Below are 136,115 nucleotides of genomic sequence, written 5' to 3'. Positions count from 1 at the left end.
AGAGAGAAGTAGGAATGTAATTTAAGGACGGAGGGAGTATTAAACTAACATTTGTTGATCAAACCGATTTTATAGATGAGATTTTTTTTCCCATTACGAGCATTTTTAATAAGAGTAATGATATATGTAGCCCTTACGGCTATGTATAAGCATTAAATATACTTCCCAAAATGGAATTAATTAGTTGAGAATTCATGACAAAATCACGCGCAGATCGGTGTTATTAATGTTAATCTTTCCTCAAATTTTCCTTTTTGAGTTTTTTATACATAGCCCCAAGGGTTATGTTTAGCCCTAAGGGTTATGTCGTTTATCATTTTTCTTTTAATAAATACCCTTTGCATTTAACATACTCTTTATTAGAAAATCTTAAACTAAGTATAATAATACTAATTATAAGGATGCGTCCAATGTATTCGATGGATGAACCAACCATGTTAAATTAACAATTTTCAATAAGTCAATATAGTTTATTAGACGAGTTTTGAGTTTTTCTTATAATTAACCTTGTTCATGAACATGAACATAAAATTAATGTTGTTCATAAACTTACATGAGCTACTAATATCTATGTTCATTCAATAGCTCATGTAAATTTACGTTCAAAACCATTTATTATAATTAATTACTACCTCATATAATACAAGTTTTGAAAATTGTTCATGTTGGTTTTATTTATTAACCAAAAAAACAAACACAAACGAGCTTCGACCAATTATTCGGAGTATGTATCCGCTTTTATTTATTTTATTTTATCTTTTTTATTTTCTTTTTTTTTTTTTTTAGTGAAATGACCCTTAGACTACATTATCTCACGATTAAACCAAAAATAAATAGAAAAAAAATTATAAAATTACATGGAAATATAATAATCCTTGAAAATCAAGACCTATAATATGGATATGTTATCTAGCATTTTTAGGTTATATGGATATGTTATATAGCAATATGATTTTTCTTCTGATTAAACTTACTAAGGTCATCAACAACATATCATACATTCTTGAAAAGGTGTGACTAGAAAGATATGATAATCCTATAAATGATACATCTCCCCTCATTAATAATTGTATATCAAATTTTCTATAGATTAATAATAATTTGGCCCCCTCAAAAACTGATGATGAGATGGTGAACTATCACTCGATTTCTTCTTAAATTTGTCTACATATATCTATACAGTCTAGTCACTTCTCATTGCCCGATCTTTTATGAATGTAATCTCAATAATAGCATTTATATGTGATTATCTATAATGTTAGTGTGATAAACATATATTGATACCCATGTTATCATGTACCCCATGCATAGACATATGCTAGCTTTTTAAAAAAAAAATTATTTATTCATTTTAATAGAAAGCTAAGGTAAACACTCTAACTTGCTTTCACATGAAACATAAAAGTCGTTATCCAAAAAAAAAAAAATGAAACATAAAAGTCAATTACTTTTCTTAAAATAAAATTAAACAAATACTTTATTATGGATCTTGCTAACGACGTCCCTAGGACATTAGATGACCATTTAATATATTTTCTAATTTGGCACTGTGTTGATTTGAGAATAATGCATACCACGCATCAATCAGTATAATAACTAATATTCAGTTTGTTTGATTTAATACTCTTATTTATCTTAACCAACACCCCCGAGCGTTACGTTCATTAGCTTTTTCCGTTTATTTTTATCGTTGTTGTTGCTATTATTGATTATATTATACTTGTACTTTACTCCCTCCGCCTCTATTCCTACTTCTAGCATTTATTCTTCAAATAATAGAGAGAAGTAGGAATGCAATTTAGGAACGAAGGGAGTACTAAATAACTAGAAAAAGCTGATAGTTTAAGAAATTGGCAGTCACAATTTGGTGAGTACTAAATAACTAGAAAAAGCTGATAGTTTAAGAAATTGGCAGTCACAATTTGGTGGATTTTTTTTGTAGTGAATGGGGGTGATTCATTTAAACCTTAGTCAATTTTGCATAATTATTAACCATAGTTTTTCAAAATATGTAATTAACGTTCATTTTATTTATTATTTCCACTTTTAGTTATCTTATCTAACACCCTTGAAGCGTTCATTAGCTTTTTTCTTTTATTATTATTATTATTATTATTATTATTATTATTATATCTCAAAAACAAAAGTCATACAACTAGCCTCCTTTTCTCTCTTCTCTCTCCTAAACCTAGTCTCCACTGTTAATTTTAAGGGGCTTCCATCGGATTTCACCGGTGGAAAGCCCCAATCTTTATTTTTTTTAAGATTTTTAATTTGTTTTAGGTTACAATAATGTCTCCCTCGAAAGAAAGAGTTTATCTCCTTCGAAAGACAAGGTTTTTTCGATCTCCTTCGAAAGACAAGGTTTTTCGTACTCTTTCGAAAGACAAGGTTTTATTTGTGCTTAATTTGGTCTCCGGTTGTGCGGGGCTACTATTGATTGTGGCTCAGATTCGGGTTACGGAATCAACACAAGAATTTATTTTCTCACAAAATTGCGAAGCGACGATGGATCCACTCAAAAATTAAAGTTGTATGAGACAACGAATCGAGAATATGCCGAATTGTTATATTTATGTATTTGGATTCTTAGCCATTCCCCGATTAATTCTTGTTTGATTTTGTTAAATTCGTTTTCAATATCATTCATTGTCAATTGTAGATGTCGTATGGCTTACATTAATGAAATTTAGTGTCCTTTTAGGACTTTTTTCAAAAAAAAAAAAAAAAAAAAAAAACAAAAGTCATACAACCTACAATAAATTATTTTAGAGATGGAGATTAGGTGGATCTTGGGTGGGGATTAGGCGGGTCTTTGGTGGGGATGGATATCCAAGTGGGGGTAAGGCGGGGATGGTTTTGGAGTTGTATCCGTTGGGGCGGGGATGGGGATAAATATTGAACCCGCCGCAGGGATGGGGATTGGGATTAGGAATGGGGATGAAAATATTAGGTGGGGATGGGGATGGGAAGACCAACTCCGCCCCGACCCGCCCCATTGACATCTCTAGTTACTTGTAGGTGTTACTTGTATTTTGTGGTTAATTAACACCTACAAGTAACCCCAAACCAAACCCCCATATCAAAACCAGTAACACCCTACTAGTAACCCCTGACCAAATTAACCAGTAACACCTAACAGGTAACCCTTGACCAAATTAACCAGTAAATAACACCCTACAAGTAACTCCTACATACCATGTGGCTAGCCACATACCAAAAAATGTGTAGTTGTCTTAAACTTTGTTGAGGTTACTTTAGCTTAGAGAGTTGTCTTTATGACAAATTTTAATGATATGTATAACTCTTAACGTAATTAATTAGAATTTCGTCTAAATAATATTCATATTTGCTTGTATTTATATCATTTGATGTATAACATATTTGAGTACAAAACAAATACCACAAAGAATTTAATGGCACTAGCCACACATTTGACATTTTTGCCCCTCATTATTTCACTACCTCCAACTTAGCACACAATTAGTGCATAGTTAATTATCATTAAGTATAAATAAATTCGTCATATATTAGTGTCATGTGTAGAAAATCAAAACTATTAGTTATCTTTTATTTGTTATTGAAAATTTGACAATTATTTTGGACATTTGAAAAGAAAACATTACAATTATTCACAAGCAATGTGGGACAAAAGGTAAAGAGGTGTACATGTTTTATTTCCTAAAGATTATTTTTGTTTTCCTATAAATTTTGAGTCAAATCAATATTTAAAGATTAATGTCTATATGCTACAAAAAAAAAAAAAATAATAATAATAAATAAATAAATATAATAAAAAAATCTTAATTTTTATAAATTATTGAAAACTACTTCGTACCAATCTGTTAATAGGCAAGACTCTTTAAAATTAGACGGGGGTAGGATAAAGCACCGGAATCTCTTACTCTCAAAGTGTCCATTGTGAAGATTGATTACATAATCTTAGTGTTTGAAGATAAAAGCATTACGGGTTTGAAGATAAAAGCATTACCATTAATTCACTAAATCAAGTACTACATACTTAATTAACATAATTAAGTACCCTCAATAATGATTCTATTACTCTATATTATATTATTATAAAATATATTTGAATTATATTGCGTACCACTTAATCATCTAACATTTACATATTAGAAATGTGACAATTAAATCAACAGAACAAAAGAAGCTAAGTACTTACCATCTTATTGGAACTCTATCCACCTAAAAACCTAAAAAAAACTCTATGATGATTGTCTTCATTGCAAATAATTCCTCATGTAAGGTTGATCAAAAAGCTACGTGCGCCCGACCACAATTTTTTATGGGCATACATTATTGCTAAACAGTCGGAAAAGAAGTTTCTAGCTCAGAAATTAAACTAATAAAGACAACTACCCTATGTGCTATGTTGTCTCGTCTTTACTACAATTTCGTTCATTTTAACATTTAGCTTGTCATTTATTAACTAATTTCCACTCCATACATTCTATTTTACTATTTTGTTCTCGTACCAATGCATGGAATTAATTTATGTATTTTATAAATAAATACTATTTGAAAAGTTATTAGGTTATTTGATACAATTTTTTTAAAAAAAAAAAGAAAAAAAAACCTATTTATGATGAAGGATATATATATTGAATGGTTGTGGTTAAAAGTGGATAAAAAATCATATATTATTGTATTTTTACTTTCCCATAGAAAGCTATGAAGACAAATTATGAACATGTCTTGATTTTCGATTTTGAGTATCAAGTACGCTCAAAACTTTAACTAATTAAGTTAATCAGGATACATAATTCTAAACTTTTTTTAAAAATCTTTGTATCATATAGTATAAACAATTTTCAAATAAAATAATAGTAAAGTCTTCTTCAAAGTAGGACCACTAAAAATAAATACCTTTGGGTATGCTATATAAATGCAAGAAATTAAGTTATTGGCACTACCAAATCTACCACTTCTAACTACAACTTCTTGTCTTTTCACCCTCTCTTTTCTCTCTTTTTTCTCAATAATTCTTCCCACTAATTTTATTGTTAAGCCTTATAATAGTGATCAAAAGTTGATTACTTTGTAAGAACTATTTATAGTAAGGCATATATATTAGTGTTTACTATAAATAGTGAAAGAAAGAGTTTATAGAGTGATTAAGAGAAGATTAATTAACCAAAAAAATGGGTGTTCAAGGAACTTTGGACTATTTGTCAGACTTAATAAGCAGTGCAAAGAAGGGAAAGAAAAGGAAGCAATTAAACACGGTTAATCTCAAGGTTACAAGAATTGATTGTGAAGGTTGTGCTATGAAAATGAAGAAAGCTCTTTCTGGTCTCAAAGGTAATTTTTTTTTTCTTTTTTTTGGTAAATTTAGTCCACCATTTATTAACAAGATTATGCATGTACGTAAACCTTTTTATTTTTATTTTGTAATTTTTTTATTGACATATTTTAGTGTCATTTCTCATTTCTTGAATTGTTTTCTTCGTTCATTAATTTATATCAAACTAATATTAATACAACATGTAGCTAAAAACTATCAATATATATATATATATATAAAATTTCAAATCCTATAAATGAAGAAAAAGAGAAGGAAAAAAAAGTATGTGCTTGTTTCTATATGAAATTGCTATGTTAAATTTCCCAAAAAATATTTTGCAAATTTAATAATTTATATATTTTTCAAAACCACGAACCCATGCATCATTTACAATATCTTCGTGATAAGGGTTTCTTAATGTTAATCAGTATTCTTTTATGTTGCATAGTCACTCCTATAAGAGTATGATTATAGAAACCTTTTTAATTTAAATGAGTATGCATACATGATTATATATTTATATATCATATATAATCATAATCAAAAGTTTGTTCCATCATTTGTATGGTAATATTAATTGGTTTACTATGAATTAACCTTTTTTTTTTTAATTAACTTATTATTAAACTAACTTAATTTAGTAATTGGAGATTAAATATTATTAAGGAAAATTTGTCAGAAACAACCTTTTAAAGTGTCCACTTTATTTAAAACAACCTTTTAAATTTTTTTTTGCAATTTCAGACCACATTATAAATTTTTTTTTATCAAAGACAACCAAATGCTACTTTCCGGCATTTGACTCTATTTGTCCCGATGTTAACTACTAGTGTGCAACGCACATGAACTCGTATATTGCTTAATACACCAATTTTCACTCCAATTCACTCGTACTAAAAGAGGGATGAAAGAGAAGTAGAGGTTTTAATAGGAGTTAATTGGAGGAAAAAGGGGTGTATTAAGCAATTCAGGAGGTCACGTGACTCGCACACTCGTGGTCAACATCGGCAAAAATTGAGTCAACGCCGGAAAGTAACATTTGGTTGTCTTTGATAAAAAAAATTTATAATGTGGTCTTAAATTGCAAAAAAAAATTTAAAAGGTTGTTTTAAATAAAGTGGACACTTTAAAAGATTGTTTTTGACAAATTTTCCTATTATTAATAAGAAAGTTAAAAAAATTTCAGGAGTAAAATCAGTGGATGTGGATATGAAACAACAAAAGGTGACAGTGACAGGATTTGTGGAAGCAAAAAAAGTGTTGGAAGCAGCCAAGTCAACAAAGAAGAAGATTGAGTTATGGCCTTATGTACCTTACCATATGGTTCCACACCCTTATATTGCTGGTGCTTATGACAAAAAAGCCCCTGCTAATTTTGTTAGGAAAACTGATGATTCTATGACTCCTTTGGAAGAACAATATACTACCATGTTTAGTGATGAAAATCCTGATGCTTGTACTATTATGTGATTTTCTAACTTTATGTTTATGTATGTATGTATATGCACTGGATTATGTACTGTTGAATACTAGTTAGCTTATGATTTTTAGTTTTGGCCCCGGTAATTTATGATTCCTAGCTTCGCCCCTGTATGCACAGTATGTAGTTTTTGGTTGATTTTGTATAATTTCTTGTTTGAATTGTAAAAGTTGTTGGATTAGTGTAAATACTAGTACGAGAGTAGATGTGTTGGCTTTTAAATGTTTGTTAAGGAATCGAGTTCTTAATTCTGGTGTTTTAAGTGCTCCCTTCGAACAAAATATATCTTTTATTGTAATTCTTAGTTAATTATTCGGTAAAAAAGAAATTAAAAAAAATAAATAAATAAAAAAGTTGTTCTATGGGCTTTATTGTAGTGTTATAATTTTCCCCTTCAGCAGAATAATTCCTTCATAGTAATTTTTAGCTAATAATTACTCATAAAAATAAAAAAATAAAAATAGAATAAAAAGTTGGTTTGATGGCATATTGACAATGGTATATTTGTTTTGTTTATTCATGATTAAGATTTTAGTGTATGCTTGAAGTTAATGATTTCTTGGTTTTGTTTATTTCCTTCTTTATTTTCTTAAAATGAAGATGTGACAATTGACAAGAGATATATTCCATGTCATATACTTCGTACAAAGTAGCAATTATATAGTGATTTTTTACTTTTATAATGCCAAATTAGCTTGTTTCTGATGATGATTGAACTGATTTCATACAGTGTAGTTTACGGTTTTACCTATTCCTAATGTTTACTAAGTATTTCATATTTGAGTTAGTTGCATAGTTAGTTTTGATTAATCTTGTAGAACTATATAACCAATTAATAGCGTGCTCTTGTTTTAAGTAGTGATTCATGCAAGGATCATTGATTCATTAGTCTCTCTACGTATCTTTTTGTAGTATAATACTCCGTAACATACACTGAGAAAGAAGCACATTTACTCTCAATTAATTTAATTCGAATTAGCCAACAATAAGTTCTCTCAGAAGTAGGGGGAAAAGGTTAAAAATAAAATCCCAAAAATTGTCTCTAAATAAAGTATTGGATCTACAAATTCATGATTTTAAAACGCAAATTTTTCTAATATGTTAAGCCGCGCCGTGCTAGCTTGTTACGCGTTAGAGCATCCCCACTAGTGAGCAAAAAAAATTCTCCTCATTCTCTCTCTACCCACTTTCTCTCTCTTCCCAACTAAATTTGCTCATGAGCATTTTTAGTGAGCAAATTTTATCCCACTAGTGAGCAAAAAAAATGCTCATCAATCTCTCTCCTACTTTTTCACATACCCCACCAATATCTCTCTCTCTTACACATCACCCTATTATTATTTATTATGTTTTGGTTAAATGAATTTTTAGGGGTACTAATTACAATTATACTATTATTTAATTTAATACAATTATTAAATATTCATTCATAATATTGAAATTTAATCGCTAATTAATTATAAATTTAATACAACATAAAATTTAATTGGCGTACGACTACATTTAATACTACAAACCAATAACGAACCTAGATTTTAAACGTACGATTAAGACTCTATTAAATTGTAATCTTACGACAAATTTATTTTTTTTACTCATTAATAGAACCATATTTTTGCCAAATGTGTTCCACTAAATCCGCTTTTAATTGAACATGAGTGTCTCTATCACGTAGTGACATTCTTCTGTGGACGTACGAGTCGAAATCAACGTTTGGCGGTCGGCCAACATTGAATTCAAAAGGCTCGTTGTTGTTAACTGTAGCACTTGTAGTGGGTCTTGTAATTTGCGGGCGATCTTGTTCATAGTACCTTCTTAAAACTTCGGCCCGAGTATAGTTGTGTCGTTCATCTTCGACAATCATGTTGTGCATAATGATACAAGCTTTCATTATGTCACACAATATGTCTTCGTTAAACGCAAGGGAGGGTTGTCGTAGAATGGCAAACCTAGCCTGTAAAACCCCAAAAGCCCGTTCAACGTCCTTCCGAGCTGCAGCTTGTTTATCAGCAAATAATTTATCCTTTTGAAGTTGTGGAAGTGTTATACCTTGAATAAAAGTAGCCTATTTTGGGTAAATGCCATCTGCTAAGTAATATCCCAACTTGTATTCATGGTCGTTCACGGTGAAATGAATTGGAGGTGCCCGACCATGAAGAACATCATCAAAGACCGGAGATCGGTAAAGGACATTAAGATCATTAAAAGATCCCGAGATTCCAAAGAATGCATGCCAAATCCATAAATCTTTATCTGCAACGGCCTCCAGAATGAGGGTTGTATTTTTATTACGGCCTGCGTATTGCGCTTTCCAAGCCATAGGACAATTCTTCCACTCCCAATGCATGCAGTCAATGCTACCTATCATACCGGGAAAACCTCGCATTTCATTTTGATGCAAGATTCTCCTTAAATCTTCGTCGGTGGGACTTTTGAGATATTCAGCTTCAAAATGTGTAATAACCCCTTAACAAAAATGTTGCAAAGCCAATCTGAAGGTAGTTTCGCCAATGCGCAGATACTCATCCACCGCATCTGGACAGGTATCGTACGCCAACATTCTAATCGCAGCGGTGCATTTCTGCAACGGTGATAACCCAAGCCTTCCAGCTGCAGTCCTACGCTGCTGGAAGAATTGACCCCCCTCGACCACCTTGTTCATAATCCTACAAAACAAAGGTCGTTGCATTCGAAATCTACGTTGAAATTGTTTGTCGCTATAAACTGGATTACTCGCAAAGTAATCATTAAATAATTGAACATGCCCCTTTTCCCTATCTCTTCTATCCGTATCCCCTCTACGCTCTGGAACACATTCAACATCAGATACGGGTTGGGGTTGTGTTTGGTTGTTATACAACAAAGTTGGTAGATGGGTTGTGACAAATTCGTCAACTAAATGATCAAATTCTACGTATTGATCAGAATCAGACGAGATGGAGGTTGAGCTAATGGAAAACATTGTGTTTGCTTGTTACTTATGGGTGTTTGGATATTTTTGAGGAGTTGGATTATAATGTGTTTTGCGTAAGATGGTATCAGTATCATTTATAAGCATGAAAACTCAATGAGAGGTCCCAAATATGAATGACAATTCCATGACTGATGAAACATGATTGACAATTCAATGAGTGATGAAACATGATTGACAATTCAATGACACTTAAGATAGTAAGACAGAAAAGAATCTTGACTATTCAAAATACAATTATACAACTGACATGAAAGACATATGACTACTCAATGTCTAATAAGACAAGGGACATGAATACAGCTCATAAAAATTAAACTAATTAAAGATTAACTAACTAAAGAAATCTAACCTCAAAATAGTACTAATTAAAATTGAACAAAATAAAGATATACTAATTAAAGATAAAATAATTAAACAAATCTAAACTCAGAATACAACTAATTAAAAATAAACTAATTAAATTTGAACAAAATAAAGATAAGCTAATTAAAGATAAACTAATTAAACAAATCTAACCAAATAATACAACTAATTAAAAATAAACTCATTAAGGAAATACAGTCAATTTCTACCGTAGACTAATTGAAGTAACTCGTCCTTGTGGGCCTCTTCAGCTGGAGTGAGTGGTGTTGTCCTTGCTAAAAGTGATTGAATCATATCAAAATTCATCTTCTTCTTTGCTAAATCAACTTGTTTTTGCTTCCTCTTTTCCTTTTCTCTATCAAGTTCCAACCGTTGTTGTCGTAAATTCGTCTCCCTTTCTCTAACCTCAGTACACGCCTTTATCTGCTCACTAATGCTCAATATTGCACTTTCGGAAGCAACTGGTTTGCCCTTACGCTTAGCCTTCGTTTTTTTGACACCGTCTGGTCGTGGTAATCCTCCGGACATAAATCCATCAGTACGGATTTCATTCTCACTCTCCGCCCTAGACCTTTTCCCACTTCCACTGCTATCTTCCTCATCATCGGCACCGCAACCCTTTCTTTCCTCCTTTGACAGACCCCATCTTAGTTTGGTCCTCCACTTCGGATCTTTATTAACCATTTCCACTCCATGTGGAAATGCAAAATTATGTTGTGGATTAGAGGAGATATAAAACAACTTGGAAGCGTGTTTAATTCAATCGGCTTCGTTGTAACCACTTCCGCTTTCAGGGAGTTTGCCCGCCTCCTCATAGCAATTAGTCCACTGTAGCAAATCAGCTGCCATTCTTCTCCAATGTGTCTCCAAACTCTTCATAGGTCTTGGCGGGAGAATATGCGGTTTCTCATCTTGTAGTTTACAGTAAGCTGCATGAACTTTTCGCCATAGTTCGGATGCCTTTTGGCTCGTACCACAATGCGCATCATCACTTAGTTCTAGGTAGAACCCAATTAGAGCTTCATCCTCAGCAACCGACCAAATGCGACTCGCTTTGGCAAGTGGTTGATTGGCCGGAATCCTTGGAGGTGGTGGAGGATGTTTAGGGTATTTTTACCCTAGACACGTGGACCAATAAGAGGTCGCCACGTGTCGAGCTCAGGATGGCCCATGTGGCTCAACATCCTCTTGACACTTGGCGCCCTCATATATGTTCTCTGAAATGGCGACTTTCAAAGGCCCAAACTCCTAGGAGTGCCGTAAAACGGCGCAGCCCACTAGAATCTAGGTCAAGTGACCTAGGTAGGGGCACATTTTCCAACGACCCTATAAATAGGGAGATATTTCCCCATTTTGGGGACACATTGAATCATTTATTACACCCTTATTCTCTTACATCAGAGAAAGACCTGAGCTTGGAGTCCGAGCAGATACCCACCTCAATTTCCGTTCTCTTTATTCCGTTTCAAGTTACTAACTTGATCGTCGGAGGCGGAGCTCCAACCACCCGGAGTCTCCGTTGTTTTGCAGGTACAGCTCAGCCGGATCAGACTTCGTGACGTAACTCTCCCAAGGGACAAAAACACCCAAAACATTTGGCGCCGTCTGTGGGGAGAATACCTCGAAGATGGTTCAAGAGTCTGTACCACCCCCTAACCGTCTGGGCGGAGACCCAGAAGTCTTTACAGACCATGAGGATGAAGATCCTCAGGTCGAAACCTTTACAGCCGAAGACGGCTCTCTCAGAATCAAGCGCATCCGGCCCAGAGAGACTCTGGAGCGGGGTGCCTCCTAGGCGGGTCCAAGCAGACCCACTGGGCAGCCGGAAGGGGAAACCCAAACGGCAGCTGGATCAGCCCCTGTCACTCGAGACGAACTCATGAGATTCATGACAAATTTCAAGGGTGAAATTAAAGAGCTGATCACCAAAAGCCGAGCTGGCCCAAGTAGAGGTCAGTCGGCGAAGAAGACTCCTCCAGAGAAGGGGAAGTCAGTCAGAAACCGGCAGCCCACCCCTCATCCAAAGGAGAAGGCAGCCGGGACCATTGATTGGTCAAGAATTCTCCTTCCTGGGAAGAATACCAATAACACTTGCCGGACTCAGCAGCCGGTGAGAAGTAAAAAATCAACTCTTGATGCCCGGGAGATCATCAACCGGAAGAGAAACCAATCGCTGTCTGAGTCGGCTTCAACGTCGAACTTTCCAGACAGCTTCAACAACATTTCTGCAGGGAGTGCACCCTCCCTGCATGAGAGTCAGACAGGCGGTAATACCGTCCATTCTGGCCCTCATATGATTGGAGCTGTCCCGTACGTGCCTACTCAGGCTTACGGGCAGTACTCCCCTCACTTCATGCATCCGACCTTCTTTGGGGGTCAGGCGGCATATCCAAATGTCCAGCCATTGGACTGGCAGCTTCGTCTGCTACGCCTGGGTGAACAACCTTCTGCGTTCACCCGGGAGATAACCGAGGCGGCCCAGCCGGCCAAGGTTAAGAATGTATTGGTTGGTACCTATGATGGTACCACCAATCCGGAAGACCACCTCATGGCTTACACCAACCTCATGTATTTGCAGGGGTTGGATGATGCCACTTGGTGTCGATGCTTCCCGGCTACTTTGAAGGGCATTGCCCAACAATGGTTTGGCAATCTGCCAGCCGGGTCCATCGATAGTTTCAGGAAGCTTGCCTTCCTATTTGCTTCCAACTTCTCAATGAACATCCCTGCTAAGAAAACAAGCCTTGATTTGAGCACTGTTAAGCAGGGGGAGAGAGAAGGGCTGCGCTCATATGTCAGGCGGTTCAACCTGATCAGAATTCAGATTCAGGGGCTGTCTGATGAGGTAGCTTTTACAGACTTTTTCAAAGGTCTGAGAGACGGGTCGACCTTTAAGTTCGACCTAGTCAGAAAAGGGGCTTTCACACTACAGGCGGCCCTGAGGGAGGCGGAAAGCTACATTCAAGCTACCGACCTCTGCTCGCCTGGAGGCCAGTCGGACTCTAAGAAGTCTGACAAGCAGAAAGACAACCGGTCTGCTCAGCCGGCTAAAAAGAAAGAGGAGAGCAAGAAGAGAAAAGAAGTCTGAGCGGTTACTGACTCTGACCAGCCGTCCCAGAAGAAAAAGAAAGAGTTTAAACCGTACGTCCCCAGGTACGAGTTTAACAAAGACTGCAACTCCATCCTCATGGAGGTAAAGGACCGGCTGTCCATTGAGAAGCCGAATCCTATGAAGAGTTCTGTCCAGTCACGGAACAAAAATAAATTTTGTCAGTTCCATGAGGAGGTTGGCCATGACACCAACGACTGCTTTAGTCTTCAGCGGGCATTGGACCGTCTGGCTGACAAAGGGCTGTTGAAGTCCTACATTTCTAAGTCCCCAGCCGGGGCAAAAAAGAAAAACAAGGGTCAGTCCTCCAAGACTACCCCCCAGCCTGCTAGTAGCTCGGATACCGACAAGGAGCCGGTCTACACTATAGCAGGCGGGTTCTCATGTGGTGGCCCTACCATCCGGGGCACCAAGAGCCATCTTCGAAAGATGGACAAAGATGATGACGAGAAGGCGTCTGCCAGCTCTTCCTTCCCAGACGTCTTGATCACTGAGAAGGATAGGGGCAGCGTCCGCCGCCCTCATGATGACCCGGTGGTCATTGAATGTAAGGTTGCCAACCAGCTGGTTGGACGGATCCTTATAGACACCGGCAGTTCATCAGACATCATCAGCCTCCGGTGCCTGCAAAAGCTGAAATACAATGTCAGCAGCATGCACCCGGTCATCCACCCCTTGGTTGGTTTTGGGGGTGGGATGGTCTACCCAGCCGGTAGAATTGACTTACCCATCCGGCTGGGGGAGAAAGGCCAGGGACGACATATTGTCGTCAGATTCTTGGTCGTTGAGGAGTTGACTGCCTACAACATCATCCTTGGCCGGCTAACTCTCAACGTAGCCAAGGCAGTAATCATCCCATCTCTCATGCTCATCAAGTATGAGAGGGATGACGGCACTGTGGGTTCCCTGAATGGGGATCAGAAGACGGCCCGAGAGTGTTATCTCTCAGCCGTCCGAGATACCGTGGCCCCAGGCGGTCAGGAAAGAAAAGAAAAGCACCTCTGCTGGTGGAGGTGAAAAAAGAGAAAAAATAGCAATCACTGGCCGGTGAACGGTTAGATGAGCTCCGTCCCCAACCGGCTGGCGAAAGCATTGATCTCATTCTGGATGACAGCCGTCCAGAACGTACTGTTAAGGTTGGAACGGTTGCTCATGCTACCTTGGGTGCAAGCTTGCACCTTCTGCTGAAGGAATTCAAAGACATTTTTGCCTTTGAAGTGGAAGAGATGCCAGGCGTCAGCCCGGATCTCGCTGTCCACAAACTCGCCGTGGACCCCAAAAAGAAGCCCATCCGGCAAAAGAAAAGAAACCACGGCGAGGAAAGAAGTCAGGCGGCAGCTGCCAAAGTCAAAAAGCTGCTAGACGCCAGGTTCATTCGGCCTTGTAATTTTCCCAACTGGGTGGCCAATGTGGTCCTTGTTAAGAAACCGAATGGGACCTGGCGCATGTGTGTTGATTACACAGACCTCAACAGGGCGTTTCCTAAGGACAGTTATCCGCTTCCGAAGATCGACAGTCTGGTCGACTCTAAAGCCGGTCACGCCTTGATGAGTTTTATGGATGCCTACTCCGGCTTCCATCAGATACCCCTGTGGAAGAAAGATCAAGAAAAGACGGCCTTCGTCACTGATCAGGGGCTATTCTGTTACACGGTGATGCCGTTTGGCTTAAAAAATGCGCCGGCTACGTTCCAACGAATGATTAATATTGTCTTTGTTAATCAAATTGGGAGGAATGTAGAGGCATACATTGATGACATGATAGTCAAATCCAAACAGCAGGCGGATCACCTTGCTGATCTCCGAGAAACCTTCACCACACTCAGGCGGCATAAGGTCATGTTAAATCCTAAGAAATGTGTCTTTGGTGTTGAGTCTGGGAAGTTTCTCGGATTCCTTATTGATCAAAGGGGGATAGAGGCTAACCCTGAGAAGATATAGGCGGTGATTGACATGAAGTCACCCCGCACTGGCAAGGAAGCACAGAGACTAACCGGTTGCCTGGCTGCTCTGGGGAGATTCCTCAGCCGGTCAGGCGACAAATGCCTTTATTTCTTCCAAGCAATCAGGAAGAAGACCAGGTTCGAATGGGGAGATGAGGCCGAGGCGGCCTTTCAACGGCTGAAAGAACACCTCCACTCTTTGCCAAGACTTGTTAGTCCATTGCCTAGGGAGGTGTTATACATATACTTAGCCGTCTCAGATCATGCTCTCAGTGCCGTTCTCCTTGCTGAGAGAGACGGTGTTCAGCTTCCGGTCTATTTCATTAGCCATGTCTTTAAAATTTTGAGCTCCGGTACCCCATGGTAGAAAAATTTGGCCTTGCCCTGTATATGGCTTTCAAGAAATTGAAACCTTACTTCCTGGCTCATCCGGTGGTAATCTACACCGACCAGCCCCTCAAGCGGCCAATGTCTACTTTGGAGTCATCCGGAAGAATGTTGAAATGGGCTATTGAAATGCAAAGTCTTGAAATCACTTTTGAACCTAGAAAAGCAGTGAAAGGTCAGGCGTTTGTCGACTTCATTGTTGAAATGACCCAACCGGTGCAACCGGACAATTTTGACCAGGTTTGGAAAGTGTATGTAGACGGAAGCTCAACAAAGAACGGCTGTGGTGCAGGAATTATATATGAGTCCCCAGAGGGGGACAAATTTGAATATGCACTGCGGTTTAAGTTTCAAGCCTCAAATAATGAGGCGGAATATGAAGCCTTGCTAGCCGGAATCCGCATGTGTAAGGCAACAGGGGCAACAAAGATTGACGCCTATTCTGATTCACAGTTGGTCGTTAGCCAGTATGAAGGAGCATATGAGGCAACTCATCCGGCTATGATCAAATATCTTCAGGCAGTCAAGGAAGAGACTGGGGTACTTGAGGAATTCCGTCTGAATCAAGTGCCCAGGTCAGATAACAACCAGGCGGATGCCTTGTCCAAATTGGCTTCATCCGCCTGCTGTGATACCCCTCGGTCGGTCTTTTGGGAAGTTCTTGAAAAGAGAAGCATACATGAAGAGCCCATTGGAACCTTAGACCGAAGCTCCACCTGGATGGATGTCATCCGGGCCTATCTTTCAGACGGCACACTTCCTGATTCACCACAGGAAGCAGCCGTCCTGAAGAAGCGAGCTGCAAGCTTCGAGTTGAAAAATGGAGAACTCTTCAAGGCAGGATTTCTTAAGCCCCTGTTGAAGTGTGTCACCCCGGAAAAGGGGAAGGAAGTTCTCGAAGACTTGCACTCGGGATTCTTTGCCTCTCATATAGGCGGCAGGTCCCTAGCCGTCAGAGCCAGACGACATTACTTTTGGCCCACTCTTGAGGCAGACGCCAAGGAATTGGTGAAGAAATGTGACAAGTGCCAAAAGTTTGGTAAACTCATTCACCGTCCGGCTACTGATCTGACGGCCATCCACAACCCAATCCCGTTTGCAAAATGGGGTATGGACATTCTAGGTCCTTACACGCCTGCTCCAGGCGGAAAGCGTTACATCTTGGTGGCTGTGGACTATTTCACCAAGTGGGTGGAGGCTGAGGCGGTTAAAAACATCAAGACCTCAGACGTAATTTCCTTCATTTGGAAGAACATCATCACCCGGTATGGGGTACCTATGTCTATGGTGTTTGATAATGGTCCTCAGTTTGAGACGCCTCAGCTAAAAACTTGGTTGGGAGATCAGGGGATCTCAAGCTATTTTGCATCTGTTGGCCGGCCCCAAGCAAACGGCCAAGTTGAAGCCTTCAACAAACTCATCTCAGACGGCATTAAAAAGAAAATAGAAAGAGCCGGTGGCTTATGGGCAGAAGAATTAATCCATGTCCTATGGGCCATCCGGACAACCGCGAAAGGGGCAACCGGTGAAACCCCATTTCTCATGGTTTACGGTGTTGAAGCCGTCTTGCCCATCGAACATTACGAGCCGACTCTCAGAGTCATGCTGTATGATGAAGAGGCAAACTGGGAAGCAATGCGCCTGGCATTGGATTCACTCCCAGAACGCAGGGGCAATGCCGCCTTGCGTCATGAGATTTACCGTCTGAGAATGACTAGAGCCTACAACAAAAAAGTACACAAGCGTCCTTTGAAAGTAGACGACTTAGTGTTACGAAAAATGGAGGCAACCGGTAGGGCCAATGAGCTGGGAAAGCTAACTCCAAATTGGGAAGGCCCCTACCGGATCTATGAAGAAGTAAGGGATGACACCTTCCGCCTGGAAACCCCAGACGGCAGGCGTCTGCCTAGAACTTGGAATGTAGACAACCTAAAAAAGTACTACTTCTGAGATTGTAAACTTTTTGTAAACAGTGAGTCAATTAATGAAGATTCAGACTTTGTTTGCAAAATCGAGTTATTGTTTAATTATCCATCCAGGTAATACCCAGGCGGATTCTTCCTTACCTAACTGAGTTTGACACTTAGTAAAGGTTATATTCGTTGGACCGCCTGGGTACTACTCGGATCCCTTATTTATTTAAGTTTGATACTTTGTTTATTAAACTGCCTGATTATCTGCCTGGGTAATACCCAGACTGACCCGCTTGTTTAAAAAACTAAGTTTGATACTTAGTGTAAATTCAATACTGACTAAAAACTAAGCACAAAAATGTTTAGTGGCTATACAACCGGTCCCAAACAAGACCAGAGGCTAAAATAGCCGGATGGTTGCTCATATTATAAAATCGCTTGTCCCAGCATGGACAAAGGCGTCCGGCGACACCCCTTCGGGTGCAATCGTCATAGAGAACAGACTATTTGTCGGTTCTACGTACCCATGCAGACGGCAAAAATTGAACGACCAAGTTGGCCAACTCATCGCTGTCTGACCAAAATAACCTATGAAGAACGAATAAGTTTCCAGATACCGGATGCCCACAGGCATCAGTCGGTCATCGATAGAAATTCTTACTTGGGTTATTTATTCCAAAGTTGCACTCACTTCCCCTATTGGGGCAAAGGGTTGTGTAATGGCTACGCGTTAACCCCAGACGGAATATAACCGCCTGGGTAAGAAGCTCAAAGCACCCGTTTTAATGGTCGGCTGTGCACTTGGTTTGGGGCAATCACCATTGTGATTGATTGGCCTAAAAACACTCCATACTTCTCCAAGTATCAAGTGTTTTCAAGCCAATCAATCAGGTTGACATAAAACCAACCACACAGCCGCCCAGGGGCAAGAGCACCCGGATTGCAAATTGCCGCATGCTTTTTTAAGTTAGGCAAAATACTAAAGAATTGCATACAAATGAAAAATTCAAATTGAAAACAGACATATATAAAATCCGACTGAGTCGGAATACTTCATTTATATTTGAAATGGCACAAAGGCCAGAATAATTGTTAACCGGACACATCCGGTGAGGAAAGAAAGTAAAAATGTTAACCCAACCCCATGGTTGGTAAAAAGATACAACAAAACACGGCATGCAAGCCGGTAAATAACATTGATTGGCATACTGCCGCAGAAAGGTGGGAGGCTCACCTAAGGCTGAGGCGGAGTCTTCTCCGGCTGAGTTTGGCTGGCTTGGCCCTCTTGATGATCATCCGCCGGCTCCTCATCATCAGAGACTTCATATCCCTGCTCAGCAGCCCAGTCTTGGAAGCGAGGCGGAGGAGCATCACCCAGTTGTTGGGCATCATACACCTCAGTGGCGTAATCATACCTCAGCTTATAGACCTCAAAGTCTATTTCTGGGTAGAGGAGGCCCCAGGTGATCTTCATCCGGGCCAAGTTGTCCCGTTCATTCTCCTCAGTCAGTCGGGTCTGCTCCCGGGCCAGCTCATCCGACTGCTTGTTGCGCTGGGTCATGAGCTCAAGCCTCAGGCGGTCATTGTCAATCCGGAGTTGGGCATTCTCCTTGTCAGCATCTTCTAATGCCTTGAGATCAGATTTGGCATCTTTCAGCTGCTTATCAAGGTCATCAGCCCGGCTGTTAGCTTCATCGTTTGCAGCCGTCAAATTCCAGATCAGCTCCTCCTGTTTCAACTCTACTGCTTTAATCTTTAAATTACACATATAATCAGAATGTTCAGCAAAGTTGAGGTTTTCTAGGGCCCTCCGTTTGGCGTCATTTACCTCTTCTTGCTTCCGCCTGAAGGGACCTCGGAGATTGTCCACTCTCACCATAGCCTGAGTCAATAACAGCCGGTTTATGAGTTACTTAGTCAAAATAAAGATTAAAGACATCAAGATAGAGGAATTATGTACCTCAGCCAGAGAGCCCATTATCCGGTCGAAGTCCACGACCTGCAGATCAGGTATGGAGGCCTTCTTAGACCGGGTGAGGGTCCTCACCATCCGCTTCGCGAAGCCTGCGAGATCCGGAAGGTCAGGAGTCAGATCTGCATCAAAAGTAGTTCTTTGTGAGATAGAAGCAGCGTAGCTGGCATTCATCCGTTGCCGGCTGCTGACTGACCCTTTTGAAGAATCAACCTTAGTCTTGATTCTCATAAAATCAAGTGGCCAAGGTATTTTAGTTTGTTCCTTACCGTGAACTTCCGGATGAGTCTCCGGCTTGTTCTCCTCCCCAGTGGTTGCCGCACCGCCTGCAAGCTTAGGTGGTTCGCCACCCTTCGATGCCGTAGAGCCTTCCGGCATTTTCTGCTGTTCTGAGCTTTCACTCAGTTTCTTCAGAACAGCAGGGGATTTGCCCCCAGTCGTTGGACAACCGGATTGGGCAGAACTTTGCTTCTGGGGGGGATCCTTCCTTGCGGCTTTGGCAGCCGGAGCCTTCTCCAAATCATCTCCCTGCCTTTTGAGAAGCTTGGAGAATGATCGAGGGATTCTCTTGGCGGACTCCTGAGAAAGAAGCAAAATATAAGTATACCCAACTGGTATATATATAAAAATAAAAATATTAAAAAAATAAATAAAAATGCAAACATAAAGTCAGGCGGTCTTACCCCGCCTTTCTTCGTGTCTTTAGCCTCGACGGCTGCCTTTTTGACAAGGGCCGCCTCTTTGCGCAGTTGCGCCGCAGATTTAGCAGGAGTCTTATCCTGGTCAACCATCCTCAGGGCTTCTTCTGCAAAAACAAGAATTTTAAGGTTAGAAAGAATCAAGGCAAGTTTGCAATAAGAATAAAATGACAATCATTCCGGATGAGAAGTATTCTACCCCTGGGAAACATCGTACTCAGTCCGCAGGCGGACAAGAAGCATTCATCTTTGAAGAAGTCCGGATGGGGGATCCAGTTCTTGGGAACAATAATGTGAGTCCCATCCCCCATGGGCTCAGTTGTGGTTTCAAAAAATCCCGGGTCCATGATTTGCTCCCGGGCTTTAGTAGATAGTGCCGGGAGAGGGAATTTACGTCCAATAAGAGCCGACTCAGTATTGTACCGGCGCAATGTCCGGTTGTGTCTTAGGGTTGGAGAGGAAATCAAATAGAACTTGTCCTTCCACCCGGACCACTTGGACACTTTGTCCAAAGTCATTAGATATTGGGGCAAGGTAGTCAGCGTATACCATGCCCCATGGCCGCCTGGGGCCTTGCTCAGGTAGTGCATATGAGCGAAGGCGGAAAAGCTGGGGTTCAAGTTTTGGAACTCGCAGGCGGTGATGTAACTTAATATGTTCACCCACGAATTAGGGGTGAGTTGCCAAACTCCCAGATCATACCCCTTGAGGATTTTCCTAATCCCGGGGTGGAGGGGGAACTGGAGGCCGGCTTCTATAACCGCCTCATAGCAGATGAAGTAGTCATCTGCGTGGTCAATGTCGTCCCCCCAGGCCATCACAGCATCAGCCGGAGGGACAATAACTTCCCAACCCCTTCCAAATGGATGTTTCTCTTTAAAAGCCCTGAACCCGCTATTAAGAAGGGCAATGTTACTCGGCAGCATCCGGGTTCTTTTGGGGTTGGGATGGTCGGCAACTTTGGGCGGCTGCTGATAGTCAGCCGCAAAATCTCCCTGGTCAGAGCCGGAGGATTCCGTCCTTGATCCCTGGCCGGCTTCAGCGTCGCCGACTTCATTTGAGGAGGCGGCTCCTTCGCCGTCCGCCTCTCTTACTCCAGAGCTCCCGGAGGTAGAGGGAGCCTCTTCGTCAGATCCACTCTCCTCCCAATTCCTCGGATCCCCTTCCGGGAAAACCTCATCGGCTGGCACTCTCATGGTGCGCCGGCTTTTAGACCGACTGGTCGTTTGTTTCGTTCTGGCCATTGTGTCCTGCACAGACACATAGAGGGAGGAATTCGGAGATGAGCATATTGGTTCTAACAGTCCAGAAGATGCACCCCCTGTTCTAGACTCAGCCGTTCCGGGGGATCGGCTGAGTGTCCTAGGCAGTGCCGAGTGGGTGGATTGGGAACTCATTTATATTTTCTATTTTCTAAAAGAAGTCGGGCATACAGGCGAAAAAAATGGTATGTAAATTGAAGGGGAGAAAAGCTAAAATGGTACAGGCGGTTACCTTGCTTTGACTCTGGAAAATCTGAAAACCGCTTCAGCCGGTGAACCGGGTGATGTACTGCTAGCACTCGGAAGCTTGAAACTTGCTGTTATGCAGGCGGGAGCAGAGGAAACTCTCTCTAGAAATCTCTTTTTCTCTCTCTAAAAAGTCAATATGAACGTAAGGTGTGAAAAGGAGGGGGGGTAACTTTCTATTTATAGAAAGTAAAAGTGGGGGAAAAATTTTGATTTGAAATTCAAAATTTTACCCGTTACTGTTCACCTATGAAAATTGGACACGTGTCACAGGCCCCACGTGACATGCACGTGCGACCTGTGAGGGGCAAATGTTTAGGGTATTTTTACCCTAAACACGTGGACCAATGAGAGGTCGCCACGTGTCGAGCTAAGGATGGCCCATGTGGCTCAACATCCTCTTGACACTTGGCGCCCTCAGATATGTTCTCTGAAATGGCGGCTTTCAAAGGCCCAAACTCCTAGGAGCGCCGTAAAACGGCGCAGCCCACTAGAATCTAGGTCAAGTGACCTAGGTAGGGGCACATTTTCCAACGACCCTATAAATAGGGAGATATTTCCCCATTTTGGGGATACATTGAATCATTTATTACACCCTTATTCTCTTACATCAGAGAAAGACCTGAGCTTGGAATCCGAGCAGATACCCACCTCAATTTCCGTTCTCTTTATTCCGTTTCAAGTTACTAACTTGATCGTCGGAGGCGGAGCTCCAACCACCCGGAGTCTCCGCTATTTTGCAGGTACAGCTCAGCCGGATCAGACTTCGTGACGTAACTCTCCCAAGGGACAAAAACACCCAAAACAGAGGGTACTGTGGTGTCTCCGGAACAACTTCTTCTTGGCTGACATCGTACTCAGAGTTGCTCCCTTCGGTAACGGAAGGAGTTTGTTGCTCAAAATAAGTGTTTTCATTGTTGGGAATTTGTGGAGGTGTTGGTTGATGAACGGAATTTTGAGAAGAAGGGTTGCCTAATCTTGCAAAATGGTAACATTTTCTGATTGGATGAACAAGCTGACAGGGACGCGTGTCAGCTTCCCATTCGCTAGACTGACGCGCCTCTGTCAGCAGCTGTATTTAATTTTTTTTTGCTTGGCTGCCATCAAAACGCGTCGTTTTGGGGGAAAGGTCTTCACACCCAAACCCAAAATTCGTCGTTTTGAGGGTGTCAAAAGCAAAAAAAAACAGGTCAGTTTGTACACTTGCTGGGCCCCACGAATTCACTATTCACTTTCATTTTTGCTCATAAGATGAGCAAATTTAATTATGCTCATGAGCATATTTCCATTTGCTCATTGAAGGGGAAGCTAATATTGCAATTTTGCTCACCAATTTTACTCATGAGCAAAATTCTCCTCACTGATGGGAATGCTCTTAGTAGTAATTAATTAATTAATGTATAGAATTGATATTCATTCTCAAACGTGGTTTGTGCATAAGCAACAGTCTTTGATTGCTTGATATCTTTCAAGATGGTCAAACACGTAATTACATACATAATCATATTTAGGTACAATATCAAGTTTTCAATCCTCCTTTAATGAGGATTTTAGGCCAATTGCGTAGTGTTACTTGTACCAACTAATCTTAAAAATATTAACTTCTAGCAATTGATTGGCGGAGTGGTTAGATGTACGTATATCACATTTACGCTTGGATTGGATTTCAAGGGGAAACTAGTTTGAGGCCCGGGCGATGTCCCGGATTATTTTTTTTATATGAAAAACTATAGTAAATTGTTTTTTTAAGAAAAAACTTTAATAAATTAAAGTGAAATCTATAAGCGGTTTTATAATTTAAAAAAATCATTTTTTAAAAAATTTTATTGAACACTATCAAAATTCATTATGAAATATGCAGTGACCTAACTTTTATACTTCCTCCGTTTCTATTTAGTTGACGCGTTTGATTTAGGCACATATATTAAGGAGAGGAGAGAGATTGAAAAAGCAAGTAGGGTAGCTTGTAAATACAAGGTAAAAAAGTTACCCTAAAAGGAAATGTGTCAACTAAAAAAAAATCCTAAAAAGGAATACGTGTCAACTAAAAAGAAACGGAGGTAGTACTTCATATTAGTCTGTTTTACTACCATTATAAATTTCTTCAAAGTATGGATGAGCAAACGAAAGAATGAGGGCTAAAAAATTAGAATTTATGAGCATTAATTTTTTGTGAGGAAAAAATTAATGATCAGTTTTAATATGACATGAAACACATGACCCCTCATCATTTATCAATTCATGACACGTGGAAAAAATGATGACACATGGCATGATTATAATTCTTGCCTTGGGTTTTAATATATATATAGATTTTTTGTGAGGAAAAAATTAATGATCAGTTTTAATATGACATGAATTACATAAACCCTGGCCTCATCATTTATCAATTCATGACACGTGACAAGAATGATGACACTGCCTTGGGTTTTAATATATATATATATATATATATATATATATATATATATATATATATATATATATATATATATATATATATATTTCATTAACGAAAAACCTCGTCTTATTCATTTTTCGGCTTCATTAGCACGAACGGTGAGATTTTGAAATTAAAAGCAAAGATAACTTGTAGATTTAGAGATTTCATGTTTCCTAGTTGTTTCTTATTAATCAAGGTTCATTCCATACAAGTAATAACTACATACTACAAACCTAATAACTTTATTGTAAACAAAGCTCATATTCATGTTATGTTCAGTTCACGTGATCGGATCTTTTTTGAATTAATTTTTCTCATCGGATTAAATCTTATCCGATTTTTAAATTTGACCTAATTTGACTTGATTTGTACACCAACATGTAAGATATAAAATTTACAAAACGGATCTCTTTAGATTTGCATTAATATTTACTTTTCAAATATTATATTTTTACAATATTTTAATCAGCAACTTTTGTGCGTAGTTGGCCACACCGTACCGTGTGGCCAGTTAACACACGAGACACGAGTAACCCCAACCAGCCAAATAACCCTTGATTAAGTAAAACTGACCGACTGAGTAACCTCTGACTGAGTAACCGCTGACCAACCGAGTAACCCCTGACCAACCGAGTAACTCCTGACCGACCAAGTAACCCCTGACTGACCGAGCCCCTGGCTAAGTGAGTAACCCCTAATCGAGTGCGTAATCCCGACCATTCTTTCAAAAAAATAAATAAATAAATAAATAAAACCAAAAAAATGTGGCTGGATGGCCACACGATCTAGTCAGTTGCATATAAAAGTTTGTGTATTTTAAAATACGAAAAATAATTATATTGAAGGATAATTCAACGCAAATATAATTAAGAAGTATAATCAATAATAATATATACAACTATAATAATAATTATAATTATAAATAAATAATAGGAGTACACAGTAATTAATAAAAAAAAATGTTTTTACTATAATTTCAATTGATCTAAAATTATTTTTTAATTGAAATTATTTTTACTGCTTCTCCATTATATTTTTAACTTATTTAAAGTTATTGAATTTTACCTATTGAAAATTATTTTCGGTAATATGAAATTATTTAACTGAACCTATTTTTACAGAGCAAAAACTATTTTTATTGAATATTATTATTTAAAGGTGAAGAGAACAGAGCCTAATAGATCTTTGAAATTACAAGATGATTGTATGTATTCATTTCCATAGCATATTTAACTAATTTCAAAATATTATTCTAGATACAAGGGGCTCAATCTAATCTAATTCATTAATATTTACGTGGATGATTTATTAAAGTTTGCTTGAGCAACTTAATTAGATGTTAAGTCGTAAGTCTCGTAACATTATAGGTAGTTTACTTGTATACTATGATGCTTAGAAATTCTACTGTTTAAGGTGAACATTTGTGTTTATAACCCTATTTACATTTCTGAAACTTATAAACTTTTTCGAAACTTAAACAAAACAAAACTAAGAGGCATAGATAGTTTTCTAACTTTGGAAAAATCATTTTCCCGCAAAAAAATTAACATCATATTTGACACTATGACAACCTAAGTTATTGCATTCTTTTTATTACTATTTGTTTCTATCTATCAATCATCACTAACTATATACTAAAAGACACACCAGCAATGACACGTGTCATTTTCTGGGTTTTTTTAAAAAAAAAATAATATTCAATTAAAGAAACAAATCTTATTTACAAAAATAATTCTCTAATGTTATATAATTTATTTACTTAAAATAAAAAGATTCATATTCTTTAACACGAATATTTTTATAGCTATAAAAAATTTTTCTAACATAATTTTACTCATTTTAAACATATTTAACATATCTTTCGTAATTCTATATTTTGCTTTAAATTTGTCAACTATTTTGGAGAATTTTTTTGTTTATAAAAACTAATTATAATAATAGTTTAATAATGGTTATTAATAATTATCGTACATGACACGGGAACTAACCTAGTTAATTAAATAAGTATGTTTGTAATATTGTCTCTTTGAAGTATTTTTTTATTTTATGGGTAATGCTATATGTAGTCCTAAGGGCTATAATATAAGCATTAAATACACTTTTGAAAATTGTATAAAATTAGGAATTCATGACAAAAACATGCGTAAATCAGTGTAATTGGAACTAGAGGGATGAAATGAAAAGTTTGGACATCTGAGGGAAGAAGAAGAGAGCTTTAACGCCGCGCTAGGGAATTCCCTGTCTCTGGTCCTATTCCTACTTACTTTCTTCGCCGGCTTGGAGACATCGGAGAAAGACCGGGTTGGGATTTTTTGGAAGAAATTTTGGAAGAGCTTAAGGTTCCGCACTGATCGATCAAGCTGCTAGGCAGCATCCCCGGAAGGACCTATGCGTGAAGGTAGTTTACTTGCAAGCATAAATCTCTTTTTAAGTTGTTTCCAAATCTCAGCAGCAGTGTTTTTATTTTCATGATTTCTTAACGTTTTATGATTTTCAAGTGTAAATTTAATAATTATATGTAGCTCTAAGAGTTATGTATATCATTTTCCCTTTATATATGTATATGTGTGTGTGTCACATACTCAAATTTCGTGTTCTTGTAAATTTGTCATTATGATTTCACCGCTTTTGCACTTCATATATATACAGTAACTGTTTTCATGCAACCTAGATTGTATGAAGCTTGCAAAAAGCTCTCTTGATAAGCCTTTTAATTGGCCAAGGGGCTTTTAAAAAAAAAAAAAAAAAAAAAAAAAAAAAAGCTAAAATTGTTATAATTTAGTCTTGGACGGCAAACAAGCTTTTCTTATCCAAGAAGGTTTCAACGAGTTAAGGCCATAATATTTAATTTGCAAGCTTTTTGGTGTCAATTGTTTAATTTGCCAATGCAAAAAAGGTGATGGAGAAGTGTAGAGATTTTACTAGCTAAACTTATTGATAAGGCCATAAGGGACATTTATCTTTCAAAGAAAAAATGGTTTCATGGGATTATAAAGGACTTTGGATGTTCTACAGTAGTAGACTAGTAGTTAGGTAAACTTTACGGCCATTATTTATACTTGTATAACAAGATAATTTGGGCTATTGAATGAGTTGAGCTAACTTGAACTGAACTGAATTTATTAGAGCTGAACTGAAAATAATCTAATGAGAACAGGACCTTCATACCATCCGTTCTTTTTTTAGAATTTTAGTTAATATGTTTCTTTTATAATGTTTGTTAACGTTAGTTATCATGCAGATAAGGGTATAGATCATGCTTGAACAAAATTTTGAACTCGCTTAAACATTACCAAAAATGAGATCATTCTAAAATCAATAAGTATTGTATATGACCGCATTTGTAATGAGTTTTGCTGTAATTTAATGTATAACTTCTAATGGATACATGTTGTAAGACTAAGGGCCTGTTGTGTTCATATTATTTTCAGTTCAGTTCCAATAAGTTTAGTTCAGTTCTTAATTTCCTTCTCTCATAAAATATTCAGTTCAGTTCAATTTAGTTCAGCTCCAATAAGTTCAGTTCAGTTCAGTCAATCAGAACAGACCCTAATATAATTAATCTATTGCATTGTAAGTGTTTTTCAAGGATTAAAAATCATGTTAGGAAACAAATAACTTTTGTAATATAAGGGTAAATTTAAATACTTTGTTACTTTAAACTGTATTACAATAAGTAAATAAAAGTTCACCTTAATCAAGAATTTGTGTACTAAAATTGACTGTGTTCATCTGCGCACTTACTATACTTGTGTATCATGCCACCTCATTCTATAAAATTAGTTAAGGCTACCAAACAAAACTTAACCAATGGTAAAGGTTTGACCTTTTTGACTTCAAAGACATGTAATTAAAATACTACCTTATTTTCTAATAATTTACAATAGAAGAATATTATTTATGTGATATAAAATAATAAAAAACGAAGATACTCATAGTAGTTTGCCAGAGGTGGTAGATTTTTTTATCCCCCTCACTCCTCCCAAAAGTTTTGCTAAGACAACTTCTATAATGGTTTAGTAAAATCTTTTTCCTTGTTCAGAAATAAAAAATTATCACCATGCTGTAGCACGCTTAAGGCCTGTTCTCATTGACTGAACTCAGCTGAACTGAACTGAAATGAATATTTTATAAGAGAAGGAAATTAGGAGCTGAACTGAACTGAGCTGAACAGAATTAAATTGAGCTGAACTGAACTGAATTGAATTTCAACGTAAGAGAACAGGCCCTTATTCTCACAAAAAAGTTTTTCATTTAGCAGTATGTTTAAGTTTAAATAATACAGTAGTTTTTTTTTTCCAACACCAGGAAATGTAGGGATGCCATAAAAAGTTATATATTATGTCCTGAAAGTAAATTACAAGTAGGAAGATATATAAACCATTTCACATAATGTAATATTACTTATGAAAGGTAATATAACAGAAACATTCAGTAAAGACTATTATCAAACACCCAAGGTTCATTCACGAAAAGCTCTCGGCCATTCATTTGCACAACCCCAGCTCTTATATCTTCTTCACGCTTCCTAGCAGCTTCAGCTCTCTGAGCTGATGCATTAGCATCCTGCAACATATAGTGATATAGGTAAGCGAACTAGCTTATATTGGTCATAAATAATAAAAGCAATCCACAACACACAAATTGTGAAATATCAATACAATAATTATAAATTATGCATACAATTGAACAAACATGAACTTAAAAATCTAAAACCACAAATACAAAGGCCTGTTCCGTAAAAAACATTTTGTCCATCTTACACCCTACATATCAAAAGAGCATCTCTAAACCATTACGCTGAAAAGAATACAAAAAATATATACAACAAGACACCAGGCAAAATGCATGAGCTACTCTTCTCCTTTACTTCATTATACCTTTTTCTTTTTGGCAAAGTTCCTTACACATCCCTCCCATATTGGTTTCTGGTAAATGATAAATTCTAATAATAGGAGCGATCTCTAAAGTCAGGCAGCCATCTGCAGAGGTTTTGCTTATGCTCACCAAAAAATACCACATGAATCATATTGGTATATGTTTTTTGTATCAACTAAATAATTTTGGGACTAGATATTTCAGTAGAGGCATCATGGGTTGTTAAAAACATCTCTTTGGAAGTCTTCAAACCTCAGAACAGAAAAACATTCCAGTATAAAAAAAGTACAAAGCTTGAGGCTTGGTTTGTTTAAATTTGTAAACTTTATTTATAATATTTTGCTAACTTTATTTCACCTTACAGCTATGCAACTCAGGCACTCAACAGTTGACAACATCATGCCATAACAAAGCTGCATTGTTTCGATTGAGCCACATCGTAAAAGTTGCTTCTTTCATAGATTTAGTAAACGAATCCCTACATCTCCCCACTAATGGCTCTAATCCTCTACTATTGTACTCTAATTATTCTTACAGTATACAACTACTCTAAAATACTAAGAAGGCACTGAAATCAAATGCATGCAAAAACTATGACACAGTCCACAATCAATGCATCAAATCCATTCCCGCGATTGCAATCGAAACTATGTTATCGAACCATGGTTGACAGGATAGAAAACTAGAGTTTGTAACACCATTTAATGAAGAAAATGTTGCTTTGTTTATCAGAGACATTGCCTGATGAAATTGGTCTCAGATTATTCAAGGGCAGTGGGCGGCACAAAGGCTGAAAGGTTAAATAGAGAGAAAAAAAATTCTGCTTACAGATGCCTTGTAGTTGGTATGTAAGCCATCTCTAATGAACAAAATACAAGAATCATTACTTAGCGTATACAGGACAAGTAATATAACTCTCACATATCATAGGAATAAGAATTCATAAAGGCAAATTTGTATCCATTCATTCAGCTTCTAGCCCTAGGAAAGTTAGTGGTGTATATACAGATTATTCTTCTTTTATTAGCCACATAAGTTCATACGCTAGATGAATGATGATCTCCATCTTACGAGCCCTTCCAATAAGGTAACTGGGATACGGCAAATAAAATTCTTCAATTCCAAAAAACAGGTTGTACAAATCGTGAACTTCTTCAATTCCCAGGTTCAGAAGAACTAGAATCAAATTGAAGGTAAAACAGAGGTTTTTTTTATGGGATGGGCTTGATTTTGGGTGGAGGACTGGAGGATGTCATAAACTAGCCCAAATGTCCCCGGATTTGCTCCCAGTTAAACCCAAAAAGACTTCCCATACCCATTTTCAAGGGGACGCCATGGAGACTTATCCGTACCGTATCCAGTACGGGAAACGGCTTAAGGGTAGCGTACCCGCGCATCATAGTCTCCAACCAACTATATAATGTTACTATTGATACATTGTAAAAATGCTATCGTTCCAAGAAATATGGGCAAATTCTGTAAATTAGAAATGTAGGCGGTTGATTAAAGATAAAGGATATTCATTAGCTAAAATCCCTTCCTCTGCTAACACTTCACACGACAGCACTAAGAAGGGAATTCAAGGAGCATACTCAACAAACGATGATCTAGCCTAATTGAAAGTTCCAAGGTCTCATCATGATATAAATTCAGCTGAAAATTCCTTCCTACTTTCCTAGCGAGTCCAGCTTCCAATTATTCATTGTAACTAGAATAATAACCCTAACAACTAATAATCTATAAACTTCACATTCACAAACCCAGATAATCATCAATTGCACAATAATCTTGTCGATTCTAGAAAGTAGCATGCTGCGGCAACAAACAATTTACTGCATTTATAACTCAATTTTAACCAAATTAAAGATCACCTTATAAAATTCAATTTTCTAGCAAAAAATTACCAACAACAGCAACACCAAGTTTAATTATAACCTAGTCAAAAAAAAAAATTAATTATAACCACAAAAAAGGAATTATTGTGAACTAAATACGAATTAAAGGACGAGGTTATGAAATTTGTCAACAAAATTATGCAGCAAAAAAAAAAAGAAAATTTAGGGTTTGAAAGCAACATTAAGAAAATGTGGGAAATTTAAGAAACTAAAAACGAATATAACCTTCTGGCGTTTCCATGAAAGAAATTGAGCAGGTGTTATTGAAGCAGGAGCTCCAGAATCTGGCATTTGTTTCGGTTGTTCTGGTTCTTCCCCCATTTTAACGTTGCTTGGAATTCACACGCTGAGAAAACAAAAAGTACTGGTCATACGACACAGTTTTTTTGTTTTGTTTTGTTTTGTTTTGTTTTTTTTTTTTTTTTTCTCTTTCTCATTTTTAACAAAAGAAAGTGTTGTTTTAGCTACTCCCTCCGCTTTTTTTAAGTGTTACAGTTTGAGAGGAAAAATTCATTTCAACTCAGCTCAGTTTAGTTTAGATTAGTTCAGTTCAGTTCAATTCAATTCAACTCAATTTAGTAAATGTGAACAGGTCCTTAGCCAATTTAATTGATTTAAATAAAATAAGAGGCAAGTGAGATAGTTGAAGTATTAAAAAATTGTAAAAGAAAGATAGTGAGGTTAATAGTTTATTAAAAAGTAATGATTGTAAGAGGAAAAATATAATAAAAAAAAAAGTAGTAGTGAGTTTGGATGGGGACCATAAGAGGAGAGAAATATAATATTTCTAATGTAGCTTTTTGCCAAAAAAGAAAGTGTAACACTTATTAAAACACGACCGTATTTGGTAAGTGTAACACTTATTAAAACACGAAGGGAGTAATACTATATGTAGCCGTAAAAGCTATATATATAGTATTAAACTAGCATTCAGCCCGTGCGATGCTATCGCACGAATTATACTCCCTGCGTTACATATTACTCGCAACAATTACTGAAAATGCACATTACGTATTACTCGCAACAAACTTTTTTTTTCCTTTTAGGGTAAGTTTTTATGTGGGATTTTATAAAATTACCCTTTAAAAAAAAACACCCTAATTAAGCTTCTGATTTTTTTTACTAAACTAGGGCAGCTAACACGCGCGATGCGCGCGCAATAGCTAGCCACATCCAAAATCTCTTTCGATTTAACCTTACATCACAAATTATATATATATATATATATATATATATATATATATATATATATATATATATATATATATATATATTAACAAGTAATCATTATTAATGACAATGAATAAATAGTCTAGATGGTATAATATCCAAACACTATTCATTACAAGAATTTATACACATTAATGAGGGTATATATGTAAATACATATTTTAAAGGACATAATTGGCATAACACTATTCATAAGAGTAATCTTGTACTTTTTATAAAGTAGGGAAAATAAAAAAAATAAACCTTCTGATTTTAACTTATTAACTTAAACCCTAACATTGATTAACTTAATTATTTCCACCAAAATCATCCCCCTTCCATATTTCCACCAAAATTATTCCCCTTCCATCTAAATTCATTCTCATCTCCATTGACAACCACCACTGCCGCCAATCTCCATTACATGTTCATCAACCTAGAAATTTGGCAACCACCACCGCCAGTCACTGTTGTCATCCCGCTTGCTGAGGCCGCCTCGGTTTTCTCTCTATTTCTTTTCGTGTTGTTTAATTTTGTCATTGTCAGTGAAGCACATATTTGAAGGTTTTATGGTCAAATTTAATCATCTAGAGTTTTCATGATTAAATTTGACCAATTAAAGCTTTAATTGACGATAGAGAAGGCATTAGTTTGTGGTGTTAGGCGGGATTTTTAATTTCGTTGTTTCATGGATTGTGGGTTCGTGGGTTTTGGGTTCTAGGTTTTGGGTGGTTAGTGGGTGGTGGTAGTGGGATCGTCATTTCTTGGATTGTGGTTGGTGGGGTTGTGGGTGGTGGGTGGTGGTTGGTGGTTCGTGGGTTTCGGGGTTGTGGGTGGTGGTGGGTTGTAGTGGGTTCAATGCTGCTGGGTGGTTAGTGGGTTTGCGCTGCTAGGTGGTGGTGTTGGGTGGTTTTGTGGTGCTAGGTGGTTGTGTTGGGTGGTTTCGTGATGCTAGATGGTGGTTTTGTGGTGATAGATGGTGGTGTTGTGTAGTTTCATGGTGCTAGGTGGTGGATTGGTGCTGCTAGGTGGTGGTGGTGGTTCGTGAATTCAAGTTGGTTAATTGTGATTTTTTATTTAATTTGTTTTTTTTTTAGGTTGGATTAACACTTAAGTGTATGCCCTTATTTTTCATTAATCATGCTTTCAATATTTTGCCTAGGAGGCCGCAGTTCCCTACTTTGTTGCGAGTATTTCGTAACGGAGGGAGTATTTATTTTTAATTTTTTTAATGGAAGGATTGATCAAGTTATATATGCCTTTAAAAGTGAAAACAGGGGGAAAATTTTCATAACCTACATATGTATGAAAAATAATTTCTTAATTCAAATTTTCCTAGCAATAAATTGGATTAAAAGGCCCTGTTTAGTAGTAGCGTTTGAGGTAGCAGTTAGCGTTTTGACCAGTCAAAACACTAGTAGAAAAAAATTTAAGAGTGTTTGGCAAAGTAGCGATTCTAGTAGTGATTAGCGATAGAGGTAGCGTTTAGGTATCTTTTTTCAAACGTTAAAAATAGTAGCATTTGGAACTAGCGGGTAGCGTTTGACATATTTTAATTACTTTTTAAAAAATATTGATATGAATTTTGATATATTTTTGTATTGCAACTGCTACTTTTACCAAACACTCATACTATCAACCGTTAATTTGACAGCTAACCTCTACCTACTACTAATTGACCGCTACGCGCTACCTTAACAACTACCCGCTACTCAACCGCTAAAAGCTACCCGCTGCCGCTACTTTTGCCAAACATTGAAAGCCATGCCCACTAGCTCCATTTGAATTTTTCAAAAATATATGTCAATTCAAAAATTTTATATGCCAATTACATGAAGGAAAATAAGAAATTAAAATTATTGAAGATCTTGGATTATAATTTAATTAATGACTAACCTATAATTTGACTGAGATGCAAAATGAGGAAAAAAAAATAAAGATCTACTTTATTCAATGAAATCTACTAGTAGAATGCCAAAAAATAAGTGCATAAAAACTCGATTAAGGGCCTGTTCTGTTCCGTTGAAATTCAGTTCAGTTCAGTTCAGTTCAGCTCAGTTCAGTTTAGTTCAGTTCAGTTCAGCTCAGCTCTTAATTTATGTCTAATGATATTGCTAATGATATAAAGACAAATTTCATTCTTTTAAGCTCTTATTACAACGACAACAACAACAAAAACAATAATAATAATAATAATAATAATAATAATAATAATAATAATAATAATAATAATAATAATAATAATAACAATAATAATTGAAATAATAATACTAATAATAATAATCAATAAATAATAATAATAATAAATAGTATATGTGTTTAAAATGTTTAGAGGTTTCAAGTTTTTAATATATTTTCCATACATTTTATAATTATAATTATATAGTATATTTTTCGTAAATATTTTAATATGTACATTTGTATATACACATATGTATAGTAATAAATAATCAATAAATAATCAATAAATAATCAAAGATCACTAATCCGTAGTTAAAAATCACTAATTAATAAGTTCAGTTCAGTTCAGTTCAGTTCAGTTCATCTGAGTTCAGTCAATCGGAACAGACCCTAAGAGTATATATATGTAGTACTTAGATTGAGAGGAACATAAAGATGCAAACTAAAAAGTTTTTTTAAAATAAGAAAACAACAAAATGATCACAAATACAATTTAATATTGCTTTTGACACATGATTGTGATTTTGATAAGTTATTCAAAAAAAAAAAAACTTACAACCAAAATTTCACAAGTTGACATAAACCTAGCTAGAATGAATAAGCAAATTGAAAATAAGATAAAAATATATATACAAAATCATGAATTGCATTGTACTTTTTTTTTTTTTTTTTTTTTTTGCTAATTTTGTTTATAAAAAAGAAAATAATTAATGTTAATAAATTAGTGCTTTAGTTATTAAAATTTGGGGATGAATAAAATGAAAGGAATAGTGATTACATTCGTAACTGAATTTAATTAGGGAAGAAAGTAAAATGCATTTTGATTTGAATAGTTAATAAATGGGAGTTTGATTAATAAATATAAAATAAAAACTAATGCAACCCTTCACGAAAAAATTAAATAAAAAATTGATGCAACCCTTCAAGAAAAAAAAAAACCTGATGCAACTTGTTTCGGGTGTTTTTTGGATTTCCACGGATACTGGTCACGTTCTTCTGGCAACGAGACTGACACACCTGCAAAACAACGAATATTCCGTTTGTCGGAATATTCGTCTCCAACGATCAAGTCAGTGATCGGAAACGGAAAAGGCTAGAGAGAGAAAGTAGAGAGAAGTTGGAGCTATTAATGCTCTTTTTCTTGTAATGTCTTTATCCACCCCTCCCATCATAAATGATTGGAGTATTTATAGGGGTGGAGCTTGTGCCCCTTTTAGGGTTTGTACCCTAAAATTGCGTGACGTGATTGGCTGCGCAATCGGAGAATGCCACGTGTCGCTTTGGGGGCGCCGCTTTGCGGTTTTCAATGATATCTCTCGGGATTTGGGCCCTGATCTAATTAGGCCTCTTTTGCGTGCTGTTCTGAGGGGTCATGTATGCCCTAAACACGTGGCAGCTTCCTGTAACGACACGTGTCACTCTCTCATTGGGCCACGTGTCGCTACAGGATTGGACTGAGCCCTTTGAGTGCTTTTAAGCTGGACGCGTGACATCTTCCCATAGTGACACATGTCGCCCTCTAACTGGGCCACGTGTCGCTACGGGACTGGTCCACGTGTACGGGGTATTTTTTACCCTCAACATTTGCCCCTCAGAGGGGGTGGCTCGTACGCTTACAGGCCGCCTCCTCTGACCTTAACTAGCCTTGGTGCGTACGGGTACATTAGGGTTTTGACAGACGGCTTTTGTCCGCCTAAAAATTTCAAGCGAACGCCCATCTTTGTGGAGGGCGCGGACAACAGTAGGTCGTCTCGTTTTTTGGAAAATCGGCCGTCTAGCCATTGCGGAGAGAGCTTTAGCTCCGTCCTCTTATCCGTTTATTTTTGGACGTGCCGTTATTAGTCCGTCTTCTTTTCCGCCTATTCTAACGGCGTTGTCTTTCGCCCCTTCAAATTCTAGGTTAAATTTTCAAATTATAACCGTTCAACATTTTTCGGCGGGAAAGGTGAATTTACCATCCTACCCCCATAAATTTTGCCTATAAATATGAGGGGTTTGACCTCATTTTGGCACTTTACGTTCTTGAGAATTCTAGAGAGAAGTCAGAGCTTTTAGAGAGAGAAAGTGCCATTTTCTTTGAATCTTCGAGAGCTCCACCGTGCCTTTGAATTTTCCGGGCATATTTTTTGAGTTTTCCGGTCAACCTTCAAGGCTTTTCAAGTTTTCTACATGTACAGAGGTAGGCCGCTTGTTTTCTTTTCCTTTACTTGCATTTTTATTTCTTTACTCTTCATTTTAAAATCTGGCTCAACACCCAGCTTCGTCCGTTTCTCCTCATGAGGTCGGCCGTTCGCCTGGGATTGAGGAGTCTAGAGTGGACGGAGACGATTTGTCTCCTTCATGGAGTGGGTCCATTTCTAGTGCGTACCAACTCACTTCCACCTATTCTTCTCTATCCCTGCAGTCGAACATGGCAAGAACAATGCAGACGCATGATCGTCATGCGGCCAGAAATCTAGACGGTAGTCTGGTACACCCTAGGCCTCCTTATAACCCTAACAACACGGACTTGAAACTCCTTCCGCCACTCCTACGACTGCTTCCACGGGCAATCACTACTCGGCCGTGGAAGTAACTTCTTCCCTTGAGGAGCGCCAGAGAACTCAGGGCGCTTCGGCCACAGTGGGAACGTCCGGGCGAAATCCGGGATTAATGTTCCCTCAATATGCTAACTCGGTCATGGATGCGGCCGAGTTGCTACTTCGTGAAGGACCTCCTTCTTCTTCCCGGGCGGACGCTGATCCGTCCATCCCAACCCCTTCTGAACTCTATCTTCGATATGGCGGGTCGGACATGCCAAGGACTGGGATCTTAATTAATGAACCGTCCGACCTGCCTCCTCGCAATGCCCCTCCTACAGGGAGTCAGGCGGCCACTGCCAAAGACAAGGGGAAAAGCCCCTTAATTCTTGAAGACGTTCCCTCATCCAGGGGCGGCCGTAGATCCAGGGGCCGCAGCTCAGCAGAGGCAGCCGACCTGGATAGAGTGCTGTCTTCTGAGTTTGGGAGTGCTACTCAACAAGAGGAGGAGGAAGAGGTCGAGAAAGCGGCCGAGGGCGAGGCGGCGGCCGAGGAAGATGTCGCCAACATTAACAACTTTAAGGATCCGTACGCTTGTACGGTGGGTAGCACAGCCTTGGGCTACCAAAATGACAAATTTGAGGAATACAAGGCATTCCTCCACCTTGGGGAGGGATTTGAGATTCAGCCCCCAAGGAAGTCACATGCTGTGGCTACTTGGGAGGAAGAGAGGCCGCGTCAAAGGTCCTTCAGCGTTTATAGGGCGGCCCTAGACGTCGGACTGCGCTTCCCTCTCCACCCCTTCGTCCGCACCATTTTGGACGAATATGACATTGCTCTCTTCCAGCGGATGTCGAACAACTGGTTGAACATTTTTGGGTATTTAGTGACGTGCATCTGCAAGGGCTTCAAGCCGGACTTTGCAGTCTTCTGTGAGATGCACTCACTAACCAAGCTGGACGCAGACACGAACGACTGGCTCATTATGAGTTCCAACATGGACTACATGATGGTGGTTGACCGCGTCTCCAAATGACGTGATTGGAAGCACCGATTCTACCGCATCAAAACCAAAGATGTTGAATTTAATTTGCGGATGAACCGGTTTAACGCTGAACCAATTCAGCTTGGACGCGGGGACCTTAAGCCTGATAAGCCACCCGTCCATCCCAGCCAATAGCATCAGCTTGAATACTTCAAGGTCAAGAGGGTGAAGAGGGACGACAAAACTGAGCGTGTTCCGAGTAACTAGGTCCCTTTATCCAGTTGGCTTCGGGACCCTACGTTCATGTCGGCCTACGGCCTATACAAGAACTTGCCCCAAGGTAGACGCTTGATCATATATAGTTTTTGCATGTACATACGTTATTTGAAATTGAAAATTTTTCCAACACTTTCTTCTTTTTCTTCTACAGCTGAGGCGTACAAGATGCTGGACTCAAAACAGAATGGGGAGGTGAGCATGGCTGAAATCAACTTGGCCCGCTACAAGGCTCGTCAAAAGCTGTACGAGCAATCTAAGGGGGTAAGAACATCCTTTCTACCTCCATCTCTTCTTTTCATCCGTGTTAGGATACGGGGAAGGTTCTCCCTTCTAGGCTCTCACGGACGTATCATTGCGTCCGTTTTGGCAAGATGGAATGGATCTCCTTCCTATCTAGACACGGACACTAATGTAGTGTCCTTCTCATTTTTCGCCAACTTTTGCCTTTCTTCAGCTGTCGACTTCGACCCCTAGGTCCAAGCGAAAGCAGTCATCCCCTGCTTCCAAGACGGACAAGGACGGGATGACGTCCAAGCAAAGGAAGACGGTCGCTTCTAAGACCACTTGCACCACTGCGGCGAAGACTTCGTCGCGGACTGTCTCCAAGCAGTCCAAAGGAGAACAACCCCGGCTGGGTGATAGCGGGGCCTCCAAGTCCATGGATCCGGCCGCCACACCGGTTCATGATAAGTCCGAGAAATCGGACAGTAGGGGTAAGTCGACCCCGGCAAAACCGATCAGGCCAGAAGTGACTCCGCCCGTACAAAAAGTCCGAGAATCTGATTCGCTTGAAGCCTTTCAGTCGGTCGGCGACCAGCCTGGCCGTACGGGTGAGGAGGGTGACGAGCTTGCGGCGCCTCCGTAATTCACCTTCAATCCCCTTAACCCCCCGAGCTTCTCTGACGATCAGTTCGAGTAACTTTGCATTTTTTGTTCATGCCCGATTGAACTCAAGCTAAATTCTTTGCGCCCGCGTGCAGATATTGCAGAGGAGCTACATATGAAGCTGCCCCGACCAATCCCTTACTGGCGCGGACAGGAAGGCCATGAGAGAGGCCATGGTCAGGGTCGTCCCTGCCGAGCAGCGAGACAAGCTACGGGGGATTCATGAGGGCTTCCTTGGCCCAATGATCAATTGCAGTGCTGAGGTAATTTTTCTTTCAACTTTCACACTTAGTTAATTTTTCACTCTCATCTTACTAACATGTTTTCCCTGTACGCATCTTTTCCTGCGATTGAATGCCTTCCTTGAATGGAAGGATAAGGAGAATGAAAAGCTGAAGCATGCCTGGGATCAGATTCAGAAAAGCCAGGATGCCATTACTGGGGAAACGGCCGTCCAGCGCCGATACTTTGAAACCCAAATCAACGCGCTGTCCGACAAGGCAGCGCGACAAGCTGAAGATTTGGTGAAACTGGGCCAGGCCTTGGAGCAAGAGTTCGTGGCTAGGGACGCCATGAGACGGGAGAGGGATCAAGCCCTCCCGGACGGCCAGCGCTGGAAAGAAGGGTTCGAGGCCTCCGAAAAGCTTAAGAGTGAGGTGGCCTTAGCCCAAAAACACTTGAAGGAGGCCTTAGACAAGGCGGACGTTCTTAGGACCGAGGTGGAAACTTTAAAGAAGTCCATTGAGGACTTAACCCTACAGCTAAAAACACCTCGGGCCCCTAGCGCAGATGAGGTCGTCCGCATTGAACAGAATGCTGAGGATAGGCTGAAGAGCCACTTCTTTGAGGCGTTCGAGCTCATGGTGGACGAGGGCGAGGCGGCCTTTTATCAAGAGCGCTTCACCAAACGCCTCAACTTTGTCTGCCTCAGGGAAGAGGCTAAGAAGGCCGGGCAGCCTTCTCTTGAGCTGGACGCCACACCAACTACCTCAGAGGATGAGGAAAATGTAGAAGTGGCGGCCGGCAATGACGGTGAAGTGGAGAGCAAGGAGGCGCCTGATGAGGACGCGTTCCTTGACGCTTCTCAAGAGCCCGTCCAAGGCCAGGATCCGGCTTCTGCCCCAGCCGCCCCTTGATATCAGCTCTTTGTTCTGCCTTTTTTGGTCAATTTTTATTTTCTTTATTTGCCGCCTGTTTGAGCGATTTTCTGTAAGATATTTTGCCACCCTTTGAGCGGTCTTTTATTAATTCAAGTTCTTCTTTCTATCTATTTCATACTTAGCAAATTTTACATACTTTTAGCATGTTTTTGCATTTTTGTACGCGTACTTTTTTGCACGTTTTTTTGCGTTTTCGTACAATGGGGGAGATATGCCCCTTTATTCGGCGTTCGCCTAGTCCATATTTTGAATGGTTTGATTGACTTGGTAGAGTTTATACCTTGGGAGGTATGACTACTAGTAAGTTAATCAAATCATAGTAATGATTGCCCTTGGACTAGGTGATACGCTGAATCAACATATTATTTGGCCGTTTGATTGGCTTTATGCGAGTTGAAAACTATCGCTCGGACATGCTCAAAAAATTTCAAGTATTATCTCAACTTAAAATTTCTAACTTTGGCTGGGCTAGAATGCCTAGGTATGCCCTTGCCCCATTTGAGGGGTTTCATAGGATACCTTACCTCTTCCGTCCGTCTAAGTGAGGAACGGACGTATACATGTGACTTAAGGTCAAGTCACTCATTTTTATTTATTTATTTATTTTTTTTACGACCGGGTTGCTATGTTGCAAGCAACCTAGTTACAAGTTTCACACGGCGTTTTTGCGTAGACTATGAAAGTGAAAATAAGCATAAGTAGAATGGAAAATAATATAACAATGTTTGACTTTTCATTAATTTGTCAAAATTACATTGTTGTGGCCGTACGACTTACATTGCTCGGTCAACAGAAGCTGTATATATAGCTTTTGGCTAAGTACTAAAGAAAAACTTAAACATAATATTTCTTCAAGTTGTCAGTGTTCCATGTACGCGGAATCTGACGACCGTTCATGGCTTCAAGACGGTAAGTACCATCTCGAACTTCTTCACTGATTCGATACGGCCCTTCCCAGTTTGGGGTCAGCTTTCCATCTTCATTTGCTCGACCCACAACCTCCATTTTCCTCAGGACCAGATCTCCCATTTTTAGCGGACGCTTTGACACTCGGAGATTGTATGCCCTTGTCATCCTTAGGCGATAAATTTCATGCCTAAGCGCCGCATTGCCCCTAGCTTCTGGAAGGAAGTCTAGGGCAGTCTTCATGGCTTCCCAATTGGCGTTTCATCATATAGCATCACCCTAAGAGTGGGCTCATACATCTCAATTGGGAGAACAGCATCAGCGCCGTATACCAAAAAGAATGGGGTTTCCCCTGTGGAGCTCTTGGTCGTTGTTCTATAACAATACATTGACCAACTCATCAGCCCATAGGCCGCATGTCTTTTCAAGCTTGCGCTTGATACCATTGGAGATCAACTTGTTGTATGCCTCTACCTGGCCGTTGGCTTGTGGTCGGCCAACTGAGGCAAAGCAATGAGCTATGCCCTGGTCTTCCAACCACTCCTTAAGTTGAGGCGTTTCGAATTGGGGCCCATTGTCGAACACCATAGATTGAGGGACGCCAAAACGTGTAATGATACTTTTCCATATGAAGGCTGAAACATCCGTCCACTTGATACCCCGTACAGCCTCGGCCTCCACCCACTTTGTGAAGTAGTCTACTGCTACAAACACATAACTCCTTTGACCAGATGCTGGCGTGTACGACCCTAAGATATCCATCCCCCATTTGGAAAAGGGGAGCGGACTACTTATGGCCGACAGACTGTTAGCAGGGCGATGGATCAAGGTTGCAAATCTCTGGCACTTGTCACATTTTTTCACCATTTTCATGGCGTCCGACTTTAAGCTCGGGCAGTAGTAGCCCAGATGGGCAGCCTTTTCCGCCAAGGCTCGTCCTCCAATATGAGAGCCGCACTGCCCCTGGTGAAGGTTGTCCAGGACATCATGCCCTTTCTCAGGAGTAATACACTTCAGGTACGGCTTCACAAATGCCTTTTTTAATAAGGAAAAATTAGAAAAAATAATCCTAACTTTCATCAATTTTGGTAGAATAATCCCAACTTTGGATTATTATGGAATAATCCGAACTTTAGGGGGTCTTCATTTTCTTCAGTCCCAAACCGGTCAACGAGAGTGAATAACCTTTAATAAGAGGTCACATGACACGTGTCAGCTTGTCATTGGTCCAAAAAAAATAAAAAAAAATCAGAAATCATAAAAAAAAAATCCCCCCCCAAACCACCAGGTTCCCCCACCTAAACCACCTCCTCCACCAGCCCTTCCCCCAGCCCCCACCCCGAAATTACCCCCCACTCAGCCGAAAAACTCCCCCCACCCCCCACCCCCCGACCACCATTCCCCACCCACCGAAACACCTCCCCCTCCCTTCCCCCACCCACGAAACCCTCCCCCCTCCATTTCCTCACCCCCGTAAAACCCTCCGCTCCTTCCCCACCCCGTAAAAACTACCCCATCCCCTTCCCCCACCCTCGGAAACGGTCGGAAACGGCAAGAGGGCTTAATTTCCGGCCGTTTTCGAGGGTGGGGGAAGGGGAGGGGAGTTTTTACGGGGTGGGGGAAGGGAGGGGGGAGGGGTTTACGAGGTGGGGGAAGGGAGGGGGAGGTGTTTCGGCGGTGGGGAGTGGCGGTCGGGGGGTAAGGGGAGTTTTTCCGGCAGGGTGGGGGTAATTTCGGGGTGGGGGTTGGGGAGGGGCTGGTGGGAGGGGGTGGTTTAGGTGGGGGAACGGGTGGTTTGGGGGGGGATTTATTTATTTATTATTATTATTTTTTATTTTTAATTTATTTATTTTATTTTTTTAATTTATTTTATTTGGACCAATGACAAGCTGACACGTGGCTTTTAAAAACATAAAAAAAAAAAATTAACCTTCTCAACAGGTAACTGGTCATTAGGACTGAAGAAAATGAAAACCCCCCAAAGTTCGGATTATTCTAGAATAATCCAAAGTTGGGATTATTCTACCAAAATTGATGAAAGTTGGGATTATTTTTTTCTAATTTTTCCTTTTAATAACTTCCCCTGCTTCATTTCGAACCAGGCCGCTCTCTTCTTCATCAGCCAGCTCTCTTTAGGATCGGCCGGAAGTAATCCATCCTTTAAATAAGAAATGATCCCGTCCATCAAAGTGGAGCTTCTATCAATGATATGTACCGGCTCGGCATCAATACTCCTTCTTTCCTTTACCTCCCAAAATACTGATCTGGGGGTATCACATGATGCTGAGGATGCTAATTTAGAGAGGGCGTCCGCCTGATGATTAGACGAACGAGGAACTTGATGCAGAGTAAAATGATCTAGACCCTTAGCCTCCTACTTGACAATCTTCAGGTATTTCATCATAGCCGGCTCCCTTGCCTCAAAGTCTCCGTTCACCTGGCCGACTACAAGTAGGGAGTCCAAGCATACATCCACTTATGTTGCTCCTGCCGCCTTACACATTCTAAGGCCGGCCAGGAGGGCTTCATACTCGGCCTTGACAGGTTAAAGTCGTATCCCCTAATCAAAAGTAACTACCTAAGTCCTCTAACTAAAGTAGATAGGGAAGTAGGGTCGAATCCACATGGAAACAAGTCTTTCTACTCCTAATTAATTATTATAATCTAAATTATCGAGGTAACCAATATTGTTGTAAATAAAGTCTATACTACGAAGAATAAGATCGGAGGAGATAAAGTAGGGAGAAATTAAATATTAAAAGACCTAGGGTATATGTTCACTAATAAACAATAATCCAGGGCAAATCATAATAAGCAATCATCAAGTATTGATTAATCAGATTATAAAGGGCTTTCGCTACGTATTATAATCACATAGTTAATTTACCGGTATTAAATCTCATCTGTCGAATCTCGACTTAACCATTTATAAATTAGTCCGCCTATTGAAACTAAGCTTAAACATCAATTCTTATCTGTCGAATCTCGAATTAATATTGCTAAACTCATACAATTAAATCTGGCCAAACCTAATTGCATAACATTAAATCAATCAATAGGATATTAACCAAGCATTGATAATCAACAATCACAAATTTACCCCTTCATATTATTTATTAGATCCCCATAAACCCTAGAAATAAAACTACTCAAGCATCATCATAACTAAACTAATCAAATAAATAAAGCAAGACATAATCAAAGAAGTAAATAAAATAACTGAAATTAAAAGAGAAGAAATTGTTACCAAAAGAAATCTGGATTAATGAAAGTAATTAAGAACAAAGTTGAGAGAGAATTTAAGAGAGAGAAAATATCCTAAGTAGAGAGAGAAAATCTAAAAGAGAAGGTAATAAAAAATTACGTACATAATTCGTACTTAAACCCCCCTAAAACAAAAACTAAAGCAAAACTAATCAGCTTCTAAGAAAAACACACGCCCGATCGGGTGAAGGGCCGCCCGATCGGGCCCGCCTTTTTTACTCTGCCCTTGCTTGGTATGCTGCGCCCGATCGAGTGCGCTTCTTCTTTGAGGTTGCTTTTGCGCGCACCCGCCCGATAGGGCGTATGCTTGCCCGATCGGGCCCGGCTTCTTCTTCAAGGCTTGGATTTCGATTGGGCTCAATTCCTTGGCCCAATCTGGATTTCCTCATCGGGTCTTGATTAATTGATCCAATAGCCCCGGTATCACATACCGAGCCCTTAATCACCGGCTCTCACCGATTATGGGCTTCAAGAGTGGTCGTGTCTTTCTAGCTTCCGTAGTTGATCCATGAAAACCCTAGAAAATGCTCCAAAAGTGCAATTTCCTGTAAAACTCAACTAAAACTACGAAAACACTAGAAAACACAAATTAGTAATAAAAGTGGCCCTAAAGAGCCAAAAACACTACTAATTATGACCATGGGACGGAGGTAAAACACTATATAAATTAGACATATCAGGCCTCATTATTAGAGGCTTGAAACAGAAATCTCAAAGCATACTCAAACTTATCTCCCTCAAGAGACTAACATATGACACCTGCACCACACCCGGTAGCTGTTGCACTACCGTCCACGAACACCTTCCAGATCTGGTCTCCGGCCGGCTGAAGATTAGGCCGAGTCATCTAAGCTAAAAAATCAGCAAAGGCTTGTCCCTTGATTGCTTTTCTTGGCTCAAACGTAATGTCAAAGCCTCTCATTTCCAAGGCCCACTTGAGCATACGACCACTTGCCTCTAAAGTTGTAAATGGCTTCTTCAGAGGTTGGTCTGTGTAGACCACAATTGAATGTGCCAAGAAGTACGACCGTAGCTTTTTTTATGCCATGTACAATGCTAAGCCAAATTTTTTAATAGGGGGGTACCTCAGCTCGGCGTTGTGAAGTACATGGCTGATAAAATAGACTGGGATCTGGTGGTCGTCCCGTTCAGCAAGCAGGACGGTTGTAGACACCCATTTGTGTCTCCCCAAAACCAAACCCAGTGATGAGAACCTTTCACGTCGAATCATAATTGAATGAAACGAAAGTGTGGAAAGGTCTAGTGTTGCGGAAAGTTTTCATTTCTTTTCTCTTCTCTCTGTTTTTGAAAACTTATTTTAAGAAAACAACCAATCCAGTTTGGTTGGTCCGTGATATGGGTCCAATAGTAGTGTAGTTGGATGGGGCTTGCAAAGTCCTTTCCAACGATATATTATAAGCCCAATTCCGATGAATATTGAGGAAGTTATGGCCAATTTACCAAACTGGGCCCGGTTTGAGCTTTATGTGCGGCCCAATGATCTAGGGGAGGGCCTAATATGACTTATCATTCCTAATGCAATTAGGAATGGTTTTAGTCTTCTAGATTCTTCTAGAAGGTTCTTTTCATTCCTAATTCAATTAGCATTGATAAATTGACTTTGGTTGACTTTTCAGAGTTTTAATCAAAATCAAATAGCATTTTCGAGGAAATTATATTATTTTATCCTCTAGTACGGTAAACTTATCGGATTTTCGAAAACGCGTTGGAATCAGGCTTGGCGCCTAACCCCAGGCCTTGGCGCCTGGAACCAGGCCTGGCGCCTGGCGCTAGCGTTGGTGCCTGACGCTAGCTAGCCAGGGTTGGCGCCAACTCTGTTTTCGTAGCGTCAGACTCTGGTTTGTTAAATTATCTTTTTTGGCTGATTTTCTCTATAAATATCGTATTAAAAACTCCGTTTTCATTCACCAATTATCATCATCTACATTCATTCACCAATTGATTTCATTCATCTCTCTTAAAACATTCAATTCTTTCTTACTTTGCTTTTTTCATACAAAATTCCGCATTCGCAAGATCTAGAAACACCTAGCCATATTCGAAGTTGCCTTCGCCCTAGACGTGAAAGGTTTTAATTTCTGAGGGTTTGGTCCCAAATCTCTCTTTCCATTATTTACTTTAATTGTTTGATTTATTATTTTCCTTGAAGTTACTAACGTGTGTATTTTGTAATTAGAAAGAGGTACGAGGCATCAAAGTAAGTACTTTAATTGTTTTAATTGATTTTATGATGTAGAAATCATGCTTACATTGTTATTATGATATTCCTAGTATCATGTCTAGGGTATTTTTAATATTAAATATGATTGTTGTGATGCTTCATATGTTCTTCCTAATATTTATTCATGTTAGTATCATGTTAGGGTTAAAGATTTGATTTTTATTGCTTAGTGACATGCTAGGATTTGTTATTAATCTTGTTAGTATCATGTCTAGGATCTTGCTATGTTTATTATGCTTTAATATTAACATGAACATGATTATTATTATAATTGTTATAATTTATGATGATTATGAATATTATTATTATTATTTTGATGATGATTATTATTATTCATGATATTGATTATTTATTATGTTGCTTGATTATTTATATTTATTGCTTGATCACCTTTATTGCATGTTAAAGGGAATTGGTACTTGTAATCATGCTTAATAAGATATTTAATAATCTTGTTTAGGGTTAATGTGATTATATTTCAAGTGATCGCTAATAATATATTTATTTGTGCATTAATATTCAACCAACATAGATAAACAGGTTTAGGGTTAAACCTATTGATTGCATGTTAATTAGAAAGCGCACATGAATACGATCAGAATAAAGTAGAGGCATATTATTAGGGCAGGTTCAATCTCTTTTAGGTTGGATTTGTACCTTCATCCCCGAACCCTTATTTGGTTCATGACCTTATGGAGTTGACGATCTCTTGGATCGTTAAGGGGTGTAACCTTCACCTCGTGAACGGTTTACAAGTTCCTTAAAAACTTGTTGGCGACTCTTTTGCTCTATCTTCTTCCCTTTTGTTCGCCACCGTACTTTAGTGTATGATCACAGTGGGGTTCAAGCTAGTGGGATTTAAAGCTTGAAATTATTCCCTACAGTTTTTGGCGACTCCACTGGGGAGGATTTCTATTTTAATTCCTGAATTTGTTTCGGAAATGATTTAGAATGAGTGGATGAGACTCGAAAAGTTCTAAGTATTTCATGTGCGTAATTTTGATTAACATTATTGTCATATTGTGGGGAATAGTTTCAAGCCTTTAAAATCCCACTAGCTTGAACCCCACTGTGATCATACACTAAAGTACGGTGGCGTCCAAAAGGGAAGAAGATAGAGCAAAAGAGTCGCCAACAAGTTTTTAAGGAACTTGTAAACCATCACGAGGTGAAGGTTACACCCCTTAACGATCCAAGAGATCGTCAACTCCATAAGGTCATGAACCAAATAAGGGTCCGGGGATGAAGGTACAAATCCAACCTAAAAGAGATTGAACCTGCCCTAATAATAGGCCTCTACTTTATTCTACTCGTATTCATGTGCGCTTTCTGACTAACATACAATCAATAGGATTAACCCTAAACCTGTTTAATCTATGTTGGTTGAACATTAATGCACAAACAAACTATTATTGGCGATCACTTGAATTATAATCACAATTAACCCTAACAAGATTATTAATTATCTTATTAAGCGTGATTGCAAGTACAAATTCCCTTTAAACATGCAATAAAGGTGATCAAGCAATAAATAAATAAATCATCAGGCAACATAATAAATAAATAATCAACATCATTAATAATAATATCAATCATAATCATAATAATCATAATCATGTTAAAGCATAGCAAGATCCTAGGCATGATACAAACAAGATTAATAACAAACCCTAGCATGTCAGTAAGCAATAAAAATCAAAGCTTTAGCCCTAACATGATACTAACAATCATAAATATTAGGAAGAATATAGGAAGCATCGTACTTTTAATCATACTTGATATTAAAGTTACCCTAGACATGATACTAGGAATCAAAATAACAATCTAAGCATGATATCTACATCATAAAATCAATTAAAACCAATAAAGTACTTACTTGGATGCCTCGTACCTCTTTCTAATAACAAAATACACACGTTAGTAACTTCAAGGAAAATAATAAACAAAACAATTAAATTAAATAATTGAAAGAGAGATTTGGGACCAAACCCTCAGTAATTAAAACCTTTCACGTCTAGGGCGAAGGCAACTTCGAATATGGCTAGGTGTATCAAGATCTTGTGAATGCGGAATTTTGTGTTAAAGAATAAAGTATTAGAAAAGAAAGAATGAATGAAAGATTAATGATTCATAAACTAATTTGTTGACGATTGAAGATTGTAGATGAATGAATGAAAACGGAATTTATTAAAACTTAAGAATAAAAGAAGTGGTGAATGATAAATGATAATCCGTCCCCCAAAACGGAGTTTTTGATACGATATTTATAGAGAAAATCAGCCAAAAAAAGATAATTTATCAAAACAGAGTCTGAAGATCGCAAAAACAACTTGGCGCCAGCCCTGGCTCATTGGCGCCAACATCAGTGGCTAGCGCCAGGCGCCAATGGCTAGCGCCTGGCGCCAATCCTGGTTCCAGGCGCCAAGGCCTGGGGTTGGACGCCAAATCGGATTTTAACGCGTTTTCGAAAATCTGATAAACTTACCGTACTGGAAGATAAAATAATATAATTTCAATCGAAAATGCTATTTGATCTTGATTAAAACTCTGAAGAGTCCTAATTGAATTAAGAATGATAAGAACCTTCTAGAATGTTCTAGAAGACCAAAACCATTCCTAATTACATTAGAAATGATAAATCATATTAGGCCCTCCCCTAGATCATTGGGCCGTACTTAAAACTCAAACCGGGCCCAGTTTAGTAAATTGGCCATAAATTCCTCAATACTCATCGGAATTGGGCTTATAATATATCGTTGGAAAGGTCTTTACAAGCCCCATCCAAATACACCACTATTTGACCCATATCATGGACCAACCAAACTGGATTGGCTGTTTTCTTAAAATAAAGTTTTCAAAAACAGAGAGAAAAGAAAAGAAATAAAACTTAAAACTTTCCGCAACACTAGACCTTTCCACACTTTCGTTTCATTCGATTATGATTCGACGTGAAAGGCACTCGTCACTGGGTTTGGTTTTGGGGAGACACAAATGGGTGTCTACAGAAGCCCCCACTTTGACTGAGTTTGGAGAAACGCAAGTTTCGAAAAACGAAAGTCAAAGTATCGATAGGGACGGAGAATGATTCAGAACGTTCTGCGATCCTAAATCAATCTTGTAACGCCGATACCTGCAAAAATAGCATTAGTTAAACAGATAGAAGAGTTAAGAAACGCGTATCTTGCACCGTCGAGCACACGTCTCTGAAAGTAACCGATGGCTTTGATGACCTCCTGCAAGCTAGAGAATGTCATCCCGCTTGAAAACCGCTACGCCTTGTAACTGTTTCCAATTAGAAGATTGCTTCGTCTGAAACTATCCTCTCCGCTATGATAATATTCCATGTCCAAGGGAATATCATCGAAAATTATTTCTCTCAAAATAATTCGCCTGAACTTTGCTTTTTGCTATGCCTGTACGTCGGCGCTCTTTTCTCTTGAACCTATATGTCGGTGCCCTTTTTTGGCTAATGAACCTGTATGTCGGTGCCTTTTGCTAATAAACCTGTATGTCGGTGCCTTTTGCTAATGAGCCAATGCTTAGGCGCTTTAAGCTAAGTGAGACGATCTTTTCACCAGGTCGATCACTTCATGTAATCAAGCCGATTACCTAATCATGTCAAATTGCTCAGAGGGGCTAACTGGCGTACCAAGGAACCCAAAATATTTTGCAGAAGGCTAGCACTACCCCAAAAGGTGGCTGGCTGCTTTGGCGTCGCTGAAAATCGATCAGCGCCAACTTTTTCGCATTAGCGCTATGCGCTGAAATTGGCGTCTGGCGCCAAGCACATAATGTGACGCCAATGCCTAGGGGCTGGCGCCAGCACGGGAATCACCTTAAATTCCCGTTTTCAGTTCATTTCGTGCTCTAGTTTGTTGCGAACGCTGCTCGAAAGAAGTCGAAACTTCAATTGATCGTTGCTTATTCGTTTCTCAACCGAATTTGCTCAAATTTGTTGCAAATCCAAGCTCTTTTCATCCATATTCCCGATCTATGTAAGTTTCCTTCCAACTCACACCGGTTTTTATGAATTATTGGCATATTCAATCACGAATTTCATGAAAATTCGAAACTTATGATGCTCAATTTGCTTTGTTTATCAAACTTTATGCCATGAAATTGCTTGTTTATGTTTGCATATTGCCTTGGGAGTAATTTGAGACTTGTTTGACTCAATTTGGCGAAGAAATGAGCAATCCGCCATTGTTGGACCTCCTAAGGTCGTGAAAAACAATGTGGCTCATTCTTGATGTTTTTGCTAGAAATTCTTGTTCAATTTGTCACAATGATCACTATAGTATTGCAAGAAATTGTTTGATTGCTTGAAAAATGCTTATCATGCTCAATTCAATTTGTCACAACTTTCCTTGGGCCGTACTTAAAACTCAAACCGGGCCCAGTTTAGTAAATTGGCCATAACTTCCTCAATATTCATCGGAATTGGGCTTATAATATATCGTTGGAAAGGTCTTTGCAAGCCCCATCCAACTACACCATTATTGGACCCATATCATGGACCAACCAAACTGGATCGGCTGTTTTCTTAGAATAAAGTTTTCAAAAACAGAGAGAAGAGAAAAGAAAAGAAATAAAACTTTCCGCAACACTAGACCTTTCCACACTTTCATTTCATTCGATTATAATTCGACGTGAAAGGCACTCATCACTGGGTTTGGTTTTGGGGAGACACAAATGGGTGTCTACAGAAGCCCCCACTTTGACTGAGTTTGGAGAAACGCAAGTTTCGAAAACGAAAGTCAAAGTATCGATAGGGACGGAGAATGATTCAGAACGTTCTGCGATCCTAAATCAATCTTGTAACGCCGATACCTGCAAAACAAGCATTAGTTAAATAGATAAAAGAGTTAAGAAACGCGTATCTTGCACCGTCGAGCACACGTCTCTGAAAGTAACCGATTGTTGCTGCTGCTGTTTTGATGACCTCCTGCAAGCTAGAGAATGTCATCCCGCTTGAAAACCGCTACGCCTTGTAACTGCTTCCAAATTAGAAGATTGCTTCGCCTGAAACTATCCTCTCCGTTGTGATAATATTCCACGTCCAAGGGAATATCATCGAAAATTATTTCTCTTGAAATAATTCTCATCCGCATTATGATCACATTCCATGCCTTAGGAAATATGATCGAAGACAATTTCGCCCGAAATTACCTTCAGTTGTTTGTGACAACTTTCCACAAGCTAGGGAATGATGTCGAAGACATCTTCTCTTGAAGTCATCCTCATTTGATGCGATAATCTCCCAAAGGAAAATACCGAAGATCCACGCCCGTCGATCTTTAAAAGTTCGCCTGAACTTTGCTTTTTGCTATGCCTGTACGTCGGCGCTCTTTGCTCTTGAACCTATATGTCGGTGCCTTTTTGCTAATGAACCTGTATGTCGGTGCCTTTTGCTAATGAACCTGTATGTCGGTGCCTTTTGCTAATGAGTCAATGCTTAGGCGCTTTAAGCTTAGTGAGACGATCTTTTCATCAGGTCGATCACTTCATGTAATCAAGCCGATTACCTAATCATGTCAAATTGCTCAGAGGGGCTAACTGGCGTACCAAGGAACCCGAAATATATTGCAGAAGGCTAGCACAACCCCAGAAGGTGGCTGGCTGCTTTGGCGTCGCTGAAAATCGATCAGCGCCAGTTTTTCGAATTAGCGCCATGCGCTGAAACTGGCGTCTGGCGCCAAGCACATAATGTGACGCCAATGCCTAGGGACTGGCGCCAGCACGGGAATCACATTAAATTCCCGTTTCAGTTCATTTCGTGCTCTGGTTTGTTGCGAACGCTGCTCGAAAGAAGTCGAAACTTCAATTGATCGTTGCTCATTCGTTTCTCAACCGAATTCGCTCAAATTTGTTGCAAATCAAAGCTCTTTTCATCCATATTACCGATCTATGTAAGTTTCCTTCCAACTCACACCGGTTTTTATGAATTATTGGCATGTTCATTCACGAATTTCATGAAAATTCGAAACTTATAATGCTCAATTTGCTCTATTTATCAAGTTTTATGCCATGAAATTGCTTGTTTATGTTTGTATATTGCCTTGGGAGTAATTTGAGACTTGTTTGACTCAATTTGGCGAAGAAATGAGCAATCCGCCATTGTTGGACCTCCTAAGGTCGTGAAAAACAATGTGGCTTGTTCTTGATGTTTTTGCTAGCAATTCTTGTTCAATTTGTCACAATAATCACCATAGTGTTGCAAGAAATTGTTTGATTGCTTGAAAAATGCTTATCATGCTCAATTCGAATTTGCGCTCTGTTTTAGTACTACGTACTCTGTTTTTTTTGCGAACATAGTATCATGCTGCTAGGCAAACCTTTAGATACTATAGAACCTTGATTTATGATGATTCTGCACAATGTAGCATGGCTAGACAACGAGGCTCCGGTTCACGGTCCCGAAACACTAGACGGGAGCAAGAGCCCGTGGAGGACGACACTACACCGTCTACTTCGCTTGGTCAGTTCCCAGAGTGGGATGAGCAAACCTTGTTCTTTGCCTCTGTCCACCACATTTCTGAGAGGGTGAGACGGGGATCCGAGCCGGGAAGGACACGACATCACAGCTCTGGCTGCGATGGTCTCGGTGATTTGTATAGGATGCATATCGCCAGAGATCGGGAGACGAGACTCCTATGGGAGTCTTGCGGGTTGGTTGCCCTGTTTGAGACCTCCGAGGCTATGGTCGCCTCCAGCGGGGGTCATCACGTAGTACGCGCTTTGGTGGAGTTCTTTTGGGATACCACCAACACGTTTCATTTTCCATGGGGTGAGATGACGGTCACTCCTACAGACTTCAGTCTTATCACAGGACTGGAGTTCTCTTCTGTGCCGCTGCCATTCGACGGCAGTATCGACGTCTTTTCTCCAGAGGTCGAGGAACTACTGGGGCCGATTGCTGTTCGGGCCCGAGCTGAGGTCGAGACGACTCAGTTTAGTGCTAGAGGGATTCGCCGCTCGACGCTGGCAGCGGCTCTTGATGACGATGCGACCACCCGAGAGCAGCGGGTGCGCATTTTCGTGCTGATGTTATTGTTAGGGACATTCTCCCCTGATAGGGGTAGTAGGGCATTGCTTTACTATCTTCCTGCTGTTCGCGATCTCCGGCGGATCGGGACTTATGACTAGGCCAGCTTGGCCTATACTGACTTCGTTCGCGCACTGAGGGACTCGTGTCGCCACCGGTCTCTTAGGACGAATGTCGCTTTGTCCGCTTTCTGGAAAGTTGTAGAGGTAAACATTATTCCCTATAAAATTTAGCCCTATATGTTTAGTTAGCATTTACTCATGCTTTAGCCTTTTGTAGATCTGGTTCTATGAATACTTTCCTTCCATTGCGCCGGCGAGACCATCGCCGAGGGGGTATCCGGTGAGCGCCTCTTGGGGCGGCCACCATGTGGACCTGTCTACTGCACGTGTCCGGAGTCGGATCATCTCGGTGCGTTTTTTGGTGCCTATCTTGCTCTTCTGCGACGTTTTATACATGTTCTTACCCGATTGATATTTTTTATAGGGACCTGAGGTAGCATACCAGCCATGGGGTGGTTGGACAGTCCCTGGATTAGCCGCACAGTACTCTGCTGAGCGCCGTTATTTTCTGGGGACCTACGGAGCAGTTGCGTACTTAGGAGAGAGAGTTGCTAGACAACACTCTTCCGATGTCTTTGTCGTTCCTGTTCCTCCACCACGCCACATGTTCGACGAGAGAGAGTTGTCGAGCATGGCTGAGGAGCCTGGTTCTCTTTGGCGGTCCCATGTGATCCTTGGGCGGAGTTATGCTGAGGAGCTACTTCCTTTGTTAGCTCCAGCCCCCGTGCCGGCCGAGGATGTGAGGGTAAGATTCTTGGCTTTTCGTTTTTCGCTGAGTAGCCCCCAAGTAACACCTTACTGATTTCTTTTCTGTTTTATCAGGATGGTCCCACTGAGTTTGTGCCACCCCGTATGTCCATCCACTACCAGGGGATGTACGGGCCGATCGAGGAGATGATTTCTCCGGCTCCTGAGGGCGAGCGCTGCGTGGAGCGGTCGATTCCTCGTCACCAAACCAGGGTAAGTCTAGCTCTAATTCAGAATCTTGTATTCAGTTATCATGAATTTTTACTGACTTAACTTTCCTTGACAGTTCTCACGCGAGGTGGTTTCGGCTATGGCACGATGCATAGATGCCTTCCGGAGCCAACTCGTCCGGATGAGGAATGCAGCTACCTGTCGTCAAGACGACGCTGTCCGAGAGGTAACTTTTCTTTACTTATTGTTTCTGCACTATGCTTCAGTTTTCACCTTGTTTCTGATTTATTTCTTTTTGCAGGGTCAGCCGATCGCTTCTCACACCCGTACGAGGCCTGAGGGGCGGAGAGAGCCGGCGAGGTCTAGCTCGAGACGTCGTCGCACTTCGTCAGGAGGTAGAGGTGGCCATTCTGAGGCTGCTCGAGCCGACGTTGCTGAGGGCTCAGGGTCTTCTTCTGAGGAGGTTCCGGCTGCACCGTTAGGAGAGGCTACCTCGGCTTTCAGAGGTGGTGGGATGTACGAGGTTGGCTCGTCATCGCAGCAGCCTCCGCGGTCTCAGCCTCAGGTTGGCCTTGGCTGGAGCGGTCCTGTTTTGAGTTTCCCTCCTCCTACGGAGACTGGGACTGGTGCTGAGGCTGGAGCTGGTGGAGAGGTGACTCCTCGGACGGCGCAGTTTTATGGCATGATGGGCCTGCGTCCTCCGGCGCCGTAGTTTATTTCTGTATATGCATTTTATTTTGACTTTTTATAGAACTTTGCCTTTGACTTGTTACTTAGACACTCTGTTCTGTAAATCTATTATTATGTATTATTATTATGTTAGTGTATGTTAGTGTGTGCAAATGTGATAACAATTGTGCGCAAAAATTCCATCATTTTTATTATTGATGGAGGGTATTATCCGACTCTCTCCCCCAAAAGGAAAAAATAAAAAGGAAAAATAAAAACGGAGAGAAAGGCTGATTTTTGAATTTTAATATAAAATCCAAGAAAAAAAGAATAAAAAATTAACTAAGCATAATTGCTATATTTAATTAATTTAGAAAAGGATAGAAAGATATTTAGAAGGAACTAAAACAGGGCCATAAAGTCATTAACCGACTCCGATTTAATATCAAAACGCAAACTGAGCGCACGCGGCTGTCCTGCTGACTTGGCGCCAGCTGGCGCCAGCCTGTGGCGCGTGGCGCCAGGCGCTATTGCTAGCGCGTGGCGTCAAGAGCTGCTGTGTGGCGCCAATTTCGGGTGTTTGACGCCAATTGACGCTGACTACGTATTCCAGTCAGGTTGAAATTCCTCGTGATTTGTGCATTAATAGCCCCCTGCTCAGCCGATTATTCACATAATTCCAGCGAAAAAATTATTCTTCTCTTTAGAAATAATAATCATGTCTTTAGCCACTAAAACATTCACCCAATATTCTCATGAATGGTGTCGATCTCTCAATGCTAGAGAAAGAAAAGAATTGGATTTATTTCACTTGGGGGGAATATATGGCATTAAAGGGGTAGATCTAGACATAGACTTCATTCATACCGCTTTAGAATATTGGAACATTGACACACATTGTTTTAGAATAGGTTATGATGAAATTAGCCCTTTGCCAGAGGAATTTGGTGCTATTTTAGGCTTTCCTACAATAGACCTGGTAGTGATCCCTAGAGTAGATGCATATTACTATAAGGATTTTGAGCGCTTCTTTAATTTGAAGGAAAGGGATTTATCAAGGATAGTGAATGGCAACGTGGTGAACTTAAAAGAATTCGCACGCTATTATTTTGATAAACCGCTTTCTGAATCTCTTCACATATATAGAAGAAGGGCGTTCGTATTCTGCATGCTTAATCAATATTGTCTTAGCAGTGGTAAAATTAATGAGGGTCGATCAATTATAACCACTGTGCTAGAATAAATTGAATCAGGGAGAAATCCGATGCCTTTAATAGTTGGAGAGACTATGATTAGTCTAGATGAGTTGAAAAGGGACCCAAAAGCACCTCTTCGCGGTTCTCCAATTTTATTACAGGTAGAAAAATAATATTTTTAATTATAGAAATTAAAAAATATATTTCTGTATTGTAATATTGATTTATTTGCATTGAATTTTTTTTTTTTTTTTTCAGATGTGGCTAATGGAAAGGCTAGGATTAATTAGCCCTCCGGACGACATTGAAAGTTATACGCCCACCTGCTTTGTAAGAAGAAAGAAGCGCATCCCTAAAATTGGGCGCCATGGGTGGAAGAAAGTCTTTGAATAACGTGACTTTGCTATCAAGTGGGCCATCCCATGGTGGAAAATAAAAAGGATGGTTGGTGTTAACAAGCAACCTTTCTGTCGTCTTCCAAGCTTGTCTCTCATGACATATTATTATCCCTGCAGAGTAAAGAGACAATATGGCTTGCTTCAAAATATTCCTTCCGGGGATCTTCGTCCTCCCTATGAGTATCCCATATCTCAAGAAGTAGATAAATTTGACACGTACTGGAGCGCTAGACCTTTATGGGAAGTGATTACCCAAAAGGTTCCCCCTTCTTTGCCTAATGATGTAAAGAAGTGGTTGCTGAAGAAGTCTTCAATTGATCAGGGTAGAACTGATGTGAAGAATCGTCTAGGTGACAGGGTGACACCGGCCAAGGAACGCTTAGGTGCAAGAATTGAGTTCAAGACACCTATAATGCCTAAGAAGAAGAAATCTACTAAAGACAAGGGGAAAAGGAAAGCTACCACTATAGACAAAAAGGTTTGGGTGGAAAAGAAGCATGGGGTGCTAGCTGAAGGCGAAACAATCTATTCTAAGATTGAATGTAGGTCCTCTAAAGGATGCCTACTAGCCAAAGTAATGGATGAAGAGGAGGAGGCAGAAAAGAATTGGAAAAGAGCAAAGAAGGAGAAGAAAGATTAGAACATTGCTTAGCTTTCGATTTATTAGATTCTTAGTTTTTATTTAAAGTTAATTTATTTCAGCTTTATTTAAATTCCATTAATAATGCAATTTTATTTTATTAATGAAATTTCAGCTTTCAATTAAATTGTTACTTTACATTTGTTTTATTAAAGCAATGAAAAACCGAAAAAATTGATTTTCCAGAAACTTCGAGTACGGAAGTCGAAAATTTTCCGAAAAAACGCCGAAATTCGCCCAGATTTTATTACTGAATTGGCGTCAATAATTGCGAATTGGCGCCAGATATTGAGGTCTGGCGCCAGGCGCCAATACTGTCGTCTGGCGCTGGCGCTGATGGCCTTTTGCTGGCGCCAGGCTCTGTTCTGCGACGCCAGTTGCTTTTCCGACTTTTGTTGACTTTTTGTTAATTTTGGAATGCGGATATGTCGAAAAATAAAGTGGCCGCACCCGTAATGGGTTGCCTACGTATCCTTTCCTAAGGAATCAGGCCGAACGTAGCTCTCTTGAGTGTCCTACTCAAGTAATTATGGGTAGTATTTTTTAAGTTGGTCAAGATTGGTCATGTTTGAGAATTCATTGCCATCCATGTCAGTTAATTTTGCTGCACCACCTGACAGGATTGTTTTGACAATGTAGGGGCCAGACCAATTAGGTCTAAACTTTCCCCTTGGATCTAAAACATTTTTCCTTAGTGCCTTTAATACCAAATCTCCTATTTTGATATTTCTTGTCTTGACCTTCTTATTAAAATGTCTAGCCATACGAGTTTGATAACACTGAGTGTGATGTAGAGCTTCTAGTCGTTTTTCGTCGAGTAGGATCAATTCTTCATATCGTGCCCTAGTCCATTCGACTTCATCGAGTTTACTTTCTAGCGCAATACGTAGAGATGGTATTTCTAGTTCGACAGGTTGTACGGCATCCATTCCATATACCAAAGAAAATGGTGTATTTCCTGTTGACGTACGGATTGACGTACGATAGCCCCACAATGCAAAGTGAAGCTTGTCAGGCCAATCCTTGTAATTTTCTGTCATTTTCTCGATGATAGTCTTTAAATTTTTATTAGCTGCCTCGACTGCTCCGTTTGCTTGAGGTCTATAAGGGGACGAATGATGATGTTGGATACCATATTTATGTAGCAATTCTTCACAGTCGGCTTGAAAGTGAGTTCCATTGTCACTTATCATTTCATGTGGGACTCCATATCGACAAATGATATTTCTCTCGATAAAAAGTGCTACATGTTTTGCGGTGAGTTTAGCATATGATTGTGCTTCAACCCACTTCGTAAAGTAATCAATCGCTACTAGAATAAATTCATGGCCTCCTGTCCCTGGAGGAGCGATCTTGCCAATTATGTCAATTCCCCATGTAGAGAATGGCCATGGTGATGTGTAGGTATAGAGCAAAGATGGAGGAACGTGCTGTAAATTGGCATAACTTTGACACTTAGGGCATCTTTTTACATATTGATGGCAATCCCTATTCATGGTAGTCCAATAATACCCTTCTCGCATTATTTTCTGGACTAACATTTTGCCATTTATATGAGTTCCACAGATTCCTTCGTGGACCATTCTCATTATTCTTTGTGCGTCCACCTTCCCTACACATAGGAGAGCTCGACCTTTAGGTACCCTTTTATGTAGCTCGTTGTCTATGAGTACATATTGAGAAGCCAAAAGTCTCAAGGCTCGCTTAGCTCTTTTGTCAGCATGAGGAGGGTATTCTCCATTGGTGACATAATTGAGAATGTCTGTGTACCATGGTTTTTCTTCTCGTTCTTCATCTTCGTCTTAGACTGGATTGTCATCTTCTATAGCCTGTATATATGCCGGTTTGTGCCTTTTTTCGATAGTTAGAGGCATTTGCTCGATATCCGTGGGAATCCTAACCATTGAGGCTAATCTTGCCAAGGCATCAGCAAATTGATTTTCTTCTCTAGGTAGATATGTGTATTCTACCTTCTCTAACTGATCGGTAAGAGTTTCCAGATAAGTTTGGTAAGGAGCTAGGCTTTCACTCCTTACTTTCCACCTTTTAGATATTTGATTGATGATTAGAGAGGAATCCCTGAATATCCTTAACTTCTTTACTCCCAATGACAGGGCTGTTTCAAGGCCTACCACACATGCTTCATATTCAGCAGCATTGTTGGTAACGTCGAAATCAAGCTTTATTGAGATTGGGACGTGTTCTTCTTTAGGTGATACTAGTAACACTCCGACACCACATCCCTTTTGGTTTGAGGCTCCGTCAAAATACAAGGTCCAAGTATCATCTTCAGTGACCATCAAATCTTCATCTGGAAATTCACTGTCCTGTATTGGTGTCGAGTCTTCTATTGAAAAGTCTGCCAGAAAGTCTGACAACACGGATCCTTTAATAGCTTTTTGTGGCATAAACCGTACATCGAACTGGGCTAAGTTGACTATCCATCTTGAAATACGTCCATTGAGCGTTGATTTCTCGAACAAGTATTTGAGTGGATCCAATCGAGATACCACGAAAACGGTATGCACCAACATGTAATGTCTCAACTTAGTTGTGGCCCACACCAAAGCGAGGCACAATTTCTCGAGTGGTGTATAGCGTGTTTCGTATTCGAGCATCTTCTTACTTAAGTAATAGATTGCATTCTCTTTGTTTTCTACCTCTTGTGCTAGCATGGCTCCCATTGTCTCTTTGGTAACCGTCAATTATAACCTAAGAGGTATTCTGGGAAGTGCTGGCGCTAATACGGGAGGATTTGCGAGATAGGCTTTGATCCGGTCAAAGGCTTTTTGACACTTGTCATCCCATATTACTGGTACATTCTTCTTGAGCTTTTTGAAGATTGGTTCACATATCGTTGTTAATTTTGATATGAACCTACTTATGTATTGTAACCGGCCAATGAATCCTCGAATCTGTTTCTCGGTCTTGGGCAGTGGCATTGACATGATTGCTTTAATCTTGGTTGGATCTATCTCTATTCCTCTAGAGCTTATGACGTATCCCAAGAGCTTGCCCGAGGTAAATCCAAAAGCGCATTTTGAGGGATTTAACCTCATATTATATTTTCTTAGCCTTTCGAAAAATTTCCTTAAGGCTACTTGATGGCCTGGACGGTCTTTTGATTTCACAATCATGTCGTCTACATATACCTCGACTTCTTTGTGCATCATGTCATGGAGCAAGGCAGTTGCTGCACGTTGGTAAGTAGCACCTGCGTTTTTCAACCCAAATGGCATTACCGTGTAACAGTAAGTGCCCCATGGTGTGATAAAAGTTGTCTTCTCCATGTCTTCTTCCGCCATGAGAATTTGATTGTACCCTGCGTATCCGTCCATGAATGAGAGGAGCGCGTGATTTGCTGTGTTGTCTACTAGAATATCGATGTGTGGCAAAGGGAAGTCGTCCTTTGGACTTGCCTTATTTAGATCTCGATAGTCGGCACACATCCTTACCCTTCCATCTTTCTTTGGAACTGGGACGACGTTAGCGACCCATTCGGGGTATTTGGATACCTTGATGAAACCTGCAGTTATTTGTTTTTGAACTTCTTCTTTTATTTTAAGTTCTACGTCGGGTTTCATTCGACATAGCTTTTGTTTTACAGGTTTCATTCCTGGAATTAATGGTATAGTGTGTTGAGCTATTTCTCTGTTAATGCCTGGCATATCTTCATATGACCAAGCAAATACGTCGATAAATTCTTTAAGCAAGTTAATTAAATCGGTTCTTTCTTGTTTATTCAATGTTAGTCCGATTTTAACTTCTCTTTTATGAGTTGAAACATTTGAGATGTCAATTGTTTCAGTCTCTTCAATTACTGATGTTTTCTTTTCAAGTGTTTCCATTGCTTTAATAAATTCTTTATCTTTTTCATCGTTTGCTAAGCAATGTTCGTCATCTTGGGTTAGGGAAGAACACGAGAAGTAAGGAGAATGAGCGATATTATTATACTCTGAGATCATTACATCAAAGAGTGATATGTCCTCAGGGACTGGATCACTAACTATCCTAGGAGAAGAAACAGGAAGGGAAGGCGTTATAACTAAAGACTTAGAAGATTCTAAAGGGAAAGACTCTGACTCAGACTCTGACTCTGACCCTGACGATTCTTCAAACATTGGCCCTTGTCCTGTCGTGATTGATATCTTCCTCCCACTTGGAGTAATCACCTTGATAGTCTTGCGCCACCCTTGCAGTAATCCTTCAGCTGGAGTAATTAGCTTCGAGGGATCGAAGTTTTCGCTTTGTAGGACCGTTTGAATGAGTGAGGAATTGTCTTCCCCATGAACTGGCTCATTATTTTCTCGCCCAAACAGTAATCCCATGACGTTAAAGTCAAAGCATGGAGGTGCTTTCTCTTTATGGACGGGAATTGGGATTTCATCAGTGAAATAGCAATCCAAGAAAATCTCGAATCCTGGTTGTCGTATGCCATTTACAACAAATGGTTCGGGAAATTCATGGCATGGATAGTCCTCTCCTTCTTTTATAAACTGACCATTAAGCGTAAGAGGGTACTGATCCATTGGAATTGCTTTATTTTGAATGCGAGCGTCCCTACGTGCTTTCAATTTGTCCTGGGCTCGCTTGAGATCTTTCCGAGTTGGTTCGAAACCAAGTCCGAAAGTATCTAGTTTAGGGAGGCCAGGTGACTCTATCGATTTTGCTATCCCCTTCTTCTTTCCTAAGGTCATCCCAGGGAAGTGTCCTTGTTTTTTCAGCATAGTGTTGATAATCATGTTGGAATGGGGGTCGTGGCAAAGAGATGTCCTTTCATCCTCTTGGATTAAGGAGACTTCTTCGTTAAAGCCCCATAGGTCTTCATCATCTTCGTCGTGCTCCACGTTGATGATTGGTTTCTCTATTGACTTGATCCTCATTGGCGAAGCATCAATGGTGATGGGGATTCCTCCAACTATAGCTTTCACTTGTTGGTGGAGAGATGAAGGGACGGCCTTTAGATCATGGAGCCAAGGGCGTACTAACAATAGATTGAATGAGGCTTTGATGTCTACCACTTGAAAAGTAGTAGCACGTTCTATTGCTCCTGCCGTCACATTTAGGGTTATTTTACCAAGAGCTTGACGTCGAGTATTATCGTAAGCTCTTATTCCTTGTGTGGACGAAGTTAAATCCTCATTCTTTATGCCGAGCATCCTCGCAGTCCTAAGTGGACAGACGTTGATAGCCGATCCATTGTCTACAAGCGTCATGGGAACATTCATTCTTTTGCAGACTACTGTGAGGTTTAACGCTTTGTAGTGTTTGTCACCTTCCGGGGGTAAATCTTTATTAGAGAAGGTGATTAGATTAATTGGACTAGGGAGATCACTCGTGAGGAAGTTAGCTAGTCCCTCAGGAGTGGTGTCAGAATCTATCCCGATTTTATCCAAGGCATTCATCACAGCCAACCTATGTTCTCGAGATGTTGCCAGAAGCTTCCATACATTCATCTCAACTTTTGTCTTCTTGAATTGTTTAACAATGTCATTGTCCTCGATGATAGGTATGGGGACTTGTTGTACGATAGGCATGGGTTGTGTTGAAACAGGAGGTTGTATTCTCCCGGATCTTGTGAGGGCGTCTATTGATGCATCTTCTTCATCCCAAATGTCATCTGTGGTGTATGATATGGAAGGTGAAGGTTCTAATATGTCTTTTAGATAGACATCTTCTTCATCACTGTCCCATACTCCATTAACATTTATATCCTCTTCTTGTTGAACTTGGACCAATTCCTTTCTATCAATCATTTTCTGCACCAAATCCTTGAATTTGAAGCAGTTTTCTATGGTGTGTCCTCCTGACTGATGGTATTGACACTAACATCTATCTGTTCTTTTTAATGATTCAAATGGTCTCGGTTCGAGAGGTTTGACCTTGCCACTCTCGGAGAGTATTTTAAACATTTGTGCATACGGGATCCCAATTGGAGTATAAATTTTATTGCTCTTCTTGGGTCTTTCGGTGACTTGTAAGGGAAAGTATTTTGCCTCATAAGTCGTTTTTACTGGTGTGAATTCTCTCTTAGGTTCTTGATCATATTCCTTGCGAAGTTCATTCAGAATTTTGAGAGTTTCATGTAACAGTTGTGATGTCTCCCTCAGATATAGTGTGAGTATTCGTATCTCTACCTCATTTGCTAGTTCTGGAGGATTATCCTCGACATCGAAAAAGATCTCTTCTTCTTCTTCTTCAGTCACTTTGACAAGCTTAATGAGAGATGAGGGGTCAACTTCGCTTTGTTCATCGGAGATAACCAATGTGTGAGCTAGAGGTGCATTATCAATACTCGGTTTCTTACTGGCAGGAGGCAACGGCAGCTTATTACTGTCAATCAGGTCTTGGATAGCTTCCTTAAGTTTCCAACAGCTTTCAGTAGAATGGCCCCTACCTTGATGATACTTGCAATGTGCATTGGGGTTCCAATTAGGCGACCTTTTCTCGACTGGTGGATCTCCGAATGGTCCAATGGGAGTTATAAGACCTTTTGCATTTAGCCGATCAAACGCGGTGTCATAAATCATGCCAATAGGAGTGAAGTTTCTCCTAAAAAGTTTCTTTTGTCCTTGGTTGTTCATGGCAAGGACTTCTCCTAGATTAAAGGCGCTAACATTATTTGAGTAGGCGGTTTTGGAAGAAGAAGGATTGTCGTTCTTCTTTCCTTTCCAGCCACTGTTGGAGTTATTATTGGCAGCTTTAGATTTAGCTAAGTCATCTTCAATATTAATCCCAATATCATAAACAGCCTTAAAGGTATGAAGGTTATTTTGATATTTAAGATGTTTTGAATATTTTTCTTGGAGATTTTTAATGAACAATCTCACGGACTCTTTTTCACTTGGTACTTCAATCATTTTAGCTGAGGTTTCTCTCCACTTGTTAAAGAAAGATGTGAAGCCTTCATTCTCCTTCTGCTTGAGGATTTCAAGTTCTCTATGGTCAGTTTCGACTTGAACGTTGCACTTGTACCTATCAACGAAAGCGTTTGCTATGGATTCCCAGGTAGAGGTCTTTTCTTTTTCAAGAGAAAAGAACCATTGTTGGCAAACGGTCTCGAGAGATAGCGAGAACAGAGAAGGGAAAATTTTCTTATCGATACCCTTGATACTCATTATTGTTTCAAATGCCCTTAGATGGAAGTAGGGGTTGTCGATTGCCTTAAACTTTGGGATGTCGTTGGCACTGAACTTCTGCGGAAGAAGATCCTTATCCACCGAGACCCCTTGGGATGTGAGTTCTTGAAACTTGTAGTCACTGGACAACTTGCTTAGGCTTTCTTGCATGAGGTCCATTTGTTGTTGCTTCGCGGGATCCTCGATCTTAAGTGCGAGAAGCTTTAGTGTCTCAGTTACAGTAGCCAATTGGTTTTTGAGATCGTTAACTTCTTCCTGAGTTGCCATTATAACTCTTGCTTTCCTCTTGCGAGCTATAGGTTTGTCGAAAAGTTGGACTTGTACGAAGAGGTTATCTTTGATTAATCGTCCTTCCTTTCTTGACTACGCGCTGTAAATTAAGCCAGTTTGCGTTTTAATTACTTGACTCGAATCAGTTTGACTTTATGGCTTTTATATAAAAAAAAAAGTATGCTTATTTTTAGGGAGCAATAATGTACATGTGTTTTAGGGAATTTAAGTATTATTATTTATTTGGAGGATTAATATCCGACTTACCCCCCTAAAAAAATGACGAAAAATAACGCGCGCACACAAGACTCCCTTAATCATGGTCAAGACATGTGTAATAGTGTGTGTATTGAGTGTAAGTGACATGTTTGGACTCTTGTGTAAGACCATGGGACTTAGTGCCTAAACTCGAATATTGATTCAATTAAGCATAATTAACCGAATTAAACAGGAAACTGAATAATTAGACATTAGGTGATGACTCGACAAATAATCCGAACTGTCGGCCAAGCGACAGGACTGGCGTCACAATATGGTGGTTGGCGCCAGACTTTTTAGTAAATGTCTGGCGCTACACACCATACAGTGGCGCTACAGCCCAGATTTTGGCACCAACATTGGAGCCTCGGTGTGGGACTGTTTTCGATATTATTAGTCAACTGGGGTATGCCTAAAGTCGTACTAGGTCAATTCCGATTAAAAGAAGAAAAAACGTTATGGACTCGAATTAACTAATTAATTAATTAATTAGGCAAAGTTCTTTAAGTCATTAATTTAAATCTCAACACAAATCAACAAACGGTTAGGAGGAGCATAGGATATATATGCACAACAAATAATGCACAATTAGTCAAGTAGGCACAATATGATGCAATGAGTTTGCAACCTAACCATGGCTCTAGTTCTCTAAAGTTCGGGATATGGTTTAGTCAAATAGGGTCCATGGTTAATTGTCCAGATGCACCGCGTAGAAGCCTAACCGTGAAGGGTTAACGCGCGTGGATAGAACACCGCGAGTTTTTTAGAAAAACTCACTTCCATGGTTTGGTGAATTCAACCTCTCAGATGTACCCTTTGTTGCCAAGAGCGTTCAATCGGGTAGATAGAGCATGAATTCCCAGAGGGTTATGTCCATATGTAGAACACATATGGGTTTCAGAAAAGTGAGAAAAAATTCAATCAGGAAGCAGGATCGAGCAAACAATACGAAAAACCGGTCGAAATTAGAACGCATATTTCTGGCTCGGTATTGGGGGAAATTGGCGCCAGCAAACAGAGACTGGCGCCAACTTTTAACTGTAGCGCCTGGCGCCAATACTGGCGTCTGGCGCTATGGCTAAAAGTATGGCGCCAAGCTCTGGCCCCTGACGCTACTTCCCACATGCCTCAGCAGCTTTCTGTGCTCAATAAAATCATCCAGTTTCGCGCGGTGTTATTTCAGTCCTAGTTGTGAAAGACATTTCTCAAATTTCCTACGTGTAAAATCCTATGTTTTTGACTCATTACGGATGGTCTTTCCAATGAGAACCTTTTTATGCATATGCCACAATGTTAATCAAACGCACATGAAATACTTAGAATTTTTCGAGTCTCATCCACTCATTCTAAATCATTGCCGAAACAAATTCAGGAATTAAAATAGAAATCGTCCCCAGTGGAGTCGCCAAAAACTGTGGGGAATAGTTTCAAGCCTTTAAAATCCCACTAGCTTGAACCCCACTGTGATCATACACTAAAGTACGGTGGCGTCCAAAAGGGAAGAAGATAGAGCAAAAGAGTCGCCAACAAGTTTTTAAGGAACTTGTAAACCATCACGAGGTGAAGGTTACACCCCTTAACGATCCAAGAGATCGTCAACTCCATAAGGTCATGAACCAAATAAGGGTCCGAGGATGAAGGTACAAATCCAACCTAAAAGAGATTGAACCTGCCCTAATAATAGGCCTCTACTTTATTCTACTCGTATTCATGTGCGCTTTCTGACTAACATACAATCAATAGGATTAACCCTAAACCTGTTTAATCTATGTTGGTTGAACATTAATGCACAAACAAACTATTATTGGCGATCACTTGAATTATAATCACAATTAACCCTAACAAGATTATTAATTATCTTATTAAGCGTGATTGCAAGTACAAATTCCCTTTAAACATGCAATAAAGGTGATCAAGCAATAAATAAATAAATCATCAAGCAACATAATAAATAAATAATCAACATCATTAATAATAATATCAATCATAATCATAATAATCATAATCATGTTAAAGCATAGCAAGATCCTAGGCATGATACTAACAAGATTAATAACAAACCCTAGCATGTCACTAAGCAATAAAAATCAAAGCTTTAGCCCTAACATGATACTAACAATCATAAATATTAGGAAGAATATAGGAAGCATCGTACTTTTAATCATACTTGATATTAAAGTTACCCTAGACATGATACTAGGAATCAAAATAACAATCTAAGCATGATATCTACATCATAAAATCAAATAAAACCAATAAAGTACTTACTTGGATGCCTCGTACCTCTTTCTAATAACAAAATACACACGTTAGTAACTTCAAGGAAAATAATAAACAAAACAATTAAATTAAATAATTGAAAGAGAGATTTGGGACCAACCCCTCAGAAATTAAAACCTTTCACGTCTAGGGCGAAGACAACTTCGAATATGGCTAGGTGTATCAAGATCTTGTGAATGCGGAATTTTGTGTTAAAGAATAAAGTATTAGAAAAGAAAGAATGAATGAAAGATTAATGATTCATAAACTAATTTGTTGACGATTGAAGATTGTAGATGAATGAATGAAAACGGAATTTATTAAAACTTAAGAATAAAAGAAGTGGTGAATGATAAATGATAATCCGTCCCCCAAAACGGAGTTTTTGATACGATATTTATAGAGAAAATCAGCCAAAAAAAAATAATTTATCAAAACAGAGTCTGAAGATCGCAAAAACAACTTGGCGCCAGCCCTGGCTCATTGGCGCCAGCATCAGTGGCTAGCGCCAGGCGCCAATCCTGGTTCCAGGCGCCAAGGCCTGGGGTTGGACGCCAAATCGGCTTTTAACGCGTTTTTGAAAATCTGATAAACTTACCGTACTGGAAGATAAAATAATCTAATTTCAGTCGAAAATGCTATTTGATCTTGATTAAAACTCTGAAGAGTCCTAATTGAATTAAGAATGATAAGAACCTTCTAGAATGTTCTAGAAGACCAAAACCATTCCTAATTACATTAGGAATGATAAATCATATTAGGCCCTCCCCTAGATCATTGGGCCGTACTTAAAACTCAAACCGGGCCCAGTTTAGTAAATTGGCCATAAATTCCTCAATACTCATCGGAATTGGGCTTATAATATATCGTTGGAAAGGTCTTTACAAGCCCCATCCAACTACACCACTATTTGACCCATATCATGGACCAACCAAACTGGATTGGCTGTTTTCTTAAAATAAAGTTTTCAAAAATAGAGAGAAAAGAAAAGAAATAAAACTTAAAACTTTCCGCAACACTAGACCTTTCCACACTTTCGTTTCATTCGATTATGATTCGACGTGAAAGGCACTCATCACTGGGTTTGGTTTTGGGGAGACACAAATGGGTGTCTACACATATGCATAAAAAAGATCTCATTGGAAAGACCATCCGTAATGAATTAAAAACATAGGATTTTACACGTAGGAAATTTAAGGAATGGCTTTCACAACTAGGACTGAAATAACACCGCGCGAAACTGGAAAATTTTATCGAGCACAGAAAGCTGCTGAGGCATGTTGGAAGTAGCGTCAGGGGCCAGAGCTTGGCGCCAGACTTTTAGCCGTAGCGCCAGACGCCAGCATTGGCGCCAGGCGCTACAGTTAAAAACTGGCGCCAGTCTCCGATTGCTGGCGCCAATTTCCCCCAATACCGAGCAAGAAATATGCGTTCTAATTTCGACCGGTTTTTCGTATTGTTTGCTCGATCCTACTTCCTGATTGAATTTTTTCTCACTTTTCTGAAACCCATATGTGTTCTACATATGGACATAACCCTCTGGGAATTCATGCTCCATCTACCTGATTGAACGCTCCGTGCAACAAAGGGTACATCCGAGATGTTGAATTCACCAAACCATGGAAGCGAGTTTGTTCTAAAACTCACGGTGTCCCATCCACTCGCGCCAACCCTTCACGGTTAGGCTTCCGCGCAGAGCATCCGGACAATCAACCATGGACCCTCTTTGACTAAACCATATCCCGAACTTTAGAGAACTAGAGTCATGGTTAGGTTGCGAACGCATTGCATCATATTGTGCCTACTTGACTAATTCTGCATCATTTGTTGTGCATATATATGTTTCTCTTAACCGTTTGTTGACTTGTGTTGAGACTAAATAAATTAATGACTTAAAGAACTTTGCTTAATTAATTAATTAATTATTTAATTTGAGTCAATAAAGTCTAATATTTTAATCGGAATTGACCTAGTACGACTTTAGGCATACCCCAGTTGACTAATAACACCGAAAATAGTCCCAGACCAAAGCTCCAATATTGGCGCCAAGGTTTGAGACAGCTATGTTATCTGGCGCCAAGCTCCATAGTGTGATGCCAGTCCTGTCGCTTGGTCGACAGTTCGGATTATTGGTCGAGTCATCACCTAGGGTCTAATTAGTCAGTTTTTAGTTTAATTCGGTTAATTTTGCTGTCAATAATGTTTAATTGAATCAATGATCGAGTTTAGGCACTAAGTCCCATGGTCTTACACAAGAGTCCAAGCATGTCACTTACACTCAACGCACACACCAATACACATACTTTGACCATGATTAAGTGAGTCTTGTGTGCGTGTTTTTCCGTCATTTTTTTAGAGGGGTAAGTCGGATATTAATCCTCCAATAAAAATAATAATACTTAGTTCCCTAAAAATATGTACATTATTTTTGCCAAAAATATGCACCCTTTTCTTTTTCTTTTTTCCCTTAAAATAAACCATAAAGTCAAGATGATTCGAGTCAAGTAATTAAAACGCAAAATGGTTTAATTTACAGCGCGTGGTCAAGAAAGGAAGGACGATTAATCAAAGATAACCTCTTCGTACAAGTCCAACTTTTTGACAAACCTATAGCTCGCAAGAGAAAAGCTAGGGTTATAATGGCAACTCAAGAAGAAGTCAATGATCTTAAGAACCAACTAGCTACTGTGACTGAGACACTGAAGCTTCTCGCACTTAGGATCGACGATCCCGTGAAGCAACAACAAATGGACCTCATGCAAGAGAGCCTAAGCAAGTTGTCCAGCGACTACAAGTTTCAAGAGCTTACATCACAAGGGGTCTCGGTGGACAAAGATCTTCTTCCGCAGAAGTTCAACGCCAACGACATCCCAAAATTCAGAGCAATTGACAACCCTTACTTCCATTTAAGAGCATTTGAAACAATAATGAGTATCAAGGGTATCGATAAGAAGGTCTTCCCTTCTCTGTTCTCGCTATCTTTCGAGACCGTTTGCCAACAATGGTTCTTTTCTCTCGAGAAAGAAAAGACCTCTACCTGGGAGTCTATAGCAAACGCTTTTGTTGATAGGTACAAGTGCAACATTCAAGTCGAGACTGACCATAGAGAACTTGAAATCCTGAAACAGAAAGAGAATGAAGGCTTCACCTCTTTCTTTAACAAGTGGAGAAAAACCTCAGCTAAGATGATTGAGGTGCTAAGTGAAAAAGAGTCTCTGAGACTGTTTATCAAAAATCTCCAAGAAAAATATTCCAAGCATCTTAAATATCAAAATAATCTCCATACCTTCAAGGCCGTTTATGACATTGGGATCAATATTGAAGATGACTTGGCTAAGTCAAAAGCTACCAACAATAACTCCAACAGTAACTGGAAAGGAAAGAAGAACGACAATCCTTCTTCTTCCAAAACCGCCCACTCAAATAATGTTAGCACCTTTAATTTAGGAGAAGTTCTTGCCATGAACAACCAAGGACAGAAGAAACCATTTAGGAGGAACTTCACTCATATTGGCATGAGTTATGATACCGCATTTGATCGATTAAATGCAAAAGGTCTTATAACTCCCATTGGACCATTTGGGGACCCACCAGTTGAGAAGAGGTCGGTTAACTGGAACCCCAATGCACACTGCAAGTATCACCAAGGTAGGGGTCATTCCACTGAAAGCTGTTGGAAGCTTAAGGAAGCTATCCAAGACCTAATCGACAATAACAAACTGCCATTGCCCCCTGCTAGTAAGAAGCCAAGCATCGACAATGCACCTCTAGCTCATACCCTAGCCATCTCCAATGAGGAAAACGAGGTTGACCCCTCCTCTCTCATTAGACCTTTTGAAGAAATCAATGCCATAGAAAAAGAAGAGGAGATCTTTTTCGATGTCAAGGATAGTCTTCAAGAACCGGTGAATAAGGAAGATATAAAATTGCTCACATTGTCTATGAAGGAGGCATCGCAACTACTACGTGAAGCTCTCAAAGTTATGAACGAACTCCATAAGAAATATGATGAGCTTCCACTTCCAAATGAAGAACCTAAAAAAGAATTCACACCAGTGAGAACGACTTATGAGGCAAAGTGCTTTCCCTTACAAGTCAATGAAAAACCCAAGAAGAGCAATAAAATCTACACTCCAATTGGGATCCCATATGTGCAAATGTTCGAAATGCTCTTCGAGAGTGGCGAGGTCAAACCTCTCGAACCGAGACCATTCGAGTCATTGAAAAGGACAAATAGATATTACTGTCAGTATCATCAATCAGGGGGTCACACTATAGAAAACTGTTTCAAGTTCAAGGATTTGGTACAGAAAATGATTGATGAAAAGAAACTAGTCCAAGTTCAACAAGAAGAGGATATAACCATTAATGGAGTTTGGGACAGTGATGAAGAAGATGTCTATCTAAAGGACATAGTAGGACCTTCACCTTCTGTATCATACACCACAGATGACATTTGGGCTGAAGAAGATTCATCAATAGACGTCCTCACAAGATCTAGGAGAATGCAACCTCCCGTTTCAACACAACTTATGCCCACCATACATCAAGTTCCCATACCTATCATCGAAGACAACGACATTGTTAAACAGTTTAAGAAGACAAAAGTTGAGATGAATGTGTGGAAACTTCTGGCAACATCTCGAGAGCATAGGTTGGCTGTAATGAATGCCTTGGATAAAATCGAGATAGATTCTGACACTACTCCTGAGGGACTAGCCAACTTCCTCACAAGTGACCTTCCTAGTCCGATTAATTTGATCACCTTTTCTGACAAAGATTTACCCCCAGAAGGTGACAAACATTACAAGGCATTAAACCTCACGGTAGTCTGCAAAAGAATGAATGTTCCTATGACTCTTGTAGACAATGGATCTGCTATCAATGTTTGTCCACTTAGAACCGCGAGGATGCTCGGCATAAGGGATGAAGACCTAACTCCGTCCACACAAGGAATAAGAGCGTACGATAATACTCGTCGTCAAGCTCTTGGCAAGATTACCCTAAATGTAACGGCAGGAGCAATAGAACATGCTACTACTTTCCAAGTAGTAGACATCTAAGCTTCATTCAACTTATTGTTGGGACGCCCTTGGCTTCATGATCTAAAGGCCGTCCCTTCATCTCTCCACTAACAAGTGAAAGCTATAGTTGGAGGAATTCCAATCACCATCGATGCTTCGCCTATGAGAATCAAATCCATAGAGAATCCAATCATTAATGTGGAGCACGAGGAGGATGATGAAGACCTATGGGGCTTTAACGAAGAAGTCTCCTTAATCCAGGAGGATGAAAGGACATCTCTTTGCCATGACCCCCATTCCAACATGATTGTCAACACCATGCTGAAGAAACAAGGACACTTTCCTGGAATGACTTTAAGAAAGAAGAAAGGAATAGCAAAATCGCTGGAGTCACCTGGCCTCCCTAAGTTAGATACTTTCGGACTTGGTTTCAAACCGACTCGGAAAGATCTCAAGCGAGCCCAGGAAAAGTTGAAGGCGCGTAGGGACGCTCGCATTCAAAAGAAATCAATTCCAATGGATCAGTACCCTCTTACACTTAATGGTCAGTTCATAAAAGAAGGAGAGGATTATCCATGCCATGAATTTCCCGAGCCATTTGTTGTAAACGGCATAAGAAAACCGGGATTCGAGATTTTCTTGGATTGCTACTTCACTGATGAAATCCCAACTCCCGTCTATAAGGAGAAAGCACCCCCATGCTTTGACTTTAACGTCATGGGATTACTGTTTGGGCGAGAAAAGAATGAGCCAACTCATGAAGAAGATAACTCCTCACTCATTCAAACGGTCCTACAAAGTGAAAGCTTCGACCCCTCGAAGCTAATTACTCCAGCTGAAGGATCACTACATGGATGGCGCAAGACTATCAAAGTGACTACTCCAAGCGGAAGGAAGATATCAATCACGACAGGACAGGGACCGATGTTTGAAGAGTCGTCTGAATCAGAGTCTGAGTCAGAGTCTTTCCCTTTAGAGTCTTCTAAGTCTTTAGTAGTAACACCTCCCTCTCCTATTTCTTCTCCTAGGATAGTAGGTGATCCAGTCCCTGAGGACATATCACTCTTTGATGTAATGATCTCAAAGTATAATAATATTTCTCATTCTCCTTACTTCTTGTGTTCTTCCCAAACCCAAGATGACGAGCATTGTTTAGCTAACGATGAAAAAGACATAGAAATTATTAAAGCAATGGAAACACTCGAAAAGAAAACACCGGTAATTGAAGAAAATGAAATAGTTGACATCTCGAATGATTCAACCCATAAAAGAGAAGTTAAAATCGGATTAACATTGAATAAACAAGAAAAAACAAATTTAATTAACTTACTTAAAGAATTTATCGATGTATTTGCTTGGTCATATGAAGATATGCCAGGCATTAATAGAGAAATAGCCCAACACACTATACCACTAATTCCAGGAATGAAACCTGTAAAACAAAAGTTGCGTCGAATGAAACCCGACGTAGCACTTAAAATAAAAGAAGAAGTTCAAAAACAAATAACTGCAGGTTTCATCAAGGTATCCAAATACCCCGAATGGGTCGCCAACGTCGTCCCAGTTCCGAAGAAAGACGAAAGGGTAAGGATGTGTGTCGACTATCGAGATCTAAATAAGGCAAGTCCAAAGGACGACTTCCCTTTGCCACACATCGATATTCTGGTAGATAACACGGAAAATCACGCGCTTCTTTCGTTTATGGATGGATACGCAAGGTACAACCAGATTCTCATGGCAAAAGAAGACATGGAGAAAACAACCTTTATAACACCATGGGGCACTTACTGCTACACGGTAATGCCTTTCGGGTTGAAAAACGCGGGTGCTACTTACCAACGTGCAGCAACTGCCTTACTCCATGACATGATGCACAAAGAAGTCGAAGTATATGTCGACGACATGATTGTAAAATCAAAAGACCGTCCAGGCCATCAAATAGCCTTAAGGAAATTTTTCGAAAGGCTAAGAAAGTATAACATGAGGTTGAATCCATCAAAATGTGCTTTTGGAGTCACCTCAGGCAAGCTCTTGGGATACGTCATAAGCTCTAGAGGAATAGAGGTGGATCTAACCAAGATTAAAGCAATCATGTCAATGCCACCGCCCAAGACTGAGAAACAGATTCGAGGATTTATTGGCCGGTTGCAATACATAAGTAGGTTCATATCAAAACTGACGACGATATGTGAACCAATCTTCAAGAAGCTCAAGAAGAATGTACCAGTAATATGGGATGACGAGTGTCAAAAAGCCTTTGAAAAGATCAAAGCCTATCTCGCAAATCCTCCCGTATTAGCACCAGCACTTCCCGGAATACCTCTTAGGTTATATTTGACGGTTACCAAAGAGACAATGGGAGCCATGCTAGCACAAGAGGTAGAAGGCAAAGAGAACGCAATTTACTACCTAAGTAAAAAGATGCTCGAGAAATTGTGCCTCGCCTTGGTGTGGGCCACAACTAAGTTAAGACATTACATGTTGGTGCATACTGTTTTCGTAGTCTCCCGATTAGATCCACTCAAATATCTATTCGAGAAATCTACACTCAATGGACGCATATCAAGATGGATAGTCAATCTAGCCTAGTTCGATGTAAGGTTTATGCCACAAAAAGCTATTAAAGGATCCGTGGTGTCAGACTTTCTAGCAGAATTTCCAATAGAAGACTCGACGCCAATACAAGACAATGAATTTCCAGATGAAGACTTGATGGTCACTGAAGATGATATTTGGACCTTGTATTTCGACGGAGCCTCAAACCAAAAAGGATGTGGCGTTGGAGTACTACTAGTATCACCTAAAGAGGAACATGTTCCAATCTCAATAAAGCTTGATTTCGACGTTACCAACAATGCTGCTGAATATGAAGCATGCGTGGTAGGCCTTGAAACAGCTTTGGCATTGGGAGTAAAGAAGTTAAGGATATTCGGAGACTCTTCTTTGATCATCAATCAGATATCTAAAAGATGGAAAGTAAGGAGCGAAAGCCTAGCCCCTTACCAAACCTATCTGGAAACTCTTACCGATCAGTTAGAGAAGGTAGAATATACATATCTACCTAGAGAAGAAAACCAATTTGCTGATGCCTTGGCAAGATTAGCCTCAATGGTTAGGATTCCCACGGAAATCGAGCAAATGCCTCTAACTATCGAAAAAAGGCACAAACCAGCATACATCCAAGCTATAGAAGACGACGACATAGTCCAAGAAGAAGAAGAAGAACCGGGGTACACGGACATACTCAATTATGTCACCAATGGAGAATACCCTCCTCATGCTGACAAAAGAGCAAAGCGAGCGTTGAGACTTTTGGCTTCTCAATATGTACTCATAAACAACGAGCTACATAAAAGGGTACCTAAAGGTCGAGCTCTCTTATGTGTAGGAAAGATGGATGCACAAAGAGTAATGAGAATAGTTCACGAAGGAATCTGTGGCACTCATGTAAATGGCAAAATGTTAGTCAAGAAAATAATGGGAGAAGGATATTATTGGACTACAATAAATAGGGATTGCCATCAATACGTAAAAAGATGCCCTAAGTGCCAAATTTACGCCAACTTACAACATGTCCCTCCATCTTTGCTCTACACCTACACATCGCCATGGCCATTCTCTACATGGGGAATTGACATAATTGGCAAAATCACTCCCCCAGAAACAGGAGGCCACAAATTTATCCTAGTAGCAATCGATTACTTTACAAAGTGGGTCGAAGCGCAATCATACGCTAAACTCGCTGCAAAACATGTAGCACTCTTTATCGAAAAAAATATTATCTGTCGATATGGAGTCCCAAATGAGATGATAAGTGACAATGGAACTCACTTTCAAGCCGAATGTGAAGAATTGCTACAAAAATACGGCATTCAACATCATCATTCTTCCCCTTATAGACCTCAAGCAAACAGAGCAGTCGAGGCAGCTAATAAAAATCTAAAGACTATCATCGAGAAAATGACAGAAAATTATAAGGATTGGCCTGACAAGCTTCACTTTGCATTTTGGGGTTATCGCACGTCAATTCGTACATCAACAGGAAATACACCATTTTCCTTGGTATACGGAATGGATGTCGTACAACCTGTCGAATTAGAAATACCATCTCTACGCATCGCGTTAGAGAGTAAACTCGATGAAGTTGAATGGACTAGGGCAAGATATGAAGAATTGATTCTACTCGACGAGAAACGACTAGAAGCTCTACATCATACTCAGTGTTACCAAACTCGTATGGCTAGGCATTTTAATAAGAAGGTCAAGACAAGAAATATTAAAGTAGGAGATTTGGTATTAAAAGCGCTAAGGAAAAATGTTTTAGACCCAAGGGGAAAATTTAGACCTAACTGGTCTGGCCCCTACATTGTCAAAACAATCCTGTCAGGAGGTGCAGCAAAACTAACTGACATGGATGGCAATGAGTTCTCAAACATGACCAATCTTGACCAACTTAAAAAATACTACCCATAATTACTTGAGTAGGATACTCAAGAGAGCTACGTTCGGCCTTAAGAAAGGATACGTAGACAACCCTTTACGGGTGCGGCCACTTTATTTTTCGACATCTCCGCGTTCCAGAATTAATTAAAAATTCAACAGAAAATCGGCGAATTGTTGGCGTCGCAGAACAGAGCCTGGCGCCAGCCAGAAGTCATCAGCGCCAGCCGATGGAATTGGCGCCTGGCGCCAGACTTCAGTAACTGGCGCCAAATACCAATGACTGGCGCCAATTCAGGAATAAAATCTGGGCGAATTTCAGTGTTTTTCGGAAAATTTTCGACTTCCGTACTCGAAGAATTTCTGGAAAATTAATTTTTCGATTTTCATTGCTTTAATAAAATAAATTTAAAGTAAATAATTTAATTGAAAGCTAAAATTTCATTAATAAAATAAAATTACATTATTGATGGAATTTAAATAAAAGCTGAAATAAATTAACTTTAAATAAGAATAACAATCTAAGTCTAATAAATCTAAAGCTAAGCAATGCTCTTAATCTTTATTTTCCTTTCTAGCTCTTTTCCAATTCTTGTCCGCTTCCTCCTCTTCATCCATTACTTTAGCTAGTAGGCATCCTTTAGAGGACCTACATTCAATTTTGGAGTAGATGGTCTCCCCTTCAGCTAGCACTCCATGCTTCTTTTCCACCAAAGTTTTTTTGTCTGTGGTGTTAGCTTTCCTCTTTCCTTTGTCTTTGGTAGTATTTTTCTTCCTAGGCATTGCAGGTGTTTTGAATTCAATTCTTGCACCTAAGCGTTCTTTGGCAGGAGTCACCCTGTCACCTAGACGATTCTTCACATCGGTTCTACCCTGATCAATCGAAGATTTCTTCAGAAACCACTTCTTTACATCATTGGGAAAAGAAGGAGGAACCTTTTGGGTAATCACTTCCCAAAAAGGTCTAGCGCCCCAGTAAGCATCAAATCTGTCTACTTCTTGAGAAATAGGGTACTCAAAGGGAGGACGAAGATCTCCGGAAGGAATATTCTGAAGCAAGCCGTATTGTCTTTTTACCCTGCAGGGATAATAATAAGTTACACGAGACAAGCTTGGAAGACGGCAGAAGGGTTGCTTATTAGCACCAACCATCCTTTCTATTTTCCACCATGGGATGACCCACTTGATAGTAAAATCACGTAATTCAAAGACTTTTCTCCACCCATGGCGCCCAATTTTAGGGATGCACTTCTTCCTTCTCACGAAGCAATTGGGAGTATATTTTTCAATGTCGTCCGGAGGGCTAATTAATCCTAGCCTCTCTATTAGCCACATCTGTAAAAAAAATTGCAATGCAAATAAATTATTATTACAATACAAAAATATATTTTTTGATTTCTGTAATTAAAAATATTATTTTTCTACCTGTAATAAAATTGGAGAGCCGCAAAGAGGCGCTTTTGGGTCTCTTTTCAATTCGTCTAGACTAATCATAGTCTCTCCAACTATTAATGGCATTGGATTTCTCCCTGATTTAATTTGTTCTAGTACAGTGGTTATAATTGATTGACCCTCATTATTTTTACCACTACTAAGAAAAAATTGGTTAAGCATGCAAAATAGGAACGCCCTTCTTCTATATATATGAAAAGATTCAGAAAGAGGTTTATCAAAATAATAGCGTGCAAATTCTTTCAAATTAACTATATTGCCATCCACTATTTTTGATAAATCCCTTCCTTCAAATTAAAGAAGCGCTCAAAACCCTTATAATAGTATGCGTCTACTCTAGGGATTGCTATAAGGTCTATCGCAGGGAAGCCTAAGATAGCACCAAATTCCTCCGGCAAAGGGCTAATCTCGTCATAGCCTATTCTGAAACAATGAGTATCAACATTCCAAAATTCTAAAGCGGTATGTATGAAGTCTAGGTCTAGATCTACCCCTTTGATGCCATAAATTCCCCCCAAGTGAGATAAATCTAATTCTTTTCTCTCCCTCGCATTAAGAGATCGACACCATTCATGAGTGTATTGGGTGAAGGTCTTGGTGACTAAAGACATGATTATTGTTTTTTCTAAAGAAGAGAATTGTTTTATTCGCTGGAATTATGAGAAGAATCGGCTAGGCGGGGGGGTTATTTATACACAAATTGCGAAGAATTTTAATCAGAACGAAACACGGAGTCAGCGTCAATTGGCGTCAAAACCCCGTTATTGGCGCCAACCGCCAGCGCTTGGCGCCACACGCTAAGTGTAGCGCCTGGCGCCACGCGCCATAGTGTGGCGCCAGCTGGCGCCAGGTTGCCAGACCAACCGCATGTCCTCAACTTGCGTTTTTAATATTAAACTCGAGTCGGTTATTGACTTTATGGCTCTGTTTAAACCTTTTCTATCCTTTTTCCTAATTAATTAAATATAGCTATTATTTTTAATTTATATTATTCCTTTTGGACTTTATTTTAAATTCCAAACACCCGACATTTTATTCGATTTTTTTTTCCTTTTTTATATTTCTTTTTGGGGGAGAGAGTCGGATACACTCCATCAATAATAAAAATGACGGAATTTTTGCGCAAAATTGTTGTCACACTTTTCTTGCACACACTAACATACACATAATAATAATAATCAAATAAACTCATAATGGCATAAATATACAAAATGTGTCTATAAATAATGAGTCTAAGGCAAAGTTCTATAAAAAAGTCAAAATAAAATATACACAGGAACAAACTACGGCGCCGGAGGACGTAGGCCCATCATGTCATAAAATTGCGCCGTACGAGGAGTCACCTCTCCACCAGCTCCAGTTCCAGCTTCAATCTCCGTAGGACGAGGAAGCCTCAATATAGGATCACTCCAGCCAGGATCAACCTGAGGCTGGGGCCGCGGAGGCTGCTGCGATGACGAGCCAACCTCGTACATCCCACCACCTCTGAAAGCCGAGGTAGCCTCTCCTACCAGTGCAGCGTGAGCACTCTCAGAGGAAGATCCCGAACCCTCTGCAACATCAGCTCGAGCAGCCTCAGAGCGACTGCCTCTACCCTCTGACGAAGTGCGACGACGTCTCGAGCTAGACCTCGTTGGGTCCCTCCGCCCCTCAGGTCTCGTGCGGGTGTGAGAAGCGATAGGTTGGCCCTGCAAAAAGAGTTAAATCAGAAACAAAGTAAAATTGAAGCAGCAATGCAAAAATAATGAGCAAAGAAAGGCTACCTCTCGGATGACGTCATCCCGACGGCAAGTGGCCGCGTTCCTTATCCGGACGAGCTGGCTCCAGAAGGCATCTATGCATCGTGCCATCGCCGAAACACCTCGCGTGAAAAATGTCAGAAAAATAAGTCAGTAAATGTACATGATATGTGAACATAAGATTCTGAAAAAAACTAGGCTTAATCTAGTCTGGTGGCGAGGAATCGACCGCTCTAAGAAGCGCTCGCCCTCGGGAGCCAGAGAAATCATCTCCTCGATCGGCCCGTACATCCCCTGGTAGTGGATGGACATACGGGGTGGCACGAACTTATTAGCACCATCCTGATAAAACAAAAAGGTCAGTAAGGCATTACTTGAGGGCTACTTAGTGAAAAATAAAAGCTAAGAATCTTACCCTCACATCCTCAGCCGGAACAGGGGCTGGAGCTAACAAAGGTAGTAGCTCCTCAGCATAACACCGTCTGAGGATCACATGGGACCGCTAAGGGGTACCAGCTCCGTCAGACATGCTCGACAACCGTGCCTCGTCGAACATATGACGTGGTGGAGCAACAGGAACGACGAAGACATCAGAAGAGTGTTGTCTAACGACCCTCTCTCCTAAGTACGCGACCGCTCCATAAGTCCCCAGAAAATAGCGATGCTCAGCAGAGTATTATGCGGCTAATTCAGGGACTGTCCAACCGCCCCACAGCCGGTATACCGCCTCAGGTCCCTATAAAAAGCATCAATCAGGCAAGGATATATTTAAAGCACCACGGAAGAGCAAGATAAACAATAAACGTCGTACCGAGATGATCTATTTCCGGACATGTGCAGTAGACATATCCACATGGTGGCCGCCCCAAGAGGCGCTCACTGGAAATCCCCTCGGCGATGGTCTCGCCGGCGCAACCGAAGGAAAGTACTCGTAGAACCAGATCTACAATGAGTTAAAAGTGTGAGTAAATGCTAACTAATATGTAGGGCTAAACTTTATAGGGAGTAAATGTTTACCTCTACGACCTTCCAAAAAGCAGACAAAGCAACGTTTGTCCCAAAGAACCGGTGACGACACGAGTCCCTCAGCGCACGAACGAAGTCAGCATAGGCCAAGCTGGCCCAGTCATAAGTCCCGATCCGCTAGAGATCACGGACAGCAGGGAGGTAGTAAAGCAATGCCCTACTACCCTTGTCAGGGGAGAATGTCCCTGACAACAACATCAGCACAAAGATGCGCACCCGCTGCTCTCGGGTGGTCGCATCGTCATCAAGAGTCACTGCCAGCGTCGAGCGGCGAATTCCTCTAGCACTAAACTGAGTCGTCTCGACCTCAGCTCGGGCCCGAATAGCGATCGGTCCCAACAGTTCCTCGACCTCCGAAGAGAAGACGTCGATTCCACTGTCAAACGGCTGTGGTACAGAGGTGAACTCCAGTCCTGTGATGAGACTGAAATCCGTAGGGGTGACCATCATCTCGCCCCAAGGGAAATGGAAGGTGTTGGTGGTGTCCCAGAAGAACTCCACCAAAGCACGCACTACGTGATGACCCCCGCTGGAGGCAACCATAGCCTCGGAGGTCTCAAACAGAGTAGCTAGTCCGAGAGACTCCCATAGGAGTCTCGTCTCAAGATCCATGGCAATGTACATCCTGTACAAATCGCCTAAACCGTCACAGCCAGAGTCGTGATGTCGCGTCCTCCCGGGCTCGGTGCCCTGTCTCACCCTCTCAGAAATGTGGTGGACAGGGGCGAAAAACAAGGTCCGCTCATCCCACTCCGGAAGCCGACCAAGGGAAGTGGAAGGCGTGGCGTCGTCCTCTACGGGCTCATGCTCCCGTCTAGTGTTTCGGGACCGTGAACCCGAGCCTCGTTGTCTAGCCATGCTACATTGTGCAGAATCATCATAAATTAAGATTCTATAGTATCTAAGGTTCGCCTAGACGCATGATACTATGTTCGCAAAAACAGAGTACGTAGTACTAAAACAGAGCACAAATTCAAATTGAACATGACAGCATTTTTTCAAGCAATTAAACAATTTCTTGCAACACTATAGTGATTATTGTGACAAATTGAACAAGAATTGCTAGCAAAAGTGTCAAAAACGAGTCACATTGTTCTTCACGACCTTAAGAGGTCCAACAATGGCAAATTGCTCATTTCTTCACCAAATTGAGTCAAACAAGTCTCAAATTACTCCCAAGGAAATATATAAACATAATCAAGCAATTTCATGGCATAAAACTTGACAAACAAAGCAAATTGAGCATTATAAGTTTTGAATTTTCATGAAATTCATGAATAAACATGCCAAGAATTCATAAAAACTGATGTGAGTTTGAAGAAAACTTACATAGATCAAGAAAATAGATGAAAAGAGCTTTGATTTGCAACAAATTTGAGCGAATTCGGTTGAGAAACGAGCAAGCAATGAGCAATTGAAGCTTTCGGGTTTCTTCGAGCAGTTTCGCGACGAGCAGCCAGCAAAATGAAGAAAGAAGGGGGTATTTAAGGAAATCCCCATGCTGGCGCCAGGCCCTATGCATTGGCGTCACAAATTAGGCTTGGCGCTTGGCGCCAATATCAGTGCCTGACGCTAAGGCCAGCTGTGTGGCGCTGATGGTTTTTCAGCGACGCCAAAGCACCCAGCCACCTGATGAGGTTGAGCTAGCCTTCTGCAACATATTTTTGGGTTCCTTGGTACGCCAGTTAGCTCCTCTAAGCAATTTGACATGATTTAGTAATCGGCTTGATTACATAAAGTGATCGACCTGATAAGAGATTGTCTCACTTAGCTTAAAGCGCCTAAGCATTGGCTCATTAGCAAAAGGCACCGACATATAGGTTCAAAAGCAAAAGAGCACCGACATATAGGTTCAAAAGCAAAAGAGCACCGACGTACAGGCGTAGCGGAAGCAAAGTTCAGGCGAACTTTTAAAGATCGTCAGGCGTGGATCTTCGGTAGTTTCCTTTGGAAAATTATCGCATCAAATGAAGATGACTTCAAGAGAATATATCTTCGACAATGTTCCCTAGCTTGCGGAGAGTTGTCACAAACAACTGGAAGTAATTTCGGGCGAAGTTGTCTCCGATCATATTCCCTTAAGCATGGAAGATGATCATAATGCGGATGGAGATTGTTTCAAGAGAAATAATCTTCGATGGTATTCCCTAGGATGTTGAATGTTATCAATGCGGATGGAGATTGTTTCAAGAGAAATAATCTTCAATGGTATTTCCTAGGATGTGGAATATTATCAATGCGGATGAGGATTATTTCAAGAGAAATAATCTTCGATGGTGTTCCCTAGGATGTGGAATATTATCATAGCGGAGGAGGATCGTTTCAGGCGAAGCAATCTTCCAAATCTGGAAGCAGTTACAGGCGTAGCGGTTTTCAAGCGGGATGGCATTCTCTAGCTTGCAGAAGGTCATCAAAACGAATTGGTTACTTTCAGAGACGTGTGCTCGACGGTGCAAGATACGCGTTTCTTGACTCTTTTATCCGTTTAACTAATGCTAGTTTTGCAGGTATCGACGTTGCAAGATTGATTTAGGATCGCAGAACGTTCTGAATCATTCTCTGTCCCTATCGCTACTTTGACTTTTATTTTCGAAACCTGCGTTTCTCCAAACTCAGTCAAAGTGGGGGCTTCTATAGACACCCATTTTTGTCTCCCCAAAACCAAACCCAGTGATGAGTACCTTTCACGTCGAATCATAATCGAATGAAACGAAAGTGTGGAAAGGTCTAGTGTTGCGGAAAGTTTTTATTTCTTTTCTCTTCTGTCTGTTTTTGAAAACTTATTTTAAGAAAACAACCAATCCAGTTTGGTTGGTCCGTGATATGGGTCCAATAGTTGGATGGGGCTTGACAAGAGCTTTCCAACGATATATTATAAGCCCAATTCCGATGAATATTGAGGAAGTTATGGCCAATTTACCAAACTGGGCCCGGTTTGAGCTTTATGTGCGGCCCAATGATCTAGGGGAGGGCCTAATATGACTTATCATTCCTAATGCAATTAGGAATGGTTTTAGTCTTCTAGATTCTTCTAGAAGGTTCTTTTCATTCCTAATTCAATTAGCATTGATAAATTGACTTTGGTTGACTTTTCAGAGTTTTAATCAAAATCAAATAGCATTTTCGAGGAAATTATATTATTTTATCCTCTAGTACGGTAAACTTATCGGATTTTCGAAAACGCGTTGGAATCAGGCTTGGCGCCTAACCCCAGGCCTTGGCGCCTGGAACCAGGCCTGGCGCCAGCTAGCCAGGGTTGGCGCCAACTCTGTTTTCGTAGCGTCAGACTCTGTTTTGTTAAATTATCTTTTTTGGCTAATTTTCTCTATAAATATCGTATTAAAAACTCCGTTTTCATTCACCAATTATCATCATCTACATTCATTCACCAATTGATTTCATTCATCTCTCTTAAAACATTCAATTCTTTCTTACTTTGATTTTTTCATACAAAATTCCGCATTCGCAAGATCTAGAAACACCTAGCCATATTCGAAGTTGTCTTCGCCCTAGACGTGAAAGGTTTTAATTTCTGAGGGTTTGGTCCCAAATCTCTCTTTCCATTATTTAATTTAATTGTTTGATTTATTATTTTCCTTGAAGTTACTAACGTGTGTATTTTGTAATTAAAAAGAGGTACGAGGCATCAAAGTAAGTATTTTAATTGTTTTAATTGATTTTATGATGTAGAAATCATGTTTACATTGTTATTATGATATTCCTAGTATCATGTCTAGGGTATTTTTAATATTAAATATGATTGTTGTGATGCTTCATATGTTCTTCCTAATATTTATTCGTGTTAGTATCATGTTAGGGTTAAAGATTTGATTTTTATTGCTTAGTGACATGCTAGGATTTGTTATTAATCTTGTTAGCATCATGCCTGGTATCTTGTTATGTTTATTATGCTTTAATATTAACATGAACATGATTATTATTATAATTGTTATAATTTATAATGATTATGAATATTATTATTATTATTATTATTTTGATGATGATTATTATTATTCATGATATTGATTATTTATTATGTTGATTGATTATTTATATATATTGCTTGATCACCTTTATTGCATGTTAAAGGGAATTGGTATTGTAATCATGTTTAATAAGATATTTAATAATCTTGTTTAGGGTTAATGTGATTATATTTCAAGTGATCGCTAATAATAGATTTATTTGTGCATTAATATTCAACCAACATATATAAATAGGTTTAGGGTTAAACCTATTGATTGCATGTTAATTAGAAAGCGCACATAAATACGATCAGAATAAAGTAGAGGCCTATTATTAGGGCAGGTTCAATCTCTTTTAGGTTGGATTTGTACCTTCATCCCCGAACCCTTATTTGGTTCATGACCTTATGGAGTTGATGATCTCTTGGATCGTTAAGGGGTGTAACCTTCACCTCGTGAACGATTTACAAGTTCCTTAAAAACTTGTTGGCGATTCTTTTGCTCTATATTCTTCCCTTTTGGACGCCACCGTACTTTAGTGTATGATCACAATGGGGTTCAAGCTAGTGGGATTTAAAGGCTTGAAATTATTCCCTACAACGGCACTTAGAGAGTGTTCAGAGATGGAGAGGTAGATAAATAGCTTCTCATTCTTGAATGGACTGACGAGCCGAGGCAATGTATGAAGGTGGCTTTTTAGCTGTACGAATTCTTCCACGGCCTCTTCTGTCCACTCAAACATGGCTTTCTTCTTGATGGTTTGAAAGAAATAACGGCACTTATCCTCTGATCTTGACTGAAATCTACCAAGTGCTGCTAAACAGCTGGTCAGTCTTTGTACTTCTTTAATCGTCCTTGGTGACTTCATGTCCAGGACAGCTTGAATTATTTCAGGGTTGGCCTCAATTCCACGTTGATCAATCAAAAATCCGAGAAATTTACCGGACTCAACACCAAAGACACATTTCTTTGGATTTAGCATCATTTTATGCCGTCTGAGTTCGGTAAAAGTTTCTCGCAGATCCTTCAGGTGGTCGGCCGACTCTTTTGACTTGACAATCATGTCATAAATGTACGCCTCCATATTCCGATCGAGCTGATATGTGAAGACTGTATTAACAAGTCGTTGAAAGGTATCTGGGGAATTCTTGAGGCCGAATGGCATAACCTTGTAACAGTACAACCCCTGCTTAGTTACGAACACTGTTTTCTCTTGATCTTCTTCCCATAAAGGAATTTGATGGAATCCGGAGTATGCGTCCATAAAACTCATCAGGGCATGCCCGGCCGTTGAATCAACCAGGCGGTCGATTTTGGGCAAGGGGAAGTTATCCTTAGGGCATGCCTTGTTCAGATCAGTGTAATCCACACACATTCTCCAAGTTCCATTCGCCTTCTTCACAAGAACTACATTAGCTACCCAGTTTGGGTAATAACATTGCCGAATGAAACCGGCATCTAGTAGCCTTTTTACCTCAGCTGCGGCCGCCTGATTCCTCTCTTCTCCATGATTTCTTTTCTTCTGGCGGGCATGTTTAACGGCTGGGTTCACAGCCAGCTTATGCGCGGCCAGGTCAGGGCTTATTCCTGGCATCTCACCAACGTCAAATGCAAATACATCCTTGAATTCTCTCAGCAGTTGAACTAACTCATCCCCAAGCATACCCAAAGCTATAGTGCCCACACTAAACGTCCGATCTGGTTGATCGGGGTCAAGCACTATGTCTTGGTGACTGCCAGCCGGCTGGGGCCTTAGCTCTTCTGGCCGACCAACAGTCTTTAGCTGCTATGCTTGCTCTATCTTGGTCGCCTTACGCTTCTGGCCGACCTGATATGCTGGGAGTATGGATGGCAATGGGTCGGATCTGGACCGGGTCCGGATGGACCCGGATCCAGATCCGTTTTTCAACCTTGGATCCAGATCTGCCCCGGATCCGTCGGGTCCATAAAATGAAGACCAAGATCCTAATCCGACGGATCCAACGAATCCGGGTCCGAATCCGGGTCCAAAACGGGTCTTGCACGTTTTGCCTACTTTTTTCAAACAAATTTAATAAAAAAGCATTTCAACCAAGTTCAATGCATAAATTAGAGTTATACAACTAAAAATACAATGTAACACACATATTGTCTTTGACCAGCGGCAAGCTTCAAATGCTTTTCCGAGCATACTTTTTTAGCATGCTTAAGAAGGTGAGATGTTCCTGAACTTCCAGAGTAAGAGAGCATACTTTTACAAAACTTGCAAATTGCCTTTTGTATACCATTGATTGTAGTCAGATCAAAATAGTCCCATGCTTCAGAAGTTAGTTTCTTACTTTTCTTAATACCACTAGACTCACTTTCTTTCGTAGTATCATTTTCGACCTCAACAAAACCCTCAAATTCTCCTTCCTCTTCTTCCTCTTTTTTATCCGAAGGGACCGTAAATGGTTCATCATTACTATCTTTAAAATTTGATTGTGCTTCCATAAACTGAAATTATTATAAAGGATAAAATTAGTAATATAATTCTATTAAAAAAAATCAGAAATATAATTCTATTAAAAAAAATCAGAAATATAATTCTATTAAAAAAAATCAGAAATATAATTAACTTAGAATTGTAATGTACTAAAAAGCGAAAGTTGATAATACGTGCTAATTATGTAGCTTAGAATTGTAATGTGCAACCAAATGAATTCTAAATACTACAGTACTATGTTCCATCTTCCATCATTATTAACTTATATTTTAGGAAGTAATAAAGGTTTAATCATGAAACTATTGCTAATAAACTATGCAGTTCCTAATCGACCTCACAGTAGTAGATTACAAATTAATCAAACAAATAAACACACAAAATTGCATAAATTACACAAAATTGCAGCATAAATAAAACACACAAATTGGCAGCAAAAACATGCACAACAACACAAATAAACCCACGAAATTTCAGCATATAAAGTACTACTTTAGAATTTCATCAACTGAAATGCAAACTGAAATGCAAATAAACCCACGAGGCCACGAATTTCATGAACAACACAAATAAACCCACTAATTTCATCAACAGAACAAATAAACCCACGAATTTCATCAACTGAAATGCAAACTTGTACAAATTCATCACAAACAAATCTGAACTACTACTTTAGTTTATTTGCTCATATAAAGTAAACAAGTAAACAACAAAGAAACTAAAAAGAGGAGGGAATACGGGACTTACAGGAATGAAGGGAGATCGCCGCCGATCTAACAGAACTGATCGGAGATCGCCACCGATCTGATGGAGTCGTGGTCTCGTGGAGAGTAGGCTGAGTGGTGGCTGGTGGAGATTGGAGAATGAAACTAGAGAGAGAAAATTAGGGTTTTTTTTTTTGTGGGTTGATTTCAGTTGCTAAATATGGGCCGAAATTTGTGACTTTGTGAGTCTTGTATTAGGAATTTTATTTTTTAAAAAAAATAAATTTATAAAACGGATCTACGGATCCGGGTACGGGTCTGGTAGTTAGATCTGGACCCAGATCCGTTTTTTCCTGCTGGACCCGGATCCGTCGGGTCCAAAATTTGAGGACCCAGATTCGTGAAAAACGGATCTGGATCCACGGATCCGGGTCGGGTCCAGATCCACTTCCATCCCTAGATGGGAGTGAGGTTCCTTCTTCCTTCTGCTCGGATACTTTTGGTCCGCGTGCTGTAGGCTTAACGGTCAACTGATTACATTCCTTAGCCATTTTCTAACTTCCTTGGATTGTCCCAATTTTTCCGCCCGTCTTCTCGAACTTAAGCAGCATTAGATGAGGTACAATGACTGCTTTGGCTGCGTTCAGTGTTGGACGGCCAAGTATGACATTATATCCAGTCAGCTCTTTTACAACCAGGAAGCGGACAACCATATCTTTTCCTTCCCCTTTTTGCCCAAAGCGGACGGGTAGGTCTATCCGCCCAACTGGGTGGATAATATTCCCCCCAAATCCTACCAATGGGTGAGTAATGTCCTGAAGAGCATCCTCTAGGAAGCTTAGATTCTTCAAGGCGGCCAAGCTGATGATGTCAGCCGAGCTACCCGTATCAATCAATATTCGTCCAACCTTCAAATTGGCTATCTTCATGATGAATACCATGGGATCATTGTGCAGGGCTTTGACCTCCCCTCGGTCAGCCTCGCTAATGGTTACTTCGGGAAAGGGTTCGGCCTTTACTGCATCCTCTTGCATCACCTTTCCCAAGTTCCAGGCGTCCTGCTTGATCCCTTTCATGGTTGGGCCGCCAAAGGCAAAACCTCCTGATATCACGGCCACAAAGCCTGAGTCAGTGCTATTCCCATCATCTTCCTTGTCTTTGTTCTTATCATTTTTCTGTCTCTTCTCGGGCGTGTTGTTTGTCCGTGTGTAAGTAAATTTGGACTTCATCACATAAGAATTCAGCATGCCCTTCTCGACTAGCTTGTCCAGCAATCTCTTCAAATTGATGCAATCGTTCGTGTCATGTCCCACGTCCTTGTGATAATGACAGTACTTGTTCTTGTTCCTGTACTGAGTCGGGCCTCTCAACGGCTGCGACTTTTCAAACTCAAACTTATCCTTGATTTCCATCAAGATGGAATAACAATCCTTGTTGAACTCATACTGGGGCTCGTAGGTCTTGACCTTCTTGGACTTCTACGGCTGGCCATCGGCCACCCAAACTTCTTTTCTCTTTTTTCCTTCTTTCTTTTGGCCGGCCGAGTCTTGCTGAGAAGATTGTTTCTTTTCAGCCCCCTTGGCCGGCGCTTCTGATTTTGTGAGTGAACAAAAGTCCGCCACTTCAATATAAGTTTCGGCTTCTCGCAAAACACCTGCGTATGTCCGAATCTTTTTCCTTACCATGTCAAATTTAAAACCATTATGCCTTAATCCCTGGAGAAATTCAGAGTAAGCCATTTCATCCGGCAGATTATGAATTTGGGTCTTTTCTTGGTTAAATCGCTAGACGTACGACCGCATAGGCCCTCATTCTTCCCTTGAACAATTGTTGCCAAATTAAGGCTAGTCTTTCGAGGCGGTATGTTGTATGAAAAATTTCCCACAAACAGCAAACTAAGAGTAGTGAAGCAATTGATACATCCGGCCGGGAGGCTATTGAACCAATCCTGTGCCACACCCTTCAAAGTGGCCGGAAAGCATTTGCACCAGGTAGCATAATCTACACTTTGCAAATACATCAGGTTTCTGTACGAGGTGATGTGTTCTTCTGGGTTGCCCGTACCATCATAAGCTCCCACAAGTACACTCTTCACCTTCGGCGGCTGAGGGGCAGTTAAAATATCTTGCGAAAACGGAGGCGGCTTATCTCCTAGAGTCAGCAGGCGCATCTGCCAATCAATTGGTTGTGGCTGCACGGAAGGTCCAGCCAGGTAGGGAGCCTGACCGTACGCCTGTCCGTATGGCCCATATTGTCCAAAGACTTGGGGATTCGGCTGCATCAAGCCATTGAACCCCTGGGGAGGTTGATATTGAAGTGATTGGACTGGAATAGGAATTGGAGTGTGGACAACTGGAATAAAAGTTGGGGTGCGGAAAGCCTGACTTCTGCTGGAGATGGCCGTGTTGGTATGCTGGGAGAGAGTATGATTTGAAAAATCATCCGGCATAGTTGGGGTTGAGGCCGTGTCCGAGTAAGCGACACGTTCCCGCTGCTTATGCCGAAGGTATCCCTTACGTCCTTCCATCGTCTAGACGGTTCTAGCTCTTCTCTTCGAGGCTGCCTACTCCTCCCCCTAGCCGACTGTGTTTTTGCCAACAGATCAGAGAAATTTGTCCGCGGAACCCTTGGGGACCTTCCAGTCGGCTTACAAAATGGGGTGTTCCCAGCGTCCGTTGCATTAGCCGCTTTGCTTTGTGCTTTCTTTGGAGCCCTCTGCCCCTCTCTCCTAGGAGGTTGCCTAGAGGTAGAGGCTCCTTTGCTCTCAAAATCCTTCCGGAGCTTGTTGAGTGCGGCCTTTAGAGAGGCTGCGGTAACGGGAGGGTCATCAGCTTCTTGAAATGTGGCAATCAGCGGATCGCTGGTACGGATTGTAGGGATTATATCCTCTACATGTCCGTCCTCGCCCGGATTAGGTGTCTGACCGTCTATTGCCATAACGTACGAGTATCCCCACAGACGGCGCCAAATGTTTCGGGTGTTTTTTGGATTTCCACGGATACTGGTCACGCTATTCTGGCAACGAGACGGACACACCTGCAAAACAACGAATATTCTGTTTGTCGGAATATTCGTCTCCGACGATCAAGTCAGTGATCGGAAACGGAAAAGGCTAGAGAGAGAAGTTGGAGCTATTAATGCTCTTTTTCTTGTAATGTCTTTATCCACCCCTCCCATCATAAATGATTGGAGTATTTATAAGGGTGGAGCTTGTGCCCCTTTTTAGGGTTTGTACCCTAAAATTGCGTAACGTGATTGGCTGCGCAATCGGAGAACGCCACGTGTCGCTTTGGGGGCGCCGCTTTGCGGCTTTCAATGATATCTCTCGGGATTTGGGCCCTGATGTAATTAGACCTCTTTTGCGTGTTGTTCTGAGGGGTCATGTATGCCCTAAACACGTGGCATCTTCCTGTAACAACACGTGTCACCCTCTCATTGGGCCACGTGTCGCTATTGGATTGGACTGAGCCCTTTGAGTGCTTTTAAGCTGGACGTGTGGCATCTTCCCATAGTGACACGTGTCGCCCTCTAACCGAGCCACGTGTCGCTATGGGACTGGTCCACGTGTACGGGGTATTTTTTACCCTCAACACAACTCTTCATGTATATACTGATAAGTGAATGAAGCATTTTTTGTGGAATAAACCGAACAAATAGAAAGATTAACATTAATTTTTAAATATTTTTTGGTATTTTTTAATTATTATTTTTTACTTTAATTATTATTTTTTAACTAGGGTGAACACTCTAAATTTCCTTTAAATTTTCCTATTATAAAATAATAGTATAGATATATTATTGAAAATTGTATAACATTAGGAAATCATGACAAAAACACGCATAAATAAATATAATTATTGTTTATATTTTTATGATTATCTAACTTTTTACGATTTTCTAGTGTAAATTTAATGCTTATATGTAGCCCTAAGGGCTATGTATATTATTTTCCTTTATATATATATATATATATATATATATATATATATATATATATATATATATATATATATATATATATATATATTATGTGCAACTTTTGAGTAAGTTGAATGTTATTTTGAATTTTGGTACCTAAAGATTTTTCGTACCCGTTTAATTTTTTTTTTTTTTTTTTTTTACTTTGGTACCCATCAAACCTTAAAATTATAGGTTTTGGTACCTTCATCCATGTTTTGTTAAGTTTTCCGTTAGTGGGCCCTAGCCATAGTCCTCACCTCCCGGCCACCCCTTCCTCCTCCTTAGCCACTACACTGCCACCCCCCCTGCCAAGAACCCCGAAAACCACCCCTTCACCACCAAACGCACCACCGACTCCAACCACCAATTGTCCAATACAACCCACAATAGCAGCCGCATCAACAACCACCTATCACAACCTGCACAACACCTCCCTTTTTCCTCCACCGTCACTTCCATCACCACCAGCAATCAACTCCAATTTCCCCTGCAATCGACCACCATCATCACCACCAACAAACAACACCCAGGCAACCCACAATCGACAACCACCAACAAACAACACCCAGGCAACCCACAATCGACCACCACCAACAAACAACACCCAGGCAACCCATAATCGACCACCATCAAGTAGCTCACGCACCAGCAATTAACCACAACGGCACCGGTAGCCCACAATCTACACCAAAACCATCACCACAAACGTCGAAGCTGCCCGACCACCGCATTCACCTCTAACACCGCCGCCACTAGAGCCCTTGAAGCTACCACCGTTGTTGTTGTATGATTTGAGGAGAGAGAAAAAAATTGAACCCTAAAACCTTAAAAAAAATTGATTTGGGGAAAAGGGGGAAATGGTGGTGTCGGGGGTAGCCAAGAGTGGGAAAGGGGAGGGAGATCGGCAGGGGAAAGGGAGGGGTGAGGTCGTTGGCGCTGGGGCTGGAGGAATGTTTGGGCACCGGCAACCGTCACAGGGATGAGGAAAATTGGTTGACGGGGAGGGGGGATGGGTGGCAGTGGCAGGGCTTTGTTTTTTTTTTTTGGTAAGTTTTTTTCATTTTTAAAAAATATAAATTATTAATTAGATTATGAGCCCCACTAACAGAAAGTTTAACGAAAGTACCAAAATCTATATTTTGTAACTTTAATGAGTAGCAAAATAAAATAAAATTTTAAATGGTACCAAAAATTAATAGGGATTCAAAATTTCCTTATTTTTATATTGGCGTTTCTTTTTCTTCAATATACTTCATATGTTATATACGCATATAATTTAATTTTATTTTTTTTTTTCAGTAGCCCCAATTTGTTGATAATAGTAAGTGAAAATGTGATTACTAAAATAACTTGCAACTATATTTAGCTTGATTTAAGAATAAGAGGGTTAAAGGTGAAATTGTTTCCAGATTTCGAAAATGTGGGATTGTTTAAGAACATAGTTATTACTCCCTCTGTTTCATAATAATCAAAATAATTTTCATTCAAATGCTAATATATTTCTACTCCCTTTGTTTCATAATAATCGTAATACTAGCCTATTAGGTATTGCATAAAATTTGAAGGTAAGGACTATAAATGAAGCACGTGGTGTGGCCACTTTACATAATCACATACTATAAGGGAATTAATTAAGTAATAGGGGTCCGATGATGTGCAAATAAATTACTTAAATGAGAAAAAGGGGTTATTCTCTTAAACATGTGGAATTATTCCTTATTTTTAAAAACAAAAGAATAGGGATTACTCGAATGAGCAAATTGGGTTACTTATTTCTAAATTACTTGATTTTACTCGTATAATGAATTTGGGTTACTTTATAGACATGGGGCTGCTCTTACGAAAAAATGAAGTTACTCATACATTTGAATGAAGATTACTCTTATAAAAACAATGTGGCTAGCCACAACTTTCCTAATTTTTATTGAAATGAAATTAATTTTATTTAATAAAACTTATTTATACTTCATATTGATTTTCTATTATATTTGTTTTTCAAAGTTACTAATTTTTACTGATTAAAATTATATTTGCTAAATTAAAAGTACTTTTAATGATCTAAAATTATTTTGTTGAATAAAGCAAGGCCCAAGTGGGGTTTGTAAGAAAGAGATACTTCCTCCGTTCTATTAATATTGGACTTTTTGCACTATTCTTCACTCTTGTTTAACCTTATACATATTTATACGTTAAGTAAAATATAGTCATGTGAGATCTTATTGAATTCGTCTCATTAATACTTTCACAATATCAACTTTTTATAATTTTTACTCTTACACAATTATAGATATTTAGCATATAAAATGTGCTTTGGGATGCGTAATTTCCTCCTTATTGCAATATTAATAGAACGGAGAAAGTATATTATAAGTCAGTGTCCGATTCATATCATGTCAACTTTTGCCAGCTCTAAACGGCACAATGTCAATTGTATGTGCAACATGGTGTGTGCAAGGGAGGACCGAGGATGTAGCAAAAGTGAATCCGTTTCTTTATTCTTGTAGTTTCCTTCTATCTTTGACTTTAAAAAAAAAAAAATCAATGTTTATGAAGCTTTTGTCAAAAATTGAATACTGAATTACATACTACCCTTTCACTTAATAATCTAAATTCTAAACATATGCATGCATAGTAAGCAGTCTCAAGAAACGCGATGCAACTTATACAGCAACACAAAATAGTGTGGCTCAGAAGTAGAAAATAAACAATTATTGTTGAACAAGGTTATCATAGAACAAATACGAGAAAAGATCAAAACTTTTCTACCAACACAAAAGTGCGGGATGAAGCCATAGATTACTCTATAAAGGCTACGAGATTTCCCCATCTTCACCAAGTTCACCGTCTTCGAGATCATCATGGGCACCATTTTTCCGAGAACCTTCCCGATGATCCCTCTTATGCTTTTTCTGTCTACTTTCACCATCTGAATCAGGTGAGTGTTCATGCTGTAAAAAAATTACACAGAAGCATTATATCAATAACCACCATTTTCAAATTAAATAACCACCATTTTCAGAAAATTTTAATTTTATTGGATTGATTGTAATTTCTATACTGCCATACCTTTCGAGATTTTTTTCGATCACTGCCATGTCGGCGGGATTTTTTGTGCTCCTCTTTATCATCTCTGTCAGAACTGACATCATCAGTGGTATCATGGTGCCGCTTTCGGTGACGTTTCTCCCTGTCGTCTTCTCTGTCAGAACTTACATCATCAGTAGTATCATGGTGCCGTTTTCTATGCTTCCTCTCTCTGTCTTTATCCTTCTCTTTCCTATTCTCATCCTTATTGCTATAGCTATCAGTTGCATCCACAGCTTCATCATCTGACTCCTCTTTCTTAGAGCGCTCTTTTCGCTTTTCTCTGTCACGATCTTTATCTTTATCCTTCTTCTCCTTCTCTTTCCTTTTCTCCTTTTCCTCTCTTTCTTTCTCCTTTTTCACCTGTATCCATCCATTCAGCACCATGATAAAATAACACATGAAACTACAATATGCTAATAAAAACTAGGAAATTTTAGATTTTAACACCACACAAAAACCCGAAAATGGTTTTGAACACCTCCAAAAAAAAAAATTTGATTTTAACACCACACAAACTAACAAAAAATTGGTATTACCACCACTTAACGGATTCCGTCCAAAATTTCCGTTAAGTGGGGTCCTCAGTGACACGTGTCACCATTTTAGTTGTTTAAAAAAAATTTAAAAAAATTAAAAAAAAAAAACCCTAAAACTACCCCAGCCACCCCAGCCCCACCACCGCGCAACCACCGCCAACCACAAACCTACTCCTTCCCTCCCCCAAACCACCACCGGCCGCGACGCCTTCACACCCCCAACCCAACCCAGATGAACCCTCCCCCTCCCTTTCCCGCAACCGCTTCGCCCCCAAAAACGACCAAATCCAAAATCTCCTTCCCCAATACGGTCGCGATTCCGGCCATAATTGGACGAAATCGGCCGGTTTTGGGGTTGAGTTGCCTTAATCGGCCGATTTCGACCATTTTTGGCCGGAATCGTGACCGTATTAGGGTAGGAGGGTTTTGGGTTAGGTGGTTTTTGGGGGCGAAGCGGTTGTGGGAAAGGGAGGGGGAGGTTTCAGCTAGGTTGGGTGAGCGAAGGCGTCGCTGGTGGTGGTTTTTGGGAGGGCAGGGGTGGGTGGGTGGTTAGGTGGTGGTGGCGCGGCGGCGGGGCTGGGTAGTTTTAGGTCTTTTGATTTTTTTTAAAATTTTTTTTATTATTTTTTTGGCCAATGAGAAAGCGACACGTGGCACTTAACTGATTCCGTTTAGGAATCCGTAAAGTGGTGGTAATACCCATTTTTTGTTAGTTTGTGTGGTGTTAAAATCTTTTTTTTTTTTTTTTGGAGGTGTTAAAAACCATTTTCGGGTTTTTGTGTGGTGTTAAAATCTAAAATTTCCTAAAAACTATAATTATTTTTGAAAGATGATTAAAATAAATACATAGTAAATAAAACAAGTTTTTCGATTGCCTAGGGACTATATTTTGAGTAACCAAACAATACTACATATCAAAGGTAGTTTACTTTCCATTCTCCTTTCCCTTTCTTTAAAATCGATGCCTTTCCCTTCCCTTTGATGAACCTAACACCCCCTGGCTTTACTCAGGGAAAAAAAAATGGTGTACCCAATTTCAGGCCCTCACTATATTGGCTTAAAATATTCTGGATCTTTATTAAATATATATAATAACCAAAAAAAGGCAGCACCTTGTAGTCTTGTACATCCAACTTTAATACACTGAAAAAACCAATGAGGTATCTTGTCAGATTTGTATTACAATGTGGATCCGAAGTCGAATTATCTTCCTCTTTCAAGGTGATAAAATAGGTTATTCATTACTCAGAACCTCGTATAAGGTGATATACAACTACAAACAGCTAATTGGCAATTTGGCATGGCTAATCGGCTATACATCATAATGCCAAGCTCTGCTGAATTATCATAGAGGAACCAACAGTCAAGACCAATATTAACCTAAACCACTCCATTATCTACACATTTTTAAGAATCGTGAACAGCAGCAAGATAAGGTGCTTCCCAGTCCCAATACCTTTTCCTATATAGTAGTGGTTAAGGAGATGTAAATTGGGTACTTATAACAAGCAAATAGTTCACTAAGATAGGTTGCTAGGCCAGTGAGTTCTCATTGAATATATAGCAGGTTATGTAATTGAATGAAATTTCACCAATATATAATATTTGTTCACAGATTGCACACACACAAATAGACTAATAGTGATCTTAATTTAGTTGATATTATACCTTTTCTTCCTCACGCTTTCGTTCTTTCTCTCTTGCCTTCTCTTGCAGGTAAGCAATATAGTCCTCAAAGGTCTCCTTCACCAATGTTTCATTCCCAATTTCCCTAGATAATATCATGGTTTAAAAGCAAGTTAAAAATAATGTTAAGAACCTCAAATGAAACAAAGCCTACCAGCATCAGTGACTTAGGTATACCTGTACTCTTCACTTTCTTCAAAGAGTTGTCTAGAATCTTCCCAAGTAGAAGATACAGTTACTTCCTATGATGACAACACGCCAATGAGTACAAGGTCACATCAAGCAGCCAATCACAAGTTATATGAATTCAGAGGTACCTTAAGAGAACGCAATAAATCAGTAAAGTCATCTAGAAGACGCTGGAGCTTCTTAGCTTCTTTCTCTTCCTTTTCCTTTATCCTCTCAAGCTGCTCTTCAAAAACCAGCTGTAAAAGAGTAGATAATCATATTATCACCAAAAACAAAGCATTATTTCTCAAAGACTCCTAGAGGTAGATTGTGATAGATATGCACCTAGAGATTGGATGTAAGTTATAAAGCACGTTACAATGATGATCACACATATAATATCATAAAGAGACTTCTACAAGCAAATATTTGAGCACGTTACAATGATGATCACCCGTTAACTACTCTATACTTTGAGAACCATGATAGAACCTCCAATAACCACACAACACCCTTCACGACCTCACCACTATCCTCCAACTACCACCACATAGTGCTCTTACCAACATCAATTAATTCATTTAGGCCATCAAGGGCAAACAGCCATCGATATGAAAAAAATGAGAAAGTGAGAAAGAGGGTACTGGCCCCTAGAAATGGCAAATGATTTATCAGCACGAGAATAGCAATAGCATGCATATGTCATAATTTGACACTATCATGGCCAAATTTGGCTACCAATGTTTCAGATTTTAAACCTCCAGGCAGATTAAAACGCAATATACAAATATCACCATATTACACATGTAAGCTGGTGATGGCTATTGGCTGTGGAAAATAATAGGACAGAAGTCGAATTTCAATAATATTAAAAGGTAAAAAGGTATTATAAGGCAAAAGACCCAGTAATTATCAAAAATATATAGGCAGTTGAGATGGTGGCAAATTGGCGGTGATGATGGTGGGAGGAGGGGGCAATTAGTTTTTAGAGATGGAAATATATTTATCCAGTGAAATAACAGGAATTGAAACCCCTATTCTTCAAACCAGGCAAAAGAGGTATTATACGGGTTTTGATTTATTACCTTTACTTGATTCCTTTCCCTAACCTTGAACCAAAGAGCCCTTAGCGTACATAAGTAGCACTAACAATTGCAAAAGCTAAGAGGACATAAATCGAGCAAGCAATAAGTTGATCAAGGTGGATATCTTCAACAACCCTATTGACTATTCTACAAATCTATAAAAAAAACACAAGAAATATGTACATAAATATACCTTCAAATTGATATCTGAAATCAGTGGAGACCCAAGCTCTGGAGAAATAGATGACTTAAATTCCTCAAAGGTCCATGTCGAAGTCATAGTAATCTGCGATAAAAAATTAATATTTATAATTTTCTATTTTCAACCACCTGCCTCCAGAGCATACAACTACTAGACAATTAAAATACAAATGCAAGAAAAACAATTCATGTCATCTTACCTTGCTCAACTTCATAGCATCTTTTATTCTACTTTTGTCGTCATGATACTGTCAGGAGAGCAAAAGAAAGAAGACTTTTCAGAAATTTAAATATCAGTTAGGACAGGGGTCTAAAAAGGGTGGAAGGCATCAATCACTAAATTACAACAAATAACCAGTTCACATGATAACATGCTCACAAACAACAAATGAAGGTGGAAAACTAATTTTATAACACGAGAATTTTTTTTTTTTATTAGATTTACAAAAAATAAATGAATAGCCAGACGATTCTAGCACAGAAAATCTAACAAGTTCATGAAGTCTTTAATTGGCTTATGCAAGTGGTGGTAGAAAATTCCACTTGAGCCTGTCTCCCTGACATGTCATCTAGAGCAAGTATAATAGGTGTCAAACTGGGAGGAACAGATGATTCATAACTGTCTCCTGGTAATTTGTTTCAAAGGTTTGCCCATAAGACATATAGGTGGTTGCAACATTAATTTTGTGGATTTTGGTAAGGCAAAGATAAAGAGGCGATATGCAGAGATAGACACGCTGCGGATTATTTGACTTAAGCATAATGCCTTTATTTTCAACGGAATGCTGCTTCCAGTGATAGATTATGGAAAAGGCAACTTTGATAGCAACTTTTGGAATAAGGAAGCTAGCGCTTTTCAAAACAATTCTATTCAACTGGACCAATTTCAGAAAACAATTACTAATGTCCCATGAGGATTCCTTGTTCTCCTGCTGTGATTCAAACTTTAAACATTTATAGTATCTCCTTGTCAAAAATAATTCGTTGGCTGCTGAATGCCATTGCCAAAGGCAATTAATGCATTATTTTAAGACTTATGTAACAAAAAGTGCATTAACAGAGGATAAGTATGGGTGCTAGATTTGTACCTGGTTCTCCAGCTCATCAACCACGTCCTCAAACAAATCTTTTGGAGTTGACCCTGATATGTTACGTGCCACAGCAAGATAAGCAGGAGATTCTTTGACCTGAAATTCAAGAACATAAATTCCAATAACCATATATACTGAACAAATTACCATTCCTTCTTCATTTAAAATCAAAAAAGAAAAAGACTAACTTTAGCACAATAATCGCGCCAGATTGATTTTGCAGTGAGAACACCAGCCGCAACATCATCCTCCAACATCTTGCGAAATTCATCACGATTTTTTCGTTCTGTTCTCCTCAGTTGTTCCTGAAAATTTGTAATAAATAAATAACAAGATAGAATAACTCAAATTTTCATACTAATAATATGAGTGCAATGCCATTCAAGACATTGAAGGACCTGCAGAAAAAGTAAATGATCTCCAAAAGAATGTGAGGGATGATAAACAACAAAGATGCATATACATTTAAATTCACAAACAAGGGTGAGAAAAGAAAGTAGGCAAACCTTCTGAAGCTTCTTCTGCTCCTCTTCTTCCTTCTCCAAGTAACGAATGTAATCCTGCCAAAGACCACAATTAAACAAGTTCCATTAAAAATAAGAAGATAATAAGATATGCTATAAACCTGGAATATTTCTAAGCGGTCAATCTTTTCAAGGCGTGAACATCTCTCGTCATCCTCCAAACGGTCCTGAACTTTTCTCCATAGACTGTTTGCCTGCCATCCAAAATAACCTCATAAACCAAGTTGATATGCTCTGTAAAACAAAACTATCAAATCAAGAACTATAATTATGTACCTCAATAAAGTCACAAGATTCCAGATACTTCCAGTAGTCTTCTCTATTCCGCCTATACTCTTCATCAGCCTTCTCCTTTTCCTGAAAAAAAATCAGCGCAAGAAGCATAAACTAATCAAGGGGGTGGTATACTTGATAATTCATACTAAAACAAAAAATGAATAGCTGAAATCATAGGGTAGAATAAAAGTGAAAGATTTTCAGGATATTGACTCATTAACGTGCTCAGTTCTTGAATATCTAAATCACAATGAGAGAAAGTGCAAAATATGGTTCAAAACACCAGTCTTTTAGTGAAAACCACTTACAGTTCGATCAAAAACCCACAAGCAAATTTGCTGTTTGAAAGACTTGATTTAAATAATCCAAGCCTTTTGATACCTAACAGGGCCTCTTTACTACTGTAATTTGCAGAAATTTAAAAAGTCACAGCAGCAAACTCTCAGCTTTGTCCACTCGCTTAGCTCTACTAGCCTGAGTGCTAACAAGCATCTCCTCCCTCATATATTTAGTTAACTGTATTATACTTCCACTGATTCTTTATAATTATACGTTTGTAATTTTGCACTATTCAGATACTAACTCTGACCACATTTTTACTGATAAACAAGAAATGAAAGATAGCTTAATAATTTTTACTAACATATTGAAAATATTAATGGTTAAAGTTGTGAATTGGCAAAATGTGCTAGTCAAATTGTTACGAAGTTGAAGGAAACAGAGGAAGTACATTGTCGATGGGGGGAGCTAAATACACTGTTCTCAACTCCCTCCACCTATAGCTTAATAAAGTGCCACATCACTCACATAGAAACTGACTGCTACAACCAGAAACAAAATTAAGGAAAACAAATACTCTTTTGCAGGCTGCACAATGCATAATATTAACTATCTACTTCAAGATGTTGAGTGTATTAGGGGTACATATTATGCATTCTCCATTACAATTAGTGATAGTTAATTTTTAATCACTTTTATCCTGCGCAAGATGCTATTAAAAGCCAACACTTACTTTTTTTTGGAGTTCCACCAAATAATTTTCAAAAAGTTCCTGCCGATCTTTTGGCTTTTCAACAGCTTTGAAACGTTCATCGTCTTCAAACATGGTAATAGCTTTACTGAAAACATCAATATTAATCAGAAAAATTGAACAGAGAAGAAGCAATCAACCAAGACAAAGAAGAACGAGCTTGTAAGTTGTAATGCCATAAAACACATACCTCCATTTCATAGATGATGTCAGTACCTCTGACTCCTTTAAAGAAAAATGAAAAGGTATAATCAAAATCACAGCCCATTCCCCCACCACAACAAACAAAATTATAAAATAAATAAACATGATAGAATTAGAGGCAAAAGCATTGAAAGAAAACAGCATACTTCCAACATTTTTGTAAACTCTTCCTTTGCTTTCTTTTGCCTCAAGCGTCGCTCCTCAGCCTCCTGTTTCTTCCGCTGTCCCAGATACTAGAACAAAGGAAGTTGTAAAGAAACTTGTAACTTTAATATTATTTATAGTCTTTAAAGTACAAAAGTCAATGAATTAGCAGAACAATAGCCTAAAGATAACAATAAATTATATGGAGGGACTAGAAAAGCATCATCAATGTAATACTACCTCGTTAAAAGCTTGCTTCCGCTCTCCTAATGTCTTCAAAGCACCATACCTCTTGTCATTGACTATCACCCTCATAGCCTGAAAATAGATTTAAATAAAAATAAACCACTGGCAGGGTAATTTGATAGACTTTAAGCCACTTCATTCTATTCAAGAAAGATCCAAGTACCATACCTGATCCCAGGACCAGTCAGACTGAACATTTGCAGACTCAAGAAGCAACTTAAATGCATTTTTTGCTTCCTAAGAAGAGAGAGGACAAGTTAATGTAAACACGTAATCAAACATAAATAAAGAGTGAAACTCAAAATAATACAAAGAAAAACCAACACAACATGCTTGACCATATCATCTGAATGCTGAATACCTGCTTGTTGGCAAAAACCAAAGGCTCATCATTTGTTGGTTTCTCACTCAAATCAGCTTTGCCTGCAGCTGCCATCCCTTTCCGTGCTTCCTGGTATTTATGCAAAAATTCAATAACGCATCACACTAAGAAAAACATTTGTCGACATCATTTTGGTCAGCATGAATGCATAAAGAATTTACTACAGCACAATGCAAGTCAGATAAATATCATCATCTATTACAACATATATCAGGCCTACCCATACCTGAAGATCATGCACAGAACCTCCATCTGTCGAGGTTGAAATTTCCTGAGATGATACTCTGTCTGAAGCACTCCTGTAAAGAGAGTTATAATTAGAAGTTTAGTAACATTAGGAGATTATTGGATTGGATCTAGCCCTTCATTTGACCATTTGTTCGAACTGATATTAAAGAGTGAATATTTTTTAGACATTACAAATATTTTGAAAAGCTAAATGTCAAACTCTTCTTCTTTATTCATCAATCCCCCTAAAATTGTTATAAAAAAAGACCAAAGTGTATGCCTTACACCTCACTACTAGGCTACTAGGACACCCCTATGTCACTCAGACTGTTAATTTCATCTCAAATCTCAGACTTTGGTAAGGCACTTAAACCCCTTATTTTACCAAAATCATGGAAATGCATACATTTGTCAGACAAGGGTACAAGAGTCCGAGCAAAATTTTAGATACCCCCTTCTACGGTTTTGATTAGAAAAAGGTGATTTCGACTCCAAAAAAGCATGTTCTCCCAATCTCAGTGCACTAATTCTCCAAGATGAAATCATCAAATTGGGCTAAAGAAATCCCTTGGCCCCCTTGACAAAGTATGACAAGCTGGATGAAAACCCTGAGTCCCTGACCATAGCCACAAGATCATCAAGGAAGCACTACTCTCCATGTGGTAAGTATTTCACAAACTTTTTATTTTCCTCGTTGATTACGATGAAATGAAGACACCACTAGTATAGTACCACTGGATAGTCTAGTGGTACAAGCAAAATCTTTAGCAGTATACTACTATACTTTTCTTCTTCTCTCCTTTGTCTGCCAATAGTTGGTAATTTTTCTTGTCACATCCTCTCTCTCTCTCTCTCTTCTTTTTGTTGTCTTCTTCCATTTGGAAATCCCTAGAATCCCCAATAAAACTAAGAGCCTTCTTCATTTTTAGGTAAAGCCCAAAGGACACTGAAGTATGTATACAACTTTCTATCTCAGACACCTTCTCCACTTGGGATTTCAAAAAACACAACAAAACCTCATAAGCCAAAACAATTAACCAACATTTAACAACTTGGCTAAGCTCATCCTATCTCATTTACAACTAAAATTTTTGGCTTAAAAGGATTAAAGCAGTGTTACACAATGGAGCTTTAACCCCCAAACTATCCAATATAATAGGGTGCTTTTTTTTAGATTTTATAAAATTATCCTTATCACTCTTAAACCTATACGCAAAATCTACATCAGTGTCACTAGGCTCCCTTCTGCGGAAAATGGGTGAAGATAGCGATGAGGCCTCATTCAATAATACCAAGTCTGCTGCAGGTCTAGCATGTACATCATACGCTTAAAATTAGTCTTTTCAGTGGAAATCGACTTAAAACATAAAAGGCTATCTTTTTAACATTGTGGAAATCGACTTAAACATAAAAGGCTATCTTTTAAGCATAGAGTTCGCTCTCCAGATTGAAGTTACATAGAATGGACATGACTCTTTCTTCGGATAGACAGATCAGAAGTTATTCTCTTGGTAACATTATCTTGAGTAATGATTAAGCCTCGGTTCAGCAAGATTGGAGATATTAACTATAGAACATTGGGCCAGATGATGGTCGGACATGGACCCAAGGTGATTAATTAAGTAGTAGGCTCACAAAATAAAGAAGGAAAAACTCACATGATTAATCCCAACTATCGGTGATCTTCCCATATTAATCCCAACTATGGATTATTTTAGAATAATCTAACTAGGTGCCTTCCAGAATTGATCCGGTGAGCTGTGTTAACCGTTTTAGCGGGTCACTTGGGCTAGGTGGCATATCGTGATTGGTATATAAGCTTTTTATTATTTTCTTTTAAAAAATCAGCCTTAGTCTTTTCAAAAAAAAAAGTAAAGAAAACAAACCAGCCAAGTGGGGGTAGCCGGGGGCTGGTTTTGGTCGCAAGTAGCAAAGTAGAGGGTGGTGGTGCCACAATGGTTGCTTACAGAGGTGCTCAACTTAGATGGTTGATGATAGTTGTTGATTGTTGCTTATTCATTGATTTTGAATGAAGAGGAGAGAATAATCAGGGGTGATTTAAGTAGGACAGAACGAGAGTGCAATATAGTGGTTAAGGAGATTTAAAAATCTTCAACTTCTATTAAAGTTTGGGATTTATATCATCCTAAGCATTTGATTGGAATTGCAGTATCCTTGATAGCAAATTGAATTTTCCTTTTGGCAGTATTTTTTTTTTAGTCCAATTGTTGCCCCAAATTGTTTCGCAAGGCATTTGGAGTTTTCTGTCAGTTCATGAGAAAAGGGACTCTCTAGTAATAATGCAAAACATGTTTCATTGCCTTGAACACAAGCCAGCTATGATTTTATGGGCGCCGGAAAATGTTTAGTAGTTGGATCAGAAAGATAGATCCTAAAGCCTTATTGGTGGACGCAGGTGGTTGGTGGTTGCTGGATGGTAGCAGGGGTGAGTGGACTGGTGGTAGAGGAGCCGGGCAAGGAGAGGAGAGAGTTATTTGTTGATAAAAAAAAAAAAATTACCTGCTTAACTGGTTTCAAGTCATCTGGGTCATTTTTGAAAGGCAACCCCAGTCCCCGTTCCCCACAGAGGGATTGATATGGGAAGACCACCAATAGTTGGGATTAATCATGTGAATTTTTCCAAGAAAGAAAGCTAGATTAGTATCTGCGCATTCCTTCTGTGTTAAGATTTCAGCAGCTCTCTCTCTCTTCTAAGATGGATAATATAGCAACCCATTTTTTAAATATCTTAATAATATAAACACAGCAACAAACAATACAAATTTTTTATTGACTTTCTCATTCATACTACTATCACACCAAAAAAAGATTTAGATCTGACCCCATAAATAGAAATAAATGGCATAAATGAGACCAAGAAAAGCAAGACTAAAACAAGGTCATGAGTATAAGTGCATACACTGTTACAGAGGATGCATTTAAGGCAGCAGGAAGAACAGCATCTCCAGAAATAGAAGCAGATAGAGGAGTCACTGCAGGAGGATTTGTTACTGCCAAGCTGGTCGGAGCAATGGAATGCTCCACGGAGGGTTCTGATGACGCAACATTAACTACAGGTAATGGGTTGACAGCTGGTGGAAAACTTAATGGATTCGAACTTACACCAGAAGCAGATAATAAGCCATTGGAGCTGACCAAAACTGGAGCAGCTGGAGATGCTTCCTCAGAAGTCAGACTTACAGTTGCCGCGGGTTGAGATATCAGCCCAGCATCTCCCTGACTAAATTCTTTTTCAGCTTGCTCACGAGCCAACTGCAAAACCCAAAACCTAAATAATAAGAATATAAACCAGAGGTCAGCAAGTACTATATCAATTCTCCCAAGACATTTAATATACCTTCAAATCTTCTGGTATAGTCCATTTTGATTCCTTTGTAACCTTGTTATAGTAATACCTAGTAAGCAGTGCATACAAATTGTGAGCCAACACAGCAACAAATTTACAATGCAGCAGCAGGTTAATTAAACCAACTAACAACTCATAAATAATATCAAATTGAATATTGACCATACTTCTTCCCTTCTGGTGTAGTGAACTCCTTCCACACAGTTGACGCATCAGCTCTCTGAGGAAAAATGAAAGTTATTAGATTCAAGAAAAAAATACAACATTAGAACCGCTTCAGAAAGTCAAAATCTGAACGAAAATACCAACATACTCTAATTCATATGCGCAGTTGCGCACACACACACAAACACAAAGAGATATAAAAAAAAGGGAGTAAAATCTGAAACAATACTAGAAACAAGAACCAAATTGAAGAAATTATTGACAGTGACACTTTATGATTTAATAAAAAATTAAAGCAAGTGGAAAGAGCTTGTTGCTTCTCATATATGAAAAAACAGTGTCATCATTGATATAGTGATGCGGTGGTTCAGCAAAACCACCATGGGTCAAGACAGATGATGTGCAAACACAAGTACACACTACAACTATAAGAAGCTTGCCAAATGTCCAAATTAAAACCTTTTTAAGGAAACAAAAGGCCATACAAATACATAATCAATCAGCTTTTAGGAACTAACATAACCCAAAACAGCTTTGCACAACAAAATAATCAAGATACTTGATTTTAATTAAAAGGTGATGTAGCCACTTGGTAAAATATAAAATTTTATAAGAAGCTCAGCTGTTGTTTGAAGGGATAATGAACTTTTATTTATAATGGGAAGGTCAATTGTGGGCAGAAAAAGAATCAATTTTCAAACAACATAAGAAGAAGAAAAAAAATTCAACATGAAAATGAGCAGAAAAGAAAAGCTATTCCTATCTAAGAAAATAAGTGTAGATAGCAAATCATTGCCTGCCTTGCAAAAGTGAATCCGCCGTCAAGATGAGCATTTAGAGTAGTCTCCTGACTTGCCATGACATCTACAAACCAGTGCAACATGCAAACAAAAGGAAAATTGGAATAAAAAAATTTTGTCCATCTTAAGTATTTCTTTCATTGAAGATATAGTTTGCCAACAATCATGAACAGGAACATGCTCAGACAATAATAAGCAAAAAAAAAGCATAATTCCCGCTGATTAACTTAAGACAAAGCAACTAAAACACAAATCTGCTAGGATGAAAATGACTAACCTCTGTTGGAGTCATCAACTCTAATGGCTTCTCCCAGCTAGACTGCTTAGTTTTCTTGTTATAATAATACCTGCTCAAGAGGATAGGATAAATTGCAATCAACAAAATGGAAACCATTAATGAGGAAACCATACACAAAGATTTAGTCTTTCTTTTAACCCCCTGAATATAAAAGGAAAGAAGAAAACATAGGCAACAGCCTTGCATATCAACCAATGCTGACTAACACAATCTATATAGATGTATTATGTACTCAGCAGAATCATACAAATAGATACACCAAAAATAGACAATAAAATTGATGATGATAAGGCAGAACAAATACATACCTTCTTCCATCAGAAGTGTTGTGCTCTTGCCAATCGGAAGAAGACTGTTGACTTGTATCCGAAGGGTTGACAGCCTTACATCAATGATTATTAAAAAGGTTAATCATATGCAAACTTATAGCAAAATATACAATGACAACAAAAAGTAAGAGCAGGATCATTAGAGCTATCTTCTTATGTTGTAACATTGTCTCATTTTCTATCGTAAACAGTCCTAAGATAATGATCTGCTTTAAAGTAACTGGGAAAGGGCTCGGGTAGCATTCACGCGCACACACTCTGGTATACAAGAACATATAATATTCGTTAGATTTAGGAGATGGATGGTGTTAAGATTTAATATTAATAGATTAAGCCAGAGATGGAGGTGACCCTCATCCCATTTCCCCCATATAATTAACTAATTCAAAATGTAAAGCTCCAACAACCTCAAACAACATAATCAAACGCTGCAGTTAATTGGGAACCCAATTCAACAATTTCAGCCTCATCAATCCAAAACAAAACGAAGCTAATCCTCTTTTTTTTATATAAAAAAAGTTTTGCATGTACAGTTACGAGAATGTGGATGCTTTTTTAAAAGATTGGATTTATCAAGGAAGTGATGACTGATGACTTGAGGATATCCTCGGTCTTTGTGAGGTACGGTGATTAATGGGCATATACTCCTTCTGATCCAATTTGTTCCAATTGAAATCGGGGAGCAAATCAAAACAAGTGAATCTTAATGAGGGAGAAACTAAAGGGGGGTGGGAGTGGAGGGTCAAGGTAATTAGTGTGGGCCGTGTGGCAATTGGGGAAAAAGAATGATGATTAAAACTTGTTTCTAAAATTTCATGAAAAAGAGAAATTGGTATTAAATTTTGGCACTCAAAAAACGAGAAGAGCTTTTTGAACCTTCCTAATCGAAAACGAGAAGAACAAATAGGATCGGAAGGAGTATGACGGATAAAGAGGGAATGGATGCAACAATTTGGAAGATGAAGAAGAGTGATAGGAGGTGGTGCTTTAGGAAGGTGGTTTAGAAGGTGGAAAAAAGTAAAGGTGTAAATGAGCTGAAACATAACAAACTACTCGCAGTGCCAGGCCTACAATGACGCAACGTGTAAGGGGCCCTGTGCAACTTCTTAAAATGAGGCCTTCCATTTTTTGAGGGTTTTCCAATTATTATGGTCACAATACTTGCAAAACAAATTGTATATTTGAATTTTGATTATGTTAAAAAATTATTTTTTATTTTGTAGATATGGAAAAGTTGGTAAATTGCATGTATCAGAATATTTTGGGAGATAAACACAATTTAATCAATTCCATCTTAAAATTGAATACTTTTCTATTAAAAATTAGAATTGATAAGAGTGAAATTAATTTGGGAGATAAAGGATTTGTGTAAATTAATTGAGTAATTGAAAATTTGAAGATAAAAATGGGTAAAATATTTTGAAAAGTAGTATATGTGGAGTTAATAGGAGAGAGAAATAATAAAACATTTATGCAAGTGGCGTTAGTGGGAGAGAGAAATAATAAAATAGTAGTGGACCCTAACTAAATTAGGAAGTGCTAAAATTTTTAAGAAACTGATGTAAAAGAAAAGTGTTGTGATTATTACAAAATAGATGGAGTATCGTAAAACTACTTTAGTATATTTATAAACCTTTAATCGTATATGTTGTAAATATAACAAATTATTTCATAGTATGTAGGCATGAAAACTCCACCATTATCTTTTATAGAAAAAGAAAGAAAGCATCTTGTATTAAATTAAGTAGATATATTAAATCTTGAAAGAAATCATTTTTAATGATAAAAAGGGTTCGTTTATTTAATCAATCTTGATTTAAGCTTGTTCAAGATCAAGCTTAAACTCGAAATGCAATCAAACAAATTCGTGAACAAAGCTTGAACAAGCCAAATTCTTTTAACAAGGTTTTTCAATGCTCATTCAAGCTTGAAATACCTCAAACCATGTAAGCCTCAAATTCTTGACTAGGTTCCTTGACTACCCCAAAACATCTAAGCCTCAAATCCCATATTTCATGGCCTTTACCCCATCTTAAAACGACTCATTTTGAATATCAGACTTTAATATATTACAGTGAAAGAAAGTGATCCCTTCTCTCCTTTTCTTAATTTGCTCTTATAATTTCAACCCTTCTATGACAAAATTTTAGAAATAAAATAAATAAAAATAAAAAAAAAAAAACAAACTTTGGATAAGTTTTAATATTTGGAAAAGCATCAGTAAGAAAGCAAGACTTCACTTCTAATTGTATAAACTCACAGGAACAGCAGGAGCAGAAACTGAAGACTGGTCTGCGGTTTGTGGAACCGGTACAAAAGGCACAGAGCTTTGACTTCCAGATGATAACCATGGTTGACTGCCAACTGGTGCTGGTGCTGCAGGTGCTGACAAATGGGATACTGGTTGAAACTGTGAAGAGGTGATCAACTATTTTAGCCAGTGCTTTTAAACAGTAAATAATATGAGTATATGACATATATAGCATAACATAAGACTGTTAAAAAAAAACTATCTTACTGTATATGACGACGAAAAAGGAGCTCCCATGCCACCTACACCGGAGGCATGATTGCCAAAAGGCGGTGCAGAATGCTGATTCTGCTGCGCACCCAAATTCATAGGCCTGTTTGGTTGACCATATGGCATATTCATACCTTGTGACGACATAGGACCACCAGGCATTCCAGGTCTATGTGGTAACTGCTGCATTGGTTGAGAGTACTGCATGGGTTGAGAAAACTGCATGGGTTGATTTGGACCAGAAGGCATATTCTGTCCAGGTGCTAGAAACTGTTGCGAAGACCCCGGTAAATATGGCTGCCCTTGCTGCCCCGGGACTGCGGGACGATACTGCAATAGCAATTGCATATGAGCAAAATCCAAGCAATTCCCACCATAATAATAAACCTCAAATACGACAACAATCTACCTGTGTAGACATAGGAGGGCCATAGTTTTGTGCAGTGCCCATAGGAGCAATCAGATGGGGGCTGAAGCTGTTTTAACAAGCGAAAATTAAATCAACCTAATATAAAATAACGCACTGAACATCTCAGATAAGTGCATTTGAAACTAAAACTAACATAAACCTAACTAAATTGTAACAGAGATCACGGATCAACAGAAAGAACGCTACTAAAATAGACGCGCAATAGTGATCCCAGAAGCCACAGTCGTGCAGCACGGGCAATAGAAACACCCAGACCCAACTAGGGCCAACATACTCGGGTTTGGCTCGAGCTCAATAGAATATAGGAAGGCTCTTAAAGCACGATGAGCTCAAAACCCAAGCACGCTCAAGCTCCAACAGCCTTAAAAATTTTAGGCTAGGTTCATGGACTCAATTGGGCTCAAAAATTGCAACGCATTAGCAACCAAAATTGACGGGAAAAATCACATAAAATTCATTTAGCTTAAGATAATCAACGTCACGGACTCAATTAGGCTCGAAAATTGCAACGCATTAGCAACCAAAATTGATTCAACTATCAAAATAAGCTCGAAAAATCACATAAAATTCATCTAGCTTAAGATAATCAACGTAAACTGCACATAGCAAAAATTCTAGCAACATAATCGCTCGTTCTAATAGTTGATAACTTCAGTAATCATAACCAAAAGCTCAACAATCCAACTTAGAAGAACCCTAAATTAACAATACCGACATTTAAATTAATGAAAGTGTGAAACTAAACCCCAGATTGCAAAATTGATATTCGACAATTAAAGACAATACCTTACCTCCGAAGGCGCTTCAATGGCGGAGAAAAAGCTCGGAAGCCGCTTCAATGGAGAACTCAGAGTACGGTTCGATGGAAGAGAGAGAGGTGCAGCGTAAAAGTGAAAATGCTTCAAAAGGGGAAAAAAAAAAGAAATAATTGAAATCAAAACATATGAGGATGATATGACACGTATAAAATGTCAACTAATATCGACGATCAAAATTCATTTTTATATTCACTATGGTTTTTTTTTTTTTTGTTCACCGTCTGTTCTCTTCCGTTGAAGTTCAGTTCCGTTCAGTTCACTTCACTTCAGCTCTTAATTTATGTCTAATAATATTGCTAATGATATAAAGCCAAATTTCATTCTTTTAAGCTCTTATTACAACGACAACAACAACAATTGTTCACCGTCTGTTCTCTTCCGTTGAAGTTCAGTTCAGTTCAGTTCACTTCACTTCAGCTCTTAATTTATGTCTAATAATATTGCTAATGATATAAAGCCAAATTTCATTCTTTTAAGCTCTTATTACAACGACAACAACAACAACAACAATAATAATAATAATAATAATAATAATAATAATAATAATAATAATAATAATAATAATAATAATAATAATAATAATCAATAAGTAATAAATAATAATAATAATAATAATAATCGTCAATAAATAATAATAATAATAATAACAATAATAACAACAACAATAATAATAGTAATAATTTTGGGTTAGATACTAGTTAGATACATGTATTAATTAAAATAATAATCGACAAAATGAGAGTACTACACAACAGTTACTAGCTTTCATAATCGGTTAGTTGTTCATCTTCTTCTTCTTCATTAAGTTGCTCCATTACCTCGGCATTCCTCTGAATTGACTCCCATATCTGATCGGTTATTTGGTTTCGTACAATATCCATAGCTGCTTTTCTGTTATCATCGTACATAGTATGATCTTCTGTTGATCCCATGACTTCAACTTGGTGCGTGAATGGAATCCCTAGTTCATGTAAACGGACAAAATTGTGTAGAGTACAACAAGCAACGATTATTTGCAACTGATAGCAAAAGTCCATTTGCGGAATCGAATTAGGTTGTAGAACCTTCCACCTATTTTTCAAAACCGCAAAATATTGAAGAATACTTTTTATTTTTATATATATATTTAAAATATAATACACAAAAATTTAATAATTTAAAATATAATAAGGAAATTTTGACTTTTACCACCAAAAAAAATCAAAAAAATGTTTTTTACCACCAAAACTTCTAAAACTTTGATTTTACCACCAAAAAAATTTCGAAAAATTGTTTTTTACCACCAAACGTCAAGAAAACCGTTAAATCTAACGGTTTAAAAAAAATTCCTTCGAATTTTGTGCGCAAAAGATGTTTTTTATAGGTTTAGGGGGGCACTTTGGCCCTATGGGTCCAATTTGAGGTCAAAATTGACAAAAAAATGATCGGAAATGCCTCGTTTTGTGTTTTCACGCAAATCGAGGTTTTTTAAACACGCAAAATGAAGCATTTTCGATCATTTTTTGTTAATTCTGACCTCAAATTGGACCCGTAGGACTAAAGTGCCCCCCAAAACCCCTAAAGAGCCTGTGCTTGACACGAAAATCGAAGAATTTAGAAAATTCCGTTAGGTTTTTGACGACAGGTGGTAAAAAACAACTTTTATTTTTTTATTTGGTGGTAAAATAAAAGTTTTAGAAGTTTTGGTGGTAAAAAACATTTTTTTGATTTTTTTTGGTGGTAAAAGTAAAAAAATCCATATAATAATTTAAAATACAGAGTTATTTTTAAAACACTTTTATATTTTTCACAATCCACACGATCTATATTATCATTAATTTTCATAAACATTTCATATACTTTTATGCATTTTAATTTTTCAGTTCAATTCAGTTCAATTCAGTTCAGCTCCAATCAATTCATTTCAGTTTAGTTCAGTTCAGTTCAGCTCCAATCAGTTCAGTTCAGTTCAGCTGAGTTCAGTAAATATGAACAGGCCCTTAGGGCCTGTTCTCATTGACTGAACTCAGCTGAACAGAACTGAACTGAACTGAGCTGAACTTAACTTAACTTAACTTAACTTAACTGAATTGAAATGAATATTTTATAAGAGAAGGAAATTAGGAGCTGAACTGAACTGAATTTCAATGTATGAGAACATACCCTTAATGTCAAATTTGATCAAACTTTGACCTTAAATATACGCTAATCTATACGGAAAAAATGTATCAATTGGGGTCTTATTAGATTCGTAATAATGTGTATTTTGTTAAATATGGAAGAGAAAATATAGAAAGATGAGGGGAAATTATTACGTTGTGTTCTCTATTATTCCATCTAGTACGGGGTATATATACATGTATATTATCTATGATTCCATCATCGGATAAGATCAAATACCCAACTCTAGAATGTTTTAGATTGTACATTGGATAATAGTCATCCATATTTAAGTATTTCATAACACTCCTTATTGGATGACTATATATTAAATAAAACAATAACTAAAATATACTAGAAAAACCCGTACAAAATAATACACTATAATGCGCATAAGATGATGCATCGTTAAAAACCTTACCAGGAAAACCCAGTGGGAAAAAACCATGGTTAAGGGAAAAAGAGTGCAGCGGGCATTAACTCTCCCTCATGACTACATCACTTGAGATCTTTAAGACGACGCAATCCAATGCCGTAAGCTAACTTTTTGAATGTGGCTGTTGGGAGCGCCTTAGTAAACAAATCTGCCAAGTTTTCACTCGAGTGAATCTTAAGGACTTTTATATCGCCATTTTTCTGGAGATCATGAGTGTAGAAGAATTTTGGTAAAATGTGCTTCGTTCTATCACCTTTGATATACCCTTCCTTAAGCTGGGCGATGCATGTTGCATTATCATGATATAAGGTTGTTGGAACGTCTTTCTCGGAGTTTATGCCATAATTTGTCTGTATATGTTAAATTACAGACCTTACCCATACACATTCACGACTAGCCTCATGGATTGCCAAAATTTCTACATGGTTAGAAGAAGTAGCTGCAATTGTTTGCTTCATAGAACGCCAAGAAATAGAAGTACCTCCACACATAAACACATATCCAGTTTGTGATCTAGCATTATGAGGATCAGACATGTACCCTGCATCTGCAAAACTAATAAAACCTTCTTTGGATAGATTAGAGAAAAACAAACCCATATCTTTCGTACCTTGAAGGTAACAAAGTACATGCTTAACCCCATTCCAATGCCTTCGGGTGGGGCATGAGCTAAATCTTGCTAAGAAATTTACTGAAAATGATATGTCAAGTCGTGTATGACTAGCAAGATACATTAATGCCCCTATTGCACTTAAATATGGTACTTCAGAACCAAGAATTTCTTCGTCATTCTCCCGAGGACGAAATGGATCTTTTTCTACATCAAGTGCTCTAACAACCATAGGGCTACTCAATGGATATGATGTATCCACAGAAAATCTTTTAAGACCCTTTTCTATGTATATGTTGGCTGGTGCACAAGGATTCCATTCTTAAGGTGTTCAATTTGTAACCCTAGGTAAAACTTAGTTTTTCCAAGATCTTTCATTTCAAATTATTTCTTTAAGCACTCCACTGTTATTGAAATCTCTTCAGAAGTTCCAATAATATTCAAATCATCAACATATACTACAATTATGACATATCCTGAAACAAATCTCTTTATAAAAATACAAGGGCATATAGGGTCATTCTTATACCCTTCTTTCAACAAGTACTCACTTAGTCGATTATACCACATGCGCCCTGATTGTTTCAATCCATATAGAGATCTATTCAATTTTATTGAGTATTGTTCTCGAGAACCTAAATTTGCTGCTTCTAACAGTTTTAATCCTTCTGGGAGTTTCATGTAAATGTCATTATCCAGTAGGCCATATAAGTAAGCTGTGACTACATCCATCAAGCGTAAATCAAGTCCAATCCCGTAGCGACACATGGCCCAGTTAAAGGGCGACGCGTGTCACTGTGGGAAGATGACGCGTGTCTAAGGCTTAAAAGAGCACCTCAAATCAGCATTAAAAAGGGCCTTCTTACATCATGGCCCAAATCCCGAGAGATAATCATGAAAACAGCAAAACAGCGCCCCCGTATTACACGTGGCACCTCCTAATTGCGCAACCAATCATGTCACGGAAATTTAGGGTACAAACCCTAGAGGGGCACAGACTCCCACCCTTATAAATACCCCAATCATTTATAATGGGAGTGGTGGATTACAACATTACAAAAAAGAGCATTAAATAGCTCAAACTTCTCTCTACTTTCTCTCTCTAGCCTTTTCCGTTCAAATCTCTAACTTGATCGTTGAAGGCGAATATTCCGGTAAAGGAATATTCGTTTATTTTGCAGGTGTCCAAGTCTCATTGCCTGGAGAGCGCGACCAGTATCCGAGGAAATCCAAAAAATACCCGAAACAATTGGCACCATCTGTGGGGATACTTGATAGTTATGGAAATAGATGTTCAGACACCTAATGTCGGCCCTGGTCAGGCGAGGATGATCATATAGAGGACCTAGTCCCTATAATTCATTTCAGCAATCTATTGACCGCCTCATTTCAAGAGGCTGATGATCCTCCTATTACTGTTGCTTCCTTACAGACCGCACTCAATAAACTTCAAAAGGAGTTTGAGAGTAACCGAGTTTCTACCTCTAGGCAGCCGCCCAGAAAAGAGGGGGAAAGAGCTCCAAAGAAAACTCATAACAGCGCCACCAATGCAATAGACGCTGGGAATACCCCATTTTGCCGGCCGAATGAAAGGTCTTTGTGGGTGCCACGGACGAATTTGTCTAGTCTGTTGGCGAAAACCTAGTCGGCTGAGAGGAGGGGCAGACAACCTCGAAGAGAGGAGACAGATTCGTCTCGACGCTGGAAGGACGCAAGAGACTACCTTCGGCATAAACAACGGGAGTGTGCCGCCTACTCGGACACAGCTTCAACTCCCACAATGCCGAATGAATTTACTAACCACTCTCTTTCCCAGCATAGCAACTCGGCCATCTCCAGTAGGAGTCAAGCTGTTTGTACTCCAACTCCTATTCCAGTACAACCGCTTCAGTATCAGTCCCCCCAAGGTTTCAACGACATTTTGCAACCGAGCCCCCAGGTCTTCGGACAATATGGGTCATTCGGCCAGACGTTTAGCTAGACTCCCTATTTTGCCGGATAGCCCGTGCAACCCCAGCCAATTAATTGGCAGATGCGCTTACTGACTCTTAGAGATAAGCCGCCTCCGTTTTCGCAAGAAATTTTAACTGCCCCTCAGCCGCCGAAGGTGAAAAGTGTACTCGTGGGCGCTTATGATGGTACAGGCAACCCCGAGGAACATATCACGTCATAAAAAAAACCTGATGTACTTAAGCGTAGATGACGCTGCCTGGTGCAAATGCTTCCTGACCACTTTGAAGGGTGTGGCGCAAGATTGGTTCAATAGCCTTCCGGCTGGGTGTATCAATTGTTTTACCACACTTAGTTTGCTATGCGTGGGGAACTTCTCTTACAACATACCAGCTCGTAAGACAAGTCTTAATTTGACAACAATTGTGCAAGGAAAAAATGAGGGCCTACGTTCGTACGTCCAAAGGTTTAACCAGGAAAAAGCCCAGATTCATAATCTGCCGGATGAAATGGCTTACTCTGAATTTCTCCGGGGATTAAGGCATAATGGTTTATTTTAAGTTTGATTTGGTAAGAAAAAAGGTTCGGACATACGCAGGCGTTCTGCGGGAAGTCGAATCCTACATTGAAGCAGCCGACTTTTGTTCGCTTACAAAAGCAGAGGCGCCGGCCAAGGGGGCTAAGAAGAAGCAATCTACTCAGCAAGACTCGACCGACAAAAAGAAAGAAGGAAACAAAAGGAAAGAAGACTGGGTGGCCGATGGTCAGCAACCCAAGTCAAAGAAAGTCAAGACGTACGAGCCTCAGTATGAGTTCAACAAGGATTGCTACTCGATCCTGATGGAAATCAAGGATAAGTTTGAGTTTGAAAAGCCCCAGCCGTTAAGAGGCTCGACCTAGTACAGGAACAAAAACAAGTACTGCCACTACCATAAGGATGTGGGGCATGACACGAACGATTATATCAATCTGAAGAGACTGTTAGACAAACTGGCCGAGAAGGGCATGCTGAACTCTTATGTGATGAAGTCCAAGTTCACTTATACACGGACAGACAATACGTCCGAAAAGAAAAATAAGAATGACAAGGAAGATGATGGGAATAGTACCGATTCGGGCTTTGTGGCCGTAATACCGGGGAAATTCGCCTTAGGCGGCCCCACCATGAAGGGAATTAAGCAGAACGCTTGGAACTTGGGAAAGGTGATGCAGGCGGACGTTGTGGAGGCCGAACCCTTCCCCGAAGTAACCGTTAGCGAGGCTGACCGAGGGGAGGTCAAAGCCCTGCACAACAATCCTATGGTGTTTATCATGAAGATAACTAACCTGAAAGTGGGCCGAATACTGATATATACGAGCATCTCATCTGATATCATCAGTCTGGCCGCCCTGAAGAATATAAAGTTCCCAGAAGATGTTTTGTGTAATCCCCCATATTTTAAAATATATTATAAATGAAATTATATATTATTTATAATATTTACTTGTATTTTTCCGGAATTTAATTTCAAAAGTTTCAAATTATTTTTGGGGTTGATAAACGATTTTATTACAAAGAACTTTTTATGAACCTTCCTTCTATAATTTATGTCCAACAAACAAACCAAACCCAGTTTACTTTCTTAATTGACCCATTAATTTAATGAGGCCCAATATCCCTACTTACCCTACTACCCTCTCTCCTATAAATACCCCATACATCCCAAAAATTTCCCCACACAAAAGGTTAGTCTTATTTTCTTTCTCCTTTATTTTATTAATTTGTGTAATTATAATTATTGATTATGAATTTTGATTTTATTGTTTGAAATTAATTTAATTAGTATCAAATTGTATTTTGATGATTAAACTTTATAATTTCAGATTTTATAAATGTTATAATTTTCAGATTTTGTAAATTTAATAACCTAGGGTTTTTAATCATTGAAAATCATGATTTTAGGGTTTTTATGAACAATTGATTTAGGGCTTTTATAGTAATGATGTTTCGAAATTTTGGTGATTATACTACTAATTAGTTTAACTTAATTCCAGATTATTTTGAACACGTAAATTCGTGTTTTAATGTTTAGATTTTGGTTCGTTAATATTAATCCCGTTTTAATCCCGATCAGGTTCTGAACTCATCCGATTTTGACAAAAAAGTAGTGTTTTCCATGTGGAAACAATGTTTTAAGAAAGGCTCACTACTTTGGTAGTGAGTACCACCCTCTCGTGGCCAAATTCAGCCTTTAAATATGATTTTCGGGCAGTTTTTGATTTTTTTAACGAAGTTTTTTTTATGCTTAATGTTTATAATTAGTTTTGGGTTTTGATTTTATAGTATAAAGTTTATATTTTTAGTATCAAAATCATGTTTTTATGTTTTAAACTAATAATTTCAGATTATAATTGTTGTTATAATTTTCAGATTTTATAATTTTAAAAACCTAGGGTTTCAATTTATTTAAATTGGGATTTTAGGGTTCTTATGACTAATTAAATTGGGGCTTTTGTTCCTATTGTATTTCTAATGCATAATTAACCATAAAAACATGTTTTTAATGAAGTTTTAAGGAGTTTTAATCTAAATTATATTGCTGGAAATTTGGTTAAGTATTAATTTATTGTTGTTGGTTGTTTTCTAGGAAGTGATTATTTCTTAGGAGACTTTTAAGTGATTAAAAGTGGCACAAAGGATTGTTTATACGAGGTACGTACATGTCTACTTCGTTGTAAGTAGTATCATGTTTAAGTACCAAAGAAAAGAACTTAGTTTCATGATTAGAGAACACTTGGATGAAAACTGTTTGGTTATACATTTAATTAATTCATTTGCTTACGTTTATGAAACATGTTTTGGTGAATTGATTATGTTTGTATGGAATTATGGATGCAAACATGTTGAATTATATTGGATTAATTGTTTGTATGGAATGTTGATACAAGCATATTTTTATTGATCGGTTTGTTAACCACATTTGGATTATTAAAGGATTGAAACTGAATGGTTTAAGTGGAATGAATTTATTAATTATTCCACAAAGTTGTTATTTATTTTATTACTCAATCATGAATTGTTAGTATGTTGAGTAAAGGTGGATTAAGCCGAAATGGCTAGGTGGGTTGACTATGTTCAACAATTTTGAATAATTTGGAAGTTTAATGGAATTAAAGGTCAACTTGTGATGTGATCACCATTGTCCTAAATAAGATTAAAAATAAATTGATGTATGATTATTATGTATGTTCTACTTGATTGAGTCGGCTATTAATTAAATTTGTAATCACGTAAAGTGAAACATGGATGAACAATAAAACTCTGGAAAGTGTGCACTTCTAGAGTATTGACAATTATGGGTTGGGGTACACGGTGGTAGCCCGTGGCTTTCCGAGGCTTGTTTGATCAACATGTCCTCTTCTCTTTTGGTATTTACATTTTTATTTTATAATGAAAGTTAGATGGGATCCTAGACTAACTTTGTGAGAATGGAGTCGCGCCCATTCTTGCATCGCGCTAAACTTTTATTTCAAATGGTCATTTGGGACCAAAATGATTTGGTGGATTGGACAACCTCGTCTATTGCTTACTCCAACTAAATTAATTAAATTAAATATAAAGAGTCAAGTGTTTGGAATTGATTAGCAAGTATGTTGAGTCGATTGAATTGTTTAAGTGTGGAGTCTTGATTAATGAATTTATGTTGTATGTTTATTTACTTTAATTAGTTGAGCATGCTAGGCTTGGTACGTTGTAGCTTGTATGTACTCAGCTTTGCTGATTGCGTGCTTTTGTGTGTTTTCTTTTGGTCATGGCCTTCGCCTTTCAATGACCCTGTGATGATCCAATTATTAGATTTGTATTATTGGGGATCAGTATTGCACAGGTTAGCTTGATGATGTGAAGTTCGGGGATTTGACATACGCATTGTCAAGGGATTGGTGTGATTGAGAGTATTCGTTCTTTGTGTTGAACTTATTTATGTTTTACTATTTTAATTATGTTTTGGGATTTTGGAATATTGGTTTGGTTTTAATAAGGGCCTTTATGGTTCCAATTTGTAAGCTTTGACTTATTGATTTTCTAAATTATATTATTTTAATATTTAAGTTGGATTTCCGCTGCAATACTTTGATAAAGCCTTAACGTTTTAACACGTGGCGGTAACATGCCAATGGTTCTCCTCTATTTTTATTTAAAGTAAGTGGTTTGGAAAAGGGAGAATTATTGGGGTGTTACATTCTGAAAGACATCACTCACCCCTTAGTGGGATTTGGGGGAAACATCATTCACCCAGGTCGGGCAAAAGTGGAAGCTAGCCATGTCCAACCAGGCATAGCAATTAATGACCGTCGGCCGGCCTGAAGAGCTGAGGCCCCAGCCGGGCGGAGATCACCAAGATGTAGTGCTTAATCCCGATCAACCTGGTTGGACGGTCAGTGTTGGCACTATAGCTATGGGTCTACTTGGAGATGAGTTAGTTCACCTGTTGAGAGAAATCAAAGATGTATTTGCGTTCGAAGTAAGTGAAATGCCAGGCATAAACCTTGACCTGGCCGTGCACAAGCTGGCCGTGAATCCAGTTATTAAACCCGTCCGCTAGAAGAAAAGAAATCATGGAGAAGAGAGGAACTAGGCGGCCGCAGCCGAGGTGAAGAAGCTGTTGGACGCTTGTTTTATTCGGCAGTGCTATTACCCTGATTGGGTGGCTAATGTAGTCCTTGTAAAGAAGCTGAATGAAACTTGGAGGATGTGCGTGGACTATACAGATTTAAACAAGGCATGCCCTAAGGATAGCTTTCCCTTGCCTAAAATCGACCGCTTGGTTGATTCTACGGCCAGACATGCCCTAATGAGCTTTATGGACGCATACTCCGGTTTCCATCAAATCCCTCTATGGGAAGAAGATCAAGAGAAAAGCATTTGTGACTGAGCAGGGGTTGTATTGTTACAAGGTTATGCCATTCGGCCTCAAGAATGCCCTGCAACATTTCAGCGACTTGTCAATAAAGTCTTTAGAGATCAGCTCGGCCGGAACATGGAGGCGTACATTGATGACATGATTGTCAAGTCAAAGGAGTCGGCCGACCATTTAAATGATCTTCGAGAAACATTTATCGAACTCAGGCGGCATAAGATGATGATAAACCCGAAGAAATGTCTTTGATGTTCAGTCCGGTAAATTTCTTGGATTTTTAATTGATCAGCGTGGAATTGAGGCTAACCATGAAAAAAATCAAGACGTCTTGGACATGAAGTCTCCAAGAACAATTAAGGAGGTGCAGAGACTGACCGGCTGTTTAGCAGCACTCAGCCGCTTTCTGTCAAGATTAGGGGACAAATGCCGATACTTTTTTCAAACTATCAAAAAGAAAGCCATGTTTGAGTGGACGGAAGAAGCTGAGGAAGCATTCACACAGTTAAAAAGTCATCTACATACATTGCCTCGGCTCGTCAGTCCACTCAAGAATGAGAGGTTGTACATTTATCTCTCCATCTCAGAACACTCCTTAAGTGTCAACCTGCTTGTTAAAAGGGACGGCCATCAGATTCCAGTCTACTTTATCAGCCATGTACTACACAACGCCGAGCTTAGGTATCCCCCTATTGAAAAGTTTGGCCTAGCATTGTACATGGCATCTAAAAAGCTGCGGCCGTACTTCCTGGCACATTCAATTGTGGTTTACACTAATCAACCACTCTAGAAGTCGTTTGCAACTTTAGAAGCTAGTGGTCGCATGCTTAAATGGGCCTTAGAGTTAAGAGTCTTCAACATCACGTTCGAGCCCAGAAAAGCTATAAAGGGGCAGGCCTTTGCTGATTTTATGGCTGAGATGACGCGGCCGGACTTGCAGTCGGCTGGAGACCAGATCTGGAAGGTATATGTAGATGGTATTGCAACAGCGACCGGATGTGGTGCTGGAATTATTTGTCAATATCCTGAAGGGGACAAGTTTGAGTATGCGCTGAGATTTCAATTTCAAGCCTCTAACAACAAGGGAGAATATGAAGCCCTCCTGGCCGACCTTAGAATGTGTAACGCGGCAGGAGCAACAAAGATTGATGTGAGCTCGGATTCCTAGCTAATAGTCGGCCAAGTGAATGGTGATTTTGAAGCAAGGGAGTCGGCCATGATGAAGTATTTGAAGAAAGTCAAAGAAGAGGCCGAGAGTCTAGAACACTTTACTCTGCAACAAGTTCCCCGTTCGTCCAATCACCAAGCGGATGCCCTCTCCAAATTAGCATCCTCGACATCCTGTGATACTCCCAAATCAGTGTTTTAGGAAGTAAAGGAAAAGAGGAGTATTGATGTCGAGCCAGTACAAATCATTGATAGAAGCTCAACTTGGATGGACGGAATCATTTCATACCTAAGGGATGGATTGCTCCCGGCCGATCCCAAAAAGAGCTGGTTGATGAAAAAGAGAGCGGCCTGGTTCGAAATGAAGCAGGGGGAGTTGTTTAAGAAAGCTTTTGTGAAGCCTTATCTGAAGTGTATTACCCCTGAGAGGGGACATGATGTGCTGGACGACCTCCACCAGGGGCATTGCGGCTCCCACATTGGAGGACGAGCCCTGGCTGAAAAGGCCACCCACTTAGGGTACTACTGGCTGAGTCTAAAATCAGACGCCATGAAAATGGTAAAGAAATGTGACAAGTGCCAAAGGTTCGCAACCTTAATTCATCGCCTAACTAACAGTTTGTCTGCCATAAGTAGTCCGCTCCCCTTTACAAAATGGGGCATGGACATCTTGGGTCCGTATACGCCAGCGTCTAGTCAAAGGCGATATGTGTTCGTAGCAGTAGACTACTTCACAAAATGGGTTAAGGCCGAGGCTGTCCGGGGCATTAAGTGGACGGATATGTCAGCTTTCATATGTGAAAACATAATTACTCGCTATGGAGTACCTCAGTCAATGGTGTTCGATAATGGGCCCCAGTTTGAAACACCCCAACTCAAGGAATGGTTGGGAGACCAGGGCATAGCTCATTGCTTTGCCTCAGTCGGCCAACCACAAGCCAATGACCAAGTAGATGCCTACAACAAGTTGATCTCCAATGGTATTAAGCGCAAGCTTGAAAAAGCAGGCGACCTATGGGCCCGATAAGTTGGTTAATGTGTTATGGTCTATACGAACAACAGCAAAAAGCTCCACATTAGACCTCATTCTTTTTGGTCTATGGTGCCGAGGTAGTTCTCCCAATTGAGATGTACGAGCCTACCCTCAGGGTGATGTTATATGATGAATCGGCCAATTGGGAGGCCATGAAGACCGCCCCGGACTTTCTTCCAGAAGGCAGGGGCAATGCGACGCTTAGGCACAAAATCTGTAGGCCGAGCAAATGAGGATGGCAAGTTAACCCCAAACTGGGAAGGGATGTATCGAATCAGCGAAGAAGTTCGATATGGTACTGTAGGGAATAATTCAAGCCTTAAATCCCACTAGCTCGAACCCCACTGTGATCATACACTAAAGTACGGTGGCGTCCAAAAGGGAAGAAGATAGAGCAAAAGAGTCGCCAACAAGTTTTTAAGGAACTTGTAAACCGTTCACGAGGTGAAGGTTACACCCCTTAACGATCCAAGAGATCGTCAACTTCATAAGGTCATGAACCAAATAAGGGTTCGGGGATGAAGGTACAAATCCAACCTAAAAAAGATTGAATCTGCCCTAATAATAGGCCTCTAATTTATTCTGATCGTATTCATGTGCGCTTTCTGATTAACATGCAATCAATTGGATTAACCCTAAACCTGTTTAATCTATGTTGGTTGAACATTAATGCACAAATAAACTATTATTGGCGATCACTTGAATTATAATCACAATTAACCCTAAACAAGATTATTAATTATCTTATTAAGCGTGATTACAAGTACAAATTCCCTTTAAACATGCATAAAAGGTGTGATCAAGCAATAAATAATATCGTATCAAGCAACATAATAAATAACCATAACAATAATTATAATCGTTATCAAAATAATAATAATAATAATAATAATCATAAATTATAACAATTAAAATCATAATCATGTTCATGTTAATATTAAAGCATAATAATAGCAAGATCCTAGGCATGATACTAACAAGATTAATAACAAACCCTAGCATGTCACTAAGCAATAAAAAACAAATCTTTAACCCTAACATGATACTAACAACCATAAATATTAGGAAGAACATAGGAAGCATCGTAACAATCATATTTAATATTAAAATTACCCTAGACATGATACTAGGAATATCATAATAACAATATAAACATGATTTCTACATCATAACATCAATTAAAACCATTAAAGTACTTACTTTGATGCCTTGTACCTCTTTCTAATAACAAAATACACACGTTAGTAACTTCAAGAAAAATAATAATCAAACAATTAAATTAAATAATTGAAAGTGAGATTTGGGACCAAACCCTCAGAAATTAAACCTTTCACGTCTAGGGCGAAGGCAACTTCGAATATGGCTAGGTGTTTCTAGATCTTGTGAATGCGGAATTTTGTATGAAAATAAAGTAAGAAAGAGATGAATGAAAGAATGCTAAAGAATTAATGATTGTTGATGAAAGCTTGCGAATGAATAGAATTGGTGAATGATGGATGTAGATGATGAATGATTGTAGGTGAATGAAAACGGAATTTTTGATACGATATTTATAGAGAAAATCAGCCAAAAAAGATAATTTAACAAAACAGATTCTAACGCACGCAAAACGAGGTTGGCGCCAACCCTGGCTAGCTGGCGCCAGGCACCAGTGGCTAGCGCCAGGCGCTAATGGCTAGCGTCTGGCGCCAAGCCTGGTTCCAGGCGCCAAGGCCTGGGGTTGGACGCCAGTCTTGATTTTAACGCGTTTTCGAAAATCTGATAAGTTTACCGTACTGGAGGATAAATAATATAATTTCTTTGAAAATGCTATTTGATTTTGATTAAAACTCTAAAAAGTCAACATAGTCAACTTATCAATGCTAATTGAATTAGGAATGAAAAGAACCTTCTAGAAGATTCTAGAAGACTAAAACCATTCCTAATTACATTAGGAATGATAAATCATATTAGGCCCTCCCCTAGATCATTGGGCCGTACATAAAGCTCAAACCGGGCCCAGTTTAGTAAATTGGCCATAACTTCCTCAATATTCATCGGAATTGGGCTTATAATATATCGTTGGAAAGGTCTTTGCAAGCCTCATCCAACTACACTGTTATTGGACCCATATCATGGACCAAACAAACTGTATTGGCTGTTTTCTTAAAATAAAGTTTTCAAAAACAGAGAGAAGAGAAAAGAAATAAAACTATCCGCAACACTAGACCTTTCCACACTTTCGTTTCATTCGATTATGATTCGAAGCGAAGGTACTCATCACTGGGTTTGGTTTTGGGGAGACACAAATGGGTGTCTAGAGAAGCCCCCACTTTGACTGAGTTTGGAGAAACGCAAGTTTCGAAAACGAAAGTCAAAGTATTGATAGGGACGGAGAATGATTCAGAACGTTCTGCGATCCTAAATCAATCTTGTAACGCCGATACCTGCAAAACCAACATTAGTTAAACAGATAAAAGAGTCAAGAAACGCGTATCTTGCACCGTCGAGCACACGTCTATGAAAGTAACCGATTGTTGCCGCTTTACTGTTTTGATGACCTCCCGCAAGCTAGAGAATGCCATCCCGCTTAAAAACCGCTACGCCCGTAACTGCTTCCAAATTAGAAGATTGCTTCGCCTGAAACTATCCTCCTCCGCAATGATAATATTCCACATCCTAGGGAATACTATCGAAGATTGCTTCTCTTGAAACAATATCCATTCGCATTGATAATATTCCACGTCCAAGGGAATACTATCTAAGATTATTCCTCTTGAAACAATCTTCAGTTGCTTGTGACAACTCTCCATAATCCGGGGAACGCCACCTTGTTGTTTCGATGTTCACTCGTCTTTGAACAAAGAGCTTCTTCTTGATATGTTCACGCACCTCTGAACAAAGAGCTTCTTTTTGATATGATCTTCTGAATGATGTGTCCACGCGTCTCTGAACGAAGAGTTTAATAATAGGATGCCCACGCGTCTCTGAGCAAAAGAGCTTGAAAATAGGAAATGTCCACGTGTCTCTGAACAAAAGAGCTTTTGAATGATATGCCCACGCGTCTCTGGAGCAATAGAGCTTGAAAGAAATGTCCACGCGTCTCTGAACAAAAGAGCTTGAAAAGGATTGTCCACGCGTCTCTGAATAAAAGAGCTCGATTGAAATGTCCACGCGTCTCTGAACAATAGAGCTTCGATTGATATGCCCACGCGTCTCTGAGCAAAAGAGCTTGAATGAAATGTCCACGCGTCTCTGAAGAAAAGAGCTTGATTGATATGCCCACGCGTCTCTGAGCAAAAGAGCTTCAATGAAATGTCCACGCGTCTCTGAACAAAAGAGCTTTGATGAAATGCCCACGCGTCTCTGGAGCAAAAGAGCTTTTGATTGATATGCCCACGCGTCTCTGAGCAATAGAGCTTCGGTGCTTGAATGTTTATTGCGATAATGTTCTGAAGAAAAATTTCCGAAGACCAACGTCTGTCGATCTCTAAAGCTTGTCTGAATTTTATTTTTTCTAAAACCAGTATGTCGGTGTCTCCGTGATTAGGCGCTTTAAGCTAAGTGAGACGATCTTTCATCAGGTCGATCACTTATTGCAATTGTAATCAAACTGACTACTTAATCATGTCAAATTGCTTATAGGGGCTAACTGGCGCACCAAGGAACCCAAAGTTGTTGTATGAGGTCAAAATCACCTTTATGAGAGGCTTCGAGCTCTGCTGCTGCTGAAATATCTCTGGTGCCAAGAATTGGAGTAGGGTCTTCCCTATTCTGCTGCACCTGTATTTATTTTTTACTATAGAACTTTGCCAATTTCTTTAACCATCTTAGGGGTGACCTAAGGCTTAAATATCTTAGGGCTGACCTAAGGCTTAATGTTGTTGGACTCATCGGCTTGACACGACTCAAGGTATAAACTTGACTCGATATGATTGACCGACTCGAGGTTGACTCAACTCAAAGTGAAATGACACATGTGTTAGACTCAAATCAAAGTGATATGGCACGACATGACTCAATGTGTACATGACTCGTGTGTGCATTGTAATGTGATCGTGCGACTCGAAAAATGCAAAAAAAAGCAAAAAATTTTCCGTCAATTTTGTGGAGGGTACCGACTTTCTCCCGAAAAAGAAAGACGTGAAAAAGAAGCGAAGTTTGAAGGTGCATGTTGAATGAGCTTAGTCAAATGTCATTTGATACTATCTCTCAAGGTGCAAGGATTAATCCATCCTAGGGTATCTCAATGGTTGACTCAATGATGAAAGTATTTGGGTATCTTAGGCACGGAGGCTAAGCACTTCATACTTCGTGATGCAATGACAATTATGGGTGATGTTGATATGATAAGGTATGCTTCAACGTTGTGTTAAGATTTTATGACAAAGGGTTCCTAAAGGGAAGTATATTTGGTCATGTATCTGTGCAGTGTGTGATAGTGACACTAAAGCTAGGCCACAAGAGCTAAGTGTGTGGAAAAACATATTGTTAGAAGAGCCAAATAATGGTGACTCTTAGGCTAGGTAAGCTAATGATGTAAGGACCAAGCCCCCAAGTCTAGATCTAAGTGAAAAGGGATGAGCATTGGAGATTCCTTGATATGATCATGGTGCAAGTGTGTGAATGTGAATATGAATGCATGTTTATTACGGTCGCACCTCGATGTGAGGTTGCCTACGTATCCGTTAGGAATCAGGCCGAACGTAGCTCTAGCCGAACCTCGCACAAGTGTGAGTATACCTCAAAAAGGTCTTTTAAGGGTTGTAACGTGGTTAGGCTAAAGGTTATAGAAGAAGGGGATAAAGGCTCAAGACCCTAGACAAGCCCCCAAGGTGTGCAACCTTGCTTCTGAATCTTTGTATTTTCATGCTTGAGTTTCTACTGTTTTTTTTTTAGCTCTCTTTGCTTTAGCATTTATTTCATTTTTATAAGTGTGAGCAATCTCGATCATGCGGTCTATCACTCACTTGGCATTCATGTTTCTCAGGCACGGTACCGAGCACTCGATAAGAGACGCAATCTGAGACGTGTTCTTATCGAAGATATTTTCATATCAAAGACATTGGAACACTTGCCCTTTTGTACACTTTTATTTATATTTGCTTTTGCTTATTTTTAATTTTTTTGAATTCACTCAAGCTTGAATTGCATAAGTTACACACCATCCCATCCCAAGGTTAGGTAAATGTAGGTTGAAAAAAAAAAGGGTCTATCGTTAGACGAGGCTCAAAGTGGTTTATGAAGAAAGGATTTGTAAATTAGAAAGGCGAAAGGAGATATGATGTGGCTACAAGGGTTGCCTTAAATTATTGGTATACCTTGTGTTTAATTCGACATTGTTTTTATTTATTTATTTATATTTATTTATTTTTTATTTTTTTTTATTTTTTAATGCAATATAATGAAATTATCATAGGTAAAGAAATAAATTCTCATTTTATTAAAAAGGGAAAAGAAAAGAAAAACTACAAAAATAATCTAAAGGAAAAGAAAAGGTGCCTATGCTAGACTTATTGGGGAAAAGAAAAAATGAAAAAGAAATAGAAAAAAGAGGTCATGAAATCTTGTCGTTGAAGCTCGCCTCTTGTCTTGTGTTGTTTCCTTTATCATCACTCGTTCTTCTTATTAACTGGAGGTATGGGAAGCTTGTTATTATCAATCAAATGTTGGATAGCCTCTTTTAGCTTCCAACAGCTCTCAGTAGTATGGCCCCTACCTTGGTGGTACTTGAAGTGTTCGTCTGGATTCCAACTAGGCAATCTTTTCTTAAGTGGGGGATCTTTAATAGGTCCTATGGGAGTAATGATTCCCTTGGCATGGAGTCGATCGAAAGCATCATCGTAGCTAATTCCGATAGGGGTAAATTCCCTTTTCAGTTGCTTTCGATTACTCATGGCTAGGATCTCACTAAGGTCGAAAGTACCAACACTATTACTGGAGTAGGTGTTTTCGGAAGAAGAAGGATAGTCGTTCTTCATCCCTTTACAGCCACTGATACTATTGTTACTAATCTTCGCCTTCTTGTCGCATGGAGGAACATGAAAGAGATTTGAATCAATGAGATCTTGAACACGATCTTTGAGGGCGAGACATACTTCGGTGGTGTGACCACGACCTCTATGGTATCGACAATAACAATTTGGATCCCAATTGGGAAACCGTTTTTCAGGTGGAGGGTTTTGACTGGGACCAATGGGGTGGATAAGACCTTGATTGTGAAGGTAGTCGAAAGCTTCATTGTAAGTCATTCTTATTGGCGTGTATTCTTCAATGGTCCGTTTTGCTTGTGGCTTAGGAGCATTGAGTTCTTCATTAAACTCTTGGCGAGAATTTTGTTCAATGGCCATCACCCGATTTGCTAATCCTTCTACCACATTCAAAAGCATGGCAATGACGTCTTGCAGTTTTTGAATTTCCTCTTTTAGACTTGACGAGTCTTCCTTGGTATTATCTAAGAAAATACTTTCATCCTCCTCAATTATGGCCACTTCATCGAGAGAGGTCATATAAGCCGTCTCGACCACGGGCTCTCCTACGGGTGTGATAAGAAGTGATGGATCAAAGGATGCTTGGTCATCTTCGATGGCTAGAATCTCGGAAGTTTCATTGTCATCGATCAGATCTTGAATAGCTTCTTTGAGTTTCCAACACTCCTCGGTGTCGTGACCCTTTCCTTGGTGATATTTGTAATGCTTATTAGGATCCCACTTAGGTGGCCTGACTTCTGGAACCGGATCTTTGATGGGCCCTATGGGCATGACTAGTCCTTTGTGATGTAGCTTCTCGAAAGCCGTTTCATAACTTATACCAAGTGGAGTGAACACCCTTTTTGATCTTTTGATTCGTAGTTTAGAGGTGTTTGTAGCATGTACCTCATTAATGGGAGAGGAAGAAGAAGGATGGTCGCTCTTCTTTCCTCTCGCACTATTATCTTTCAGAAGGTCATCTTCAATGTCAATGCCTATATTATAGACAACTTTGAAAGTATTCAAGTTGTGTTGGTACTTTAAGTGCTTTGAATACTTCCCTTGGAGATTATTGATAAACATCCTCACAGATTCTTTTTCGGTAGGAGCCTTGACCATATTAGCAGAAGTTTCCCTCCATTTAGTGAAGAAAGAAGTGAACCCTTCGTTTTCCTTTTGTTTTAACATCTCAAGTTGTCTGTAGTCTGTTTCGTCTTGGATGTTGCACTTATATCTATCTATGAAAGCGTTTGTTATCGACTCCCAAGAAGAGGTTTTTTCTTTCTCGAGAGAAAAGAACCATTGTTGACAAACGCTCTCGAGAGATAGTGGGAACAGAGAAGGGAAAACCTTCTTATCGATACCCTTAATGCTCATTATAGTTTCAAAAGCTATTAGATGGAAGTAAGGGTTATCTGTTGCCTTGAATTTAGGGATGTCAGTGGCGTTGAACTTATGTGGAAGAAGTTCTTTGTCCAGCGAGACCCCTTGTGAACTCATGCCCTGAAATTTATAGTCACTAGATAGCTTGCTTAGACTTTCTTACATGAGGTTCATCTGTTGTTGCTTCACGGGGTCATCGACCCTAAGTGCGAGAAGTTTCAGTGTCTCAGTCACAGTAGCTAGTTGGTTCCTGAGCTCATTGACTTCTTCTTGAGTTGCCATTATCCTTTTAGCCTTCCTCTTTTGACGAATCGGTTTATCGAAAAGTGAAACTTGAATAAAGAGGTTGTCCTTGATTAATCGCCCTTCTCTCCTCGACCAAGTACTGTGGAAAAGGAATTTGGGGATATCCATTATTAATTATTTGACTCAAAATTTATTCAACATGCAATGGATGGAGGAAGTGAAGAAAGATTGGAATAGAATGTGAAAGAAGATTTAGATGGAGGGATATGAAGAATTAGGAATAGAATGTACCCCCCAACTCAAATGACGGAAAAGACCGACTTGTGCATGAACCTAAGACATGGTCATGGTGATGCATACTCGAAGTGTGTGCTAAGACTAGTGAGTGTAGGTGACATGTTTGGACTCTTGTTTAAGACCATGGGACTTAGTGCCTAAACTCGATCATTGATTCAATTAAGCATTATTGTCAGCAAAATTAACCGAATTAAACAGAAGACTGATTAATTAGACTTTAGGTGACGACTCGACAAATAATCCGAACTGTCGGCCAAGCGATAGGACTGGCGTCACAATATGGTGGTTGGCGCCAGACAACTTAGCTATCGTCTGGCGCTACACACCATAGTGTGGCGCTACAGCTCAGACTTTGGCGCCAATAGTGGAGCTTCGGTCTGGGACTGTTTTCGGTATTATTAGTCAACTAGGGTATGCCTAAAGTCGTACTAGGTCAATTCCGATTAAAAAATTAGACTTTATTGACTCAAATTAATTAATTAATTAATTAATTAGGCAAAGTTCTTTAAGTCATTAATTTATTTATTCTCAACACAAATCAACAAATTGTTAAGAGAAACATAGAATATATATGCACAACAAATAATGCACAATTAGTCAAGTAGGCACGATATGATGCAATGAGTTCGCAACCTAACCATGGCTCTAGTTCTCTAAAGTTCGGGATATGGTTTAGTCAAAGAGGGTCCATGGTTAATTGTCCGGATGCACCGCGCGGAAGCCTAACCGTGAAGGGTTGGCGCGAGTGGATGGGACACCGCGAGTTCCAGAAAAAAACTCGCTTCCATGGTTTGGTGAATTCAACATCTCGGATGTACCCTTTGTTGCACGGAGCGTTTAATCGGGTAGATGGAGCATGAATTCCCAGAGGGTTATGTCCATATGTAGAACACATATGGGTTTCAGAAAAGTGAGAAAAAATTCAATCAGGAAGTAGGATCGAGCAAACAATACGAAAAACCGGTCGAAATTAGAACGCATATTTCTGGCTCGGTATTGGGGGAAATTAGAACGCATATTTCTGACGCCAACTTTTAACTGTAGCGCCTGGCGCCAATGCTGGCGTCTGGCGCTACGGCTAAAAGTGTGGCGCCAAGCTCTGGCCCCTGACGTTACTTCCCACATGCCTCAGCAGCTTTCTGTGCTCGATAAAATCTTCCAGTTTCGCGCGGTGTTATTTCAGTCCTAGTTGTGAAAGATATTTCTCAAATTTCCTACGTGTAAAATCCTATGTTTTTAACTCATTACGGATGGTCTTTCCAATGAGATCTTTTTTATGCATATGACAATAATGTTAATGAAAATTACGCACATGAAATACTTAGAACTTTTCGAGTCTCATCCACTCATTCTAAATCATTGCCGAAACAAATTCAGGAATTAAAATAGAAATCCTCCCCAGTGAAGTCGCCAAAAACTGTAGGGAATAATTCAAGCCTTAAATCCCACTAGCTCGAACCCCACTGTGATCATAGACTAAAGTACGGTGGTGTCCAAAAGGGAAGAAGATAGAGCAAAAGAGTCGCCAACAAGTTTTTAAGGAACTTGTAAACCGTTCACGAGGTGAAGGTTACACCCCTTAACGATCCAAGAGATCGTCAACTCCATAAGGTCATGAACCAAATAAGGGTTCGGGGATGAAGGTACAAATCCAACCTAAAAGAGATTGAATCTGCCCTAATAATAGGCCTCTACTTTATTCTGATTGTATTCATGTGCGCTTTCTGATTAACATGCAATCAATAGGATTAACCCTAAACCTGTTTAATCTATGTTGGTTGAACATTAATGCACAAATAAACTATTATTGGCGATCACTTGAATTATAATCACAATTAACCCTAAACAAGATTATTAATTATCTTATTAAGCGTGATTACAAGTACAAATTCCCTTTAAACATGCATAAAAGGTGTGATCAAGCAATAAATAATATCGTATCAAGCAACATAATAAATAACCATAACAATAATTATAATCGTTATCAAAATAATAATAATAATAATAATAATCATAAATTATAACAATTAAAATCATAATCATGTTCATGTTAATATTAAAGCATAATAATAGCAAGATCCTAGGCATGATACTAACAAGATTAATAACAAACCCTAGCATGTCACTAAGCAATAAAAAACAAATCTTTAACCCTAACATGATACTAACAACCATAAATATTAGGAAGAACATAGGAAGCATCGTAACAATCATATTTAATATTAAAATTACCCTAGACATGATACTAGGAATACCATAATAACAATATAAACATGATTTCTACATCATAACATCAATTAAAACCATTAAAGTACTTACTTTGATGCCTCGTACCTCTTTCTAATAACAAAATACACACGTTAGTAACTTCAAGGAAAATAATAATCAAACAATTAAATTAAATAATTGAAAGTGAGATTTGGGACCAAACCCTCAAAAATTAAACCTTTCACGTCTAGGGCGAAGGCAACTTCGAATATGGCTAGGTGTTTCTAGATCTTGTGAATGCGGAATTTTGTATGAAAACAAAGTAAGAAAGAGATGAATGAAAGAATGCTAAAGAATTAATGATTGTTGATGAAAGCTTGCGAATGAATAGAATTGGTGAATGATGGATGTAGATGATGAATGATTGTAGGTGAATGAAAACGGAATTTTTGATACGATATTTATAGAGAAAATCAGCCAAAAAAGATAATTTAACAAAACAGAGTCTGACGCACGCAAAACGAGGTTGGCGCCAACCCTGGCTAGCTGGCGCCAGGCACCAGTGGCTAGCGCCAGGCGCCAATGGCTAGCGTCTGGCGCCAAGCGTGGTTCCAGGCGCCAAGGCCTGGGGTTGGACGCCAGTCTTGATTTTAACGCGTTTTCGAAAATCTGATAAGTTTACTGTACTAGAGGATAAAATAATATAATTTCTTCGAAAATGCTATTTGATTTTGATTAAAACTCTGAAAATTCATCAAAGTCAACTTAGCAATGCTAATTGAATTAGGAATGAAAAGAACCTTCTAGAAGATTCTAGAAGACTATAAGCAATTCTAATCACATTAGGAATGATAAATCAATATTAAGCCCTCCTCTATATCATTGGACCGCATATAAATATCAAACCGGGCCCAGTTTAGTAATTTGACCATAACTTCCTCATTATTCATCGGAATTGGGCTTATAATATATCGTTGGAAAGCTCCTTTCGAACTTGACCCAACTACACCATTATTGGACCCTTGCCATGGACCAAACCAAACTAGATTGGCTGTTTTCTTAAAATAAAGTTTTCAAAAACAGAGAGAAGAGGAAAGAAATAAAACTATCCGCAACACTAGACCTTTCCACACTTTCGTTTCATTCGATTACGATTCGACGCGAAAGGTATTCATCACTGGGTTTGGTTTTGGGGAGACACAAATGGGTGTCTACAGGTACTTATCGTTTTGAAGCCCTAGATGGCCGTCCAATTCCACGAACATGGAACACAAACAATCTCAAAAAATATTATGAATAGAGTCTTTTGTACTTAGACAAAAAGCTGTATATACATCTAGGTCTTAATGACCGAGCAATGTAATTAAAGTCGTACGACCCCAACAATGTAATCTTGACAAATTAATGAAAAAGTCAGGCATTGTTATCTTATTAAGTTATCTGATTTTGCTTGCGCATGTCTTTCTTTATTTTTTGAGCTGAAAGGCCGAGTGAAAACCACAACTATGTTGATTGCAACATAGCAACACGGTTTATAACACCAAAACAAGGTTGTTCACGATATAGCAAGATGGTCACAAAGGACCACAAAAAAAAGGGAAATTCTCTTTGGTAACACCGTAGGTTTAAGTTTTCTCAGTGGTGAATTGCAAAAAAACTTATTATCATTGGTAAACTTGAATTTTTTTATAATGAGCTAATAATAACATTAATGATAAATTGTAGTTAAATATTTAATCATAGTTAGTTTTATTTATTTATTTTATTATTATTTACTTTTTAAAAAAAGAAATAAATATTTTTAAACAAAAAAAAAGCCAGCCTTTCCCCCCTAGCCAGCCACCACTCTTCGCCCCCACCCTTGCCAACGCCCAACCCCTCTCTCGCCGGGGGCGAGCTCCCTCTCCCCCTGAACCGACAGCAACCAATACTGCCTTCCCTACCCTCAGTTTTGACCACCTTCCCCACCCTCGGTTTCTTTGTCGTCGATCAATCTGCCAACCGCCATCCTTCACCTTCAGCTTTGCATTTTCTCCGGCATCTTTTTTCGATCAATTCGATTCCA

The 136,115-nt window shown here is 39.2% G+C and overlaps 4 protein-coding genes, 2 long non-coding RNA genes and 1 pseudogene across 8 annotated transcripts; 1 reads left to right on the top strand and 6 right to left on the bottom strand.

Annotated features, from left to right (window-relative positions):
* Positions 1 to 4,937: 4,937 nt before the first annotated feature.
* On the top strand, positions 4,938 to 6,989 carry LOC145637950 (heavy metal-associated isoprenylated plant protein 24-like). The gene is made up of 2 exons (XM_081688943.1): positions 4,938 to 5,322; positions 6,492 to 6,989. The coding sequence occupies exons 1-2, from the start codon at positions 5,163 to 5,165 to the stop codon at positions 6,773 to 6,775; spliced, it is 444 nt and encodes a 147-aa protein (XP_081545069.1). The 5' UTR covers positions 4,938 to 5,162; the 3' UTR covers positions 6,776 to 6,989.
* A 1,861-nt stretch (positions 6,990 to 8,850) lies between these two features.
* Positions 8,851 to 9,171, bottom strand: LOC145640341 (uncharacterized). Its single transcript, XM_081691634.1, has one exon. The coding sequence runs from the start codon at positions 9,169 to 9,171 to the stop codon at positions 8,851 to 8,853; it is 321 nt and encodes a 106-aa protein (XP_081547760.1).
* Positions 9,172 to 28,406: 19,235 nt separating this feature from the next.
* LOC145637949 (uncharacterized) lies at positions 28,407 to 31,271 on the bottom strand. The gene is made up of 2 exons (XR_014114554.1): positions 31,093 to 31,271; positions 28,407 to 28,660 (listed from the first exon to the last, which is right to left on the bottom strand). It is a non-coding gene; the product is annotated as an uncharacterized LOC145637949 (long non-coding RNA).
* A 48,186-nt stretch (positions 31,272 to 79,457) lies between these two features.
* Positions 79,458 to 81,214, bottom strand: LOC145637948 (uncharacterized). Its single transcript, XM_081688942.1, has 5 exons — positions 81,024 to 81,214; positions 80,818 to 80,949; positions 80,422 to 80,742; positions 80,031 to 80,348; positions 79,458 to 79,955 (listed from the first exon to the last, which is right to left on the bottom strand). Exons 4-5 carry the CDS (start codon positions 80,115 to 80,117, stop codon positions 79,551 to 79,553), a joined length of 492 nt encoding a protein of 163 aa, XP_081545068.1. The 5' UTR covers positions 80,118 to 80,348; positions 80,422 to 80,742; positions 80,818 to 80,949; positions 81,024 to 81,214; the 3' UTR covers positions 79,458 to 79,550.
* Positions 81,215 to 87,061: 5,847 nt separating this feature from the next.
* Positions 87,062 to 88,485, bottom strand: LOC145637947 (uncharacterized). Its single transcript, XR_014114553.1, has 2 exons — positions 88,206 to 88,485; positions 87,062 to 87,472 (listed from the first exon to the last, which is right to left on the bottom strand). It is a non-coding gene; the product is annotated as an uncharacterized LOC145637947 (long non-coding RNA).
* A 6,107-nt stretch (positions 88,486 to 94,592) lies between these two features.
* Positions 94,593 to 111,837, bottom strand: LOC145639081 (pre-mRNA-processing protein 40A-like). Of its 3 annotated transcripts, none has more exons than XM_081690219.1 (28): positions 111,712 to 111,837; positions 110,900 to 110,966; positions 110,488 to 110,820; positions 110,230 to 110,379; positions 107,949 to 108,022; positions 107,620 to 107,689; positions 106,545 to 106,597; positions 106,369 to 106,426; positions 105,931 to 106,283; positions 103,009 to 103,081; positions 102,762 to 102,851; positions 102,569 to 102,637; positions 102,395 to 102,472; positions 102,157 to 102,243; positions 101,997 to 102,031; positions 101,789 to 101,894; positions 100,777 to 100,857; positions 100,602 to 100,694; positions 100,483 to 100,536; positions 100,165 to 100,281; positions 99,974 to 100,072; positions 99,086 to 99,133; positions 98,878 to 98,970; positions 97,749 to 97,856; positions 97,609 to 97,673; positions 97,414 to 97,516; positions 95,189 to 95,569; positions 94,593 to 95,070 (listed from the first exon to the last, which is right to left on the bottom strand). In XM_081690219.1, the coding sequence occupies exons 2-28, from the start codon at positions 110,939 to 110,941 to the stop codon at positions 94,933 to 94,935; spliced, it is 3,051 nt and encodes a 1,016-aa protein (XP_081546345.1). In that variant the 5' UTR covers positions 110,942 to 110,966; positions 111,712 to 111,837; the 3' UTR covers positions 94,593 to 94,932. The 3 variants fall into 3 exon arrangements, with proteins under 3 accessions (XP_081546345.1, XP_081546346.1, XP_081546347.1); XM_081690220.1 differs by having other exon boundaries at positions 111,707 to 111,836; XM_081690221.1 differs by lacking the exons at positions 110,230 to 110,379; positions 110,488 to 110,820; positions 110,900 to 110,966; positions 111,712 to 111,837 and adding an exon at positions 107,339 to 107,406 and having other exon boundaries at positions 107,949 to 108,005.
* Positions 111,838 to 114,375: 2,538 nt separating this feature from the next.
* On the bottom strand, positions 114,376 to 115,155 carry LOC145640340 (secreted RxLR effector protein 161 pseudogene; annotated as a pseudogene).
* Positions 115,156 to 136,115: the final 20,960 nt, after the last annotated feature.

The sequence above is a fragment of the Chenopodium album genome, chromosome 7 (genome assembly GCF_948465745.1).
Source record: "Chenopodium album chromosome 7, dcCheAlbu1.1, whole genome shotgun sequence".
NCBI classification, from domain to species: Eukaryota; Viridiplantae; Streptophyta; class Magnoliopsida; order Caryophyllales; family Amaranthaceae; genus Chenopodium; species Chenopodium album.
The sequence above is the reverse complement of the archived record's forward strand: the minus strand, read 5'-3'. Positions and strand labels throughout refer to the sequence as shown.

Coding starts and splice junctions, on each gene's coding strand:
- LOC145637950 (XM_081688943.1), top strand. CDS start 5,163: ATGGGTGTTCAAGGAACTTTGGACTATTTGTCAGACTTAATAAGCAGT. Junction 5,323..6,491: donor AGCTCTTTCTGGTCTCAAAG/GTAATTTTTTTT, acceptor AAAAAATTTCAG/GAGTAAAATCAGTGGATGTG.
- LOC145640341 (XM_081691634.1), bottom strand. CDS start 9,171: ATGCGAGGTTTTCCCGGTATGATAGGTAGCATTGACTGCATGCATTGG.
- LOC145637948 (XM_081688942.1), bottom strand. CDS start 80,117: ATGGCACGATGCATAGATGCCTTCTGGAGCCAGCTCGTCCGGATAAGG. Junction 79,956..80,030: donor GGGATGACGTCATCCGAGAG/GTAGCCTTTCTT, acceptor CTCTTTTTGCAG/GGCCAACCTATCGCTTCTCA.
- LOC145639081 (XM_081690219.1), bottom strand. CDS start 110,941: ATGGGCACTGCACAAAACTATGGCCCTCCTATGTCTACACAG. Junction 102,638..102,761: donor TGGTTTTTGCCAACAAGCAG/GTATTCAGCATT, acceptor CTCTCTTCTTAG/GAAGCAAAAAATGCATTTAA. Junction 102,032..102,156: donor AGTTTACAAAAATGTTGGAA/GTATGCTGTTTT, acceptor TTTTCTTTAAAG/GAGTCAGAGGTACTGACATC.